Source organism: Nyctibius grandis, chromosome 2, assembly GCF_013368605.1.
Source record: "Nyctibius grandis isolate bNycGra1 chromosome 2, bNycGra1.pri, whole genome shotgun sequence".
Lineage (NCBI taxonomy): Eukaryota > Metazoa > Chordata > Aves > Nyctibiiformes > Nyctibiidae > Nyctibius > Nyctibius grandis.
In genome coordinates, this window is record NC_090659.1 from 105,427,537 (window position 1) to 105,543,847 (window position 116,311).

The 116,311-nt window shown below is 41.1% G+C and overlaps 2 protein-coding genes across 3 annotated transcripts; both read left to right on the top strand.

Moving 5' to 3' along the window:
* Nucleotides 1-10,231: 10,231 nt before the first annotated feature.
* On the top strand, nucleotides 10,232-15,816 carry LOC137660458 (complement C1q and tumor necrosis factor-related protein 9A-like). The gene is given in 6 exon segments (XM_068395322.1): nucleotides 10,232-10,334; nucleotides 10,337-10,373; nucleotides 10,376-10,422; nucleotides 10,425-10,455; nucleotides 13,227-13,289; nucleotides 15,011-15,816. Coding segments are annotated over 6 exon segments (1,032 nt in total). The 5' UTR covers nucleotides 10,232-10,286.
* A 2,424-nt stretch (nucleotides 15,817-18,240) lies between these two features.
* On the top strand, nucleotides 18,241-116,103 carry MIPEP (mitochondrial intermediate peptidase). Of its 2 annotated transcripts, none has more exons than XM_068422194.1 (19): nucleotides 18,241-18,411; nucleotides 21,626-21,799; nucleotides 23,781-23,869; nucleotides 26,812-26,898; nucleotides 27,820-27,883; nucleotides 29,675-29,857; nucleotides 34,333-34,489; nucleotides 35,167-35,215; nucleotides 35,858-35,918; nucleotides 36,589-36,641; nucleotides 61,171-61,324; nucleotides 62,291-62,368; nucleotides 63,380-63,584; nucleotides 67,141-67,250; nucleotides 78,982-79,056; nucleotides 83,281-83,400; nucleotides 101,448-101,569; nucleotides 102,353-102,426; nucleotides 115,854-116,103. In XM_068422194.1, the coding sequence occupies exons 1-19, from the start codon at nucleotides 18,241-18,243 to the stop codon at nucleotides 115,946-115,948; spliced, it is 2,121 nt and encodes a 706-aa protein (XP_068278295.1). In that variant the 3' UTR covers nucleotides 115,949-116,103. The 2 variants fall into 2 exon arrangements, with proteins under 2 accessions (XP_068278295.1, XP_068278304.1); XM_068422203.1 differs by having other exon boundaries at nucleotides 36,592-36,641.
* The last annotated feature ends 208 nt before the right edge of the window (nucleotides 116,104-116,311 follow it).

Consider the following 116,311-nt stretch of genomic DNA (forward strand, 5'->3'; position numbering starts at 1 on the left):
CAAATTTAGGATAGGGAGGAATTTTTCCTTAGGGGTATATCAGCAAGGAATCTGAGAGTTCTGTCCTTTTTGGAGCACTGAGCAGAGACTGCCCATTAAAATCAGGTGGAGACATCCCATGTGATTAACCAGCTGTTGCAGAATTCGGTGGACCCTAATCCTTCCTGTCTTTTTCTATTAAATTGCCAAATGGCAGGAGAACATCCCGCAAGGCCTTACATATTCCAGATTGGAACAGGGAAATTTTATTCTGTCATATAGAAACATGAACAGAGTGTGAAATGGACTATAAATATTTGTGCATTTATTGCACACAGGTGGAAACGAGGAGCCCTGGGCATCTCAGATTGATTACTTTCAGTCACAGCAATATACTGCATACATGTGTGCTCTTCAGTATAGAGCTTTTATGTCACTTTTTGTGCACTTCTTTGCCTGGGAGATGCTTCTTTTTATTTCCAATATGCTTATTTTTCTGTGTAAAAAGTATTTTTTTATTTTCTAACGGAGATAATGTGAATGTACAAAGTCAGAGTTGAGACAGTATGTGCTGACTGCTGGCTATGTTACATAGTTCTCACACTTTGTATTCATATAGCTTGACTTAGAAAATCGATGAATGGTAATGTAAATATACTGAAGTGGTCTGGATCCATGCTTCTTATACACAGGCAATTGACAATGGATTTTGACCAATTATTTCTTCACAAAGAAAGAGAAATCCTTACTGGGAGGGACAGAGAAATTGTGTGGACCGGAGGTGGATTTTTGTCTCAAGAGTCGTCAGTCTGTATTGGAAGGGGAAGAACCTGACTCGATTAAGGTCAGCTCTGGCCAGCATATGCAATACGTGATTTGCATTGCTATGATTTGCCTATGACATGAAGTTGATTTGGGAGAATAACTTTTAAAAAGCCACCAGGAAGAAACAGGATCTTGATATTTGCAGCACTGATCATTTCTGCTTGATAGCTCTCATTAAGCATGACAAGCCTGCTGGTAATATGGAAGGAAAGAAAGACTCCATATGTTTCAGAACTGATTTGCTATGAATGTCTTTACAATACCTTATCCTATGCTGCTGATTAGGGGCATTATCTGATGATAAGCATAGATCCAAGGGTATTCTTTGACAATGGACACAATCAGCTTTGTCATGAATGTGTAATATATGAAGACCAAACAAGGGGCTAGAGGCCAGGCATCTTAACAACAATGTAAAAAAGCCTTATTTTAAACATGTATTTGTTCCTACTACTATTGTTACCTCTATATTTTCATTTATCATCAGTGTTGTGAAGCCCATTAGTCACTAGATTTTGTGATTTGATATCTTTGTGGCAACTCCTGCAAAGCCCAGGTTTGTGGTTTTGATTTTAAATGTCATCTTTTGACAACTGTACATTTCAAATGCCTTGTGTATATAGCTCAGCAATAATGCAAACTCTGGTGATGCTCTGCCGAATTGTTCACTGCATAGTGAACTTCATTGCTTGTGCTTTCCAATAGCGATGGAAGATGACCTCAAACAGTTAAGAGCTGGAAATATGCACTGACATTTTCAATGATCCAGCTTAAAGAAAATGCACGGGGAAAGTCAGTGAAAAAAGCTGGCTGGGTTGTATTTTTCTTTTGATGTTTAAAACAAGCCATTTCTGTTCAGATTTTTTTAAAAGATAATTCTAAATGCTCAATTTAAACACAAGGAGCGGACTTCTGCATGGATGCATGCCCTTCCCCTTAAATGAGTAACCCTTTTGTGTTTCTTACATACCCATTTTTGTGGGTACTTGCCACATTCAGGCCTGCAAACCAAAGCAATGCGCATACTGTGGAAGTGGAGATGATGTTTTTCATAATCACATTTTGAAGGACTTGTTCTAGATGCAGAAAATAATGTCTGAAGTTGGATTGCAGTGCTCACCCAGAAACTTTCCCAGCTGGACCTTAAGACCTTATGAGATCCACACTTAGTTACATATGTGTCTTTGCTAAAACCTACTTCCTTCCAGGGCTCAGTTTTGTGGAGTGCTGGGAAAAAAAAGAGGTTTTGGGATCTATCTTCTGACATGTCAGTGCCCATGAAGGCTCTTCCCACGTAGTAGTGCTGGTGCCTTAGCCCTAAAAATGAACAGAAATATTTGTGTATGGTTTTGGATGCAGCAGTTCTTTTCTCAAGAGGTGAATTTCAGAGAGATAAAAAGCAAATGTTTCATGGTGCAGATTACTCAGGACAGTTTTACATATAGTACCCTACATGTAGGCATGGTTGTTTTATAATGTTCTCTGTGTCTTTCTTTGCAATCTGACTAATTAAGATAAGATTAAGATAAAATATAACAAGACAGGCCAAATTTAGACTACACCATAATCTTTTAAACAAATCATAGTTAAATGAAAACACACAATTACATTATCCAACAATTAAGATAAATATTTACTTGGGGTTCAGCCTGACTTTAGAGTCTGTGGGAAAAAGAGCTGCAACTAAAATGTAAAAGTTTGTGTTCTATCAACTCTCTCCCTGATCATCCTTCTGAGGAAAAAACTGCTATATGATCAGAAAGGGGTGACAGCAACATCTGTTATTTTCCTCTCACTTTTGCATGCTTTAACTTACTATAAAAAGTTGTAGGGCAACTACTAAGCACATTTGTGCCTCGTTTAGATAAAGCACAGCCAGAGCCTTCCCGATGGCCTGCTGAGCAGATAACCTCAGACTTTATGCATGAGATGCAGTAAAATATAATTGTCCTAAAATATGTTCCCACTGAGTTAGGAAAATGCCAAACCATAATTGCATCTAACTCAGAGCATTTGATGTATAAAATAATAAGATTGTTTTACAAGTGGCTCTTGCCATGCTAAATTTCACATTGAGTTTTAGTGGTCAGTGTAGTAACGGAGTTCAAAGACAGACTACTCAAATGTTCCACATTTTAGTTGTCTTTTGAAAATAATTGTAACAGAGTTTTGGAGCCAAAGGTCTTTAGCCATTACTAACACAGTACCTTTCTTTGACTGCCTTTATGCTTTTTTTCTGTATGTGTGGCATTTGTCTGTAGGAGATGCCTTCTGGATGATCTCTAATTTAAAACCATTTGTTGTAAATACTAGGGATGACTTGCATATATATTTTATTTTGATGAGTGTTTTGTAACTTTTTATCTTGCGTACATTGCCTTGTGCATCTTACCATCCGTGTGCTGTTACACATGTTGTAAATGAAGTGTCCTGGCTACAGAGCAGATGAATTGCCTGTTCACAGCTGAAGTACAATGTATAGGACTGCAGTAGCTTGATGTGCATTTGTTCTGAAGTAATTGCATTACAAGGTTCATTTACTCTTGGAACATTTGTTTGTCAAATGAATCTATTTTCTGGAAATAAGTCCAAACTTACATTCCCATTATTTTTCTCTTACTGTACATGTTTGAATTATATAACGTACAAAGCTGAAGTTCCTCAGCTATGTCTTATAAAATTTTATTGTGCCATTTTAAAATTGATGTGTTTTTTTAATTGTCTACAAAATATCCTCTGTGATGCAAAAATTAATCAACTGTCATATTTATTTTATTATTTTAAAGCAAAAAATGTCACACCCACCTCTCTTGGTTTTCCAGTAACAGCTACAGTACTTCCCAGCACAAGTTCATTTTAACAACTACTAAACCTGATTCTGGGATTGAAGTCTTCGTCAAGCCCATCCTTGTTACTGTCCCAGCCATACACATCTGCAATCACTGTGCTCTACCTTGTCCTGGCAGACAGGTCCCATACAACGGGAAGTAAATGCAAATGCAGCTTCTGTATTAATAAAGCTCTTGCTAACAGAGGATGGTGACTTAAGTATTGTAGTTTAAGTAAGGAGGATTAAATTTTATTTTCTTTGGAACAAAAGCAAAACCTTTTGAAAGGGTTCACCCATAAGGCACATTCTGTAAATGTGTATGAACAGGCTTAGCTGCCTGCTTGTTAGAGCAATGGGCAACGCTGCTGGAGATTCAACTTACTGCTCTGATTCAGAGAAGTTTTTCATTTCTTGTTCCTCTGACAGAGCAGGGGACCACATCTGAAAGGCATGTGTGTGTCCTTCCTGCTCAAGGCTGTTTCAAAAATTGTTTCGCTGAGACACATTAGCTTTAACAAAATAACGTACTTTGCTGAAATCTTTTCATCAAAAATGCTTTGGTGAGTTCAAACGCTGGCAGAATAGTTGGGTTTGCCAATTCTTTCCCACTCCTTCCAATGTCCAAGCTCTCTTCTCTATTTTTTGGTTCACCTCAAAGCTGAGAGTTTCCCAGGCCTCCCAAGTGCTGCTGCAGCAGGATGTGTGCTGAGTGCTCCAATATCAAAGTGAAAGGCACAGTCTGAGCACTTAGTGATGTAGATTGGATGACAGAAAAACATACCTTGAGCAAACACTGGAGTAGGACGTTGTGATCAATAGCCTTTTGAAGGAGCCTGCGATTCATCTGGCCATGGTGAGCTCATTTGTGCATTTTATTTCATGCTTAGGCAGTCAGGCTAAATCCTGTAGATCATTCCATAATGTCAGCTTTTAAATCCTTCGAGAGCTTATCAGGTGGACCTTTGAGTTTGCATAGAAATAGCACTGCTTGTCTTGGGTTTTTTTGTTTGTTTTTTTTTAGAGGCTACATGATGACCTGTGCTTGGTAACAGAGACAAGGATTTGGGCATTTTTATGTTATAGTACCAAAGAAGAAATGAAAAAGTCAGCAATGGAAAACTGCACATCATGTAGCCTGTAAGAAAAGTATGCAAATACTTAGTGTGCTTCTGAATATTTTTCAAAATTCAGTTATTCTAACGAGCTAGAGAACATGTAATTGTGAGAATATATCAAAACTGTATAAACTGTCAGCACAGCACGTTTTTTTTTTAAATCTTAGGTCTGTGTTAGGTTTAGTTCACTGCAGTCAGAACTGACTTCTGGTTATCCAGGTTACCTACAACTGGTTATCTGGTTATCCAGGTTACCTATGGCTGAGGACTCACATACTGCCACTACTGGGTATTTAGGCTCTGGTTTCAAAAAAAAAGATGTATGTACGTGCATGTGTGTGAGTGTTTGCATGCATATATATTTACACCCACACCCCCACACACCTCCCCTTTGTAGACCCCATATGGCATCCCCAGATAATGTCTCTGCTGGCACCTACAGCAGGTTGCACCAGACAAGTGATCCGCACCCATCACAGCCTCCCTCTGTTTATGTTACGTCTTATATTTCTGTTGTGCATCTTGGCGGGGGGGGGCGGGGGAGGGCACAACAATGGCACCTGGGCAAGGGTTTACCTGAATCACTTTAAGCATTCAGAGTGGGCCACCAGCAATGATGGACAAACCACTCCGCAGACAAGAGAGGGTTGGAAGGCATCACTGGAGTCTGGTGTCAGCAAAGTTTAGAAGGGCAAATCTGAGAGGGCAGAGGTTAGCAGAGCAAGGAGTACCACTGCCCTTCAAGGGCTGAGTTTCACTCAGAAGAGAAACACAAGATGATGTAGGATTTGTCAACTGTTTCTCCTAGTGAATTTTAGAAAGCTGAAACTACTTCAGGGGGAAGGAGGAGCTCCAGGTGCTCCTGAGGGACTTTACTGGCAGAACCAGGCACATGCCAAAGTCCTCCTTGTTTCTGGCACAAGGAAATCAGAAGGCAGAAGGCCCAGTATATACACTGAAGTGAACTGTCAGTAGGCAGATTGCTAGGCACAGTTAACCTTGGCCTCCACCTGTGAGCGCAGACTTTGGAGATACCCATTCATGAAGGACTGAAAAAGTGTCTAGAAGGTGCTCTGCTAATCAGGGTGGGTATATGTTCTTTTATTAACCATCCATTTTATGATCATCGCTGCCATATTCACCTCCTAACAAAGGTAATTAGCACAGCAATCAATCTAAAAACAACCTGCATCTCCTGCTATTCAGATGCAGCATTTTTTAAGAGCAAATGATGAACTTTTGCTACTGTGTAATTATTTCCAAGGCATTATTCTGTGATGAGACAAGGCACACTAGAAAGCAGCCGACGGTAATGTTGGTCTTTAAGGCCATTCCTACAGCAGTTTTCTTGGTTCTCTGCTAAAAAAGCATCAAAACGGACTAACTGCAGAGTCCATCAAGGTAGATTAACTAATGAATTACGTCATTCTCACCTCAAGATTGGGATAGACAGACTGACTGTTGTCATTGCAGAATTCACAGCCTCTTTTGGGTCAGTGCAAGGACCCTGCTGCTCCAGGAGGCCCTGTCACTGCCCATGCTGTGTCCCCTGCAGCCCCCACTGCCCCTGGTGCTGTCCCCTGAGAGCCTCCGGCTCTCCCAGCACCCTGCAGCCAGGAAGGTTCGTCAGTAGATCCATGTTTTCTGCATGGCAGGACGGATCACTGAGGGCATAGCACTAAGCATGCAGGGTGGGCTATTTTTTAATGACTCAAAACTTTTGAAGTGTGAGAGGAGGCCAAGGCTAAGCAACCTTAGAAAATTTCAGATGGTGCCTAACAGGTAAAGAGAAGAGAATTTTTTTGTCGTGGCTCATTTTTTCTTCCCAACTAGCACAGCAGCGAGGCTAATTTGGCTACAGAAGTTCATTCAAGTAGAGCAGCTAATTGCTGCACATTGTCCTTCCTTTTCCTCAGAGCACGGTAGATAACAATGTCCCAGGTACAAACCAGGGCACCATAAAACTTGCAATATTTTCTTAGTACCACAGGGTGGTGGTGAAGACATTCGTGAAAACATCGCTCAGCTGTGCTGAGGATATGTTATTAATAGGCAGACCACACGTCGTATCTTTCTAGTGTGGGAACCCCCTCAGACACAGTGTTTTCAGTCACTTGCACCAACAGAGGTGACTTAAGGCCACTTCCTATAACACATTAACTCCTGTTACTATTGGTTTTATCCTTCACTGTTCACGATCAGCACTTAAGGAGTTGATGATATGCTCAGTTGCTTGACTTCCAGTAGTCCTTAGACAGCAGCAGTTTCAGTAGTTTTGAGAAGACAGTTAAGTATCAAGCTATGGCTTCTTCAAATTTAATTTAATAATACAAAATTTAGTAGCACAATAGCTTTGACTGATGCTTGAATAGCTAGATGCGGAGCTGCTAATTACCCATGAAAAGCACTCTTTATCATTCAATTTATTTACTTTAATTCAACCTCATTACTTCTTTTCCAAAATCACGTAATATTTGTAATGCCACATTCACAGTATTTTTGTTTTTAATTTCTATAGCCTTTTTGTCCCTAATTCCATTGTAAATTGCTTGATACAGAAACTAACTTTATTGCATGTTTTTGCAGCACAATAATGGTATAAGACATACCTTCCATCCCTACAAACCAAACAAGCTGTCAAAGGCAACATTTGTGTAATGTATTTGTATAATGGAACAGGTGAATCAAAGCCTTATTAATCCATTTTAACAATTTTCTTTCATGTAACAGTGGTAAAAGCAAAAGTACAGAGCACTTCAGCTTAATATTGGCATAAATAGGAAGATTCCAGTTTAAACCTCTGTTTTAATTATTGAACAGCTCTCAAAATTAAATCACTGACCTTTGAGAATTTAGTGACCAAACAAGTGCTTGTCCTCAAGGCACATATTTGAAGCGTGCATTCCTTTACAGGATTTAACACTCTGGTTAAAGATGCCCACGAACACTGCAAGTACAAAGTGAATGAGGTAAGACCAAAGATCTTATATATGTGATGATGGTGGTGATGATGATGGTGATATTGATGTTGTCAGCTTGTGGAGAGGATTGCATTTATGGGCACCAGACTGTCTATTCCTTAGGGAAGAAATACTCCCTTAAGAGAACTGAACTGGGAGTGGGGTTTTCTGTCAGTGGACAAGGACTGTCAGACTTCTCCATATACTAACAGCATCATACAGAGCACTTCTTCCTTTTGCACTCCTCTGGAGTCCTTTGTCTAAGGCAGCAAATATTTATATAGCTCAGAAACAGCAAATGTTTAATCTATTTTCAACTTTCTTTAGTGCCAACCAGGAGTAGCAGACAAAGCGGGATTTTGCAGGTGGGTGACCAAACAACGCTCTGTAGACCAATGGCAAAGGCACCGTAAATCACATTTCCAATCATTGTTGCAAATGGGGGAACTTTTCTGAAGACAGAATAAAAAGATTAAGGAACATGTTCCAAAATTAAGGTCTCCCTCTATAAATTACGTTAAAAGAATATTTAGATCGAATATTGCTAACAGGGTGTAATTATTCTTATTGAGAACATACTAGTCTCTCTCTGCATGGTATTTCTGTGCATTGTTTCATAAGACTGAGAAATGGTGGTGAAGAGAGTAAACAGAAGACTTTTTTTAGTCAATGCTAGTTAATATTTCAAAAGGAATACTGATCTTAGTATTAAGTTCTCATTAATGAAAGAACCAATTCAAAAGCCAATTATGTAAAATTTACTCATTCTATCACTTTTACCTGTATAAGTACTAACCTATATAGCCCAAGCTTCTGTGCACATTTCTGAATATTAATTCCAAATAAAGTGGGCATTAATTTTGTTGCTATTTGATTTTTGTTCCTCAGTCTAATTTCTTCCCATTAATTGCTCTTACACTCACTTAAACCAGTTGTGTCCAGAATTAAGTACTAATGTATTTTGGTAGGCCTATATTTGAAGACATTATATAGGAGGGACACACTAATGAAAGGATAAAGGACTTTAAGTAGCATAGTTACATGAAGGGGAAGAACCAGGCTAAAGACTTGATCCCTCACATCTTTGCCCTCATCTCGCTCTGCTCCAGCTCTGACCCGCTCTGGGGTCATTCAACTTATTAACCCAGTAGACGACTAACTCCAATGAAAAAAAGAAGAGAAAAAGATGATTGCTTGTGCTGAATTAGGGGGTTGAATTGCCCTAGCTCACCTCTGTGGCACCATAGCCATCTCCTGGGAGGTGACAGGTACAACTGTGCGGTCACAAGTAGGTGCAGGGAGAAATGTGGATGGAGAAGTGGGCATTAAGACCTCTGCTTCTTCTTGGTTATGAGCTGTTTGACTGGCTCAATTATATTATTTTTCCCTTAAGAAGCTGTTAGATAGATACTGGGTTATTAACAGCCAACACTGATAAAAGGTTGGAGATCAGAGAGGAGGAGGGTTTCCTTACAGACTCCAAATGCTTAAGGTGCCATTTGGTAGGAAGTCTTTGAAATAGGAAAGAGGAAGCTGGAAGATGTAGACAGCATTCTGCATGGCTCTGAAAGGCAGCAATGGCCATGAAATAGCTCCTCTTTGGGCACTGTTCTGGCTAGAGGAGTTAACAAAGAGATTTCTGAACAAGGAGAATGCCTACATGTTATGTAAGCAAAACCACAGCTCAGAGAAACAGCACATTCTATGAATCCTTGTGTACGAATGTGAGACCACTGGTCCTACCTGAATAACGTCCCAAAGACTTGAAATTTTGACTGTTGATTTGGCCTTAGGATAGCAACAACATTATTATTAGCCTACTTCCATGTAGACTTGCCAGACATTGGGGTTTCACGGTGTTGGAGTAAGACAGGTCACTGGAAGTTCTTTGGCATAAAGCTGCTGCAACTGTACATTCCTTGCTCTAATTGCTGGGGGCAGGGGGAGGATGATTACTTTTTGCCCGAGTTGCCTTTATTATGATCTTGAAATTTGGGTTAAGTTCAGCCAATCCATGAAATCTGGCTTTGTCCAGTGCACTCATGGTTTAAATAGAACAGTGTGAAACTCTACAGGATGCACTCAGCTGCTGTTTTCTTATTTGCTGGCTAGATTCTGAGGACATTGAGGGTAGCTCTAAACCTCCCCAGAGTTTTTGTGACTTTCAGCTGCTCATCATCTACATGCATCAAAATTTCCCTTTGCAGAGTCACTTATTTCCATAAGTCATACTGCATAAGAAAATATGAAACAGAACCTGATGCTCCGAATCACAGGGAATTAAGGAATATTTTAAATTGTGTAAAGCTGAGTTAATGTTTCAAATGTATAATGATGCTATGGCTGATGTTCCCATTAAATTATTATTTGAAATAGCACTCAGTAGTCTCCAGCACTGTACTTAATGCTATATAGAGACCTATAAATAAAACAAAACAAAACAATACACATGGTGAAAACCCCATTTCCCTTTTTTCCTCCCTCCCACACCCTGCATCCCCTTCTAATGTAGACTTAGGCAGATGTATTTTTGCTTTCTTAAATCTTTCAGCCAAACTCATACAACCTATCTAAAGAATGAAAAGCTGGATTATACTGCTGGCTATTGTAGTCAGCACAGCAGAATAACACAAAAACAGGACGTCTGTACCCAAGGGTATCCTGGCATCCCGGCAATCCTGGGCACAATGGCACACCTGGTCGTGATGGGACGTGATGGTTTTAAAAGGCGACAAGGGAGATACAGGTACTATGTTCAGAATAAATGATTTCATGTATCAAATGCAATGCCATTGTTCCTGGAGTTGTCTGTAGTTGCTCTGCATTAATGGGATTATTTTTCCTAGCTTTCAGAAAACATTTCAGACATTCATAATTTACTTATTTGAAGAAGGAAATACAAAGAAAGACCTAATAATGAAAGCAAGATAGCTAATACTATGGAGAAGTCAGGTCCATGGATAAAACAAATAAGAAGACTTTACATTCTATTTTGGTAATATTTTCATGTCTATTGAAAATTTTAAAGCCTGTAAACCTACTCCTACATCTCTAAGATAGCAACTGTATTTCTGTAAAGAGTTTCAAGCCCAGTAAAAAAAAAAAAAACCAACAACTGATACCCTATTTGGTGTTGTAAGAAGTGTGCAGTGCTAAGAAGATTTCTCTTTCTTATCTAAATTTTACATTTGTAGGACTTGCTTCTGAGTGTGCTTGCTGTAACTCAAGAGCCACTAGAGGGAAGTTCAGGAATGGAGACTATTGAAAAGCAGTGTTGGATTCATGTCTGCTCTAACAGGCTGTAATAGAGATTTGTGTGTGATACTGAAGACAGAGTAATCTTCTCAGCATCCTAAAGCTAATAATTCCCATAGTACTTTAAGCCTCAGGATAACGATGGCCCTTGCATCCATGCTGGAATATCAAGGCCAGGGTTGCATAAGGTGATAAATCTGTGGGCACGTGGACATGTAACACTTCATCTGAAGTGTCGCAATCCCAGAACGCAAAGTACAGGCCAAGGGCAAATCTGCTGCTTCAAATTTGTTGACAAAATTTTGGGGGGGAACTTTTCCCCAACAGGCTTTATGTTAGGTCAGCTATTGTGTGGCATCATGCAAGTGGCATCATGGCTTAACCTGTCACAAACACTGTTATTGTGGGCCTGGCTAACTCAGCTGCACAAATCAATCCAGATCAAACTTGTACTTATCAGATAAACCCTTCTATCAACTGCTGATCTTAAGGATTGTGAATCACAGCTCTTTTCAGTGGAGTATATAATCTAGTACATAAACCAAACTGAGGTTAACAGTCTAAAAGAAATTAACTTAAAATGTGCTGAAGTGTTTTACTACGTATTTCAAGCTAGTGGAAATGTCTGCCTTTAACAAACCGGGCTGCTAAGCTAATGAATCACCTGCTCCACCAGAAAAGTAAATGCCTCCGCAGACAGTGTACGCTGCAGAATCAGTGTTGAAGGTGTAGTTTGATGCGTGGCTCTTTGATGGCTATGCTGGCATAGGCAGGATCCTCTAACAGATCCTTTTCCTACCACTTGGCTCTTCTCTCTTATACACCACAACTGTTTATGTGGCTATACAGTAAACTAGATCAGCTGAAAAATAACCAGCACTTATAATTTGGGCAATGAAGAGTTATTCACTGCTTATGGCCTGCCGTGGACCACCAAAAGACAAATCTACCCACTGACGTATTTACCTCAGTGATTGCTGGACAGTTATTTTGATCTCTCTTGTTTATAAAATGATTTAGAGTTCTCTGTCAAGCAACCACCTACATGCTCCTTCTGCTTTCAGTGCCCTAGCCTGGCTAAAACCAAAACCTTTTAAAATCTAGAAACAAGCAAAAAAAAAAATTCCACTAGCTTCTTAATAGGCACATACAATTAACTGCCTTCTTTTTCTATATGCAGGGGTCCAGGAAAGTCTGAAAAATGGAAAATCCAGAGCTTACTTATTTTCATTTATCTTATAAAGGTCCTCACTTTAGTGCAGTGAATGATCACATGATATCACTGGTTTCTGATAAACTCTCCAACTTTTTTTCCTAAATTAAGCTATCATGATGGCTGTACTGACTATTCTTTGTTTGAACAAATTGGAGTGACTGTACCATTCTTTATATTGTATGTTTATATTGTATGTACATACACCTTTGCAGTTAAATACATGAGACATAATTTTGTTCCTTACCAAGTCAATGAAATTTCAGCACCTGCTGGACTGTGCCCATTGTGCAGAAAACTGCTAAAGAACTGTTCTCTAGGCTGTACGGCCTGAGAGCTACTCTTGGAATATAGTTACATCCAAACTGCCAGCTCTTTTTTCTTCTGCTGCATTCTGGATGCAAATCCAGGTATTTGATCACAAGCCTCCTGGTCACCTGTGATGTTACTACAAAAAAATTACTTCTATAATTGCTCTCTTTAGAGCAGTGGGAAGTCCATGTCATGCTAGATACAGGGATCAAGAGTGTGAATGCGTTCCTCAGACCTGCAGGCAATATTATTCCACTGTAATGTTCCATTACCATTGGCCAAACCCCTGCAGATGTCTCTTCTTGAGAGGGGAATTTACCATCATTTCACTACTAGGCTTCCTGTCCCTGCAAAGCTTCTTGCTGAATGTGGCTTTCCCACTCCTTTTCCTGCTGGCATCTTCGATGGATGGAGGCAACAACAGGACAAGAGGTTTTCACATTGGTGGTCCTGACCAGGGTATAGCTCCTCTACGTATCTCAATAACCCACCTCTTTATGCCATGGATTCCCTCTGTCTCAAAAAACCACCATCCTCAAGCAGAGTTTCTGAGCTCTCTCTCAATCACTCCATAAGATAAAAGTATCAGCAGTGGCACCCACTAAAAGTCAGGAATAAGACTACTCTTTACATTATTGTTTAACCAGGCTTGAAAGGAAGGATTACAGAAGGATTCATCCCAAGTTTCCTGGTAATTCAATTGTTTAATGAAAATCTGTTTTTCTCTTCTGTACTAGGTGAAGCAGGACTTCCTGGCAGTCCAGGAAAAGATGGTGCAAATGGAGAGAAAGGTGAACAAGGTCAGAGAAGAAGTGTTTCAATTTATTATTTGTCTATCAACTGCTACCCTTGTGTTTGTGAGCACAGGGCATGCTATACATTCTAGCTGTAGCAAAAGTACCATGAAGGTTAAAAAACCTTTTTCCAGAAGTAGTAGAGGCTGCACACATATGCTGACAATACAAGAGGAATTTACCACCTCCAATTATCCTGCTGCCTCTGATGCCCTACAACTTGTTTGCTTGGCCTGTTATCCTACCTTTGACCCTTTTGTCAGCTGCTGAGGAAGACACTGCATCTGCAGCCACCTCAGGAAAGTGAGACTCCTGTAGCTATGTATGCAGCTTCAGGGAAAGGGACTTTTAAAATAAATTGTAGAACACACAAGTTGTACACCTAAAAATACAGTAGATCCTGTATACTTCACCTGTTTAGCCAACCTATGCATATGCAGCATGTCTCCTGTGTCAGATGGATGTACATGTGCAGGGCGACTTGTGCATAAAAGCAGGGAGTCAGCCATTGTGCAAGTGGCATCACATCATTCTGCACAAATTCAATAACTCTGAGATGCTGGACTTGTGCATCCTTAGAGTAATTTTACACAGACAATGTATATATCCAAAAGCATGGAAGCTTGCCAAAGACAACGTCCAGGTTCTCCAAAATCCTGAAGTTGACCCTGAGAAATAACATATGGTATATGCATTGCATGGGAGTAATTCCAAGCTGCTCTAAACCCCTCAGACTTTTCTCCAGTCTAGAAATGACCTCAGTCCTAGAAGGAGCATGAGACATGAGGCCACAAATGTTGTTTAAAATTACCACAGCTTTCTTTGGTAAAAATTTTTTTCCTGTGTCTTTGTCCTGATGGACCCGTCATGCTTTTCCCAGAGGCTCACCATAAAAACCTCACCTGTTTTCAGTTCATTGCTGCTGTTAAATACTCTCAATTGTAAATTGAGAACAGTAAGCTGTAAATACAGCATTATTCCTAACATCAGAAGCCAGAGGCTCTTATGCAGAAATTATCAGCTGCTTTTCCTCATTGACAGAGTATATGATCATGATGGTATCTTTTGTCTATCAAGTGCTAACATGCCCTTCACATCATGAGATCTTCACCTTCAAACCCTTGTGCAGCATTCAGGGGATTTTCAAAGGCTTTGAGCTTTACTCCAAGAGTGGATGAAGGATAAATGGAGCATGTGGTAACAAATAACAAGGACAAAAAGCCTTTAGTTTAACTGCAGTAGCAATCTAGGTAACCCAAGCAAAGTTCCATCACGTAGAAATCACAGAAACACATAGCAAGCAAGTTCTGGGTATTGTCCAAAAAGAATGTTCATCTGATTAAATTGTGAACCATCTCCCCCATTTTGTATATCAAAGGCTGAAAACAAGTCTCTGGACAGATGCTGCTTGTGCCTGCAATGATGTGAGCTGTCAGTGCTACCATCAGCCTGTAGACAAATCACACCTTCTTTTCTTCTTATTCTTGCTGCTCTCAGCCAGGGCATCTGTTTTCTAACGCAATAGCTGGTGCTTCGGACTTTATGCTTATCCTGCGCTTAAATGTATGAGAAATTGTACGTACAGTGAGCACAGTATGTACAGTGGTAACGCACACCTACACATATGTCTTTGTGCTGAAACTCATGTTGTGCCTCACTAATCCAGCAGAGGATAACAAGAAAGTGTCTTTTTTTTTAAAATTTTTTTGAATTATTTTTTCATTTAGGAGCCAATGGAACTGTTGAAGAGAAGGGGAACAAAGGAGATAAAGGAGAAAGAGGACGACCTGGGAAACTGGGACCAAAAGGAATTATAGGGTCAGTGGGTTACAAAGGTCAGAAAGGAGAGCTGGGACTGCAAGGCCAAAAGGGGTTAAAAGGAGACATTGGGCCTATAGGTCCCAAGGGGACAAAGGGTGAAATTGGCCATCCTGGAAGAGTTGGTTTCCCAGGGCCAATTGGCCCAACTGGTAATCCTGGTCCTAAAGGTAATACTGGAGATCTGGGGCCACAGGGTAATCCAGGAGTTCAGGGGGAAAGAGGCTTGAAAGGAGACAGAGGAGATAAGGGGAATGTAGGTGCCCCAGCAGTTCTGCCAAGGAGCGCTTTCAGTGTCGGCCTTACGATTGCCACCAAGTTTCCGCCCCCGAATCGCCCGATCAAGTTCGACAAGGTGCTGTATAATAGTCTAAATGACTACAACACAGCTACTGGCAAATTCACCTGCAAATACCCTGGTGTTTACTACTTCACCTACCACATCACTGTCTACTCAAGGAACGTCCGAGTAGCTCTAGTTAAAAACGGCATCAAGATGCTGCACACGGTGGACAGGTACCAGAGTGGAGAGGACCAGGCCTCGGGAGCCGCCATCCTCGAGCTGCAGGGAGGAGACGAGGTATGGCTGCAGGCTCACCAAGGAGAGACTTTCAATGGGCTGTTTGCAGACGCTGATGATGATACCACCTTCTCTGGGTTCCTCTTGTTTGGCACCTCTGACCCACTGGAGCCTCTGCCGTCGCCCGCCACATAACTCCATGTTATCCATGAATGCTGTATGTCTGTGTCCTTCAGCCCTCCCTAATAAAGTTGTTACCTGCTGGCCAATTTCTATGGGATTCAACAGAAAACAAATCATCCAGGGAGGTATGCCGAGGGCTGAAAGGGAGACATAGGACTGCAGTACAGGTTGGGACCAGCTAGGCATCTCCTTAAAAGTTGAGTGTTTTTTTTCTTTTTAACTGAAGTCATCACAGTGGGAAGGTGCAGGATCACACTACTTGTGTAGGAAACCAGGCCTCATTATGCACACAACTGCTCATTGCACAGCTTACTGTGCTGAAGTTTTCATGACCAGCTGCTAAAACAGAGCTCAAGGCTTCAGAGGCATAGTCAGAAGAGTTTGAATTAAACGACTTCTTGTCCCAGTCACAGGGTACCAGGTATTTATTTATTAAACTGTCCTAATCTGCTGTTGTCAGCTTTGTTTTTTAAAACTCAAAAACATTCCTAATGTGCACAAACCGTCTTTATGGCTGCAGTTGCAGGACAGTTGGTTTCAGGAACGGCTTCTGCACAAGAGAGGACAATTGTTAAGCATCTACAGTGCTGCGCTTGACACATTACTGGTTTGGTGACTTACTGTAGTTACACAGGGGTGTGTACACCAGTTCTGAAGGACAAATGTTTTAAAGAAAGTGGGACGAAATCAAAGCTAAAATTTCAGGTTCTGGAACTTTGACATGTGGGTTCCTGCCATCTTGTATAAATATTAAGCAGTTGTTACTTCCAAGCCAGTTTATATCTTTCTAGGTGCCATGCGTAGATGGACTTGAAACTTGGTTAGTTTGCATCCAACCATTTCAAAATAATTCTTAAACTTGGAATTAGCATAGTTTGATACCTCCCCAGGGACTGCTTGCTCTGTGGCATAAGTGAGTTTCATTGCAGCTGGGCAGATTTTACAGCAGCATTAAGGCTCTGGGGAGACCTTAGAGCAGCCTTCCAGTACCTGAAGGGGGCCTACAGGAAAGCTGGAAAGGAACTTTTTACAAGGGCATGTAGTGACAGGACGAGGAGTAATGGTTTTAAACTGAAAGAGGGTAGATTTAGATTAGATTCTTTAGGAAGAAATTCTTTACTGTGAGGGTGGTGAGACACTGGCACAGGTTGCCCAGAGAAGCTGTGGCTGCCCCCTCCCTGTCAGTGTTCAAGGCCAGCTTGGATGGGGCTTTAGCAACCTGGTCTCGTGGAAAGGTGTCCCTGCCTGTGGCAGGGGGTTGGAACTAGATGATCTTTAAGGTCCCTTCCAACCCAAACCATTCTATGATTCTACGAGCATTTAAATATGGTTCTTTGCTCTCTGTGTAGCTGAAGGTCTGAAATAGAGCGAAATGGAGTGATAGGAGGATGTGCCATATGGCTTCTCTGAAGCGGGCAGATATTCAATGTTGGTGCAAAAATGCAGCACAATGCTGCTGCACTTCAGAATTAGCCATTGCAAAACAAATTCTCCCAAATGAAAGATAATCTTTAATCAACGCTGAAGCAGACATACTGGAGAACTGATTGAGAGATATTTCCTGTGCCATAAAACTTTAATTTCTGTGCATTTTCTCAGAATTTATTTTCTTTTTTCCCTTTTCCCCTAAAACTCAAACATTTCACAAAAGATGCTGGTAAGTCCCCCTCCCTCCCCTTAAAACAGAGTAAAGCAGAGATGCCAGTTGACATGAGTCAGCATCATGAAATTCAGCGCAAATGCAATGCAGGAGCAGGACGCCTGGCTCCCCATCACCCCTAACGCTGACAGGGAGACATGGAAACACGGACACGTCCCCACAGTAGTTGAACCCCGAGCAGGGACCACAGGCCCAACGCGAACATGGCGAGGTGGTTTCCTTCAGGAAAAACGGCTGCACTTCTCGCATCAGCTGAACTACAGTGAGGGGGATGCCAGGACACTAGGACAGAGGAAAGGGTTATGTGAATTTTTCGGTAAGAGGAGACTTTTCCCCGTAAGCCACAGCCCATTAAGTTTGTGTCATAGAAGCATCTAGACCAAAAAACGCTTCAAAATGGACTTAGGTTTAACTGGAAAACATACAGGAGAAATGTCAGTCGGCAGATACCCGTCCTCTCACCGCGGCCCCGGCGCTCGCCAGGCGCCGCAACCCTGCGGCGCAGCCCACCCAGCCCACCGGGCCCTTCCCCACAGCGCCGGGCCACGCCCGGCCACAGCCGCTCGCAGAGGCCGCCTCCGCCCCGTAACGGCCGGGAGGGAGCGAGGGAGGCGGGCGGACGGGCTGAGGGGAGGCAGGGGTCAGGGAGCTCCGCCTCCCTCCGTGCTGTGCCCGCAGGCGCTCCCCTTGCTCCTCCTCCCCTCGGCCCGGGCGCGGGGAGGTTGCGGCTGAGCTAGCTGGGAGCGCTTGGGCCTGTAGCCTGGGCCCGCTCCGCCATGCTGGCCGGCTGCCGGCGGGCGCTGCCGGCGGCGCTGGGCCGGGCGCTGCGGGGCCGGGCGGCAGGGCCGGGCCGCCGGGCCGTCAGCACTAGCTGGTGCCCGGTGGGCGCCGCGTTCGATGCGAAGCAGCAGCAGCAGCTGCGCGGCAGCGCGGCGGGCAGGGAGACGGTGAGCGGCGGGCGGGGAAGGGCCAGCGACGGGCGGGAGGCGGCCCTGGATGCCGCAGCCGTGCGCTTTGCTGTGCTTGTGTGCGATTTTTTTTTTTATTTTAAATCTTTTAAACCGCGGTGGCGGGGCCAGCTGGGCTGTTACCAGACAGTTTAGGCGGTTGCATCTTTGTAAGGGTTTGTTTTGGTTCATTAGAACCAATTATGTCTTCTGGACACGGGAGTCTGAAAATCACGGCCTTGTTTATGGAAACATTTGCTTAGAGCCTCAGTGGAGACCATATGTATGTATATATATGCATTATCCCTTCCACTCCCAGCTCTTACCTGGCTGTGGCTTTTTTAATTCGTCAGTGTCATGCCCATGCACTTTGGCAGTGCTTCAAAATCAGACTGCTGACACCCTCTTGCGTGGGTATTGTGCTTGACATTCAGTTGCTTGTGGCAAAAAAGTGTTTGCTGGGTTGGTGACACTCGGGCTCTTTGATTTATTTCTTTTTAGGGTGAGTTGGGTACGTTTGTTAATGAGAGTCTTTGGAATCTAAACAAGTTCCTGGACAGCGTAAGATGTGCACTTTCAATGGCACAGTGCACGCAGAATACTTAGCCCTGTAAAGTCCAGGTGTTAGTCTGCTGACTCAGTTATTTCTGCCACAGTGCCCATGCTGGTGATGCTGTTGAACCCTGGGACTAAGGGATTCTGTGAGGACAAATCTGATCTCTGTTTGTAATCCAGCATGTTTGGGAAACTTTTCTTCTCTCTCTCCTCTGCAGGCACACTGGTGTAAGTCTTGCTCCAGGAAATAATCCAGTTAAATATTGTGCATTTGCCTGGTCTAGGGAATGAGTTCTAGATTTGCTTGGCCTACGGAGAGGATGTAGAGTTCTCTCTTCTTTGGGAAGGGAGATGTGTATTTCAGGATTGCAGAAGGTCTGTGACAGGTAGGGTGTAAATGCTGGGGCCAAACAAAGAGAATAATGCTGCAGCTGTGCAGCCACACTGTTAAAGAACACAGAGACCTGCACCAGGCTTCATTTTTTTTTTAATTTTTAAATTTTTATGTCAAACTTGGTGTCATGTGGAAGAGGAGCTCCATGGCTAATTTATCTCTGAGAGAAGATATCTTCTGTTCACAGAGGAGTACATTTGCAGGAGGAGCTCACTTGGGAGGGTAAATGGTGATGCAGGGCAGCAGGAAGGCCAGGAGCTCTCTGGGACATTGCAGGTCACGGCATAAGCTGGCTGAGGATCTGAGTGAAGGGGCAGTCTTGAGTCTCATGCAGCAAGCATTATTGAAGGGTGGTGTGGTATGTGTATATTTATGGTGTGTGCATTGTTTATATACAGGTGAATATTTATAAGACTATCTTTTTCAGTGTTCCTTTCAGTCCAGTTCCTGTTCCCAAATAATAAATTAAAACATGAGAAGTGTGAGGAAAGGGTTTCTGTCTTAGGGTGGCCAGTTTACAGTAAGAGCATTAGGGGAAAAAAAGGCAGTTTTAGCAACAGTGACAGAAAAAAAAATAAGAAAAAGCAACTCAGAATATCCCAAATACTTAACTTTAGGGGATGCTTTTTCTTCAGAATACATACTTTTACAGACAAGCTGTCAAGTTGCAGATTTTCATTTTATTTGGATAAATACTTGTAAGCTACATGCAAACCTGCAACTGACTGCTACAACACAAAGAGTTTGCAGAAGGTGCATTGTAAAGTGACTGGCCTGCAGATTTTCAAATCCAGATTGTGATTTTTAAATGCTGAGGTTAAATTTGGGAAGGGATGGATGTTGTGTGAGATGATGTACCTTGTACCGTTAGATGCTGTTGTTGAGAGGTAAGGAGATGCTCATGTTGCAGTTGGGCAGTTGCAAAGGGAGTGTATTGCTTGCAGAGATGTTGTTTCATCTTAAGTCAATTTTTTTTACCGTTGTAAATCTTGTCTTCATTTAGCCCACACCCAGGGCTAAACTATAAGCGGTTGTTCTATCACCCAATGTCCCTTCCCCAGCAGAGAAAGGGAATTGGGAAAAGGTGGGAGACTCGTGGGTTAAAATTTTAAACAGATTTAATAAAATAAGAAAAGCAATATCAATGGTAATACAAAACACAAAATTATACTTAGCCCACAGTGTGCTGGCAAGTCGCTCCAGGGATACCAATTGTTGAGAAGAAGAAGAAAGAGGGATCAGAAAAGATCAAAAAGAACAGGAGAACAAAAAGAGCCCCAGCCCTCCCCAGCAAGCTTTGCCTGTTGTAGTGAACCTGATGTTATAGAACACACCCGTGGGCCAGCCTGGGTCAGCTGCCCTGGATTTAACTAGTAATGGCTTGATCACCATGGCTGACCACAACTGAAACAATGTAACAGAAAATTGATTCTATAAATTTTATTCCCACAAAACCAGGACAGTCTGTATCATGGAACTTCTCTAGCAGGTAGTGTTAGCAATTTTGGTTGATCTGCGGTTGGACCTCTTTAACTCTCTTCCACAAATGCAGACCGTAACCGCTGTCTGTGTGTACCCTGCCCAAGTCAGTGTGTTTACCCTGCCCTGTTGGACAGGGCCAGGCTTGGTAAGAGCTTCAGGAATAAAACTGTTCATACCATATGATTTTTGAGTTGTTGCTGACCATTCCTTTGAGATCTGGCTCCAGCATTTGGGGCTCATTTAATGAGCCTGAGACAACTGTCCTATTGCCTGCAATCTGTTGATATCTAGGGCTGCTGGCCAACTCGTTCACTGTTTTGACACTCTTGCTCAGTCCTCACATTCCGTGGTAAGTCTCTTTTGCTTCAGAGGGATGATTTCCCTCATTTCAGAGTGTAAATGGATTTCCTATGACTTGTCTGGTGCCTATGCTTTGGAAGTGAGATAAAACATGCTTTGAGAAAAGGATGGTATAGGAGGTTATAGGGTGGAAGGGGAGAGTTTGTGAGGATTTAAGGTTTGCTGAGAACAATCCTGGCTAAAAGAACCCGAATGAGGTTTTGCTCTGGGAAATGAGATGTTTTCGTGTGATACCAGTCTCTTTGATTCTGTGACTATTCTCTCTATAAAGACACTCATGTGAGAATGTTTTAGTGAAGTGTCACAATATGCTAGCTAGGGTCATTTTGGTAAAATTATGTGGTGATAATTCCGTCCTGAAACAAAGGGGCAGAAAGTGAGGAGAGTAATAGTGATGTGTTTTCGTTGTGTTCTGCACTGCAGGGTCTGTTTGGTGTTCCAGAACTGAGCTGTCCAGAAGGATTTCAAGAAGCACAGGACAAAGCATTGCAAGAATCGGAACAGCTAGTCCAGAAGGCATGTTCAACACCACCTGGGCCAGAGACCATAATGATCTTTGATCAGCTTTCAGATGGCTTGTGCAGAGTAGCAGACTTGGTAACTTACTTTTTTTTATTACTACTTGAAGCAATTTCTTTTAAACTGACTGACTGAATAAGCTTGCACCATGTTGTTCCATTTTATAGTTGTCTGCACTGCAGTAAATAGTAGATCAGCTCTGTGAAATTTTATGCTAAGACAGAAAATTAAATTGATTGAAAGTTAATTACAGAGGCTTTTACCAAACAATATGTAACTACAAATCCTGTCAAACTGTCCAGTTAATTTTAAGACAGATGTAAAAATAGTATAAAGGCCACAACAAGAAAAATAACAGTGATATTAGAATTGTATTTCTGCTGTAATATTAATACATAAGCTTTCCAGCATCACTTACATTGTGGAAGACAGGGGATTGCTCTCAAAGTTAAAGCTAGAGTTGCAATACACATGTTTTTAAGTTAGAAAAGTTTATAGGTGAAGCTCCATAAAGAACTTGGAGATTAAAAGCAGTAGATGAAGCTAAACTATCACTTTTTATTAACACAGGAAAAAATGCAGGTGTTTCCTAGATTGCAGTTTCTGTGTTCCACAGAGTTAGAGTACTTGGTCTAATAGTCTGTATCACAAAATGATAAGTTTAATGGAGCACTTTGTATTGCTCTCTGGAGACTGTTTGTCCGAAGTATGTCTTTTACCAAAGGATCACTCTTTGTTTGAAGGATACAGACCCAACCTTCACAGTGAAATCAGTTCTTAATAAATAGGTCACTGAATTTTTTTACTCTAGTTTTCATATTTAAATTTCTCTGTGTGTTTTCAGTTCTCAAATCTTGTTTCTTGTTTTTTTTCTGGATTAGAGACATCTTTTTTGCCAGGCACTTTTTCCTTCTGAAAATACTTACTTGCTCTGTCAAGTCACTAATTGTCTTTTTGTCTGTTATATTTTATATAGACTATGCCTAATTCCGCTTAATCAATATCTAACGAAAACACTAATGTCAGAATTCAATGGTCATAGTTTTGTATCGGTTTGCTGAGGTAAAATTACCTCCTATGTACTACTTTCAGGTTTATATGTTCAGAGATGCAGAGCTTGCAGAGCTCTGTCTGGAAGCAATTGGTAATTGTTATCTGTTGGCAGGAATTTTGAGATCTGCCATTCAGCACGTATTCTGCCAATATTATACAGGATTTTAAACAGGGATTCTAAGAAGTAAAAATCTTAAGTGTATAACATTTGTAAGGTTGCCTTTTCAATCAAACTGCAATCATCCTGTTAAACAAAGTCAAGCTTGTTTCATGTACTTCCTGTAAAATCATGCTGAATACCTTCAATGTATACCTAATCTTTAATTAAATGTATTCCTAATCTTTAATTCTTTATCATTTCAATGCCAGAACCTCCCTGAATTTATGTTGGCAATCATGGCTCCCCAGCCCCCTTTTAGCATTCTTCTAGCCTCCTGAACTCCTTTAAGTATTTGGAGACTTACTAAAAATCAGTAAGACAAATAAGAACCCTGTTCTGAATCCAAAAGAACTTCTGGGTTTTCTCTTTAAAGATATTTCTTCCTACTAGGTAATGATGTCAAAGCATAACTTGATGGTCTATACGCAGGAGTAAAATGGGTTTGAAAACAAACCCTCTATGCATGTTTGGTGGTGTGCTTTCTTCTTAACTGTGAATTTTAGTTTTAAAAACCTTTTGTAGTAACATTTAAATACATTGGAGTATCTCTGTGTTTTAAGGACTCTAAGATACACACCATACTAAAAATGTTTTTAAGAAGTGTGTTGATTAAAGATATTTTTTGGAAAGACACTTTCACTGTCTAGTTTAATAGTTGTCAGCACAGTTTTCCAATAAGCTTTATTTTTTCGAAAAAAAAATGCAAATTCTGCAAATAGATTGCACGGAACTGGAGAAATAAATGTTAGTGTAGATGGAACTACTTGAGTGCAACTTTGTTTATAACTCAAGATTTTTTTATTTATCTTTTTGTCTTTTATTTATTTTCTTCTTCTACTATGTCAGGCTGATTTTGTGAAAATTGCCCATCCTGACTTTGCATTCAGAGAGGCTGCTGAAGAAGCTTGCAGGAACATTGGTACCATGGTAGAGAAGTATGTTTTCTTCGTTGTTTTTTTTTTTTTTTTTTTTTTGCTATTTCCATATGCATCTTTAAAAATTACTGTATGTTCATCTATGAAAAGAGCAATCAACAAAAAAATATGTAGGAAGGATTTGCACGCGAGAACAAAGCGTCAGTCATGCTGTTACAGATATTTAAGGATTTAGCTTTGTTACAGTATGTCATGAAAGGTTATTCTATTTTAGCTTCAGTTTACCTTCTGAACGGTTTTTAAGTTCTCAACTGACTCCGTGTCACTGAAACCCATCAAAGACTCAGGCTACGTTTTTCTAGGACTTGTGACAGTTAACTAGCTGTTGTAAAGTGTATATACAAAACGCTAATTTGTTTCTAAGGTCTAAGCGGTTGTATTTCAGAACACTTTTTCTTCTGTTTTGCTAACCCCTTGAATTCACAGAATCACAGAATGGTTTGGGTTGGAAGGGACCTCAAAGATCATCTGTTCCAACCCCTCTGCCACAGGCAGGGACACCTTCTACCAGACCAGGTTGCTAAAGCCCCATCCAACCTGGCCTTGAACACTGCCAGGGAGGGGGCATCCACAACTTCTCTGGGCAACCTGTTCCAGTGTCTCACCACCCTCACAGTAAATACTTTCTTCCTGATATCTAATCTAAATCTACCCTCTTTCAGTTTAAAACCATTACCCCTCGACCTGTCACTACTTGCCCTTGTAAAAAGTCCCTCTCCTGCTTTCCTGTAGGCCCCCTTCAGGTACTGGGAGGCTGTTAGAAGGTCTCCCTGGAGCCTTCTCTTCTCCAGGCTGAAGAGCCCCAACTCTCTCAGCCTGTCTTCATAGGAGAGGTGCTCCAGCCCTCTGATCATCTTCGTGGCCCTCCTCTGGACTTGCTCCAACAGCTCCGTGTCCTTCTTATTTTGGGGCCCCCAGAGCTGGACGCAGTACTGCAGGTGGGGTCTCACAAGAGTGGAGTAGAGGGGCAGAATCACCTCCCTTGACCTGCTGGCCACACTGCTTTTGATGCAGCCCAGGATACGGTTGGTCTCCTGTGCTGCAAGTGCACATTGCCGGCTCACGTTGAGCTTCTTGTCAACCATTGCCCCCAAGTCCTTCTCCTCAGGGCTGCTCTCAATCCCTTCATCCCCCAGCCTGTATTTGTGCTTGGGATTGCCCCGACCCAGGTGCAGGACTTAGCACTTGGCCTTGTTGAACTTCATGCGGTTCACACAGGCCCAATTCCAGCCAGTCAGTGCGATATGTGAAAGGGGAAAAGACAGTCTCCCATTAAAATGAGTGTCTGAGGATGTGTCTGTCTAGGGCTGTGATATATGCCTGGTTTACCCTGGCATACTTGTGCTTTATTTAAACCCCCATTTCATAGAACACGTTCTGAAAGACTTCTGTTTCTGAAGTTTGGCTGTTCTTCAGGTCCTTTTTTTTTTTTTTTTTAAATATCTTAAAACCCAAATCCCAAAAATTACCTCTGTGGTCCTTGACTACAATGAATTGATTTGCTTCTCTTCCGCTTTTGCTGCTGAGAAGGTGGAAAAGGGTGACCTTTAATCTCCAAATACAGTGTCCTTTCAGTGTCTTCCCTTCCTGTGGCATTCAGGAATAGCCTTCTTAAGTGAAAGCTTTACCAAGCAGTACTGTGAAGTTGACCCAGAGTCTGCTGCTTCCCTCAGGGTTCCTAATAACAGCGGAGGCAGTGACTGGTTGACCTGGTGTCCCACAGTAAGTTGCAGAGGCAGTGAAGCCTTTTGTACTCTGAGGACAGCATTGCATCAGTTTGTTTAGCAAGCCTTGTGACTAACATGGCTGGCTAAAAAGAGAGTTCTAAGATTCAGTTCATCAGAAACTGTTTCTTTGGCCTTGCCAGCATGTTTCTTTCACTTGAAACTGGATTTTTCAAGATTCGGATTGAGCACACCATCTATAACAATGAGACTTTAGTATCTGAATGCCACTTCAGATTTAAGTTTTGTAGAAAGAAGAAAGTATTCACAAATTAACCTGAGAGGCTCATAAACTATTGCAAATGCTCAAAACTAGCTATTGTTGAATGTTCATTTTCATGGGCAAATGGTATCCCTCAGGAACTACTAACAATACATATCTGCTAGCCACTTTTTGACAGAGTGCTGGGCTTCTTATTTAACACCTTCTGTACAGACCCTTTTCTGAAGTACAGGCATGATGCAGTGTCGTCTTCCATCTCTGAATTGGGTGTTGGTAATTACTAACTGCATTTTACAAATGGGGCTGCAGAGGCTTCCTGCACCTCTGCTCATTTAAGAAGTTAGTGCTCAAGACTGTCAGACTGGGGGCTGCTGCCCACCGCAGCCATGCTGATGTATATGCTTGTGTTTCATTCCCCACTGTGATTCCCACCCAATAATCCAGGTCGACATACATGCTTGTAGTTAACGTGCCAGCAAATCTGATGGAGGTAGTATTGTCTGGCACAGGGACAGCGATGAGTATCTGGAAATGTTCTGGGGATAGTAAGCTCTTAGTCTACTTCAGCGGCAGCCAGTAGGAGATTTATCTAATGGCAATTGAGCATAGATCTTCCTTCAATGGAGTCCTTTCAAAATTAGGATTAGAAGACAGTTCTCCCATCTTTGTGCTCTCGCCATGGTTATCTTTGTGCATACAAAATAAGCTGTCAGTCTTAGACTTGCTCGTATTTACCACAAAATGCCATGCAGAAGTATTTTTCTGTTGGATACACAAGACCTGTTTCCATGCCAGTTTGTTCACACATCCTTTGTATACAAATTTTGTAGTTTTTAAGTGTTGTTGTGAACCAGAAAGCATTTTAAAAATACAGTCCTTGGTTTTTAATGTTGTTTCAGTAAATATTAAGCTCTGCCTTTGAATGAGTAATAACAAGAGGCTGAAATATTAGTGTTTGTTGCTAATGTGTGATTCTTTTACACTGTATCTTTCAGATTAAATACAGATATTGAACTGTGTCAGAGTTTGAGACGTCTGTTAGCTGATGAAATTGTTATGAGTTCCCTAGATCCAGAAACCAGGTACTTACGAATTCTTAAAAGATTTAGATTTTTAGATAGTATATGTCATACCTTATTGTGCTTATATTTTGTGTTTTGTTAAATTAATTAGTACAACTGGAAAACATACCACATCTCTGTTACTAATTTATTAGTCACTATTAAATTACCTGCACAGGAGCTAGGAAGTTTGTAGTTTTGTAGTCTTGGAGGATGTCTCTGTGACTGTAGAGCACAAGATATATTTAAGCTGAATAACTGAGATCTACAAAACCAAAAAAATTAGAACTTAAGATTTTCTTCAATAGCACCATTTTGATTAAAATGAGGTGCTGTACTGTGATGTATGTATCAGTGTTTTTAGCAATAAGAGTAGGGAACAGACTATAAAACTTGATTTCAGTTTATAGAAACTTTTTATAACTTTCAAAATCAGATTATCAGTATATTTATTTAAAGCTCACTTTATGATTGCTGTAAAATGTTTTATTAGCTGCTTATTCACTTATAGTTCTGAATTACTTCTTCACTGACGTGGTTAGACAAGCTTAATGTTTGAGTAAGTTACTTCCTTCTTTCCCCACAATCAAGGATGTTAGATTTGAAGAGGTCTTTTTCTGATCTGTTAGAATAAATAAAGTGTCAAATTAAAATGGTAATTTGCACAAATTGGTTAAACATCTAGATTAATGTAGTGGAACTATTTTGAAGGATATTTTCAGTGCAGGTGACTAAAATAACGACAAAGGAAAAATCCTGAGTAAACTGTTAAGGACATAAAACATAGGAAGTCTCTGTCCATAATAACAATACTTGCATAACTGTGTTGTTATTCTCTGTAAAAGACGTGAAACCTAAATAACTACTAAGGGCAAAATCTATTAAGAAATTATGCTTACTATCAAATGAGGCTGTTTTAACGGGGATTTACTGTATTTTTAGGCGAGTGGCAGAACTTTTTATGTTTGATTTTGAGATCAGTGGGATTCATTTGGATGAAGAAAAGGTAATTTTTGGCTACAATATATGAACAGAAATTTGCCTGACTACCAAAGACCAGATAATGAAATATGTGGGACATGAATCACGTGATTCTGGGCCAGTTTGTCCTCCAAGATTCCCATTGTTCTCTGTGGAATTTTGTCTTCGCAGAAGTGATTAATTTTGTATATTTTAAATCACTTCTAAAGTGTGGTTTTTAATGTTGTTTTAGATACTAGTTGGCTGTTCTTCCCAGTTTGCCCCTCATCATCTGTTCTGAAGAGTTATAAGCAAGACCTGAGATCCTGCTTTCTTTGATTGGTGTCTGCATCAGATATTTAAAATAGCTACTTAGCTGTCTGAACAGCCTGTTTACAGACAGGGAAAAGCAGCACCCCGTGCACTGTGATGACAGGTTAATTGAATAGAGTGTTTTAGAAGGGATCAGGCTCTCCTTCAGTGCTCGCATAACCAGAAGCTGTAAATCTTGTTCAAAAATGAGTGTCTGGGCATGGTCTGATTACCTCTCTTGGAGCTTTTACATGCTTTTGCAGTAGTTAGTGATGGGATTTGCCAAAACCATCAGCTTTCACTGTAGTTTGTGGTATGGATGCTCTGTTGAATGTCTGTTCATAGCTCATGTCCCTGTATAAAGTTAATACCTTGTTTATTTGAGTCATCCCCTCCAAAAAGATCTGTACAAAGGCTCTTATACCAGATTTATGTAGTAAAGTTACTCTGAAGATCATGGTTGTGATGGTGTTTTGTGACCTGGAAAATGCTTCTAAAATACATTTTTATGACTACTTTGTACAAAGAACAACTCTGAAACTTGGACTTTGGGTTTTATTTCTGATTTGATTATTTGTTCTACGGTGCTTCATCTCCTTTCAGTTACAATTTCACTTGCCCATTATTTTTGAACATTTTCCTCTCCCTCCCCTGCCTATTCCACTTTTCTGCTATTGTTTGCTGCTCAGTGTTTCTTTTCAATTCTCATTTCAGACTTTAGAAATCCTTCGCTGCCATAAGTTGAAATTTACTTCTGCTACAAAGAATTTTTGCTTTTTAAAATAAAACTCAAAAGATGTGTTTTAGAGAGTAAGGGTGGAATGGGAGGACAGAGATCTGCAGGTTTTGTAATTCTTTGGACTTTACAAGTATGTTGTATCTGTACCCTCAGCCTTTTCTTTTGAGCTATGAACCCACAGGCAATAGAGAGCATACTCTGCTCATGAGCAAGTTCACTGAAGCAAATCTTACAGTAAGGTTAAATGTGTGAAATACTGTAATGATGGTGATAAAACCCTAAATTACAAACTCCTCAGGGAAAGGTTGAAATAGCATAAATGCTTTACGGTCTCCAGAAAATAGTGCAATACAACGAGTAACAAGAGAACTGTAATTCTATATCTGTTTCAGGATGCTAGTAGGATTTATCCATCTCAATGATGATGCTTTTTTTCTCCTCTGTGTTTTATAGCAATCATATTAGGCGTAGTTTTATAAATGCTTTCCAAGCAGCTAGCAAAGCTTATGTAAATTCTACTTAAACTCCACTGTACATTTTCTTACTGCAGAACATAGGGATTTTCTTTCAAATTTCAATCCTGTATAAAATTATAGATCTGTATGAGCATCTGATCTTGTTGACTTCAGCCCTGCATTAGGATTTTGTTCGTGCTGTGGGTCTCATCTTAAATGTTGTATTATCTGCTTCATTTCTGGAAAAGTCCTTTAAGGTTTTAGAAACTTTGAGTTCTGCTTGTAGTATGTCTGAAGATATGATGTATTTTCTACTTTATTTTTCTTACAGCGTAAAAAGGCAGTCAACCTCAACGTCAGAATATTGGATTTATGTAATGAATTTCTGACAGGAACTCACCTTCCCAATAAGATTGACAGACATGTTTTGCCAGAGCATATTCGGTATAATTTTACAGCTGAAGGCAATTACTTACAAGTTGCTGGTCTGCATGCTGATTGTCCTGATGATCTGGTGTGTATTCCCTAAGTTTGCTTTGGCATACTCTATAACAAAAGAGCATATCAGTTATTTTACTTGTTATTGAGGCAGATGCATATGGTTTATAATTATGATGTTATAACTAGCAAGGAAGAACTGGTTTAGAACATAATAATCAATGGCAGCCTTGGCTGTAGCAGCTGTGAGTTAATGGAGGAGAAGATCCTGAATGGATTGAGGAATAAGAGGGGCAGAATACAGACCCTGGATTTCAGGCAAGCAGACTTCAGCTTATTCATTAAACTGGGAGATGGAATCCCATGGGATGCAGCTCTGAAGGGTAAAGGAGCTCAAGAAAGCTGTCAGTTCTTTAAAGTTAGCATCCTCCAAGCACATGAGGATACTAAGATACTCAGTATCAGCACATCCTGATCCTTAGAAAGCCAAGCAGATATATCAGGAACCAGACTTGGCAAGCAGGGAACTCATGACAAAGTTTCATCTCCAAAAGGTAGCAGACATGAGGTGGAAGCAGGTACAACATACAAGGGAGGAATTTAGAAATACTGCCTGTACATGTTATGGATGATGTCAGGAAGGCCAAAGCTCAGTTGCAGTTGGGACTTGAAAGAGACATCAAAGGCAACAAGAAGAGCAACTACTGCTGCATTAGTACTAAATGGCTAGGCAAGGAGAAGGTGGGCTCAGTGCTGGGTAAGGTGGGTGACTTAGTGGCAGCAGACACAGATAAGGCTGAGATGCTGATCTTTGCATCATCTTTGATTGCTTTCTTTGCCTCAGTGTTCACCGATGTGTTCTCCCAGCCCACTGTGCTTAGTGAAAGAGTTTAAAGAGAAGAACAGTCATCGGTAGATGAGGATCCAGTTTGGGATTACTTGAGAGAACTCAACCTGTACAAGTCCTTGGGACCAGATGGGCTGCATCCAAGGGTCCAGAGAGAACTGGCTATTGTTCACAGAATCACAGAATCACAGAATGTTAGGGATTGGAAGGGACCTCGAAAGATCATCTAGTACAATCCCCCTGCCGGAGCAGGATTGCCTAGACCATATCACACAGGAACGCATCCAGGCGGGTTTTGAATGTCTCCAGAGAAGGAGACTCCACAACCTCTCTGGGCAGCCTGTTCCAGTGTTCAGTCACCCTCACCGTAAAGAAGTTTTTCCTCATATTTAAGTGGAACCTCCTGTGTTCCAGCTTGCACCCATTGCCCCTTGTCCTGCCAAGGGATGTCACTGAGAAGAGCCTGGCTCCATCCTCATGACACTTGCCCTTTCCATATTTATAAACATTAATGACGTCACCCCTCAGTCTCCTCTTCTCCAAGCTAAAGAGACCCAGCTCCCTCAGCCTCTCCTCATAAGGGAGATGTTCCACTCCCTTAATCATCTTCGTGGCTCTGCGCTGGACTCTCTCTAGCAGTTCTTGAAAGGCTTGCTGTCTTTTGTAGGCTGTGAAGATCAGGGAAGAATCCCAGTGATTGATGGAAACAATGTGTTACACCCACCTTCAGAAAGACAAAAAAACCCCGAACTGGGGAGCTACAGGCAACTTAGCTTCACTTTGATCCTTAAAATGGTTATGGAGCAATCCAAGTTAGGAGATTATAGTCGGGGTTGGTAGGCAACCAGATAGGTGAAAAACCTCATTTCATGGTCAGATTCAGAGAGTAGTGATTGAAGTGGTGCACTCTCCTGGAAGGCTGGTAATGAAAGAAGTGTTGCAGGGATCTGTCCTGGGACCTCTCCTGTTTAAGACTCTTTATCAGTGATCTAGAGGAAGTGACAGAGTGCTTGTCTACCAGATTTGCAGGTGATAGCAAGTTGGGAAGAACAATCAATACACTGAAGGGCAGGGCTGACATTCAGAGTGGCTTAGAAGCTGAGGGAATGGTCCAATGGGGTCCTTATATAATTCGAGAAGGACAAATGCCATGTGGTGCACATGGAAAGGGAGAATTCCTGGCACCAGCACAGGCTAGGACTGCCTGGCTGGGTCTGATCTGTGGAAAAGGCCCAGAGGGTTGGTGAGCAGCAAGCTGAGCATGAGCCAGCAGCAACCCTGGCAGCAATGAAGGCCAATAGCATCCTGGACTGCATGAACAGGGGCAGAGCCAGAGACTGAGCGAAGAGATTGTAGCCCTTTACTCATCACTTTTAAGGAGTGACTTCAACAGAGGCCACCAAGATGGCCAGGAACTGGAGTGCTTGCACTGTGAGGACAAGCTGAGGGATCTGGGCTTGTTCACCCTGTAGCAGAGGTGGCTTTGGGGGGGACCCTGACAGCAGCCTGCCAGTACCTATGAGGATATCATGGAGAAGGTAGAGCCAGGCTCTTCAGAGTGGTGCATGACAGGAGGACAAGTGGCAACAGGCACAAATTGAAGTGAGAAATGCCAATTGGAGAATTTTTTCCTGATGACGATACACAAGCAGTGAAACAGAGAGGTCATGCTGTCTCTCCCATCTGTGCAGGGTTTCAGGACCTGACTGGAAACAGCTTTCTGCAGCTTGGTCTTACCTCATAGCTGACCCTGCTTTGTGCAGGGGGTTGGATTGGAGACCTCCTGAGGTCCCATCCAACCTGAATTATACTGAATAATCTCATTTTATGTATTGCTAGTGATGCTTTTCTAAAAAGAATTAATTTAGAGTTTGTTTATAAATTGAAAATTAATGTGGACTCTTTGAAATGTGGCAGTGGTTCCTTAGTCTTTTAGATATGACTCTAGGATCAGGAGTGTATTGCAACACTCAGGTGTTCTGTTTTCACTTACTGTATAGTTAAATAATTGAGGTGACTTTGAAATCTTGTTTGTCATGAAAAAGGGAAAAGCTTACTGTGATAGAACCCAAGATGTAATGTTTATTTTTTGTAAGAAATAAAAAACGAATTAAATTATGGCACTGATAGGATGTAAATAAAGGAACAATACTCACTGCATGTCATCTATAAACTCTTGTCCTGAAAATATTGTGATATGTAGAATTGCTACTGAAGCTGGGTAATGTATCAGTTAAAGAATGCAGTTTTCTGAGTCAGATCTTTGTAGAGGTGCTTTGGAAATCATATAATTTAGGCTGGAAGGGACCTCTGGAGCTTGTCAGTTTGAGTCTGATCAAATACATCAGGTTTCTCAGTGACATGTCCAGTTGAGTTTTGAACACTTTCCAAGGATGGAGATTCCACTACTTCTCTGGGCAGCCTATCTGAGCACCCTCACTATTATTTTTTTTTTTTTTTCCTGATATCAAATTGGAATTTTTCATCTTCCAACTTGTGTCCATTACATCTCCTCCTCTTGCTCTGCACCTCCAAGAACAGTCTGGCTGCATGTTCTCTACACCCTGCTGCTAAGTAGGTAAAGGTTAAGATCTACTTTGAGCTTTTTCTGCTTTAGGCTGGACAAACCCAGCTCTCTAAGCCTCCATTCTGTGTCATGTGCTCCAGTCCCCAAACGTTTTGGTGGCCCTATGCTGGACCCACTTCAGTATGTCGGTGTCTTTCTTGTCCTGTGGAACCCAAATCTGGACATTGTACTCCAAACGTAGTCTGGACAGTACCAAGTAGAGGGAAGCTATGACATCCGTGGACCAGATGGCTGTACTCTTTCTAATAGAGCTCAGTGTGCTGTTGGCCTTTGCTGCAAAGACACAGTGCTGAACCATGTTCAAGGAAGGGGGATCGTCTCACTTACTTTATTTGCTTTTTTTTTTTTTTAAATGAAAGCCTGGTGTAACAGACCAGTTATGAAATGACTTGTGAATTAATATATTTCTTATAAAGCCAGGACCTGTGTTCTTGTTGAATATATTATCCAAGAGAAGCTTATTTCAAATGGAGACAAGCATAAGCTGTTGCTGGATTTCTTAAGCCTGTTCCATATGTACAAAGTAAAGATTGTCTTCAATTGGTTTGTGAGACATAAAAAGCATTTTACCAAATTTTCTGAGGCTTGAGGTGATTTTTTTTTTTTTTTTGAGAGTTATGAAAAAACCTGAACAAACCAAAAATAGGAGAAAGACTGTCCGTGGGCAGATGGGCAGAATAATACCTCGCTACTTCAAAAGAAAAAAGGCTTTTCTCTTCCTTGATCCTGTTTCTGGTTCTTATCAGATCCTTCCATAAGCCAGCTTAACTGACGTGTAAAGAACAATTTGGCTTTCTTGTGGGTTTATTTTCAGAAGTTTTTAGTGAGCTAAGACAGCCCACAGAGTGGTCTGAGAAGCACAGATGTTGTCAGAAGGAAGGAGGCAATGAGCGGAGAGGGGACTGTTGACCGGAGTAGAGAACAGGACCCTTTCATTTCCTCATTCCATCTTCAATGCATGAGAGCTGTAATTGTCAGGCAGTCGTAATTACTAGTGGTAAAAGGCTTTAGGCGTTTTCCCAACAATATCGTGTAATGCCAGATCTTCAATTGCATCACTTGTTTCCCTGAAAAATTGCACTGTAGTAATGTGACCTTTTTATTTTTTTTGTATTAGGTGCGAGAAGCTGCTTACAAGATTTTTCTTTACCCAAATGCTGAGCAGTTGAGCCGTTTAGAAGAATTGCTTGCTAGCCGAAACAGTTTGGCACAGTTGGTTGGGTATGAGACCTTTGCTCACAGGGCTCTTCAGGGAACAATGGCCAAAAATCCAGGTATAAGGCATGTGTGGAAGGACATGCTGAGGAATCAAATGCACTGTGTTAGGTATGAGGTCAAAAGTTGTTAGAATCATAGAAATCGTTTTGGTTGGAAAAACCTTCAAGATCATCGAGTCCAACCGCTAACCCAGCACTGCCAAGTCCACCGTTAAACCACATCCCTAAGCACCACATCTACACGTCTTTTAAATACCTCCAGGGATGGTGACTCAACCACTTCCCTGGGCAGTCTGTTCCAGTGCTTGACAACCCTTTTGATGAAGAAATTTTTCCTAATATCCAATCTAAGGCTCCCCTGGAGGTTTCTTTTGCTAAGTTTACACATACTTCTTCCAGTGAAGTATCTTATTGCAGTTACATTTTGCTCTATGCAATACTCATGCTTTCTATAAATGGCAATACTCACGGAGTAGGAACCAGTGTTTTTGTTCAGAATCAATGCTTACTCCTTAGATTATGAAGTTGCCATTATCCCAGCATGTAACAAAGTAAATATGTTACTAAATTCTCTTGAAATGATGGCACAGTGATCAATGGAGCAGTTTGTTGTTCTAAAAAGAACCTTGTTGTTCTAAGGGAGCTTGTTTTGTTTGGAATGTTTTGATGCAAACTTAACATCTCTAAAGGGAAGAAATAACTTCCTTAATTTTTTTCCATCATTTTGCTTCTAGAGACAGTAAGACAGTTTCTGGAGAAGCTTTCTGACCAGTTGTCTAAAAGGTATATCTTTTTCACTAAGTTATTTAGTTATTTTTCTAACTATACTCTTTATTTCAATAGAGGGACTTGTGCACTAATAAGTCAGTCAGTGCTGCTTATTGTATGCTCTGATGAAACAAAACCCAAGACTTTCTCAGAGTTTTGAGGAGCCCTATCAGTTTAGAATAAATTCTGTGTCTATGATCAGAGAACACCCAGGACTGAATGCAACAAGGGATGTGCCAAGAAATGCAGGCAACAGCAAACAAGACAACCAAGTTTAAGTGTTGAAGAACAGTTCTCCTGGTCTTCTTTCCCCACACACAATTCCATATATTTTACATCTATAAGCAAATTCCCCTGTTTGTCCTTCTTGCCTCCGTTAGTTCCACACAGCACAAACCAGTTTCATCACTGTGTTTCGTAAGAAAGAAACTGCTTTGGAGGTGTACAGCCAGAGTAAGAGGGACCTGATTTGAAGGTGCCTAAATGACAGAAGCCGAATGGAAAAGTTCTTTTGTCTTAGTATATGGGCCTGCCATTTTATAGAGTACTATCAGTCTCTGATGATGGGCATTTTCTTAGGATGGAGTATTGTTGTGTACTGTATTCCATTGCTCAAAAATCTTTCATTAACACTTTCATAACAAAAATATTTTTCAGAACTCAAAAAGATTTTGAAATGATGACAAAGATGAAAATGAAGCTCAACCCCCAGAATTCAGTAAGTTAAATCTTCATGTGCAATTTTCTGTTTTGTTTCTTTTTAAAAATATAGCATAAGCTAACCTTGTTCTACAAGAAAATTAACTCTATTTTAGTGTACAGCACGTAGTGTAATTAGAAAGAGAAACTTTCTGTCTTCTGGCTTCAAATGCTTTTTGACTGCTCGGCTGCTATTTGTGTTAAAACCAAGCACTGAGTGTGAGACAGCTGTTGGTTTATATAAAATGATGCTGAGATAACCAAAACATAAAGTGATGAAAATGAATATTACTTGGTTTTGAATTAATAATAGATTCATTTGAAAAATAAAGGCTCTACCTTAGGTTAGATGCATGTCCAGTTTGCATACTGTATCGTATGTATCCTAATCCTGTACATAACTAGGTTTATATTTTTATTTTAATTGAGTGTATTTCTTGACATCTGGTATGACGTCCCATTATATGTTTGAATAAGAAGTACCATCTTCAAGCAAATGTTAATAAAAAGGTTTCAAGTTATGACATATGATGCTATTTCTGATGATGTTTTTAGCACTGAATGTTTCCCATTATGTTTTAAAGTTCTGTGACTTGTCGCAACTGTGAAAATATTCAAAGGAAACAAAACTTTTACTTTGGGTTCACTTGTTGTCCATTATTGTAATTATAAGCTGGAATTCTTTTCAGAAGCTGATGCCATGGGATCACCCTTACTACAGTGGTGTCCTTCGTGCTGAGAGGTAAGCTCCTTATGTTCGCGATTGTAATGTAAATGAGTGTCTTTACTGCATTCCTTGCAATAAGGATAAAGAAAGTCCTAATGTAAACAGGATTTCCTTCTTTGAAGATGTACTTCAGTATGAAAAAATGAGGAGTATCTGGTGGGGCAGTTGTTTGTAACATTTCTTAGTTACTGCTGGAATGCCTGTAGAAGTTTTTGGCTCCTCTGTTGTTTTACGGGAAAGTATTGTGCCTCTTTGAAGATATAAGAAGATGAAACTGTTTCAGAACAGATAGAAAATCCTTATTCTTATTTTGCTTTTAGCTCTTAGCTGAGCTGCAGTAATGTTAAAAAATAAATTTTGATCACTGAATACAATCCAGCTCCTCTTCATATTTTAACTGTATTATACTTCTTACTGAACATGCACCTGTCATCCCCCTCTACAGACTTGAAATAGCAACTGCTTGAGTAGATCTTCACTGTTTATAGATAGAATTCATTCTTATCTCTCCTGCAAAGACTGGGAAATAAATCCTCTACACAGACTTAAATAGTGCACAAGACCTTTGCACATAATGAGATGCCAGCTCTGAAAGATGTGAGCTCTGCATGTTGCCTTTATAGATCAGCAGTGGTGACCTTTTAGGTTTGTGTTGGAAGAAATAATAAGTTGTGCTTCTCTCATAAGAGGGGGAGGAAAAATCTTTCTTCACTGCAGATTTGTAGGTTTTTGTTTTTTAAGCAAACTTAGACTGGATTTATCTGATTAAAGTAGTAGTTTACTCTGGATGAGAAAGCAATGGTAGTATAGACATAGCATGGAAGGATTGCCAGCAGTTGGCTTGGCTGTTTCTGCTGCTTTCTTGTACTTTGTTACTGAGGCAGTAGTTTTATGAGCAGCAGCTCTAATATTGGCCTTGTCTTAAGCTACTGCACATTCAGATGGGAACTGGGCTATGTATGTGCAGCAGTGTTCGTGTCCTGGGTGCGCAGAACTTGATGTGCAGGGGAGGGAGGGGGATGTCCAGCTGCTGGGTTTTCTCCCGGTAGCCGACACTGGAGCATGCAGCATTCCACAGTGTATGCGCGGATTGTTTGTGGCACGGCCTGGGGGTGGCTGCTTTTGTTTTAAACTGGACAAGTAGCAGACATGCTTCTGTGAAAGTGGTAACGAAGTAGTGGTTATACTGGAGGAGAGTCAAGGTCCACCTAGCTCCAAATCCCATCTTAGCAGTGGTCAGTAGCAGACTGTGAAACAGCACTGTCATTCAGGATACTATCTTGTAGCTTACAGATCTTTGTCTTGCCTGTTTAGTGTTTTCAAAACAGCAAGAATTACATTCTGATACATAGTGCTTTACATTATTGTCAAATGTTGATGAAATTTATTGTCTATGTATCCTATTTATTTTCTACATTTACTATAGCATCTGCTTTCCCTGTTTTCAGAATTAGTATGTCCCACAAGGGCTGGAGAGTTAGATGTGGAAGGCTCTGTGTTTGTTTCTTTCTCCTCCTGGAGGAGTGTCTTCTGATACTGTCTTACTGTCCTTCTTAGATATCTCATGAAGCTGATAATCATAAGTAGATTATTCTGCTCATTTTGGCATTAGGAAGCAAAATATTCCCTTTCCTTGTGGGGCCTTGTAAAAGACCCAATAAAGTTACTTTAAAGAATTGCAGGGTAGCTTTATGAAAGGAGAGCTGCAAGTAAAACAGACCAAGACGTTGGCAATATATCTTTACTGGTTTTTATTTATTCAGGCACCAAGTCTGGCAGCTGGATCAGTGTGAAGAATCTCCTGAACCTATGTAGGGCCTCCCTGATTACAATGCAGGATTGCAGCCCAGCCTTTTTCTCTCTCCAGGTTGTGCGGGAGTATTTTTTTCTGGCAGGTATACAAGCAACTATAAGAGAGGGACGGAAACGTAGTTTTCCTCTCCATTGTGTGCAGCAGTGTTTGCTAAAAACCAAGGACTTAGGTCTTTCACTGTCCTGTTTTCTGTATAGTGGTCTGTCTTCAGGAAAAGTTTTTGATCTGGCAGTGACTTAACAATGCTTTACGTTCATTCTGCCCATATTGTAGGTATTTAACAGGGTACTGGATACTGGGTAATCAGCCCTGAGAAGTAAAACTTACTTCTCCATTGCATAGTATCAGTGGCTGTGCTTTATGACTGAAACTAGGCAGGAGTCAGAGAGTATTCATAAAACAACCAGAGGGCAGGAATATACCTTGTCATGTCTGTGCCCTAAACATGTTCCATTTGCCACTTATTATCTATGTAAATGTGAATCCACTATCCTTTGTCTTGTATTTGTACTTACCTCTGTTTGACCACATCCTTTCTGGAATGCCCCTTGGATGCTATGGTGTGTTCAGTTCAACACTTCTGTAACTGGAAGATGAGAACAATATCTGTCACCAAGCTTCACACTGGCAGGAGTTTGACTTTTGGCTATTTGTTCTTACTTTCTTTCTGAGCCAATTATCTTGTGGTATTAAATTATGTCTCTAAGGAAAAGTGATGTTTTCCTTGGTTTGTTTTTTTTCCCCTGGGAAAATAATTTATACTTTCTGTGTTTTTTTTTTTTTTAATTGTATCATTTAATTTTTACTTATTGTATCCTATTTTATTTTGCATTTTTGCATCATGGAATGACAAAATATGTTTTCAAATGAGATATATTCGCCTGTCATGCATTTCTCCCATTCTTATTGTTCTTTGTTTAGTAGATTAATTACTTTGTTCTTTACAAATTCTTTGTTCCCTTTTTTTGGAAGAAATTTACTTTTAGCTTTATGTCTTTTACAGAAATGCCATGGTCATATTTGCAATAGTACTGTGCACAGAGCATGGCTTAGATTTTTGTCTGTCGTGTTTTGGGGCTCAGTATTCATTTGTGTGGTGGATTTCTGTATTGTTAGGATTTTTTTTTTTCTGTTTAGTAAAATGCTTTTATTGAAAGGGAACCAAATTTATGCTGTTGGATATTTCTTTTGGACTACTATGGTCACTGTGGCTCCAGGTGATATATAGAACTATAGTTTCCTAGATATTGTCAGGTACATAAGATGCAGATTATGTTTACAAACCTAGGGATAAAGAAAGAGACTGCAGGGGTTTAGTTCTTGATTGAGTAACTTAGCAACGTCCTAGTATGTCACACATGCACCACTAAGGGGTGCAAGAAATATTAGATGGGACAGTGTGTGAGTCTGTTCAAAAAGGTTTACTGTTTCCTATTTTGGTCTATATGACCATATTTGCAAACAGAAATGTTGTGAGCAAACATTAGACAATGTGATCCTCTTTATTTCTCCAGATTTTGGCCAGCTACATCAATTTGTCTCAAATGACACTGAAACTCGTGACATATTTTTAGTGTGTCTGTTTTATAGCTCTATGTTGTATATTTTAAATGTACTTATATGTTTTATATTCTAAATATATGTTTATTCTGTATTAGAACAGGATTAAGGAAACAAATCTTTTGTTCGATTCCTCATAATTAGTTTTAAGTGCTCGATATTTACTTCTGAAGAATGTAGGATATTCACAGGCGTTTGAACTATTGAACTTTAATGACATTTGTTGTCATACCGGATTGCCTTTATTGTCACTCTTTGCTTCAATAGTTGTTACTGACCATTTCTGCTGTTTTGTAAGCTGAACAGCAGGAGGAGCTCCAGGCTTAATTCACGGAGTGCTTTTTTCTTTCTGTCAACTTAGCCACAATAATTTTGTTTGTCAGCTTTCACCAAGTCTGTTCCCTGGAAACTTGATCCTACTTCAAAAGTGTAAGTCTCCCATTGATGGTAACAGGATAGTTTACTACTTTTTTTAAAAAAAAAAAAATTATGTTAAGTATCCTCTCTGGCTTTAAACCCACACTTACGACAGTTTAATGTTTTTGTAGCTATAGTTTAAGTGGCAAAGAAAATAGATGTCAGTATAAATGTACATTTAAGAGAAACTGGAGACAAAAGTCTGAAATTCATGGTAGAAGTATCTTAAAAGAAGATAGAGTAATTAGGAGAACCTCAAGAATTTTGGCAGGCTAATGGTAATAAAACAGTGAATGCTAGAACATGCTTCAGCCTCTAATAAGTAAGAACATGTCTAATATATGTATATTGTAAAAATAATACTGTTGAGTTTTAGTGCAGGCAAGTACCATAGTATTAATTAAATCCCACTACTTCTCAGTCAGTGCAGCTGCAGTTATAAATAATTCTCAAGGCCCTGATCTTGCAAAGATGTAGTAGCCTTGCTGACTTCTTCTGGATCATTAAAAAAAAGAAAAGAAACACTGGAAGAGACCTTCTAAGGTCAACTACTGGCCTTGAAGGTGGGACTGACTGTGCTAAAGTCACTTTGGACAGAGGCACACAACTGTTCTTGAGAACTGTCAGTGGTGAGCTTAGTGTATTGGTGTTGACTCCTGTTTCCCTAACCTTTGGTGTTTACACGCTGGCTAACTTCCCTGGCTATAATTCACTGTTGGGATTTTTGCAAAAAATTCACAGATTTATATTCACCTTGCATCTGGGATGTGCTTGCAGGGTATTGCACTCTGTGCTGGTCCGTCTCTTGGGACTTTAGAAATAAATAAGACTGGCCTTGGGGATGAACAAATCAATGCCACAGAATCACAGGAATCACAGAATGTTAGGGATTGGAAGGGACCTCGAAAGATCATCTAGTCCAATCCCCCTGCCGGAGCAGGATTACCTAGACCATATCACACAGGAACGCATCCAGGCGGGTTTTGAATGTCTCCAGAGAAGGAGACTCCACAACCTCTCTGGGCAGCCTGTTCCAGTATTCGGTCACCCTCACCGTAAAGAAGTTTTTCCTCATATTTAAGTGGAACCTCCTGTGTTCCAGCTTGCACCCATTGCCCCTTGTCCTGTCAAGGGATGTCACTGAGAAGAGCCTGGCTCCATCCTCATGACACTTGCCCTTTCCATATTTATAAACATTAATGAGGTCACCCGTCAGTCTCCTCTTCTCCAAGCTAAAGAGACCCAGCTCCCTCAGCCTCTCCTCATAAGGGAGATGTTCCACCCCCTTAATCATCTTTGTGGCTCTGCGCCGGACTCTCTCTAGCAGTTCCCTGTCCTTCTTGAACTGAGGGGCCCAGAACTGGACACAATATTCCAAATGCGGCCTCACCAGGGCAGAGTAGAGGGGGAGGAGAACCTCTCTTGACCTGCTAACCACACCCCTTCTAATACAGCCCAGGATGCCATTGGCCTTCTTGGCCACAAGGGCACACTGCTGGCTTATGGTCATCCTGCTGTCCACTAGGACCCCCAGGTCCCTTTCCCCTACGCTGCTCTCCAACAGGTCTGCCCCCAACTTGTACTGGTACATGGGGTTGTTCTTGCCCAGATGCAGGACTCTACACTTGCCCTTGTTATATTTCATTAAATTTCTCCCCGCCCAACTCTCCAGCCTGTCCAGGTCCCTCTGAATGGCTGCGCAGGCTTCCGTTGTGTCAGCCACTCCTCCCAGTTAGGTGTCATCAGCGAACTTGCTGACAGTGCACTCTATTCCCTCATCCAAGTCATTAATGAATATATTGAATAGAACTGGTCCCAGTACCGACCCTTGCGGGACTCCACTAGACACAGACCTCCAACTGGACTCTGTCCCATTGACCACCACTCTCTGGCTTCTTTCCTTCAGCCAGTTCACAATCCACCTCACTACCCGATCATCCAGACCACACTTCCTCAGTTTAGCTGCGAGGATGCTGTGGGAGACTGTGTCAAACGCTTTACTGAAATCAAGATAGACCACATCACAGCTTTTACCATCATCTATCCACCGGGTTATGTCCTCATAAAAGGCTATCAAGTTGGTTAAGCGTGACTTCCCCTTGGTGAAGCCATGCTGAGTGCCCCTAATGATCCCCCTATCCTTGATGTGCCTAGAGACAGCACCAAGAACAAGTTGTTCCATCACCTTTCCGGGGATGGAGGTGAGGCTGACCAGTCTATAGTTACCCGGGTCCTCCTTCTTGCCCTTTTTGAAGACTGGAGTGACATTCACTTTCCTCCAGTCCTCAGGCACCTCTCCCGTTGCCCACGACTTAGCAAAGATGATGGAGAGTGGCCTAGCAATGACTTCCGCCAGCTCCCTCAGCACCCACGGGTGCATCCCATCAGGGCCCATGGATTTATGGACGTCCAGATTGCTTAATTGGTCCCTGACCCAGCCCTCAACAACCAAGACAGATTCCTCCTCTATCCTGACTTCTTCTGTGGCCACAGGGGTCCGGGGCTCCTCAGGACAGCCTCCAACAGTATAGACAGAGGCAAAGAAGGCATTCAGTAACTCCGCCTTCTTTTTATCCTCTGTCTCCAGGGCCCCCACCTCATTCATCAGTGGGCCTACATTGCCTCTAGTGTTGGCTTTACCTGCAATGTATTTGAAGAAGCCCTTTCTGTTGTCCTTGCCCTCTCTTGCAAGGTTTAATTCCAAGGAGGCCTTAGCTTTCCTAGGTGCCTCCCAATGCCAAAATAAGCCAGATTCCTGCTGTGTAGGAAAGAGTAGCTACCGCAGCAACTGCAGGCTTTTTGGATCTTGGGGTGACCAGCTGAGCAGAAACTAGGAATAACTCATCTCCTTTCTTATTGGGACTGTACATAGGCTGCTGGCTTCAGGGGACAGTGGGCAGCACTTTTGTTTTTTCAGAGGGGTAGGTTCAATACCAAGGTACCGAAACATGGCTGGATGCTTCTCAAGTTGCTAAAAGCTGCAACTAATATTGAGGTTTGCAAGTTACTTGTAAACAAACTTGTTTATGGCTGCTTTTTGTTAAGTTGTACGAAAGAGTGTTCTCTGTTGGGAATACCACATGGAAAAATAGCCCGGACCCTTTGTGGAATATATGAGAAAACTGTCACTCTCTTCAAATTGAAAGCTGAAGTGGAAGAATAATGCAAGATTCAAAAAGAACCAGGAAAATCTTCAACCAAAGTGCTCATAGAAAAGGAAAACTTTCTATAACTATCTGTTTGTAAGCAAAGGAAGGCACGCCTTCTATTAAATCAACTAATGTAGGTGCAAAAAGTCCATTTAATTTACCAGTCACTAAGCTAGTGGACAAAGCTTTTTGGAGGAAAACCTGAATGTTATTGAAAAGGCTTGCTGTGAAGCCGAATTCAAGTTTCAAGAATTATTTCTTGATTCAAAGCATTGTGGAAGGATAAAGAAGTTGTTGATTTGAAAACCAAGTCAAATCTGTAAGTTGCATACAGTGTGGATACCAAACCAATATTCCGAATTACCCCCTGACCTCCTCCAAAATACTCTATGAAGTACAATTAACAGAAGGAAAAAAGGAATGTGAGATACAGGTGCTAGTTTATGGTTGATGAGAGTACAAAGGCTTTCTATTATTATTATTATTTTTAAGAAATACAGTCTTCTATAAATCTTAGTTAAGAGTCTCCCTTCAGGTAAAGAATTAAATTTCATAGTCTGGCATGTAATGAAAATTGGAAGGGGTTTTCCTTGTCTTGATCTCTTTAAATTAACCTCAGGGGTTCATCTCACTTTTATCTTCCAGTAACAAGATTTTTTCAAGTTTCTTTGAAAGTTTTGTCAGAATCTGTTTTATTAGAGATAGTTAACTCAGTGTTCTATATTTTTGTGGACGTCAACAGGATAATAAATTTTTCTCAAAAAAAAAAAGAAGTCAGGATATATCAGGGACTACATTTAATAGCCACCGATAAGAATTCTTGCCAAGCAGCTAATTTGCAATTGTTAAGTGTCTGAGTGCTCGTGTTCTGGAGGACAGTGATCCTTACTCAAATACCCGTAATGTCCAAGTTTATAAAAAGTATTCTTAATAGAATAGATGAAAGTCATGCTACACAAAACAGTCTTACTTTCCTTCCAAATATACAGCTTAAATGAAAGTGATTTTAGAAGTCGGCATTTTATTTAGACTCAGTGAAGTCATACAAGCTTAGAAATAATTATTTATAATCACAGACATCTTTGTTCTTCACAGGGACACAGCCTTTTTGTTTGAAGCTGGCTGTTCTTGAAGAATAACTAAACCTCATTGTGTCAGTTCTTTTTCAAATTGTTTTTTAAATTGGTTTGGCTACATTACTTATTTGAAAAATAGTGCTGGGCTGCAAACTGTAAAAGTAAGGTGTCTGGATTTTTTAACATAGTTTGTCCTTTAATATAAAGCAGGAATTTACATCAAAGAAACTACCATTCTCTTTGATATTTCTGCTTTCTCTAGGAGGGTACTGAGATTTCTCTTTGTAAAGTTTCTGAGCTCACATTCTGACATAAAGCACATAAGAAAATTCTCATTCTTTCCTGGGCTTTGTTATAAATACAAATGCTTTGGCGGATGAAACGAGATGTTCAGAGTGAATTAAGTTACTGGAATACGTTTTAAGACAAAGCAGAGCAAGCTTCTTTTGTTCCTTTTTGTGTTTCTCAGTCTTTCACAGTTTTGGACATTTAAGCATATGAGTTATGCAATTCTACAGGAACAAGAAGATAATTTAAAGTTCATTATTACAATGAAAGGGGCTACTTTTAATTCTTGATTTTAAGTCAAAGTAGTTAACTGAAAGTTTGTCACAGAGAAAAATATTCTGTTCCACTGTAGGTGAGTTCATGTGTATATTTGTTTCTGATTTTTTCAGAGTGAGATTTATATACTGGTGTCCTTTATTTCATCACATAAATGTAATATGGTATTTCTTACATCTAAACTAAAAGCAACCTTTTTTTTTTTAATATCTACTCATGTGAAAATGCCTTCTTGATTTCAGGAAGTCATCTTTTAGATGAATAATTGTGTTTTCTGGTGTGTATGTCTGTAACGGATAGAAATTCTGACATTTCCTTTTCCTGCTCTTCCAGAAGTGCGTTCAGATCCTCTTAAGTTTCACATAAAGGCTTAAGAAAATTTATATGTGCAAGTTCAAGGGTAGTTGGGAAAACTTCTTGTAGCACTGCAAGTATCAAAAATCAATCCATACCTGTTTTTTTGACCTCAGATACCCTAGAAGAAAGGTTCTATGGTAAAAAATCTTTTTGACTGGAGTACATAGTTCTTTGCAAAGTTCTGTTGTGATTTGTCAGACCACCATTCTTCCATCTCCTTTGCCTGCATTTGCAAATGCATCTTCCCATAGAAAAGGCTGTGCTGTTCATCCTCTTGGGATTCAGGTGTACAACATGCAGTCCAGTCAGGGAAGCCTAAGTTCCAGAGAGGAGCAAGAGCGCATATATGAGCTCAAGTGCTGGTTAGCTCTAGTTGGTACCTTGCTAAACCTGAGAGTGGCATTATATTTGTGTCTGCCTTTCTCTGGTGACAGAGGCATCCTGGGTGCCTATTTGAAGCACCCTGAATCACCTTGCTGGGGCCCAGAACTTAGTTTTTAAGTGAAATGGTATCCAGACAGGGTGTTTGATTCTTGCCATGGCTTGCTTAGCTGACCTGAATCCTTTGTCTTCCTTAGGAAGTGCTGTAACCATGTTTCCATGTATTTGCCAGCTTTGCAGACAGCAGTACAATGTTCTGCTAGTGATGTTAGTATGCCATGTGCATCATCCTCCCTGCTTAATTCTGCCTGTCTGCTCAGCTGGTGCAGAAAGCAAGCTGCAAATTACAGCATACAAGAAAACCTGTCTTCAGGCACTTCTCTGCAGTTGTTGCCAAGTGGAGCTCCAGTTGGTTTCCAACGCAGATTTTTAGCTGTCTGTCTCCAGAATGTTAACCTTTCTTGCTAGTAGCACTAACCCTTAGCAGAAATTTTACTGGTAGCAGAATGCCTGTTAGCATAGTTCAGTATGGGTTGTAATAACTTCCTTTCGGATTTATTTTCCCAAAAATACTTGAATGCATTTCCTGTTGGAGATAAAAATTGTAACTTGGCTGAATAAACGTAGAGGCAGCTTGCCAAAGAGTGACCAGAAAGAGTATGCTCATATTAAAGCAGCGGCTTCTTGCAGTTTTGACTTTTTTACTATTTGTTTTAAATACAAGCAACAAAGCTGGACAACTGTCTATGCCCACAGTTGATAACAGCTTGAAAATCATGCATAAAGTGATTCTTAGAATGGCTGCTACTTTAACATGTAGTGTAATAAAAATAATTATATGCACAGTAGGGTCATCAACAGTTAACATGTAGATTATGAAGATTGCTTTGCTCTGACCAGTGAGCAGTTCAGGGGCAGGCTAAGCTGTAACTCCTTTTTATATAGAGTCGGTCACTATCAGTTAATTCATTAACTAAAGTTTTTGTCCTTTCATTCTATCAATAGAGAAGTAACGTGCAGCGGAATGCCTTGTGTTGGGAGGCTTTTGTGTGCGTTTCCAAATACACCTGGTTTCACATTTGAAAAAAGTGATCAAAGAAACACCATACACCTGGGACAGAAGATGGTGAACTTTGAGTTTCCCCTTTAGCTTCAGGAGAAATTCATTTTGCAGTCTTGGATCAGCCCTCAGAAAGGCTCTGCATCCTACACAGACAAGCTCTAGCTTTGTTACAGGGCAGTTTAAAGTGGTAAAGGTGTGTATTGATAGAAGTCTTCATCTTGGAGTTTTATGTGGTCTTTTAGATAAGCTGGCCTGGGTCAGAGAGTATTTTGAAGATACAAGCTGAGACCCTTGAACAGCATTCGAAAATTTCATTCAAAGGGCTGAGGGAAGAGGAGCTTGGCTTGCTGTCACAATGGCAGGCCCCATTGCTGCCAAGAAGTTGTGCTACGGTGTTTTAGATTAGCGTGAATTTGAACACTGAAATACTCTGCCTGGGAAATGTTGTGTTCTTGCAGTTTCACGAAGGTGATGAAGCTGTGAATAACTGAGGTTGGGTAATCATTTGCTAGCAAACAGATGCTTTTTTTCCTGTCATCTGGAAACAATGAAGTTGCTAATGTCTGCTACCGTTTGAGTGCCTGGAATCATGCAGGAATCTTCAATAAGGGAGCATGTACTTTGTCTGTGAACTCTTCCAAATACTTTTCCACCCACACCCTCCAGCCAGACTTCAGTTTTACAGATCTAGTAGAGATTGTAGGATTTCCTGTTCTGCTCATGGACTATTCTTTTTTTTTTGGGAAAGATTCAAGTCTTTTAATTAATTTCTTCCCTTTTCCCCATTGTCCTCTAATCTTATCTAGTGTTACACCTTTCATTCTGCAGTAAGTAGCATTAAATCTTGAAGGTGGGGGCTCAGAAAAGAGTCAGTCATATGCTTGCTCTTGCCACTGAAAGGCAAGATCATCTATTAATAATAATTCCAGGAACTGAGTTGGTTGTAGGACATCAGCTTCAGATAGCTGAGGTTTTGGCTAATTTCTATTCCTAAATAAGCCCAAAGAGAAAGTTTTCCTGGAATCAGTGCAAGTTTGGGGTTAGGCTTTCTTCAATGATAGTTGGTCTTGATTTGTGAAAAGAGAGTTCATGTATGAGGTAGGACCAAATTCAAAACTTGTGAGTTAAATCTGTGTCTCGGTGTCTGGAGTGATTACTGCTTAGTGGATATAGACTGGTATTAGAGAAAGATTTTTTGAAGGTGTACTGTCTGCTTCCTGGTTTTGAAGTGTGTTATTGATTATTATCATTGATTGTGAAAATTGCTTTATATTAGCTTATTTTAACCACTTTCTTTGTAACTCCTGTGACATTACAGTGGCTAGCAAACAAGCAAACAAAAAATGGATGCCAGATAACTTAAAGTATAATAATCACCACTGATTGCTGTCAGGATTGCCCAAAAGTAATTTAAATATCAGTCTTGTGTCATAAGACACTAGTGCTATTTAAGGATTTTTCAGTATCTTTGTCTTTGATCTTTCTTTGTACACTGGTGTAGTAGGCAAGACAGAAAAGGAGAAATAAGTGAGATCAGACTAGAAACATATTTTTTTGACATTCTGTATAAAAAATGTTGGTTTTCAAAACTTTTTTGTAATTTTCCATTGGCAAGAGGAATATTAACACACATCTTTCATTAAATGTGGGAGAGATTTTATCCTGACAGTGTTCTACCAGAAGTGACTGACATTAACTTTTTGTAGTTATTATTAAAGTGGTTGTTTAATGAGGACCTCATTGTACTCAAGATGTCAAGATTATGACATCTTCAAACATTAGTAGGGGGCTAGTTCACCTGGGGAGGCTGCCTTAAGCCAGTATAGTCTATTATTGCTATTGTCATGTGTGGGTGGATAAGTATTGTGCTTTTCCAAAAGACAAAACTATTACAGACTGATTTTTTTTCCCCCACTTTGGATAGTGACAGTATATTACAAAATACCTGTCAGCCTTCTCTTCATCCTCTTCATTGTGGGGTAAGCTCATGAGGACAATGCACATGTTCAAGGAGTGCTGAAAATGAGGAAGAAATAGACACCTCCCTGTAATATATTAATGTCATCTCTTCTATCCATGAAGAAATGTCACTGCTTTATCCTGCTAGTATGTATCTGTGTTTTTGACAGAAACAAGATGAAACATAAAGTAGTTTCAGAGTTCTTCCCCTCTGCCTCCCAACAAACACGTTATTCCAGTATTTCAACTGAGCGTGGTAATCCTTTACGGTTAGCGTGAAATTTTGTCCTCCTCTGATAAAGCTGGAATCTCTCTTATATGCCAGCTGTGTGGTCTTAGTCCTAGGCTCCATATGACATCTTCACAGAATCACAGAATAGTTGAGATTGGAAGGGACCTCTGCAGGTCATCTGATCCAACCCCCTGCTCAAGCAGGGCTTCCTAGAGCCAGTTGCCCAGGACCATGTCCAGGCGGCTTTTGAGTATCTCCATGGATAGAGACTCCACAGCCTCTCTGTGCAACCTGTGCCAGTGCTCAGTCATCACAGGGAAAAAGTGTTTCCTCTGTCTCAGTTTGTGCCCATTGCCTCTGGTCCTGTCACTGGGCACCACTGAAGAGAGCCTGGCTCCGTCTTCTTTGCACCCTCCTTCCAGGTATTTATACACATTAATAAGATCCCCCTGAGCCTTCTCTTCTCTAGGCTGAGCAGTCTCAGCTCCCTCAGCCTTTCATCATAGGAGAGATGCTCCAGTTCCTCAATCATCTTAATAGCCCTTTGTTGGATTCTCTCCAGTATGTCCATGTCTGTCTTGTACTGAGGAGCCCCACTCTGGACACAGCACTCCAGGTGTGGCCTCACCAGTGCTGAGCAGAGGGGAAGGGTCACCTCCCTCGACCTGCTGGCAATACTTTGCCTAATGCAGCCCAGGATGCCATTCGCCTTCTTTGTGGCAAGGGCCCATTGCTGGGTTATATTGACTTGGTGTCCAATAGGACCCCCAGGTCCTTTTCTGCAAAGCTGGTTTCCTGCTGGTTGGCCCCCAGCATATGTTGTTCCTCCCCAGTTGCAGGACTTTGCACTTCTTACTGAACTTCATGAGGTTCCTTTCAGCCCATTTCTCCAGCCTGTCAAGGTCCCTCTGGATGGCAGCACGACCCCCTGGCCTATCAGCCAGTCCTCCCAGTTTGGTGTCATCAACAAATGTGCTGATGGTACACTCTGGCCCATCATCCAGGTCATTAACGAAGATGTTAAACAGGACTGGACACAGTATTGACCCCTGGAGTATACACCTAGTTGCTGGCCTCCAAATAAACTTTGTGGCACTGATCACCTCCCTCTGGGCCTGGCCATTCAGCCAGTTTTCAGTCCACCCCCCTGTCCGCTCATCCAGCTCATACATCAGCAGCTTCTCTGTGAGGATGTTATGGGAGACGATGTCAAAGGCCTTTACTGAAGTCCAGGTAGACGATGTGCACTGCTCTCCCCTCGTCCACCAGGCCAGTTGTTTCATCATAGATAAGTTTATCAGCTTGGTTAAGCATGACTTGCCCTTGGTGAATCCATGCTGACTACTCCTGATGACTTTTGTCTTTCACATGCTTGGAAGTGGTTTCCAGGATTAGCTGGTCCATCATGAAAAATTTCTGCTCTTCAGAAAATTTTGAGCAGTCTGGTCTCTCTTGTTATCACACTTTTGATTTTTCTTGCTCCCTGTGTAAATGTGGCTTAATTTCAAGCAGTGTTTTCAAGGGTGCTGTTCTTGACTTTCTTACCATTTTCATATTCTCTTTTCCTGCAGCTGAACTCACTGGTAGGAGTTACATTTTTAAATTTCCTGCAGCTGTGAAAATCTGATGGTTTGCTATGATTGTGAGCTGTTGGTGGAGTTAAATTTTGATTTACTGAAGGGTGTTTTGTAGTATTGTATCGTGTGGGTTCTTTCTTGAAATATCTTGTACAATCATCTTTCTTCTCCCACATGACAGGAAGGAAATGGCAGGGAAACCCTGGATGATATTGGATGTGTGAGGGGAGGAAGATGTGAAGGTACTAGGTGGGCTTTGCACATGGTCAGCATAGATTTGGCAGGGCTGATTGAAACGAGCCCTGCAAAAACCCCTGCAAAGAGCCTTTATGCAACCTCCATATGAAACCACCTGAGTATGTCCGTATTACTCCCCTGGTTCTGAGATAGTGGTGTAGGTGGGCTTTGTGCTGCACCTGGATTAATAAACCTTTCTGGAGCCTGACCCAAGGATACGGTAAAGTTGAGTGGCTCTGCAGAAGCCAGTGTGGGATGAGGAGGATTGGGGCAGAGCCAGAACTAATAAATGCTGCTTATCTGAATTGGCTCTGAGGAGATCTAGCTCTAGGTTACTACTCAACTAAAGGCTGAATTAGGACTAAAAATGATGTATAACTTTGTCTTTTTTTTCCATGTAATTTTTTAGCTATACAAAGAGAGTATCATTACGTACTATTTAATCCTTAATTTATTTTGAAATAAATGTTGTAATTTTAAAAATAAGAATAATCATGTTTCCCAGCTTGGAGGGGTGTTTGTGGAGAAATACTGCTTCACATTATAGTAAACTTCTGTTGAGACAGTACTTTTATAGTGAACTTTTCATTTGTGGTCAGTCCTTAGTTAAAGAAGCAATTGTTTTAATTACAAATGGGAAGCTCAGCTTAGTATTCATAGTAGTATGTCGGCTGATGGTGTAAGATTTTAAAGTGGTGTGACAAAACACAGTCTTAAACTATTACAGAGGTTGTTACGGCTTGCTGCTAAAAGGTGTTATTTTTCCTTTTAATAAAAGGACCATTTTGACAGCTCTTGTAGTCTGTATGCAGGGGAAGCTTCAGAGCAGAATCAGGAGAAGAGGACTGAAGCACTTAGTGGGAGGTTTAAGTTTTCATGGTAACAATCTGAGCAGAAGGTGATCACAGGGTGATACTATAAAAGTCTGAAGACATCTGAGATTTACCTACTACAGCTTTCCAAAAAGTGCCACTGTTGAAGGAGCTGCAGTTCTTAGGAGTTACTGAGTTAAAAATCTCAGGATATTACACTGAATATACATACACTGTAATTCTGTACTTCTGAGGGGCTCTGGCTGTAAAGCAGTGTCCTTCGTACTCCAGATTTCTGTGGCTTATTACATGGAAATTAACTGCTTTCTTTGAGAGACTTGCTTCCAGTCTTTTTATCTAACTTGATCTAAAGTGATTTATATCATGCATATTTTTGTTCTTTTGGTGTAAAGACACTTTTTGAGTAAGAAGGAAAATATGTGTATTGCAGCATGCAGAGTGTGTATTTTAAGTGTTGCTACGCATCTTGAAGAAGTTGTGTCAGTACGGTAGAGGCAAAATCTGCTTTATTTTCTATGTTCTACTATAAGTAAAAATAGAATGGAATACATTGGCTTTTGCTTCTTGCATTTGTAGTGTGAAAATAAGCAAAATCCCGTAATTGAGCATACCTGTATTTTTGACAGATGTTGCTACGGTAGTTGCAAAGTGCTGCTAGAATATGTGATAAAGTTAATATAAAGGATACTAGAAAAATAAAACAACATACAGTGATATATTCAAGAACGAGCACCATGGCTTGGAGAAGTAACCCCACCCTGCCTGTGCATCACAGTGCAGTGAAGCTGGGTGGTGAATTGTAGCTGCAGTTGTAGGCAGCGTATTGGCAAATGCAGTATCCCCGGTGGACTTCGGTTTTAGGTCTTGTCTTTTGTGTGTGGGAGTGGGAAGGAAGGAAGGGGTAGGTAAGTTGACAGGGACTAGATGACTCTTTCACAGTGTCACGGTTTAAAGCTGGGCCGGCTATTAAACCTGCGGCAGATGCTCTCTGTTAACCCTCCCCCCCCCCCACCCGAAGGGAAAGGGAAAGGGAAAAGGGAGAGAGACTTACGGGTTGGAAAGTTAAAACAGTTTTAATAAACCTATAATAATGAAAAAGAGTATAATAATAATATTGGAATAATCAAATATATACAAATATATATACAAAACCAAGATCGAGCTCCCCCGATGTCAGCAATGTCACCACCGGCACTGCAGGGCAGGCTCCGGGAAGGCCCAGGCTGGGCCTAGCGACGGTCGAGAGCTGGATTCAGGGATGCACGGATCGGGATTGGGGGCAGCAGGAAAACAGTCGGAGTCCTCCTTGGACACCAGCCATAGCAGAAAGAGACCGAGACCCTCGTGATCCCCCCGCTTTATACCGAGAATGACGTGTATGGGATGGAATAGCCTCGCTGGTCAATTTTGGGTCACCTGCCCTGTCTGCTCCCCCCTGCAGCTGCGACCCCCCTTCGGCTCTTCACTCGTAAGCAGTGAGGAATTCAGCAGTGACCTTGGTTTCTCTAAGACTAAGTACAGCAAGAGCCTTACTGCACAACATCCCTACCGGTGCCTCAGCGATAACTACAAACTTCGAGCGTTATCAGTCCTGGAAGCAGACACTGTCTGCAAAACATGCAGTTAGTTTCAGAAAGTGCAGTTACTTAGAGGAGACTTAGCTGAAAGTAAAAATCACTGAAAGGAAAATCGGCCTGGTTTAGGCCAAACCAGGACATTCCACCCCTTATTCCGTACCATTCACATCATACTCAGATCACCACTAACTTTTCATTTTAAAATATATACAGATAACATTAGTTTATGATTCATCTCTATACAAAAAAAAAAAGTTCATCAAGTTCATTTAGTTCAGGATTGTGGGTTTCCATCTGGCTAGGAGTCTCCCAGGGTAGGAGAGATGGTATGAGCTTTGTCACATTTTGTGCCCACGGGTTGCAGGTTAAAGATGTCAGTCTCGAGGAGGTTACTGGACGCCACTTGCAGCTAGCTCCATTCCCATCACCACTGCTTCAACCTGAAAGACACTTATGAACACTGTTAGTATTATGCAGCAATTAACATCATGCAGTTCAGAATTAAGTATTCTCACCCAGGATCAGATCACCTTCAGGGACACATCGGACTCCACCATCCTGCAGCATCACCCACCAAGTACATCCAGGTCCTTGAGCAAAAGCAATCCCATGAATGGGTTTACCTTTACCCGTAGCAGGAAGAACCCAGACAGTTTTTCCCAACAGATTCCTTTCATGCACCACAGGGACTTTATCCCCTTCTACTGTATGTAAAAGGTCTGACTGAGCAGGGCCAGCTCGGTTGATAGATCCCCTGGTGTCAACTAACCAGGTAGCTTGTGCCAGATGTTTATCCCAGTTTTTAAAGGTTCCACCCCCCATTGCTTTTAGGGTAGTTTTTAACAGCCCATTATACCGTTCAACTTTCCCAGATGCTGGTGCATGATAGGGGATGTGATATACCCATTCGATGCCATGCTCTTTGGCCCAGTTATCTATGAGACTGTTTTTGAAATGAGTCCCATTGTCCGACTCAATTCTCTCTGGTGTGCCATGTCGCCACAAGATTTGCTTTTCAAGGCCCAGAATGGTGTTCCGGGCAGTGGCATGGGGCACAGAGTATGTTTCCAGCCATCCGGTGGTCGCCTCCACCATGGTAAGCACATAACGTTTACCCTGGCGGGTTTGAGGGACTGTGATGTAGTCAATTTGCCAGGCCTCCCCATATTTATATTTCAACCACCGCCCCCCATACCACAAAGGTTTTAACTGTTTGGCTTGCTTAATTGCGGCGCATGTTTCACAATCATGGATAACCTGTGCAATAGAGTCCATGGTTAAGTCCACCCCTCGGTCACGAGCCCATCTGTATGTTGCATCTCTTCCTTGATGACCTGAAGTGTCATGAGCCCACCGAGCTAAAAATAGTTCACCTTTATGTTCCCAGTCCAAATCTATTTGGAACACTTTAGCAGCTTGATCCGCTTGTTGGTTGTTTCGATGTTCCTCAGTTGCCCGACTTTTAGGTATGTGAGCATCTACATGACGTACCTTCATGACTAGTTTCTCTAGCTGAACAGCAATATCTTGCCACAGTTCAGCAGCCCAAATAGGTTTACCTTTACGCTGCCAGTTGCTTCGCTTCCACTGCTTTAACCACCCCCACAAGGCATTTGCCACCATCCATGAGTCAGTATAAAGATACAGCCTTGGCCACTTTTCTCGTTCAGCAATGTGTAGAGCCAGCTGGATGGCTTTTACCTCTGCAAATTGACTTGATTCACCTTGTCCTTCTGTGGCTTCTGTGACTCGTCGTATAGGACTCCATACAGCAGCTTTCCACTTCCGATGCTTTCCTACAAGACGGCAGGATCCATCGGTGAACAGGGCATACTGCTTCTCATCCTCTGGTAGTTCATTATATGGTGGGGCTTCTTCAGCACGTGTCACCTCCTTTTCTGGTGGCATTCCGAAGTCTTTGCCTTCTGGCCAGTCCATGATCACTTCTAAGATTCCTGGGCGATTAGGGTTTCCTATTCGAGCCCTCTGTGTAATTAATGCAATCCATTTACTCCATGTAGCATCAGTTGCATGATGGGTAGTAGGAACCTTACCCTTGAACATCCAGCCTAGTACTGGTATTCGAGGTGCCAGGAGAAGTTGTGCTTCAGTACCAATTACCTCTGAAGCAGCTCTAACTCCTTCATATGCTGCCAGTATCTCTTTTTCAGTTGGAGTGTAATTGGCTTCGGAGCCCTTGTATCCTCGACTCCAAAATCCTAGGGGTCGACCTCGAGTCTCCCCTGGTACTTTCTGCCAGAGGCTCCAGGTAGGACCATTGTCCCCAGCTGAGGTGTAGAGCACATTTTTAACATCTTGTCCCGTACAGACTGGTCCAAGGGCTGCTGCATGCACAATCTCTTGTTTAATCTGTTCAAAAGCCTGTCGTTGTTCAGGGCCCCACTGAAAATCATTCTTCTTTCTGGTCACTTGATAAAGAGGGCGTACAATCTGGCTGTAGTCAGGAATATGCATTCTCCAGAAACCCACAACGCCTAAGAAGGCTTGTGTTTCCTTTGTGTTAGTTGGTGCGGGCATAGCTGTTATTTTGTTGATCACGTCTGTTGGGATCTGGCGATGCCCATCTTGCCATTTAATCCCTAAAAACTGGATCTCCCGGGCAGGTCCCTTGACCTTGCCTCTTTTTATGGCAAAAACAGCTTTCAGAAGAATTTGGATTATTTTCTCCCCTTTGTCAAAAACTTCTGCTGCTGTATCACCCCACACAATGATGTCATCAATGTATTGCAAATGTTCTGGAGCTCCACCCTTTTCTAGTGCAGTCTGGATCAGTCCATGGCAAATAGTAGGACTGTGTTTCCACCCCTGGGGCAGTCGATTCCAGGTATACTGGATACCTCTCCAGGTAAAAGCAAACTGTGGCCTGCACTTTGGTGCCAAAGGAATAGAGAAAAATGCATTAGCAATGTCTATGGTGGCGTACCACTTGGCTGCCTTTGACTCCAGTTCGTATTGAAGTTCTAGCATGTCTGGCACAGCAGCACTCAGCGGTGGCGTAACTTCATTTAGGCCACGATAGTCCACAGTTAATCTCCATTCTCCATCAGACTTTTGCACTGGCCATATAGGACTATTAAAGGGTGAGCGAGTCTTACTAATCACTCCTTGATTTTCTAATTGTCTAATCAGTTTATGAATGGGGATCAGGGAGTCTCGATTGGTGCGATATTGTCGTCGGTGCACCGTGGTAGTAGCAATTGGCACCTGTTGTTCTTCAACCTTCAGCAACCCCACAACAGAAGGATCCTCTGAGAGGCCAGGCAAGGTAAACAGTTGTCTAATGTCCTCAGTCTCTACAGCTGCTATACCAAAGGCCCATCTATACCCTTTTGGGTCCTTAAAATACCCTCTCTTGAGGTAGTCTATGCCAAGGATGCACGGAACATCTGGGCCAGTCACAATGGGGTGCTTTTTCCATTCATTTTTAGTTAGGCTCACTTCGGCCTCCAATACAGATAACACTAGAGATCCTCCTGTTACTCCTGAAATACTGATAGGTTCTGCCCCTTTATGATCCGATGGCATTAGGGTGCACTGTGCACCAGTGTCTACCAAGGCTCGATACCTTTGTGGTTTTGATGTGCCAGGCCATCGAATCCACACAGTCCAATAAACTTGGTTGTCCCTCTCCTCCACCTGGCTGGAGGCAGGGCCCCCCTAATTAAGAAATGGATTCGTGCTGCTCACAGGGACTGGACCTTCATTTCTCCTATTCACACTTGGGAAAAAGGGATTTGAGGCCCATCTCCCCTGACTGGGGTCCTACTCACTGGTAACTGGAGCAGCCATCCTCCTAGAAAAATTCTCTCTGGTATTTCTTTTAGCTTGCAACTCACGTACTCATGCCTGTAGGGTACTGGTAGGTTGTCCATGCCATCTGTTCATGTCTTCCCCATAACCACGCAGGGCAAACCACAGGATACCTCGTGATGTGTTCTGTTTCCTTTGAGCTGGTCCTGTAGGAGAGCGTTTTCTCTTAACAGCTGCAACACGGGCCTGTGTAGGCAGAGAGTCAAGTTTATTCTCTATCCTGGACAGTTTGTCTGACAGTTGTTTAAATGAGTCCTTGTTTTCCTTAGTCAGTTTTTCCACAGCTGAGATGCGGGTCTGCAGTGGGGAAGAAATACTATCTTCATACTGTCGCATACAGTTAGCCATTTCGCCCACACTAGGTCGTGCCATAGCATCTTCTCCCCAGACTAATATTGACAACGTATGGGTGTATGTCGGTGGAGCACTCTTCACAACCTTCCGGAACACGGATCGGTTGCATTCCACTTCATCAGGATCTACAGGATCTACAACTTCCCGTGGGTGTCTATAAATGATCTCTTGCACAGCTAGTTCTCTAAGGTAGTTAATACCTTTTTCTATAGTGGTCCATTTGCTTAGGTGGCTCATAACATCATCTTTATAGGGATACCTGCTCTTTACAGCTGACGAGAGTCGCCTCCAGAGACTGATAGTGTTTGACTTTCTTGCGAGCGCCTTATCAATACCACCATCTCTGGACAGGGATCCCAACTGTCTGGCTTCTCTGCCATCTAATTGCATGCTGTCTGCCCCGTTATCCCAGCATCGGAGCAACCAGGTAATAATAGGCTCACCATCATAACGGCTGAAGTCTTTCCTTATATTTCTCAGGTCCTTCAGGGATAAGGAGTGGTAGGTTATCTCTACATCCGAGTCCTCCTGTGATAGTTCTGCTTTAGAACTACCTTTCTTCTGTGATGGGTCTGCTTTAAAATGACGATCAAGGGAACCCCCATCTGTGTCAGGCCCTAACTCTGACTGAGAAGGGCCCTCACCTGGGTCATATGATGGCTCTGCCTTAGAAGGCTCTGAGTCATCATCCTTCACTTTACTAGCTGATTTCTTTCGGTATTTCTTCCTGCTTACAGGAGCAATTGGTACAGATTCGTTAGATGCTGGGGTCTGAGTAGATGCGGTGGCTGTCGTGGGAGTGCTGAGACTCGTTAGAGTCTGAGTAGCTGCAGTGGCCATCTTGGGGGGTGTAGCAGCTGCGGTGCGAGCTGTAGCGGCAGCACACGCTGTAGGATCTGAGGTGGCTGCGTAACACCTACACCTGTCCCTGCACCAATATTTAATCTTATCCCACATCAGAAACACATTCAGGACAACAGAAAATAAAAACATGCCACCTAGACAGCACCATCCGAATTTCACAAAATCTAGAGGAATCAGCTTGGCAGAAAAGGAGAAGGTGCTATTTCCCGAAGTAAAATTGGAAGTGTAATCATTAACACAATCAGCTAAAGGACGCCCGGAGTCTGCAGATAAAATCGCTGCTACCGCAGTCAGAATAGTAACAGCCCAGTTTATCACGACATAAATCAGTATGAAACGCCATAACAAAACAATGCATATTGACCAGTGCCCAGCAGTGATAAACTGCACATAAACAGTAACAAACAGCACATACGGCAAGTAAGGTATCATTACACTTAACTCTGTAAAAGACTTTATAAAGAGATGAGATAACACAGCGTTCAAAAATGACATTACCATCTTTGCTATCTGTTTTAATTTCCAACCCCTCGTAAATCTCAAAGGAAGAAATCTGATACTCTCTCAGCTGAGCTCTCTGGGTCTCCTCCCGCCGGATCCGGGATTCGACTTATCAGAGGAACCTGTTGGAGCTTCTCTCGAGCCCCGCGTTGGGCACCAATAAATCTGTCACGGTTTAAAGCTGGGCCGGCTATTAAACCTGCGGCAGATGCTCTCTGTTAACCCTCCCCCCCCGACCCGAAGGGAAAGGGAAAGGGAAAAGGGAGAGAGACTTACGGGTTGGAAAGTTAAAACAGTTTTAATAAACCTATAATAATGAAAAAGAGTATAATAATAATATTGGAATAATCAAATATATACAAATATATATACAAAACCAAGATCGAGCTCCCCCGATGTCAGCAACGTCACCACCGGCACTGCAGGGCAGGCTCCGGGAAGGCCCAGGCTGGGCCTAGCGACGGTCGAGAGCTGGATTCAGGAATGCACGGATCGGGATTGGGGGCAGCAGGAAAACAGTCGGAGTCCTCCTTGGACACCGGCCATAGCAGAAAGAGACCGAGACCCTCGTGATCCCCCCGCTTTATACCGAGAATGACGTGTATGGGATGGAATAGCCTCGCTGGTCAATTTTGGGTCACCTGCCCTGTCTGCTCCCCCCTGCAGCTGCGACCCCCCTTCGGCTCTTCACTCATAAGCAGTGAGGAATTCAGCAGTGACCTTGGTTTCTCTAAGACTAAGTACAGCAAGAGCCTTACTGCACAACATCCCTACCGGTGCCTCAGCGATAACTACAAACTTCGAGCGTTATCAGTCCTGGAAGCAGACACTGTCTGCAAAACATGCAGTTAGTTTCAGAAAGTGCAGTTACTTAGAGGAGACTTAGCTGAAAGTAAAAATCACTGAAAGGAAAATCGGCCTGGTTTAGGCCAAACCAGGACACACAGCTAGTCTCTAACTAAGCCTTTTGATCAGAGGCCTTAAAATAGCATGGTTCTCATCTTTGGTGTTCGGGTGTTGTAGTCTAGCTGATGCGTGTTTAGATTTCGGTGACTAGTTACCATTTCACTAAGAGGCAAAAGCACCAAGAGCATGAAAGAAGAAAGACGACGGAAGGGAGGGACTGTGATTCTCTAGAGTTAAACAGTCTGTACTCTGAGACCTCAGAAAATGGTATAAATAACACTTGGACTTTGTATGTGAAATGAGGGAGCAAGAACATTTTTGCCATTTGAGGTGCAGGCACAACTACAAGCAGATTCCAGTTCTGCTTTTGCTGTTTTCTCCAAAGAGTTGCATGGCCCTGCGCAGCCTGTGGAAGGTGTAAGTTTGCAAAGCATTTGTTTGCTTGATAGACTTCTAGTTTATTTACTTTTTAGGGTCAGAGTCTCAGGAAGTTTGAGACCAAGTATAGGCTGCATACATCTCTGAATTACTTTCATAGTTGCTTTTTTGTTCATTGTCAGTTTATGTGTGTGCATGCAGATGCATGGTGTCTTCCTCCCCACATGTGTCTTCAGTGCTACAGTGTCTTGAACATAGTTGTTTGATGCTAGGCTCAGGAAGCTTGGCCATGTTGGAACTCCATGTTACATACTAAAATCTTCACGTGGCTCAAAGCTGTAAGATACTTTCTACATGGTTCAGAGAGTCCCCAGAGCTTGAGGTGTGACTCATGCGTGGGAGGTGATTGCGTCTCCTTGGTGTTTCTGTTGCTCCAGTGAAAGACAAGACTGCAGAGTCAGCAGTGCTGACTGGTTGGTTTCCTGCCCTAGCTGAGGATTTGGCTTACACCACAGCCAAAGCCGACTTCATTTTCTGATTAGTCACACAGCGCAGCCTTGGCATGAGAATGGCACTTGAGTGCCAGTGGCCTCTTGTGGATCAGAAGCCACAGCCTGGCCACCCATGGTGTTGCCATGGTCTGTTTGAGCTATGTGTTCACCACATCTCTGAAAATCATAGTCAACATCTGCTGAATTTGGTATCCAAATTTGAATATAAGAAAAATTGAGTTTCTGTGAAGCACTGTGCCATAACTAGTCTGTGACTTAGTTTCGCTATTTGAAAAATAAAGCCAAACATAAGGACCTTGAGGCTTATCTGGTGTATTTTGTCACATCCTGTGACTTGGAGGTAAAGACTGTAGTTTATGTAGCTCGACTAACTGACTGGTTTGGGATTCTTGTATTTCCTTAGGTACAACATTGATCCTGGCTTGTACTGTCCATTTTTCTCTCTTGGGGCATGCATGGAAGGTTTGAACTCTTTGTTCGGTCAGCTCCTAGGAATCTCCCTTTATGCTGAACAGACACAGAGAGGAGAGGTTTGGTGTGAAGATGTTCGAAAGTTGGTAAGTATTCTTGTTCCCAGCATCAGAAACGACAAAGGGAAGTTAGACAAGATGGTGTGTTCCTCTGAGCCATGGATCAGATTTTGTTTTTAAATTACTTGATTACCTATCAAAAGCACACACTAGTTGTTTAATTTTAGTTGAAGTTAGACCTCAAGGGCTTTATACTCTTAAGTGCCTTTTCTATGGTTGGTATTTTATGGCCTTTATAATATGTCTCTGTGAAGGGTGCCTGAATCAGAAGCAGTTTCTGTGTTCAGAGATTATTGTTGTACCTTGCAAGCCATCCTTCTGAACGAGCCCTGCTAGCTTTGTAGTTTCCATTTGTAGATGACTGTAGACGACTAGAATGCTGTAAGTGCATATTCTAGCAGTCACGTGTCTTTGCCTCATTTTTTTATTCTGTATGTCATCTTTACTTTGGATTGGTTTTTACGTCTTTATTTTTCTGCCCTCTTTTTAGAGGAGGGTGGAAATAAAAACTTGGGCAATAAATTTACTCATCAGGTCCCCAGGTTTCTCTGTTGTCTTCCCTCCATGTATTCACTGCCAGTTCTTCACTGCTCTTCCACCTCCAGCCTCCAGCAAGAACTGCTGTTCTTTATATCCTGTGGGTCAATTTATAATTACTCCTTACTCTGTCTATTTTTATTGCCATGGTAAATCAGCTTCTGTTACTGTTGACTTCTAAGAAGTCATTTAGGGGCTACAGACAGTGTTACTTTTAATACTCATCTGAGGCTAATCAGTTTTGAGTGAAATGCAGAAATGGATGTAGTTTGAGGGACAAGTTGTGAATTTTGTATATTTTTTTTCCAACTAAAATTGCCAACAGATTTTACATTAATTATTCCCAGTTTATTTGTCATTTATTCATTATAAATCTCTGGATTAGAATACTATGTCTTAATTTTATGCATCTTATCAGTGCTTTCACTGTGGAAATTACACTTTTTTTTTCTTCAGGCTGTTGTTCATGAAACTGAAGGTTTGCTAGGATACATCTACTGTGACTTCTTTCAGCGACCTGATAAACCACATCAGGTAACAGTTATGATCTGATTCCAGTGTGGGTTTTATTTGAGTAATGACTGTAGTGTTAGGGCCATTTGCATTCAATGTGAATTTAGTAAAAGTTATCTCGATTTAAAATAAATTAGATTTAAACAAGTCTGTAACTTCAAATGTGGCTTTAGGTAAAATATTTTTGTGAGTAACCTTTCACTTAAAAAACGTCACCTGATAGGCTTCAGTCAGACTCTGTTCTACGGAATGACAGGCACTATGGAATGTTGTAGAACTCTGTTTAGAGGAATGGTAGATTTTTAAACACCTGTTTTCTGGCCTACTATTTACAAGTAAAAATAATCTGAAATTTTAATACTCTCTAAAGGTGAAAGCTCATAATGACAACTAATTTTTATTCAAAATTCTACTTAAAACTGTAGATGGTTCCAACTCTTGTGGCTTACTCACTCATGCTGCCTAGTGCCAGTATTATATGATGCAGTACAATAGATACTTCACTCTGTAGAAGCATCTGCAAATTACCACCTTTAGTGAGGTGGTAAGTGGACAAACTTTAAATCTACATTAGTTTAATATATTACTCTGTTTTGCTAATATTTCACAATATACTAGGAATAATGTGCAGTATATTTTATAAATAGGTTACTGCTGAAGAATGAGGAGAGAACTTAATCTATAAATTATGGATTTGGCACGTCAGTAAATTTCTTTGAGCTGGTGATATTTTTTACAAAATTGAGAGGTTTTGATAATTCTGAAACAAACAAAAAAATATTTTCTAAAAGCAACGTAGTCTTTTCTTTATGGAGTAAGGTAACTTCCTTATGAATATAAAGCAAATAATAAAGATGGAGAAAGAGCATGCTGCTGTTGAACAACACTGTTAATGATCATTGAATTCAACTTGTGTAACTGAGTATATGTGTAGGTTTGATTTAATAGTTTAATTTAATAATTTCATAATTGTTTTAATATCATTGATATAATGACATTGGCTGTCCGTATGTTTGCTTTTATCTTGAAAAGGATTGTCACTTTACAGTTCGTGGAGGCAGGCTAAGGGAAAATGGAGAGTACCAGCTGCCTGTAGTTGTTCTTATGCTCAGCCTGCCCCATTCAACAAGGGGTGCACCAACGCTACTAAGTCCTGGCATGATGGAGAATCTCTTCCATGAAATGGGACATGCTATGCATTCTATGCTGGGAAGAACTCGGTACCAACATGTCACTGGTAAGAAAGTTAGAATAGTGATTTTTTTTGTTTGTTTGTTTTAGTTAAATGTTTGTTTTCTAGAAGAAGGGAGTATATTTAAAAAAAAAAATAATAAAAAAACCCAAAACAAAACAAGAAAAAAAAGAGGATGAACCAGAAATGGTTGAGTGATGTTGATACTTCTACAGCTCTGACAACTTGAAATTACAATATTAGGTCCCCAGATATTATCTAAAACCCAACCAAACAACACTTGAATATTCTTCTAATAAAAACTAGGCATTTGTATCCCTTCTTTCTGTGCTGCTGATCTTTGTTCTAGTGGTGGTATCTGCTCTTGCAAGTTTGCCTTTTGTGGAGTTTATAATAACGGAATAGTTGGAGGATTGAAAATAAATTGAGCTAAACTTGTACCTAGTGTAAAAGTACAATGAATCCTGGGTTGGAAATGATTTCAGAAATTGAATTAATGAAAATTAGTAAATTAGATCTTGCAAAGAGTGTACACTGGCAATATGGAAAATCTGTAAAGCCAGGCCTTTTCTAGTTGATTCTGATTAAAGCAAATGTGATAAATTAAAAATGTATTGTATTTGCAATCATGATTAACTGGTAGGGCTTTTTATCATACGTAAATGAACATGAATGAATATGCAGTCACAGCTTAGTGATGCACAGAAAGGGAATATTGCCTTTTTTCGTTTAGTCCCTCTTCTCAGTGGCAGTGAGCTGGGGCCTTCTGCAGTTGTGGCAAATGGGTCAAAGACATGTTCTGGCTAAAGCTGCTTGGCATGGTACTTTTCTTACCTGCAGACAGCTTCTGTGATAGTGTGCTGGAAATCCCACTTGCAGTAGACATTCACTTATGAAAAATGCTCCACAACCAAACAGATGAAATTGTAGCTCCCTTGTCTGAAGGATTTTTTTTATGTTTTACCATTTTTATATTACGCTAATGATACTAAGGGCAGTCCATGGTAGAGTTATGTGCTGTCAGCATACATAGGTCAGATACTTTGCACTCAGTGAGAAAATATTCTTTCTTAAGGCTTCCACTTAAAATTAAAATAGCCAGAGCTGTTTGTAAGTATGTCACTACTGTGCATTGTTAAAACAAATGAACACTGTATATGCTCTTTCAGTATAAGCTCTGTATACTCCTTGGGATGGTTAACTGCTCTCCCCCACCCCTTCCACTCATATGGCCTTGCTCATCTTGACCTCAAGGAGTACTTACATGCCCAAAGCAACTGCTTTGGTGGGGTTCTCCTCTTGTGGTGAATCATATGTGTCTGCATGTCAAAGTCATGAAGGGGCAGGAAATGGCTAATTTTGAGGCTCAGACTTTCCATGAGCCCCTGTGTATGGTTTCCCCATTGCCTTAGCTCCAGGCAGTCCGTCGTCCCAGGGGATTTCACTCCAGCTCTAGCATTACAAAAGCAGCATCAGAGGTCAGTCACATTGTTTCTGCAAAGAACCTTTTTTTTAGGGTTTGGAATGTGTGACAATCAAATGGCTCGTCCCAGAGATGTCCGTTAGGGGCCATCTGCTCTCATGAGACACTAGGGTGGCAAAGCATGGAAACAAGATGATTCCAGGCTATTGTGAGAAGAACAAATTTGACATTCTAGTTGCGATGCACTGAGTATTTGACATCCTTCCTACTCTCCCCCGCCTCCCTTTTCTGATTCCCATTTTGCTGCTAATGGGCCCAAAACTTGGATAATACTGTACGTTTTTGACTTAAGATGTGCTGCTTTTTAAGTTAATCTGTCATTTTACTATATGCATTTGTTGATTGTTTAATGCATGTGTGTATAAGATTTTTTAAAACTGAGCTTGTGTTCCATTTTAGTTTATCATGCAGTAGAGAATTACCTGTATTTGTTTTACAGGAGGACTAACTTATCCGAGATTAACTACCCAACCTTTTACCTTTCTGACTTTCAGATAATGTAACTTTTCAGGAGTCTCTTTAATGCTTATTAAAAGAATTATGTCACTTTATTAAGGAGCACTGAGAAAGCATAAATGGCTAGGGGAACATCAGTGTAGTTCTGCAGGAATTTGTCTTGCGATCTGCCTTGTTTTAGGCTTTTTAAAAATTATTTTCAAACAACAACAACAAAAAGACTCTATTAATGAAATGTGATGGCACAAAAGAAGGATTAGGATATTGTATAAGAACTGAATGACTGGATACTGCAGTCTTAGAAGTAAAATGCAATTCAGAACTACACAGCGCAGATCATGCATTTAAAGAGTACAAAGAGAATTTATGCTATCAAATGGATATTTCAACAGTGGTGGAGGAACAGAAGAAGAGTTTTATGTGTTAATGCAGAACTACAAATAGCTAATGTGTCTGTGAAAGGGGCTAATGTGATTTGAAATTGCATCAGAAGTGTATCTAACAGCAATAAGTATTAGAATTATTAAGAAAGATACTGGTGAAACTTCATGCAGTGCTTAGCCATGGTTTTGTGTCTCTGGTCTGAAGGTGAATTCAAACTGAAGCAGGTGCAGAGAAGAGCTACAATGGATAGTCTTTTAGACTTTATCTTGCCTTCAGTTAATGATGGCTGAGAGAGAATATAGTTTCTCCCAATTTAGGAGGTAAAAAACAGTGCGGGAAATGCTATTTATACTAAAGAGCAGTATTGGTCTGAAAACACTGAGTATAAACAGGTTATGAATTCAGATTAAAAATTAGAGAAAGATTTGTAAAGATCAGACGAGTCATTTGAAAAAAGAGTCTTCAAGAAAGAATAGTAGAAACAAAAACTGTACTTACATTTAAGACTAGTTTTGAGTGTTGACATTGTCTCTAGCAGACAGGGATAGAGGTGATGACCCAGTGGGTCCGTTATTAAAGCAACAACTTTGTACATCCCTAACTTTAATATAGAAATTAGAAATGCAACTTTGATTTGGTGATGTGTTATACTTCTTAATAACTTCCATTGTGTAAGGTACTGATAAAATTAGAGTAAATAAGGGTTTTGGGAAAGTGCTTTTTGAAAATACTAACTGCTAAGATATTACCTCATTGCACTTATTTGGAACATGTCTTCAATCTGCAAGAGTGTTCCTTGGATGAATGACTTGGTATTATAAAGCGAGGTTAATATAAAGCATAAGTAAGCTCAGCAAACAGATGGAAGCTAAAAATTGTAACTGTGAATGGGATTAAGACAGAGTTTTATTTACATTGTAGTTTGATTTAGGTTTAGGACACTTAAATAGATTTGGTGTTTCATGTAGGGCCAGTTTGGCTGCAGTCTGGTTTAGTTTAAAAAGGGTGTGATCCAGAGCTTTATAAGGTGCCTCACACAGCTGTTCAAATATTTTGTTTTACTTTGTGATTTATAGTAAAATGTGTAGGATTATAATGAAGCTTTTCTGGCAACATGTACAATAATGCTATGGAAATAAAATATTGACTTAATAAATGAAAGAACATTAAAGTTCACCAAAAGTCCAAACTGAAAGTTGCAAAACGTTTTGGGAAGAGTTAACTATTTGTGTAAATGAAAATAGCAAATGCTAAGGTGTACAATTATTCTACCTCTAGGAACCAGATGTCCTACTGATTTTGCTGAAGTTCCCTCAATTCTGATGGAGTACTTTGCGAATGACTATCGAGTGGTTAACCAGTTTGCAAGGCATTATAAAACGGGACAGGTAGGTAAAATTAATATGTAAAATATTGAAAATAGGAATAAATATATTCAGGAAAAGAATCACATTTTTATATGTTATTAATAATGTTTAAAGTAGAAATAAACAATGAATAGAAATTATTTTAATATTATAATTTCAGTTATTTAGAAAAAATGTTAATATTCACATTGCAGAAAAGATAAATGTAATCTGTAAAAGAATACCAGATCCTTATATCCAGGGTTCCAATTACATATTGAAAACTTTTAACCTTTTTTTCCTCCAAAGGTTGTGTAATTTCTATGCTACACAAACTTAGTGTAGTAGGTGAACAGCTTCTATGTGAGTCAAGTTATGTGGAATGCTTTAATTACAGGTAAATTATGAAAAAAATAGTGATTTATCATTGAGCTGTCTAAAGTCTGTCTTAAAATAAAGCTCAGGTACCAAATCATTGAAATAAATTGAAATGATCTGCAGTGTTTAAAAACTCCTATTTTTAGCACAGTGTAGAGTAGTGATTGAAATATTTGGTGATGAAAAGTGTGTTCCTTTATTTAGGATTAGGATTGGTTAGATTCTGGCAGTCATGAGTCTCTGCATTAAAACTGATCCCTTTTTTGCATAAAGCTATTCTGTGCCAGTCTACTGCAAGGATCTACTTTCTATGGGAAATTTAGGAAACAGTGCTCTTTGGAACGAGGTAACTTTCAGTGGTCGCTTTAATGCATGGCAGCAGAACATGATTTATATTTGTACAGCCATATCAAAAATACAAACCAGTAAACAATAACCAAAGATCTTTGCCTAGTGCTTTTGATAGAGGCAAGTTTCTGTGTACTCAAATGTGATGGCTGAAGAACAGACTACCCATCAATGCAAAACCAAGAAAGCCTCTGAAGTTGTGTAGTGTTACACTTCGCTGAAGCTTTTTATCCAATACGAAGCATTCAGTATTTCAGTATTATGAAAGTGGAATTATGTTTGCCTCCATTGAACAGTTAGAAGAATGCGTTGCTTAACTTCTATTTTAATAGATACTCTCTGAGAAATTTCCTATGTAAATCTGCCTTTTTTTTTTTCTTTTTTTTTAACAGAGCAATCATTTCTGCAGAATTGATTGCACTAAGAAAGTCTCCTTGAAACCTGGGAGTTTAAAGTACTCGGTTCAGGAGTGTTCATCATAAAGGGATCTGAGGGCCCAATATGCAGAGCTGACCCCCATCATAGGGAGGTCTGCAGCCTGCCTGGAGCCCGAATCAGGGGTATCACCAGGCAACTCGCCAACCTGGTGAAGGCCACAGACTACTACCCCCTGCTGATCTTCCAGACAGGTGGGGAAGAAGCTGCATTCCGTAGTCTGAAGGGGATGAAGAAAGACTACAAGGCCCTAGGACGGTTGGTGAAAGAGTCTGGGGCACAAGTTGTTTTCTCCTCCCTCCTTCCATTTTCAGGTGATGATGTGGGATGGAATAGTAGGATTCTCTCTATTAACGCCTGGCTACGAGACTGGTGCTACAGGCAGGGCTTTGGGTTCTTTGATAATGGCTAGTTTTATAAGACAACAGGCGTGACAGTGATACATGGGAAAGGTTTATGTCATAGGGGCAAAAGGGTTCTGGGACAGGAATTAGCAGGGCTCATTCGGAGAGCTTTAAACTAGATTCGAAGGGGGATGGGGTAGTAGCTGGGCTTGCACCACTGGGGCAACGCTCTAGTGTTGAGGTAGACCAGGAGGCCTCCCATCCCCCTGGGGTGAAATCGGTGTGCTCAGCTCGCTCCCTGAAATGCCTGTACACCAATGCACGCAGCATGGGGAATAAACAGGAGGAGTTAGAAATCCGTGTTCGGTCGGGGGGCTATGATCTAGTGGCAATTACAGAGACTTGGTGGGATGCCTCACATGACTGGAATGTGGTCATGGATGGCTATGTCCTGTTCAGGAAAGACAGGCCGCTAAGGAGAGGTGGTGGAGTTGCTCTTTATGTGAGTGAGCAGCTAGAATGTATTGAGTTCTGTCCAGGGGCGGATCAGGAGCGAGTTGAGAGTTTGTGGATGCGAATTAAGGGGCAGGCTGGCAGGGGTGATACTGTTGTGGGTGTCTATTACAGGCCACCGGATCAGGATGAGGAGGGTAATGAGGCCTTCTACAGGCAGCTGAGAGCAGTCTCTCAATTACAGGGCCTGGTTGTTGAGGGGGATTTCAACTACCCTGATATTTGCTGGGAGGCCTACTCAGCCAGCCATCCTCAGTCCAGGAAGTTCCTCCAGTGCATTGATGATAACTTTCTGATGCAAATGGTGGATGAGGCAACTAGGAGAGGAGCGCTGCTGGATCTTATCCTCACTAACAAGGAGGGTCTGGTTGAAGAGGTGAAGGTTGAGGGCAGCCTTGGTTGTAGTGACCATGAGATGGTAGAGTTCAGGATCTCATGTGGCAGGAACAGAATAGCTAGCAGAATCACAACCCTGGACTTCAGGAGGGCCAACTTTGGCCTTTTCAAGCAATTGCTAGGGGAAATCCCATGGGACAGAGTACTAGAAGGTAAGGGAGCCCAAGATAGTTGGTTAGCATTCAAGGACTGCTTCTTCCGAGCTCAAGATCAGAGCATCCCAACAGGTAGGAAGTCAAGGAAGGGTACCAGGAGACCTGCATGGTTGAACAGGGAACTGCTGGGCAAACTCAAGTGGAAGAAGAGGGTGTACAGATCGTGGAAGGAGGGGCTGGCCACTTGGGAGGAATATAAGTCTGTTGTCAGAGGATGTAGGGAGGCAACTAGGAAAGCTAAGGCCTCCTTAGAATTAAACCTTGCAAGAGAGGTCAAGGACAACAGAAAGGGCTTCTTCAAATACATTGCAGGTAAAGCCAACACTAGAGGCAATGTAGGCCCACTGATGAATGAGGTGGGGGCCCTGGAGACAGAGGATAAAAAGAAGGCGGAGTTACTGAATGCCTTCTTTGCCTCTGTCTATACTGTTGGAGGCTGTCCTGAGGAACCCCGGACCCCTGAGGCCTCAGAAGAAGTCAGGATAGAGGAGGAATCTGTCTTGGTTGTTGAGGGCTGGGTCAGGGACCAATTAAGCAACCTGGACATCCATAAATCCATGGGCCCTGATGGGATGCACCCGCGGGTGCTGAGGGAGCTGGCGGAAGTCATTGCTAGGCCACTCTCCATCATCTTTGCTAAGTCGTGGGCAACGGGAGAGGTGCCTGAGGACTGGAGGAAAGCGAATGTCACTCCAGTCTTCAAAAAGGGCAAGAAGGAGGACCCGGGTAACTATAGACCGGTCAGCCTCACCTCCATCCCCGGAAAGGTAATGGAACAACTTGTTCTTGGTGCTGTCTCTAGGCACATCAAGGATAGGGGGATCATTAGGGGCACTCAGCATGGCTTCACCAAGGGGAAGTCATGCTCAACCAACTTGATACCCTTTTATGAGGATGTTACCCGGTGGATAGATGATGGTAAAGCTGTGGATGTGGTCTATCTCGATTTCAGTAAAGCGTTTGACACGGTCTCCCACAGCATCCTCGCAGCTAAACTGGGGAAGTGTGGTCTGGATGATCGGGTAGTGAGGTGGATTGTGAACTGGCTGAAGGAAAGAAGCCAGAGAGTGGTGGTCAATGGGACAGAGTCCAGTTGGAGGTCTGTGTCTAGCAGAGTCCCGCAAGGGTCAGTTCTGGGACCAGTTCTATTCAATATATTCATTAATGACTTGGATGAGGGATTAGAGTGCACTGTCAGCAAGTTCGCTGATGACACAAAACTGGGAGGAGTGGCTGATGTGCCGGAAGGCTGCACAGCCTTTCAGAGGGACCTGGACAGGCTGGAGAGTTGGGCGGGGAGAAATTTAATGAAATATAACAAGGGCAAGTGTAGAGTCCTGCATCTGGGCAAGAACAACCCCATGTACCAGTACAAGTTGGGGGCCGAGCTGTTGGAGAGCAGCGTAGGGGAAAGGGACCTGGGGGTCCTAGTGGACAGCAGGATGACCATGAGCCAGCAGTGTGCCCTTGTGGCCAAGAAGGCCAATGGCATCCTGGGCTGTATTAGAAGGGGTGTGGTCAGCAGGTCGAGAGAGGTTCTCCTCCCCCTCTACTCTGCCCTGGTGAGGCCGCATTTGGAGTATTGTGTCCAGTTCTGGGCCCCTCAGTTCAAGAAGGACAGGGAACTGCTAGAGAGAGTCCAGCGCAGAGCCACGAAGATGATTAAGGGAGTGGAACATCTCCCTTATGAGGAGAGGCTGAGGGAGCTGGGTCTCTTTAGCTTAGAGAAGAGGAGACTGAGGGGTGACCTCATTAATGTTTATAAATATGGAAAGGGCAAGTATCATGAGGATGGAGCCAGGCTCTTCTCAGTGACATCCCTTGGCAGGACAAAGGGCAATGGGTGCAAGCTGGAACACAGGAGGTTCCGCTTAAATATGAGGAAAAACCTCTTTACGGTGAGGGTGACCGAACACTGGAACAGGCTGCCCAGAGAGGTTGTGGAGTCTCCTTCTCTGGAGACATTCAAAACCCGCCTGGACGCGTTCCTGTGTGATATGGTCTAGGCAATCCTGCCCCGGCAGGGGGATTGGACTAGATGATCTTTCGAGGTCCCTTCCAGTCCCTAACATTCTGTGATTCTGTGATTCTGTGATCATTTATATGTTTGAGTCCACATACCGAAATACTGCTTTCTAGTGTTCTCTATAAAGTTCATGTAGTATTTAAACATTGTGGAGTTAATGTGATTGCATATGAGTTCAGAGAATGAGCTTGACTAAAACATCTGAAAGATATTTTGGAACATTATTTATGGCTTTGTATTTTCAAAATGGCTTAACAAATCTAAACCATGTTTAGTTGCAGTGCAAAAGCTGAGAACCAGATGCTGTGTCCCATTTGGCATTTCCATAAACTTCTTCTGTTTATTGGTGGTGAAATCTTGCCCTTTCAGAGAGCAACTGAGAGAAGTTTAATGTAGAAATTCAGTCTTGAAGGGGGCAAGAATGGATTATGCTGGAAGATGAGAAAAAGAGCTTGAAACTGCTGTGTGGATTTTGAGGGCTTTAGATGGCTTCCTTTTGATTGCTTTTTTTAAAATTTAGAATGTATTTTTAAGCTATTATCCAACATATATAAATCTGCTTTTGCTTATGTTCGTTCATCTAAGCGAGTTTTAAGAATCTGATATCAGATTTCTGTATCTGTCATTTAAATACAAATAGATTGAAGTAATCTTTTCTGTTCTTGAAATTTAGTGATTGTTACAGCAATTACTTTTGTTTGTTGTGTATATGTTACAAAGTAGTTTGAATAGAAAATCCCAGCTCTCTTACATTTACAACTTCACAAAAATCCTTTTGGGGCTTTTATTTTCTGTGCTTGTTCCCTGACTATTTTTTTTAGTCTGCGAATAAAATTTGAATCAGCATTTTCCTTTCCAGTTTTTTAGCTATTTGAAAGAAAAATGAGTCTACTTTACCCCCTTTTCAAGGGAAAGTAAGGAAGGTGGGTGACACAGTTAAAATGTGACATTCGTAAAACCACTTCATCCGAACGTTGTTCCATATGAAAATTTCCATTAAGTTTCTTCTTATGAATAAAGAGACTGAGCTTTTCTGTATGAGAAGGATCTTTCCTGCAACAGCTACACCAACATAGCTCTGCTGGACGTTGACAGAAGGGGGGTTTTTTACTGGCCTAGCTTGTTGAGGAGGCAGTGCAGGTAATTTGAAAAAGCATCCTTTCAGCATTGCTGCATCTATGCTGTAGTCTTTGCATGTAAATTTTAGGTGGTGTCATTTTTAACACTCCCGCTGAACATGATTACGTCATAAAAACTTGGTAGCATAGTCTCACCTTAAGATTGCCCTTGCCATAGAATCATAGAATCATTTTGGTTGGAAAAGACCTTTAAGATCATCAAGTCCAACCGTTAACCTAACACTGCCAAGTCCACCACTAAACCATGTCCCTAAGCACCACATCTACATGTAAAAAGCCGATTGTAGAAGGACTGGTCCTGAGGATCCTCACTTAGGATCAATGTTTATGGAGAGGAGAGGAAGGAGGTGTTGTTTTGATTATTAAATCGTATGAACTGTTGAAAACTGTTTTTTAGTAGCATTGCAGAAAAAAGATTTGGTAGGCAGGCTTTCAAAGATGAGAGTGCATTATGCCTATAGATGTGGATTGTGAGGATCTGGTCCAAAATATCTTGAAGTCTGTAAAAGGCTTGTCTGTCTTCTGTGCATTTTGGATGGTTGTGCTGTTGAATACTGAGGAGTGAAAAAAGCTTGCAAGCTCTTCTGGCAAAAGGAGCAAGTCTTGTGAATTTAGTTCAAAAAACTCACCAGCACAAAAATATTTGTTCCAAGAAAGCAGCAAGCCTAGTTTTCCTTTCATCTTAGAGATAACTCAAAACAGAAAATCCTTGAGGGGAAAAAAAAAGGTATATAGAGGACTGTGTGTTAATTAGTTACTAAAGTTGAATTACTCAGGTAAGCTCCTGAAGTCAAGCCATACCAAAATGAGGTCCTAACAGTGCTTAAGCAGACAATCTGGTGCATGTGTGCCATTCTGTATCACTGTGTGTGTTTGTTTAATTTCGTTTGTTAAGTGCACAGATATGTCGTATGTCTGTCAAGCTAAATCATTTTGAGCTTATGTGTCTTTGGAGGCTCTCTTTAACAAAGGCCAGTATTTCAGCTGTTCAAATTTGAACGGACTTCGTTTTTTCACAGAGATGGAATTACAAAGGCGGTATTGTATTAGCATGATTACAAGAGTAAGCCCACAGATAGTAAACGGTCGTAATGTGTCACGGTTACTACACAGTAGTAAGGAGTTAAGTGTGCTTTGGGACACAGGGAATTCTATTCTTTTAGCCACCTGGCAAACATGCTGAAAAATTCATGCCAAGATCTTAAAGTTACTTAATGTAGAAGGATGGAAAAGTGGAACCTGAAGTAAAGCATGTAGCGCTTAAATTTAAAAAATGGAATGGTTATTCAATTAACATAGTTTTAGCCAAAGCTCTGTGCAGTCTTTCTTTTAGAAGGAGGATGACAGCTTGATTCTGGTTTTATCGAGAGCTCATCTTTCAGGATAAGTAAAATAATCATGCTGATGCATTTTTTCTTCACTCAGCTGCTTATTAAGGGGCTGTATGAGATTGTAATGGAGCAAGGAGAAGTAGTTTCTATTGCCTGAAACAGTACATCTTCCTCAGTACATTCAAGACCTCAGCATATCTGTCTGCCTGACATTCACAGAAACAGACTTTGGAGAGGAGTGGTGATCTTTGAAAAATGCTCTGGAGTCTAATTTTAGGTCCCTGAAATCTTGACTTTTAAAATCCCAAGGGTGCTTTGGGAAAAATAAGTGATCTCCTTTTTATCATTCTTTGAATTAATCTAATGTTGGCAATGTTTTTCTGGTGCCAAATTCTGCTTGGCTTCTGAATTACGATCACAACATAATCTTTGAGCCAGATCAGTAGCACTGATAGATTTAAACAAAAGAACATTTATGCCTTTCTCCCATGCCTTTTTGTCAATAGGTATTGTCATAAGAATGATTTGTAATTTCCTCTTGATTTTAATCTGCTCAAAACAGTAGAGCTTGATCTTCAGGGCACAGTAGATCTACCTTTTTTGTTTGATATTCATATGGCTGCAAAAAAGATAAACATGAGCCAGCAGTGTGGCCAGGTGGCCAAGAAGGCCAATGGCATCCTGGCCTCTTATTAGGAATAGTGTAGCCAGCCGGTCTAGGGAAGCGATTGTCCCTCTGTGCTTGGCACTGGTGAGGCCTCACCTTGAATACTGTGTCCACTTCTGGGCCCGGCACTTCAAGAAAGATGTTGAGGTGTTGGAGCGAGTCCAGAGGAGGGTGACCAAGCTGGTGAAGGGTCTGGAGGGTCTGACCTACGAGGAGCGGCTGAGGGAGCTGGGGTTGTTTAGCCTGGAGAAGAGGAGGCTCCGAGGTGACCTTATTGCAGTCTACAACTACCTGAAGGGAGGTTGTAGTGAAGTGGGAGTCGGCCTCTTCTCCCTGGCAACTAGTGATAGGACAAGAGGACATAGCCTCAAGCTTCACCAGGGGAGGTTCAGGTTGGACATTAGGAAGAATTTCTTTTCAGAAAGGGTCATTAGACATTGGAATGGGCTGCCCATGGAGGTGGTGGAGTTACCATCTCTGGATGTGTTTAAGAAAAGACTGGACATAGCACTTAGTGCCATGGTCTAGTTGACATGGTGGTGTCAGGGCAACGGTTGGACTTGATGATCCCAGAGGTCTCTTCCAACCTGATTGATTCTGTGATTCTGTTCTGTGCCTCCCCTCAGGAGTTCAATTTAGAATACAATAGATGCTTGTAGCAGAACATAAGAAAGAAACGGGTGAATGCAGAGGCTGCCTTTTCAGCAGTCTTCTCTGGCTTGAGGTCAGCTATTTGCAGTACAGTCAAAAGAAGGCAAGACTCTCTTGGGTGGAGAGTCTGTAAAAAATGCTTAGCTCTGAACTGAGAATTAGACCTGCTTCAGTTGTCTCTTGAGCAGGGCTGGGTGTGACCAGCTTTCTCAGGGAGCGTACAAAGTCTGTCCACATCGCCGAACCTTGCTGCTCTGTGCCCCAGTGAACTGCAAACTTGGATTTCCCAATTCAGTTGAGGATCTGTGAGACTGTGGTTTACCAAAATGCCAATTAGAAAAATCTTAGTGCCTTTTGTTCTATTTATTTTGTGTGCCAGCTGAAATCCTGTGTGCTTAGCTTCCTCTTAGCATCATTTAATATAGCCGATATATAAAATTGAAAATCATAGAATCATAAAATTGTTTCAGTTGGGAGGGACCTTAAAGATCATCTAGTTCCAACCCCCCTGACACGGGCAGGGACACCTTCCACTAGAGCAGGTTGTTCAAAGCCTCATCCAATCTGGCCTTGAACGCTGCCAGGGAGGGGGCATCCACAACTTCTCTGGGCAACCTGTTCCACTGTCTCACCACCCTCACAGTAAATACTTTCTTCCTAATATCTAATCTAAATCTACCCTCTTTCAGTTTAAAACCATTACCCCTCGTCCTGTCGCTCCATGCCCTTGTAAAAAGTCCCTCTCCCGCTTTCCTGTAGGCCCCCTTCAGGTACTGGAAGGCTGCTAGAAGGTCTCCCCGGAGCCTTCTCTTCTCCAGGCTGAAGAGCCCCAACTCTCTCAGCCTGTCTTCATAGGAGAGGTGCTCCAGCCCTCTGATCATCTTCGTGGCCCTCCTCTGGACTTGCTCCAACAGCTCCATGTCCTTCTTATGTTGGGGCCCCCAGAGCTGGACACAGTACTGCAGGTGGGGTCTCACAAGAGTGGAGTAAAGGGGCAGAATCACCTCCCTTGACCTGCTGGCCACACTGCTTTTGATGCAGCCCAGGATACAGTTGGCCTTCTGGGCTGCGAGAGCACATTGCCAGCTCATGTTGAGCTTCTCGTCAACCATCACCCCCAAGTCCTTCTCCTCAGGGCTGCTCTCAATCCATTCTCCATCCAGCCTGTATTTGTGCTTGGGATTGCCGACCCACATGCGGGACCTTGCACTTGGCCTCGTTGAACTTCATGCGGTTCGCCCAGGCCCAGCTCTCAAGCCTGTCAAGGTCCCTCTGCATGGTGAATCCATTATGTTGAAAGAACTGGTTTGAACCTACTGGTAGGAGTGCTCTTGGCTTTAACACTCTTGAATTATAACTGTGTAAAATATGCATATGTGCTGTTGCCAAGCTTTTGGATGTTCAACTTTTTTAACACTGACAAATTACAATTTAAGAATTCTCATCCAGTTTTCTCATACTTTACTGTATCCAAATACAGGTGCCACTAGAAGAAATCAGTTTTCTTCAGTTCTATACTGTACTACTTCATTAGGAAATGAAAGCCTCCAAAAAGCTGCCAAAACTTGATGATAGGTTTGGTGCTTAATAACAAAATCTGTTCAAAATTCTATAGGTTTCCTTACACAAGGGTTTTTTGCATGACAACTGAAACTATGTTATTTCAAACTCACGTGTGCTTTAGTTCCAGGATGAAAAGTCATTGAAGTGCATGCCTCACTCTGTGTAAGAGGATGAGACAGGGGATGTTCAGAGAGCCAGGAGAAAAGTTGTCCAACCAAAATACTTTTTACCATTTGTAATTTTTTTCTACCTTGCTTCTGGCCGTAATAACTTTTCTACATAATTAAGTAGTATTTTGAACAATACTAAATCCAGTATGGAACCTCAAGGTAGCCAGCTAACATCTTTACTACAATGGATAACTGCCCGTTTACTCTTACTCTAGTAGTCCAAAATCATCATATGATTTGAACAGTATTTTTGTATTTGGGAAGGATAAATACTGGCCTAACAAGGATATAGTGTAGGACAGACTTCATGTTCATTCGTTCTTTTTTCTGTGTTGAAATTTAGCAGCTGTGCACATTTATGACAGGCAAAATAGCGAGTGTTGTTCTACCCCATTCTTGACCCAGCTAACATATGTCTTGGAGAAGAGGTTACAAGCCTTGGCAAGCTACTGCATAAACCAGCTGTGCAACGAGAGTTTTTCTTATCTGCTTTAACTTCCAGATTCCACAGAGTTAATTGATAACATTTTCCTCACTTACGTGTAACTTTTCTGGAGTTGGGTTTTTATTCTGTGAACATTAAAACTGTTTGTCTTGAAGTCATGTCATTTGCACAGAATCTAAACATACGTCTCTGCCATCAGGATCTGTAGACTTTCATGTATTATTTCTTAAACACTTCAGCACACTGTAAAAATGTAGGTACGCTTCTAGAATTCAGTGTAATACCAAACATCTGTATTACATTGTACAACTTGTAGTAGCTTTCTTAATATTTTAGCAAGAACCCAGTTATTTTAATCATACTTAATATGTTTGGTTAATAAAACTGCTAGCAAAAAGAAGAATATACTTACTAGGAAGAACATCTATTGGAAAGCTTCAGGAATCAGTGGAAGAAGCGTAAGCTGAAGCATTCATATACCGATATTCTTAAAAATCTGGCTTTGAAAAGTCTTTGGATGTACTTGCAGATGTCTAGATAGAAAGTCAAAAAGAGTTTGCTTAATGACCTGAAAAATGTCTCTGACTTTCAGCCTGTGGTGGCATGGATAATTTTATTGCCATAGATGTGGAATAAATTCAGCTTTCTTAAAAATTTCAAAGGGTAGATATTTATTGTTCAGTATGCCCAAACATTTTTATGTAGGTTAGGGTAGAAGTCCTGATGCTGTCCCAGTTATGTTAGGAAACCCCGCCAGCTCAATGAGAGTTATGTGGGTCTCCATGTAAATCTAAGTGAACTATGCTCAAAGAGCAACAGGAGAATCCGTTATAATATCTGCTTTTGAAGATTAGTCAGGATGACCTGGGAGGACTTTAACTGCCCCATCTGTTCTTTATTTCTAAAGGTAGTCATAATACTTTTAACAGACATGTAAGGGAACATAGGATCAATTTATGGAAAAACAAACACTGAGACACGTGATTTCTTGATGCTATGTAAATTACTGCCAATATCTAATTGCCCATTTAATGCTTTGTTAGCAAATTGAGATCTCCTTTCCTCAATGCAAAGCACTTCAATAGTTTTTATTACCACCAGGAGTCGTGGGGTTTTTTTTGTGTCTTCAGCCTTTTCTAGTAGTAAGCGTACTATTTACAAATATGCAACAATTCTAAACATGTTCTGACTTCTTTTTTTTTTTTATTCTAGCCACTACCAAAAAACATGGTGTCAAGACTATGCGAGTCCAAAAAGATGTGTGCTGCAGCTGATATGCAACTCCAGGTATGTTCTTTGCATTCTAGTCTCTACTCTCTATCCAGAACTTACAGAACATATTTTAATCTTATAATTTTACCAAATTTTTATTTTAATGTAGACATATTATCTAACTTTATGCAAATTTGTGAAAATTAGTTGTTTTTTATATTAATTTTCATGTTTGTTTTTGTGAATGTATTCTGTGCTGTCTACTTAATGTCTAAATCTGTAGGAAAATACTGTGGAAACCACAGCTTTTGAAAATAGTTGGATTATCAGAATTTAATATTGAGTTCTTAAATGAACAGAATTATTTAAGGAGAACTTGCAGTAGAGGAAGTATTGTGTACCTTTGGATCATTAAAGTGTAGCAGGACTTAGAGATATGGGCCACCTTAATAAAATCAAACCAGATGATTTATTTACTAGAATATGATTTGAGCTCCTTGTCTTCTGCAGCTCCAGTATGAAAGTGGCAACTTGTTACTGCCATCAGATTGATGGCTGAGCTATAAGGCTGTAAGACTTCTCTCTCACAGCGTTAGGATCAGTAATTAAATTCATAAACCTTCATTTTCTGTGGGTAGATGTGATTAATCTGTCATTCCCATAAACAAACTATCAGTGTTGCTTTTCTTCAAAGGAAGTAAAGGAAATTAGGGTTCTATCTAAAATGGGTATTTAGATTTTTTCAGTCGTGCAGCAGGAGTTCTCAGATGTGAACAGGAGCACTAGCATCCAGCCAAGTCTTTTTACAGTGGGAGTTTGGCTGCATTTAGTAGGCTGCAAGCTTCTGCTGTGTGATTTTTGTGATTTTGTTTTCTTCTTTGTTTTGCCTTAAGCCAGAAGCATGTAATTTTTCTTTTTACAGTTGACCTAGTATATTAGGTGAGATAACTCTGCTAATAAAGGCTAGTCATTATTTTTGAGATGTGGAAAGAAACAAATTTAAAGATCAAATCTTTGTAATTCTTCACTTTGAAAAGTGACCACATTATTGCAACCCTGTCTACAAACATGAGTTGTGCTGGTTAACTGAAGTTGATTTAAAAGAAAAACTTAGTTAAATATTTGCAGTTTGCTCTGTGCAGTTATTTATAGTGATTTAAAACTAATCAGAATACTGGAGTGCGGACCTGTAAATGTATACATGTCAGTTACATTAATCAAAACCAGACTTAACACTGTTTTCAGTGCATACATATATTTCTCATTGCTTAAACTTAATGGATTTTTTAAATTGTGCTTTCAGTGCAGCGCTGGCTGTCAGTGGCCAGTGTTGGCTGTTCAGGAGGTATGAACAAGGAGGGTGCTACCTGTGGCTATACCTCTGTGACATGAAAATAACTGCACCCTCTCTGCAGGACTGATTTTGAAATGTGCACTCCTGGCTGCAGGACTGATTTTGAAATGTGCACTCCTGGCTCTGAAAGGTTCTCATATAGAGATAGCTGAGAATCCAGAAAGAATGTGGGCAAGAGTATAATTAATTCATATAGGATATTTTTGGGGAAAAAAACAATTCTGGATTGAAATAAAATTCATACTGAGAATGCTTAGTGGTGGACCTCTATTCATGAAGTCCACCAACACAGAATAATTTGCCAGTGTACAGACTAGTGACCACCAAAGTGACGATCAAGTGCTTTCACATGCACCCATTCTTTTCTGGTGTGTCCGTAACAGCTATATATAGATCTGACAGATTTCCTTCCAACTTTTAATATGTATTTGCTATAATCTTGACAAGGTTTGAGACCGAATTGACAGTGTGGGGGCTAACTGGGTTTGGATACCAAGAACACTTAAGTCATAGATACATTAACAAGTGAAGTGGCCTCCCTGTCCTGTGGCAGGGGGAGATGGCATGCTCTAGCAGTAAGTCAAGGAGGGGTCATTGCATCGGTCCCGTGGGGTGGGCTGTGCAATCCACCCTGCCTCTGTTGGCCTTCAGCAGCTCCTGGGGTCTTTGTAGGGTCTGTCCCAGAGTGACTCTAAATCCCATAGCTTTAGAACTGGGGAGAGAACACCCACTTTTGGTGGGCTCAGATTCCTGCAGATGCCTAATGATTAACTGGGGATGGCAATGATGCAGTGATTAAGCAGACTGCTTGCCCTCAAATTACTCTTGTGTAACTTAACATTCAACCAGTCTCAACCTGTGCCAATTGACCACAATGCCACACTGAATAATATTATTCATTTCCTACTTTCAGCACCATGTTTATGGAGATTCCAAATATAATGCCCGCAGAAGTATGTACTCATTTCAAAGAGACTGGCTGGCAGAGCCATTCCATTTATTCAGAAAAAATGTCCCAGAGAAGTTGATTGCATGGCAAATATAAAGTTCACAAATTCCTTTGTAGAAGCGTGTATTGTTACTTGTGCAGATTTAAAAGTATAATAATTCACTGAAGAAAAACATATGTTTCAATCTGCATACGCCAAAGTATGTATTTACTACTAATGTATATACCTGAAAAAACTGTGAATGACGACTCTAATACCTTTACTTCAGCCTTTGCAAAGAGTATATTCTATATTGACGACTAGATGCTACGTAAGCCACATTTGACCTTCAGAAGAAAGAAAAATGCTTACAAACTTTCCAGCAGTGGGGAGGATGCCTAAAGGTTCTTTTGTGGTCTCTTTAGAAAATAAGTCTATTGACATGTGAAAATAAGAAATGATGCTGTTTTTTCATCATAACTAGAATACCTCTGCATTTTCTTCCAACTCAGGTAATCAGTTACTCAAGAGGAAAGATAGGAGAATCCATACACCTTCCCATAAGGCTTTTGCCATGCAGATTAAGTCCCAGAGTCTTTGCAGTCAGTAGTAACTTCACTGGAAAATGTGTAACTGTTTCCATATTAATAACTGGAGCAAGTTGCCCAGAGAGGTGGTAGATGCCCCATCCCTGGAAACATTCAAGGTCAGGTTGGACGGGGCTCTGAGCAACCTGATCTAGTTGAAGATGTCTGTGCTCACTGTAGGGTGGGTTGGACTCGATGACCTTTAAAGGTCCCTTCCAACCCAAACTATTCTATGATTCTCTGCTAATACCATTAAGCAGACAAGGAGCTAGAAAGAACTGGAATCAAGTGAAACTAGTAGATACCAAAGTCAGTGCAAAATAGAGAGTCAGTATGAAGATAGATAACTATTTGATGGCCTTTTTATATTTTTAGGTCTTTTGGGAAATGTGTTTTACTGAAATTAGAAATCATCTTCTAGCTACTGCTTAATATTAAGTGTTAGCATGCTTCTCGGCAGTATCACCTAAAATTCTGTGGTCCTGGGATGTGTCTCCTTTTCCCATTTCAAAGGCCTGTGTAAACACACAGAACTATGGTTTGTAGATGGGAATGCTTATGGATATAAAGTTCATCCAAGTTTATTTTCAGGGATGGATTTTTTTCTTTTTAACTATGCTGTCCAGGTGGCCTGGCTCATAGCTTCTTCCCACGCTTTACATGTGCCAGGATCTTTGTCTTTTTATTGGTGCTGCTTTCCTGATCTCCAAACACCTCAGTGATTTAGTCATGTGTCTGTGTTCTGCCGTAGTTCACATGCTTCTGCACAAAAATTGCCTATGAACCAGCTCTTACCTGTGGTAAAGCACCCTCCTAGCATAGTGTGATCTCAGGCTAAGCTTACACTGCAGCAATTTATTGCTGTGACTGCCAGCTAAAACAAAGGAAGCATCTACCTTAGTGCTACACTGTTCGAGTGCTCTAGCAGAAACTCAGGGGCATCAGCAGCTCCATGTGCAGCTTCTGCTCTTCACAGCCTGGGCTGTAACTTGCCCCTGCAGGTGTGGTGTGTTCTTATGGCTGCATGCACGCAGCTTGGAATAGCTTATTTTGCTGTGTCCACTTAAATAACTTCTAAGTCTTTTTATTAAATCTGTTTTAAAATATTCTTTTTGAAAAGGGGAATCACTGGAGAGCTTTAGGGACAGGTCTTAATTTTATTTTAAAATGCAGGCGATTTAGTACTGCCAGTGTTCTCAGTGACCTAAACACGGATTTATGATAGGTCATGATGGTGGTGGTTGGTGTACTTCAAAAACCTGTTTCTCTCCTTGTATATTATACTAAAAATAGAAGATTTACAAAACCACATATAAACTCTTCCCTCTCCCTATTTTCTCTCTGTCTCACATTCTTTTCTATTTGTCTTTTCTCTTTGTCAAATGGCAATGCCATGTGCCAAAGACAAACGTGTATTTTATCTCTTCAGGTATTTTATGCTGCCTTGGACCAAATCTACCATGGGAAACATCCTCTAAAAAAGTCAACCACAGAAATTTTAAAGGAAACACAGGAGAAAGTTTATGGATTGCCATATGTACCTAATACAGTAAGCAGGAACATACTGACTGTATAAGTTATACCTTTTCTTTGATATCATATTAATACCCCTATCTCTTCCTGTCCCTTGCCCCGTACACTCACATGCTTATTGTTGTTATGCTGAAAGAGTTTTCTTTCTTTCAGCCACTTTATCCAGTGAGTAAGGTATTGGATATTTTCAGCTAAAAATAAAAATATAATTAATGTACATGTTTTTGTACAGGTATAGTCTTGTCATGCTGAACTTAATTACTTTTTCTTTTATTTTCCTATTAAGGAAGGCACTGGAAACAATACATTGGAAAGAGAGTTTATTCTGGCTTTGCAAAAGACTTTGTAAAAGGCAACAAAGTACTGTGCTGCATGTTGGTGTTTGTATACTGTCAGTGTCAGCATGTGAGAGCAAGTCAGTGTGAAGTAGGACTTGGAAGTGAGTTTTTCTCCCTGTACCACTGTGACCTTTGGCACATCACTTATCCTTTCATGTGGTATCTGAAAGTGTTAAAGCCTTGAGTTCTACTGAGCTATGTAATTTTGGTCTTCATCATGACTAATTGTGCATTTGTTCTGTACTCCATGTGACATCCAAAGGCGCAGTTTACATCGATGATAGTCGTGGGATTTCCTGGGCTGTCTGGAGCTGAATTCCCAGCCAGAGCATGGCCTGAATCACTGTTTGACACTTTGGTCAGAATACCCAGATCCTTTCTCCGCTTTCTGCTTCTCAGGAAATGTACTTTTCTCCTTAGCAAAAATGTGACTTTTGTTCTCTGAGAAGGGTATTAGGAGATCCATGCTTCAGCCCTTTCCTCATTGAAACTGTACTGTCTCTGCTGGCCTGGCAAAGCCAGAGAAGTGGAAGCAAAATGTCTTCAGAGTATGATGTCTGACTTCTTAGTGTATTTATAAGTGTTGTTTTACATCGTTCCTCTGCAGGTATTAGTTATCCAGTGAGTGGAACAGTTCCCTGCTTTGAAAGCTAGCCTGCGTTTTTTGTTCCATTTAAAGTATTTTTTTATTTAGCTGTTACCTGCAAAAGAGTGTAACATCTTGTAATGAGCATAGCCTCAATATGAAGAGGGACAGCAAGTTTTTGCCTGGAACTTTTATCCCAGCAAAATGTACTGTGAACTTTTGAATTGTCAGAAAGTCTATGTTCTTTACATTTATTGAATGTAGAATTAGTGTGTCTAGTCAAGAACTGGAATACAATTTAAACTTCAGTAAAACTTAGTGAAAAATTACATTAGAAAAACATAAGCACTCTGTAGAGTAATTAATGTTTGTAATCTGGCTTGCTGTCCTTTGCTGTTCTTTCTTCTGAACTTAAGATATATTTTCAGTTTAATTTGTAGTCCAGATAAAAAAAGAAATGTCTTGAAAGTAAAAGAATTTTTTTGAAGTGAAGAGAGTATATTCCTTCCTTTCATTTAATTTCAGAGCTAGACATTGAAATATAGTAAGAGAGACCAGCTTTTATTTTCATCTGTCATTTCGCTAGGTACATATATGGCTGGCAGAGAAAACAAAGTATTTTGATTATTTGAATTTTATCTGCTCACTATAGGTTTAGATTCAATTATGAATTGCTAAGTCAGGCTTATATGTCTTAAGTTAGTGGTGTTGGGTAAAAGTAATTCTTCCTTAGTGAAGATCTTAACTGCATTCGTGTGATTTTCTGTAGTAGCATTGTCTGTCAGGGCTGCACAAGCATCCGTTATTATCTCTTCCTGAGAAACCTTAATTCCCTCTTACTGCTCTGGACAGGCAAGTAAACTTAGTGAATATCCTCTGAATGTGCCTGGGCTTCAATCTCATTGTGCAGACAACTTTCTGAAGTAAAGCCATAGCAGGTATCTTCAGCACACAGAATCACACAGAATCAATCAGGTTGGAAGAAAGCTCTGGGATCATCAAGTCCAACCATTGCCCTGACACCACCATGTCAACTAGACCATGGCAGATGCATTTCTGTCTTTCTGAGGCATAGCTCAGATAAGAGGACAATTTGTATGCGTCTTCGTGTTATAGTACTTTCAAAATGAGGCACATACACTACGCCTAATAAGTGATGTTGCTGTACCTATGTGGTGATACCTATTTTAAGGTAAACCAAAGCATCATCTTCAGGAAATACTGTGTCTTATGTGCATACAGTAGGAGGGGTAGTGGGAAGAAAATCCTGTTGAAGTCTGTATTTGCCATTCAGATAGGTTTTACAGGCATTGGGGCAGTTGGCGCTGCATGCAGTAGTATTTACATTGGCTGCGTTGAGACAGAGGGTTGCAGAAGCTCATGCCACGTGCAAGGCAGAGAGGAAGGATGGAGTGGACTGTAGACAGAAGCACAGAGAAGCAGCACTCCACAGGACTTTTGTTTTCCTGAAGAATGCAGGAATCTCGATTTCTGGCTGGCTATTGCTTATCTGTTCAAAAGTACACAGGGTTTGCTGCTGGCTCCTGGAGGATGAAATTCCACTGGGATTTCTTTGCTCTATTACTGAATCCAGAAGCTGACCACTGTCAGGCAGGGGGCAAGGAAACGTATCTGTTTGCCTGTTTTTGTAGTGTCTCGCGGTTTTGTTGCCAGTGGAGATCTGTGTTACTGAGCTGGGAAAATGAATAGAAATTTTGCACGGGCTGCATCCTTCAGTCCTTGTGATGCCTTTAAAAAGCAATCGGTCTTCCTTTTGACTCTTCTAAGAAAGCAAGATAAACCAAATAATAACGACCACACATTTTCCTGCCATTTCTTCTTGAATGTACTTTGTGTCAAAATCTGTGCGCTCTGGGGAATTCAGTACTCTGGTTCTGCTCAAAACTTATCTTCAAATGGTAGCTTATTTCTCATCTCTTGAGAAGCCAAGAGAGGCCTGCCTTGCAATTGATAACACTGTCTGCTTTTAGAGGATCTCTCCTGGTCTCCTCTACCTTTGTCTCCAGGATGCCCAGAGAGACTTTTTTAAAAAGTATCAGGTGACCCTTTGATCAGCCTGAGACGTGTTCAAAGTTCCTCCCCATAATCTGTTGCTTAGTCCCCTACCTGTCCCCCAAGTTCAGACTTGAAAACTACTTCCCTTTGAGACAGTCATCAAAACTTAATGATATGCCATTGTTAGTCCTGTGCCAAGCATAATAATTCCTCTCTCCTGCTGTGCGTTTTGGTTCAGTATGGTAACAAAAAATGAGACACAAGGTAAACAGGCTCTGCATTGATAGTAGAGATTGCAGTCTCCTGCAGTTACAGGAAAGAGCTCCCAATAATGAAGTGGTTTTACAGTAAGCACCAGCTGCCCAACTCATCATACCTGAGTTTTCTTTGTGAAAAATTGAATTAGTTTGAATTATTGATTCTTGTTTTCAAAAAATACTATGGATTTACGTATTAATTGTCTGTCTGTCATAGTAACCTTCCTTCATTCTAATCTGGAAGTTTGGTGGGGGATGCTGATTTGACTTGTGACTATCACAGAATCACAGAATCAACCAGGTTGGAAGAGACCTCAGGGATCATCGAGTCCAACCGTTGCCCTGACACACCCTGTCAACTAGACCATGGCACTAAGTGCCATGTCCAGTCTTTTCTTAAACACATCCAGAGATGGTGACTCCACCACCTCCCTGGGCAGTCCATTCCAATGTCTAATAACCCTTTCTGAGAAGAAATGCTTCCTAATGTCCAACCTGAACCTCCCCTGGCGAAGCTTGAGGCTGTGTCCTCTTGTCCTATCACTAGCTGCCCGGGAGAAGAGGCCAACTCCCACTTCACTACAACCTCCCTTCAGGTAGTTGTAGACTGCGATAAGGTCACCTCGGAGCCTCCTCTTCTCCAGGCTAAACAACCCCAGCTCCCTCAGCCGCTCCTCGTAGGTCAGACCCTCCAGACCCTTCACCAGCTTGGTCACCCTCCTCTGGACTCGCTCCAACACCTCAACATCTTTCTTGAAGTGCGGGGCCCAGAACTGGACACAGTATTCAAGGTGCGGCCTCACCAGTGCCGAGTAGAGAGGGACGATCACTTCCCTAGACCGGCTGGCTACACTATTCCTAAGAGAGGCCAGGATGCCATTGGCCACCTGGGCACACTGCTGGCTCATGTTTAGCTGGCTGTCGATCAGCACCCCCAGGTCTCTTTCCACCGGGCCGCTTTCTAACCACTCTTCCCCCAGCCTGTAGCGCTGCATGGGGTTGTTGTGGCTGAAGTGTAAGACCCGGCACTTGTTCTTGTTGAACCTCATGCCGTTGGTCTCGGCCCATCTATCTAACCTGTCCAAATCCCTCTGTAGGGCTTTCCTACTCTCCAGCAGATCGACACTCCCACCCAGCTCAGTGTCATCTGCAAATTTGCAGAGGGGGCGCTCAGTCCCTACATCTAGATCATCTATAAAGATATTGAACAGCACCGGCCCCAGAACTGAGCCCTGGGGAACACCACTAGTGACCGGCCGCCAGTTGGACTTTGCCCCATTCACCACCACTCTCTGGGCTCGGCCATCCAGCCAGTTTTTAACCCATCGAAGAGTCCACCCATCCAAGCCCCGGGCAGCCAGTTTGTCTAGGAGGATGCTGTGGGAGACAGTGTCGAATGCCTTACTGAAGTCTAGATAGACTACATCCACAGCCCTGCCCTCATCTACTAAGCCTGTCACTTTGTCATAGAAGGAGACCAGGTTGGTCAAGCAGGACCTGCCTTTCATAAATCCATGTTGGCTGGCCCCAATGCCCCGATTGTCCTGCATGTGCCGTGTAATGGCACTCAGGATGATCTGTTCCATCACCTTGCCTGGCACCAAGGTCAGGCTGACAGGCCTATAGTTCCCTGGATCATCCTTCCGACCCTTCTTGTAGATGGGCGTTACATTTGCTAATTTCCAGTCAGCTGGAACTTCTCCAGTTAACCAGGACTGCCAGTAGATAATAGAGAGTGGTTTGGCAAGTTCATTTGCCAGTTCCTTCATTACTCTGGGGTGAATCCCATCCGGGCCCATAGCCTTGTGGGTGTCCAACTGGCACAGCAGGTCACTAACCGTCTCCTCCTGGATTACGGGAGGTTCACACAGCCCCCCGTCCCTAACTTCAGGCTCTGGGGGCCGAGTGTATGAGGGAGTGTGATTTTGAAGCGTGAGGCACAGTGAATCTGGGTTCTGTTTTAGATCACTGCCAAGTAGTCCATTTTGCATTTTTAAAAATTACATGGCCTTCATAAGCTTTTCTTCCAGAAGAAAAAAGAATTTCTTGTGTGGTACTTGAATACAAAGTGCAATGTTGGAATTAACCCACACACATCATTATAATTACACTTGATAGGAGGGAGCATGTTGCTATGTAGGGAGCCTTTTGATATTTTTTGGAACACTAAATAATTTGCTATATACCTTTTTGCTCTAGCATGTTAGGTACATATTAGTTCAGGAGGATCACCTCTACTAATGGCCTAAAATTTACATCAGGTTACAGGTTTAATTATGCTTATATACTTTTGTCCAGAGTGCAGGTTTTTTTGGCAGGGTGAGAACTTCTTAATGGCCTATGGTTGCTAGTAATTGGAGAGACCAAAACACCTGTGAGATCAAATATGTTAGCCAGCCAAGTTTGCCAACAGAAAACAAGGCAGGTATTGTTATAGATACCCTAGAGGGAAGAAGTGTATGAAAAAAGGTGTATCACCAATGTGGTGGTTAGTCTGTCTTCTTCCTGCAGCTGGAGGGACTCTGCCCGGACAGGGATCCTGACCTTGGAAGGCTCCATCTAGGTCCTTGTCTTAACTTGCTGGGATTGTGTCTTTGATGTTCCTGACAAAGGAAATCAATAGATGAGATGCAACCTACCATTTGGAGTGCTTGCTCAGGGAGGCTGTCAGGCACTACAGGAAGACATGACTTGCCATGGGTGCTGAGAACACAAGGATTTCATTAACAGGATGCATATAAAGGCATCTGGGAAGTTGGTCAGCTGAAGAGGATTTGGTGTCACTAGACAGAACTAGCTTCTCTGCAGAGAAGAAGTAGTTTTTACATCACACATTGTCACCATGTGCCCAAGTCCCCTTTTTATTTTGTTGAACACCTGAGAGCAAAAGAGTAGCTGTATGCCTCTTTTTCCTTCTTAGGAGTTTGAAGGTGACCTGACCTCATGCTTAGTTGTGTTAGGTAAGCCAGAGGCCAAAAATGGAGACAATGTGGTTTCTGAAGTTCTGTATTACAATCTTGTACTGATCATTATAACTGTCGGTAGTGGTGCCACAGTGAAGAGGAGAGTATTTTTTTTAACAGGCCTATTCCTCAGTCTAGTGAGGGCTGGCTGGCAGCTTGAGTGAAGTAACTTGTTATTGAATCTGCCGTCCATGTGATTGTGGCAGGTGTTGTCTTAGGATTTCTTGTTGGGTCTTTGGAGTGACTAATAATGTGTAGGTATAACTGTGGTCCTGTATAACATTTCATGTGAATATCAGTAACACCATATAATAAGAACAAATAGTCAGACTGGGAAAGTGATGAGGTGGCTTTCTTGAAATAAGTGATAACCCTTAACCTCTGAAGGTAAAAGTGGTTTTAAATTCCAAAAACTTGACTGAAGTGGTGAACATGAATCTTGAAATTATTGGTAAGGAAGGCTAAGTAGTAGCTACCTATTAAATTTAAACTGTGGTTTCACTTCATACTTATTTTATCTGAAATCTTCCCAAATTTGTCTTAGATTTATTAAGTTAAACTAATTTCATCTTAGAGCCTAAGCAGAACTGAAAGCTAGATTAAAGGAAATGAAAAAACAGCTAAAAGGTAGAATTGTTGCTGTTGTTGAAGAGTTTTTAAATGACCCATGCTGAGTTGAGGATGAGGGAGTAAAATTTATGGTGCTAATCAATAAGGTGCTGAAAAGAACTACGCGGGGGGAAAAGCCTGTATATTTAAATGTCTAAGAAAAGGAGGTTATTAGAAAAGTAGAAGCCATATAAGAGTGAAAAAAACAGACAACAGGATAAGCTCTAATAAGCCAAATGTAAAACTGTGGAAGTTTCAAGCAGCTTAAAAAACAAAAAGGTCAGTAATGATTTAAAAAAATACATCAGAAAGAGGAAGACTGCCATGTTTGATGGAACTAGAAAATTAGCTAAGTATGATCATTCAGAACACACTATGTAGTTATCAAAGAAACTGAACCAAAGACACAAACTATCCAGTTGCAAAGAAGATTAAGATTTAGGAATAAGGGACCAAGCACTTTAAAGACCTCACTAAGATAATAAAAAATAAAGATCATTATATGACTGGAGATCATCACTAAAAGAATACTAAAAGAATACTAAAAGAATTAAGAAGAAAAAAGGCTAGAAATGCTGAGTTGCAAAATGCAAGTAGTGAAGGTAAATAAAGTTCCATAACTGCTGAAGAAATAAGAGGAGAGAATGGATTCAGCAGGGGAGAGAAGAACAACAAATGTCAGAGAAAGCAGAAATACTCCATGTTTCTGCCTCAGTGTTTTTTAAAAAATAAGTGAATTTTGATTAGGTAAGTAATGCATATGATTTTTAAGAGGGATAGAAACACAACTGAGATTAAGGAATGAAAACTTAGAGAATAATTAGATTAGACGTAGTCAGGTTGTCAGAATATTCAGGTTTGTCAGAGCAGTCACTGACCTGGAGGAATTATCACACACAAACTCATGAAAAAATGTTAGTGCTATTGTGATAGCTACTCTTATGAAGGGAGGAGAACTTGGGAACTGTAGACTCATCATTCAGACTTTGTCACTCAAGAAGTAGTAGAACCAATTATTAAACAGCTTATAAGTACCTTGAGAACAACCAAGTGAGCAAAATAACCATGGTTTTGTTAAGAACATCCAAGATGGAAAAAATCCACTTTTCATCTTAAGAAATTGACCTTGAGAATAGGCAGGAAGTGGTTGATAGCATAACTTCAGACTTAGCAAGCTTTCTGACACTTGCAAATCGTAATTCTACAAGCAAACTGTGGAGTTATGGCTGAGGCAACGTATAGAAAACATCCTGAAAGAGCAGGTGAAAGCTTAGTTTCAAGCTGGGACATTTTAAGTGGAAGCCACTAGGGATCTGTCCAGGAATTACTGCGGTTCTGTGTTTTTGTTAATGATTTGGATGAGAAGTTATTTATAATATTTATGTAAGATCCTTCAGTTGACAAAGAATGCAGAAATCACGAAAAGGAGAATTCAAATGGTTCAGAGAATCTGGAGTGCTTGTTCAAAATGTTGAGAATTTCATCCTTTCAAAAGTAATCCAAAGTAGTTTGCATTAGGAAAGCAATTAAATCCATAAGTATTTAAAGAACAATAAAAGACAAAAGAGCGTGCTTTTATTCATGGGATGCTGTTAAAGAAAATAATATCTGGGCTTTTTATATATTTTAGTATTTGGTGTTGGAGACTTAGCAGTGGGTAGTGTTGTGTCCTGTCGTAGGTGTCTACCTCTTAAAAAGATGTAGAAAACCTGGAAGAAATACAGAAAAGTGATTTTGGAAAGATAATAGCTTTGGAAACATGACCTCTGAGGAAAGTTGAGGAAATGGAGTTTATTGGGCTAGCAAAGAGAAAATTATGTGGGCACCCATGAGTATGTATTCTGGTATTGAAAAACTTTTATGAAAAAAAAATGAAATTGGGACTGTGATTTGTTTCTTATGAGTGAGCAGATAGTAGGAGGGAAAAAATTACAACAAATGTGATTATGGTTAGTACCTAATCTTTTAAACTCTCGTCAGTCTTTTCTGTCATTTGTTGAAGAGGGAAGCAGACACCCAGCAGGTCTAGGATCTCCCTTCTAGAGAGTTTTAAAGAAACCACTGTAGATCACAGAGACATAGATTTCATAGTAAAGGCAGAGAGCCTTCATAGTAGATTGCTTTTCCACTTTTTCTCTCTCTTCAATTACTTGAAGAGGCACTGATGTTGCTCATATTCCACTTTTTGGAGTGTTTTGAAGAAAGATGAAGTCATATGCCTTTACTCAACCTCCTGAAGTTTGTGTAACCCCTTCAAAGTAATTTTTTACCTTGGCATGTTGGAAACCAAAGTTGTTTACACAAAGTGCAAATCCCTGGGTTAGTTTTCATGTGAGCCTTCTTAAAAGTATACTATAAAATCAAGTTGAAGAGTGTGGGTCTGAGGAAAAGATCAATAAAGGAGTGCACAGTGAACTCTGGGAAAGTGATAGTTCTATAAATAGTTAATAGGTAAAAGCCTTTTCAAAAAGATTGGTGCCCTGCTGAGGTCAGTATTAAAGTAGACACGGGGACTTTCAAAAGTTCTTAAAGTCACCCTTCAAGGTTTGTTTAGGTTTCTGTCTTTGTGGAGTTGAGGTCATTTTATGATAAAGAAAATGCTGATAGCAAATATTGTGAAGATTTGTTTTCTGGTGGTAATATGACACTATTCACTGGGCAACTATCTACAGCAGCAGAGTGTTTACAGATACCATGAGATATGAAGCACTTTTAAGGAAATTCTTTTTGCAAGTGTTAGCCCCGTGAAACTCAAACATACTTTAGCGAAAGTATTTACACGTAGCAGAGCATTGTAAGGAACAGTGGAGAAAGTAGTTGCATACATCTCTTGGTAACATTTTGAAATAGCTGTATGTGGTTTAGATATATCTTTATATATATATAAGATATATATAAAAATGCAGATTGCTGTGTTTAGTTTTAAGTATTTCTGTTCTCACATTTCCTTTTTTTCCCCAGGATTGCAGTACTGGAGCTATATTTGATAGTGATAGATGTAACTGAATATGTCATTGCCATAAATACAGGCTAGAGGGTCTGAAATGAGATGCTCTTCAAACGTAGCATGAGATTGTCCTTTCTGTGAAAAGCTTGCAGTCAAAACAGAAAAGAACAAGAGAGAGGAGGTATTATCACCCTCGCTTAACAGGAGGTGGCAGACTGAGAGGGGAAAAAAAGGAGTTTCTTCAAGCTCATATTGCAGTTTGTGGCAGATTCAGGATTAGAATCATGATCCCCTAAATCCCTGTCTGGAGGGGCTCTGGCGAAAGATAGTAACGAGCATTACTGTAAAATAGTAGCTATCTCATCTTCCAGTGGAGATACAGATAATTTACATGATTAAGTTGTACTGGCCAATATATTTTGCAGGTACAACATTGCTTAAAAATTTTCTCATTTTTTGTAAGAGCTTACCTTAAGCAACATTGATGATGTTTGTTTTAAAAGAATAAGTCAATACTTAAAATTTGGTTTCATTGGTAAAGTAGGATAAAAACCATGAGCTTCAGTGAGAGTCTGTACCCAAAGGAAACAGTGATCTGATTCTAGTTATCTCAGGCTTATGAACCTTTAAAGTTTAGGCAGTAATAGAAATTATTACTTGGTAATAGAATAGGGTATGTGCATTGCATGTGTATGTATATGTGTGTAGAGTTACGTGTTACAACATGAAAGACTTGTTTGGAAATTGCCTGATTGCATGTTTCTTACATTTTACTTTAAAGACTACTTATAATGTCTACAAGTAACACTGTCTCTCAACTTGTCCAAATAAGGTCAGTCAAAGGACACAATATAGAATCAATTTTCATATCTCCATGGCTTTTAATCCAAATTTTAAGGATTGTGGAGCAATGCAGATCATACATACAGCTTTTTGATGTCGGTATTCTTTGTTATCTCCCATGTTCCCCTTCCCCCAGTCCCTTTGTGGGGAAGAGAGAAGAGGGTGAAGAGTAAATAGTTTTAAATGATTTTGCTATAGCAGCTCAAATACATTAATGGTTTCTAAATAAGAATGAAGTATTTTTCTTTCATTTAAGTAATTCAAAGACCATATGGTACATATCTAGAATCACCTAAGTGGTTAATTGCATGTTAAATTCCTTTCCTCTTCCCTAGTGTAAACAACTGCAAAAGTATTTACATTCCCTGCCTTGCTAGATTTATTTATCATTTTATTATAAAAACACAGAAGTGTTATAAATTGAAATCTTAATCTCTTGCTTGACTCGCTTTCTACAGTGTCAGCAATGTCTCTGAGTTGGTTTACTTTGTGAGCTCTCCCACTCCTAACACAGAAATGCATGACACTGAAAAACTGAAGAGTATTGATGTTAAGCAAGTTAGGGGCACAGCACAAGATGTGGTTTCTTGAAATTAACTTTCTGTTATTCTAAACAAGATTAGAAACTGCAGCAAAGGAAGTGGCTTTAAAACTCTTTATTGGATTTTTTGAATTATTGTGAAACTCCAGAACGATGATGTAATTCTATAAAACTTAGGGCAGCTCAGGCCAAAAATACAGAAAGTAAGTTGACCGAGCAAGCCACTGCATACCTATGGAGAGAATTGTTTCTGCCAGACAGTGAGTGCTCTAGCTTTTCCCCAGAGTAGCCACTGGCACAAATAGTTTGTAATCTCTGAACTCCAAAACTCATTAAATTGATTCTTCAAGTGAGAATGCATGAGGATGTCTTCAAAGCACGCTGTAACCTTACGTAAAACACTTAATGTAATAAGAAAAAAATTGTGATTTGTTTCAGAATGAAAGAGAATTCTTTAAGCTGCAAAGTGTATGTGAAAATCCTTTTCTCATTTGTAAAGTAAGTTAGTAGTTTAAACAGAAAAGTGGGAGAATAAATTCTGCTATGTGACAATTTGGCCTCCCCAAAATAAGTGCACCCAGCGGCAGAGCTTGAGCTTCGAAGCCTGATTAGCACACTAATTCTGGGAGACACTGTACTGAATGAATGAGGCAGAAATGTTCTGTACGTGATGACCGGATGTTGTTGAAGCTCTGTGCTGTGAAACCTCTTGAATATCTTCCTTGAATTTTGAGAAAAGTGATCTTCAGTTCCCATCTCGGGTAGAAAATGGGAATGAAGAGCATGAAAACGCATAATGGAGTCAATGGGAAAAAGTGAAACCAGATCTCCTGGTCATCAGATAATACAGTTTTTTCTCATGCTAAAAGCACTTTTTCGCTCTGATATTTTAAATCAATGCCTGCACAGCTAGTACATCAGAACGGGAAACTTGCTGAGCTAAATGTGGAGCATCCCTCCAATCTGCACCCCACAGATTTACCACAGTAAATTTACCATTTTTCTCTGCTGAAAAGTGGCCTCATAGTTCTTGACCTGTAACCTGCAGCTCTCTACGTCCCACCTCCAGCACCTGCTGTATGAGTGGCTGAGGCAGCGCCAAGAAAACATTGCCTGGGCTGACTTTAAATGTGCTTGCTTGCATACCAGAGCGGTGTTGAGTTCCACTAGCCCTGATAAATCTTGGTCTCAGCAGAGGGAAATAGCCTGGCTTATTTCTATACTAATCGCCATTCTCTCTTGGCTCCCAAGTTACCAGAACCTGGAGCTTCTTCATGACTCTCGGGAGTTTTCCACCTGTGCTGATAGCTAAATTCAAGGGCATTAGGAGCAATAATATCAAGTTAGTGCCAAACCCAGGGGTTCTCCACCCAATAGCCTCTGAATGAGATAAGTTGGCTGCTCCTCTGTTTGGTTTCCTGCCAGAATAAGAATTTAATTAAGAAAGGAGAGGAGGAGGGCACAAAATACCACCTCCATCAAATATTGTTCCTCATGGAAACTATTCAACAACTTGCTCATTGATGTAATTACTGTAGCACACATTTTGTAATTAGAAGACTTAAATGACGAAAATTACTTTTCTTAATTTAGTATTGGGTCTTTCAGGTTCTCACTTGTGTTTTTTGTCTTAAGATGCAAAGCAAAATGGACTTAAATATACTTTGAAGTAACTGAAGTCACAGCGAAACTGTTGGAAGAGCAATTTTGAAAAGTCCAAGCACTAGGTTCTGTAGGTTTTTTTTTTCTTTCCAAAAGATGTAGTAGGTTTTTTAGCACTGATTCCATGTAATTAGTGGAAGCTTCATGGAACAATGATTACCCACACTCAAACAAAAGCCAGGTTATTATAAGCTACCTATAGTTTTTTTCTTTCAGTTTTGTCTCTCTAGAATCACATCTAAATTTTTATATCAGATTATTTTTGTGATGATCTTAACAATTCTAAATTTAGAATTCAAATAATTGAATCCTAAATTAGTTTGTGTCATCTTCAAAACAGTTTAGTTTAACTGATCCTACCATATTGTTAAAATGAATGAAGTGGTTTACACTTTTAAATAGAAGACAGAAGTTGTAGTAAATTATTGAGATTTCCCCTTAGAGCAGTAGTCCTATCCTCTCCAAAGATAACAGGATAAATACTTCTGTCCTCTGGCTACAAAGGAAGCCTATGTGATTAGTTTGGGCAAGATACCTAGTTTGAGGTAGCTAGAGTAAAATGAACGGAATCTTACCCTAAGAATGTATCCTACAAGAGGCTTTGTAAAAAAATTCCTGATAAGGTGTAAGAATACGAAATTATCAGTGAGGTATTTTTGTTTGTTACACGATGGGGCAGAAAGCCATTGCACGTGGAATTTTGGAAATATTTCAGACATGGTTGTAAGAGAAGATTGATAATGGTGGTGGAAAAAAGGCCCCTTTAATAACTGCAGTAGATCAGTCGCACACCTTTATTTCAGTCTGTTGTGTTGGATAAAAAGCAGGCATGAACATGACCTGTGGATGGCATATTATCATAACCCATGGGCTATGCTGTAAAATGCACTGTTTTATAAACTCCTGGAATAGGTTCATGGAACTTTTGAAGTAGGTGATTACTCAGAGTCTTCATTAACTTTCTAACTGCTTACTAAGAATGTAACATTCAATAAGGAGAGTGTCCTAGTTCTACATGTCTAGCCTTTACCCTTTCCAAAAGGGAAATTGATAAGTCTTATTTTTTTTTATTAAGATGGAGAAATCATTCAGCATTGGAAATAACACAAGAAATCAAGTAATTTTGCATACATAGCTAATTTTATTAAAATGGAGTTTCATGTAAAAAGGTGAACCATTTAGTTTTAAATACATTTACAGTGATGTGTTTATTTTTTATTGATCATAGAACTTTTTAAAGGAGTATTAGCCTTATATATTCTTGGGCTTTTTGAACGTTTTATTGCCTAGATTGTAATCTCATCTGTATAAAGTAGGAGGAGTTTTTTGATGCAGGCAGGTAGCTCCTTGTGAATTAGGGTAGAGGATGCGTCTTAATGTTTTAATATTTGTTTACAGGTAGCAAAGTCCAATTTTGGAAAGTTAATTGCTAGAACAGCATAGAATCAGAAAATGTACTTGAGTAATATAATAGATACTGGGTAGTGGTGAAATATTGAAGATGATTGGGAGTTCCTGATCAGAAACTTTGAGTGAGGACTGAGAAAAAAGTAGTGACAGGGAATGATGACATGCCAGAGTTATTCAGACTCTAGAGTGGGGAAAATCTGTACTGATTTAAAAAAAAAATTAAAATCAAATATAGGCTTCAAACTTCACTAGGGAATAGCAGTGTTTATAATCAGATTTCCTTGACTGCTGTTTGCAATATGAAAACAATGTTAGTTGCAGGATGCCTTTGAGGATGGTAGTCAGTTTATGTAACTTGAGCTATCTAAAAGTATGTTCCTTATGTATTCCAGTGAAGGAAGAGAGAATCATCTATACCTTGTCTGTCTTAGGCATCTATCTTAAGATGGATTGACTCATCCTCTGGTTTTGTTTCCTTTTTTGGAGACTGTCCTGTTGCCAGTGAATTTTTGAATTCTCAGCTCTCATCATATGCATCCCCAAATGCAGGGAGAGAGATGAGCACTGTCTTTCCTTGGTCTTTCTATATTCTTTTGTTTTCTCTTTTGAAAGGAAACAATGTGAAGTTTCTTAGTTAAGTATATTAGCAAAGACAAGGTCAAACAAAATGTCTTATATGTAAACAGAGGGTACTGAGGCCTGTTTTAGGTGCAGACTCTGAAACAAGCTTTTGGTCTTGGACAGGTTGCTGAGAAGATGTGCTTTTCTCCTTGCTTACTTGTGATAAAGAGTTTCAACAAACCTGATGAATGGAATAGTTGATCATCCTGGAAATGCAGATGAGCTGTTTTAGGTGCAGACCATTAAATGCAAGAGCATTTGATGTGAACAATGTAATCTGAGCTGTTGAGGAAGACATACTGTCCTACTTACAGCTCATATGATGCATTAAAATAATTCCTTTCTGATGGGAGAGGTGGAAGTATTCTTCCCTATGTCAAGCTCATAGAGATTATTTTTGTTTGTAGCAGAAAAAGCTACTTGGATTTTTCACTGAAATGATCTATTTGAAATTATTTAAATTTTTGAATATATGAACCAGTTCATCAGTAAAGCTTTCCACATTCCTGAGAGATTTATGCTTTCGAGTTGAAACTTTTAATCCTAACTTTGAAAACTTACCGTACAATAAAGTAAAACCTGACATGTTTTCCTGCTCAGTCTTCTAAAAATGTAGGCTCTCTGATCTGTTTCAAAATGTGCTTTTAGTATAGTTATTATGGTTATAATTAAAGGACTAGTTGGAAAAAATTGTAGCTATAAAGTATAAACACAGCAACCACAATACTTTTCAGAGCAAACTGGAGAATCTGTATCCAAGCTGAATGTTTTTCCATACTTGCATTACAATGAGATATGGTACAATTGGTGTTTACTTTAAAGAAAAGGAAAAAAAAGTTAATAATTCTTAAGAAGTTGCATCATGCATCGAGACCTACAGGAAAATTGAAGACTGGATATATTTTTTCATCTCCTCTGACTTTAGAATCATAGAATATTTTTGTTTGGAAGGGACCTTAAAGATAAGCTAGTTCCAACCCCCCTGCCACAGGCAGGGACACCTTTCCGCTAGAGCATGTTGCTCAAAGCCCCATCCAATCTGGCCTTAAACACCGCCAGGGAGGGGGCATCCACAACTTCTCTGGGCAACCTGTGCCAGTGTCTCACTACCCTCACAGTAAAGAATTTCTTCCTAATATCTAATCTAAATCTACCCTCTTTCAGTTTAAAGCCATTCCCCCTCGTCCTGTCACTACATGTCCTTGTAAAAAGTCCCTCTCCCACTTTCCTGTAGGCCCCCTTCAGGTACTGGAAGGCTGCTAGAAGGTCTCCCCGGAGCCTTCTCTTCTCCAGGCTGAAGAGCCCCAACTCTCTCAGCCTGTCTTCATAGGAGAGGTGCTCCAGCCCTCTGATCATCTTCGTGGCCCTCCTCTGGACTTGCTCCAACAGCTCCATGTCCTTCTTATGTTGGGGCCCCAGAGCTGAACGCAGTACTCCAGGTGGGGTCTCACGAGAGCAGAGTAAAGGGGCAGACTTTGGTGCTCCTACTTTAAACTACTTGTATAGGGTACTAGTAGAGGCTAGAGTGCTCACCCATGGCAAATTCCATCTGTTTTGGACACCTGTCTTAGGGTGGAGATACCCGTCTTGTTAAAAGTAGCTTTTGAATGGCTGAATCACAGCTAACTTTGAGAACTTTATTTGTAGGTGTTGGTTAGAAAAGAGAGCTAACAACTTCGTTTCTCATCAACTGTTCACAATGAACTAGATTATAGGTCACTGTTTGCTACCTTTTTTAAGGTGAAAAGACTGATTAAAAGCCAAATACTTTCTTTCTCCACCTTCTCAGATGGTCATTTTTTTTAACATACACATACATCTTTGACTTGGATAATGGAGAATAAGATGATGATCAGCATTTTCTTGAATAAGGAAACATAGTTTATTTCAGCTGTCAAAAATCAGGAGATTGTTACAGTGCCATAAAGAATCACAAAGATAAATAGTTCTGCAAAATTGCTAATGCCCCTTCTCTTTTCTGTTTGGCTGCCTCAGAATTTCAGCCATTGACTCTAGGTTACGAACAAGCATCTGACAGCCCATGGATTTAAGTTTAAAACATCTGCTACTTTATTTTTTATCTTCTACTTCCTTTTTAAAACTCTGTTTTCTGTAGTACCTACAAAAATCTTGACAACGGTCATATCACAAGAATGTTAAGAGCTTTGACTTTGGATAGGAGGACAAATAAGATATGGGACCTGTCTCCTCTTTGGTTTCCTCAGAGAGCCGAAAGGGCAGAGTAAGTTTCTCACTCCCTCATCTATACATTCATCCATCTTCAATTCAAAAAATATGCCCAAATCTGTTGGGAAACAATGTCTTTTAAACTTGGACCTGCTTGCCTTTCCACATTGCACCAGAGAGGTGATGAAATCTTTATCCTTGGAGATAATGAGACTTCAGACAGAGCCCTGAGAAACCTCGTCAGAGTTGGCTGTGTTTGAGCAAGGGTTGGACCAGATGACCTTTGGAGGTCTCTCCCTATTTAAATTACTCTATTACAGTCAGAGAAATAAAAAAAAAAAAGTATTTTTATTTCTGTGAAAGTAAGGCTAGTAATTCTGATTTTCTCTGCTAAGAAAACAGAAGTAAACAGCACCAAACAGCATTAAAAAAAGAGTCCACCGTCACTGTAATGAGTCATAAAGCCAAGTAACAATACATAAATGAATAACAATAATCTACAATATATATGCATTGAAAAATGTGCAAACAAATCTATGAACAATGACGTTGCACGTGGATGTAATTTGTCTGTCTCTGAGTTTTTTGGCATATGGGAAGCTGTATTCTTTATAATATTAAATGCAAGTCCCTATGATAATTTTGTTTGTGGCAAAGGTTTATAGATTGAACTTTTCCGAGTGTGGCACTGCACTTATCCACATGGAAAATGATAAAATGTGGTGTTACTTGTAATAAGGTAATTGTGGTTTTCTTTCAAGACCAGTAGAACAACACAGCTATTATCAAATATGAATACATTTTTTTACTGCTTGGTTTTCTCTGCTTCTGTGACCCTATATATGTATAATTTCAATTGTGATGATCAGTATATTGGACATACATTATTTAGGTTGAAAAATGCTTCTTATAATAAAGGATGTTTTCATTCCGGGATTTCTGGTGGTGGTTGGTTTTTTTCTTTTAACTGTTTGTCATTAATAGTATCAGATTTATTCCTTCATACTTCAGAAAATGCCGAACAATTTAAAAGATTTAAAAGATGGCTTCTGTTCTGTTTTTTTGTTTCTTTTCTCCTTACAGGCCTGGCAGCTGCGATTCAGCCATCTTGTGGGCTACGGTGCCAAATACTACTCCTACCTCATGTCTCGGGCTGTTGCCTCCATGGTGTGGAAACAGTGTTTTGCTCAGAACCCGTTTGATAGGTAAGAATGGCGAAAATATTAAGTAGAATGAAGCATCATGCTACTTGCTTCTGGAAAGTGTGAAACAAATCAGGACATGTAGGTTGATGGGCTTTTTAAATTACAGTTAGTTTTTAGCTTTTTTCTTGATTATAAGAGGATTACAGAACAGGAAATAACCACAGGTATAAAGTGTACTTTGGGACATGTTCATTGGTGCAAAAAAATTTGTGTTGATGTTTTAAAGTACAGGTGTGCCAGTTGGGAGGCACTGAAATCCATATTTAGATTTAATTAGAGAGCTTGATTTTCATAGGTGCCTAATTATTTCTAATTTTCTATTGAAATCAAAAGCAACTTCAGGTGTTAAACAAGCTTCATGTCACCAACTTCAAAGCTGAGTATAGCTATCCTACCTTTTTTGCTTTGTGAAATTAAAAAGTAAATTGTGAGATCACAAATTGTAAGTGTTCTTATACCTTAGGTGAATGCTCAGAGCATTGTAACAGAGCAGCTTTTCCCCTTGGAGCAATGAAGGCTAAAATGTTGTTTGCAAATTAACTTCTATAAACACCAACACATATTCATATGTATAAAATTTGTCTAGTTCAGTTACTTGTAGTGTAATTTTAAATGTAATTTGAATTTGAGGAGTCAACATGTAGTCAAGGCAGTCATTGTTTCAGGGTGGAAGATTTCATTCGATCTCTGTCTCAGAGTTCACGTAGAGATCGTAGAAGCGAATCTGACGGAGAGCTGAACAGGTTGTGTTTGCAGATAGGTCTAACATCTGTATTTCTCCAGGGCAATGGGTGAGCGTTATCGTAGAGAGATGCTGGCACACGGCGGTGGAAAGGAGCCCATACTTATGGTTCAAGGTAGAAAAAAATTAGAACTGTTCTATTCCATTGCTCAAGGAAGAAATAATTTAACTGTATTTCCCAATTTGATCTTTCTAGTTTAATTATGGTTTTCATTTGATTTATGAAAGAAAACTTCTTTTATGTGGTTAAGTGTACTGGTTGTCAACTTTGTGTCATGGTCAGTAGAACTCCTTGTTAATATACAGAATAAAAGACAAAGATAGTTGAGGTGAAGTGTTGGAAGGGGTTGTATTAAAAGGCTGTCTAAAGAATTCAGAATGAGAGTATCATGTATTTGAAGAAAGATAGATGACACCATTTTTGGATACAAAAAATGGATAACTTTTACATACATGGAATTCATAATAGATCTGTTTATTTGTATACAAGTATTTGAACTTGTTTTGGCCATGTCATTTTACCATCATCAAAATAGCTTTGATTGTATTAGTACTTTGAATATACATTCTCATGTATACAGTCTGAAGACTGTAGTAAAGAAACATGGTTCATTATTCCTCTCAATACGATATTTGCCTTTTGAATCTGGAAAATAACTTAAAAATCATTCATGTAACAAAATTACATCATATATTAAAAAAAATAATGTCAGGAGAACAAGTTTGAGAAGCTGCTGACTTTATCTCAAATCTGTCAATGAGATCAGGATAAAAACTTTCCTCTGTAATATTGCAATACTCAAACCAAACAATTTTGCATTAGTGTTGCTATTCCTGATGTGAGCACTTGGTAAGTACTTCATCTAAGGGGCATCCTTCAATTTGCTCTGGAATTGTTCATATTAAGGGTGAATATTGATTCACTGGCCTCTGATCACTTCAGTTTGGGAGAGTGGAAGTTGTGGCTTTTTTCCTACAGATAAAGAAGACAGTGGTAACGTGTCTGTGTTTCATCATGAACTTGGCACAGTTTGATAACTAGAACGTTTCAGTTCTTTGACCCATCTGTTTATGTTTGAGCCCATAACCTCTGCTCTCCTTAGACTCATCATATTTTAAGCACCTATATATTCTCTAGATCAGTCTATTTATATTTCTGATCTACAGGGTTGCTTTTCCTTCAGCATGACTTTGCAAACTTACCATTCTTTACTGTTCTTGAAGAGCCTGTGTTTGTAACCTCAAAAAACTACAGCCTAAGCGTGTGGATTAAGTAGCTGCAAGACAGGAACGTACATCTTCCTTTACAAGCAAATCCAATTATATTGCAAGTCATATGGTAGAGGAAAAAAGAATGTTTTTAAACCCCATTTATGCTTCTCTCTTCTATTTCTGGGATGTATTTTTAATTTTACTGAGCATGGAATATTCCTGGAATGTCCTAGAGGCTATGTTGAAGTTGCTGGCAGTGTGCTCCCTTGTATCAAGTATTACTTGAATGAATTTTGCAAAATTAATCTCTGGGTGAACTTACATGAAATCTATGGAACTACAGCTGGCTTTCCTCCATGCATGTGAGAGAACGCAGTGGAACACGGTACAATCGGTTTGGGATTGAGAGTATGCATCAGTTATTTTGGATAAAACTTGTTACTGAAATTAACCTGAAAAAGTGGCATCATAGTCCAGGAAACTCCACGTTTATTTTAAGTTTAAAGGAAATACAAATATGATGAAGTATGGCAAGGTACATTGAAAGCACACAAACAAGTTTATCTCTCTTGTAATGCAATAATTAGTCCTCAATTCATTTGGTGCAGATACTTCATCAGTGAGTCCTCATGGCCAATGGTGAGTGAGGAAGAAGCGAGAGCTGTGCAGCTAGGAGTTTGAAGAAGAGAGCGAGCTATGTTTAAGGAATAGTTGTGTGTGCTGCAGGACAGTGAACTTGGTGTTAATGGTAGAATAATGGGATCTTTTATGTTGTGACCAAAAACATCTTATGTTGGATTTTTAATTTTTTTAAATCAGTAAATTCGTAATCACTAAACAGAACTCTGTGTCACTTTAAGGTCAGTAACTCTAGTGCACCTGTTGCTGTGTTTGTTCACGTGTAACAGGAGAACCAGACAGCAGTAACTCCTCTGTGCCAGCATTAGTATGAGTGGTACAAACAGATAAGAGAAACAGGAAAAGGGGAGGGGGTGCTTATCGCTCTGTGTATCTAAATGGACAGCGGCGGCAGCAGCGAAAGCGGCGGCAGCGACTTGAGGTTAGTGCGGGGGCGAGGGCGACATCGGGCTTAACCGGGCGGTTTTCGTACTCTGGGCCCCCCCTGAGCCCCCCGCGAGCATCAGCCCCGAGCTGCTTCCCCCCACCCCGGACCCGGACCCGGAGGTTCCCGGCAACGAATCAGGAGAGGAGGGGGCGTAGCTGGAGGCACCGCGGGCAATTTAAGCGATTTAAACGCACCACCCCCTGTGATCGGGTGATAAAAAGCCTCCTGGAGGGCAGGGACTAGTCCCTGGCCTGAAGGGAGAGGGAGACTCAGCTGTGACTGGGTGTGTCCCAGGGCGGGAGAGGCCGCAGCCGTTTGCAGCTCATTGGGGAGGGCGCTGACTCCCTCCCAGTGCACAAGGCAAGGAAGGTGCCAAGGAGCTGTGAACCAGGGGTGTCACCAGCAGGTATTTCCCAGTTCAGTGAAAGAACAATGGTATCTACCCGGCAGAAGAAGACCAAAATGGATGTGGGAACCCAGACAGAGCTCCCATGGAAGGAGGCGATGGTGCAGGTTGCAGGCTGCAGGGAATGCTACAGTGTCTCTGTGGTGTCAGGGGGCTGTGTGCGCTGTGAGCAAGTAGATGATCTGCTCAGCCGAGTGGCACAGCTGCAAAGCCAGGTTGAAAGGCTTCAAGCTGAAGTAGAAAGGCTTAGGAGCATTCGGGAGGCTGAAATGGAGATAGACTGGTGGAGCCAGGCTCTGCCTTCCCTGCAACAAAAATGGGAGCACCTGCCAGAGAGCTCCCAGGATCGAGGGACCCCTGTACTCTGCCCCTCTCAGGTGGAAAACAATAACCTAGAGGAGAGGAGTGAGTGGAGGCAAGTCTATGGCCGTGGCAAAAGGTGAGTGCCCTCCTTGCCTACCTTGCCTCCACAGGTGCCCCTGAGCAATAGATATGAAGCCCTAGTGGAATACAGCCAGTCCAATGGGGATGTGGTGGAGAGGCAACCTATATCAGAGGTCCCACCACAGTCAGAAAAACCTGACAGGCGTATAGCTACCTCCTCCACAAGGAAGAAGAGAAGAGTTTTAGTGGTTGGAGACTCCTTCCTAAAGGGATCTGAGGGCCCAATATGCAGAGCTGACCCCCACCACAGGGAGGTCTGCAGCCTGCCTGGAGCCCGAATCAGGGATATCACCAGGCAACTCCCCAACCTGGTGAAGGCCACAGACTACTACCCCCTGCTGATCTTCCAGACAGGTGGGGAAGAAGCTGCATCCCGTAGTCTGAGGGGGATGAAGAAAGACTACAAGGCCCTAGGACGGTTGGTGAAAGAGTCTGGGGCACAAGTTGTTTTCTCCTCCCTCCTTCCATTTTCAGGTGATGACGTGGGATGGAATAGTAGGATTCTCTCTATTAATGCCTGGCTACGAGACTGGTGCTACAGGCAGGGCTTTGGGTTCTTTGATAATGGCCAGTTTTATAAGACACCAGGCGTGACGGTAATACATGGGAAAAGCTTATGTCGTAAGGGCAAAAGGGTTCTGGGACAGGAATTAGCAGGGCTCATTCGGAGAGCTTTAAACTAGATTCGAAGGGGGATGGGGTAGTAGCTGGGCTTGCACCACTGGGGCAACGCTCTAGTGTTGAGGTAGACCAGGAGGCCTCCCATCCCCCTGGGGTGAAATCGGTGTGCTCAGCTCGCTCCCTGAAATGCCTGTACACCAATGCGCGCAGCATGGGGAATAAACAGGAGGAGTTAGAAATCCGTGTTCGGTCGGGGGGCTATGATCTAGTGGCAATTACAGAGACTTGGTGGGAAGCCTCGCATGACTGGAATGTGGTCATGGATGGCTATGTCCTGTTCAGGAAAGACAGGCCGCTAAGGAGAGGTGGTGGAGTTGCTCTTTATGTGAGTGAGCAGCTAGAATGTATTGAGTTCTGTCCAGGGGCGGATCAGGAGCGAGTTGAGAGTTTGTGGGTGCGAATTAAGGGGCAGGCTGGCAGGGGTGATACTGTTGTGGGTGTCTATTACAGGCCACCAGATCAGGATGAGGAGGGTGATGAGGCCTTCTACAGGCAGCTGAGAGCAGTCTCGCAATTACAGGGCCTGGTTGTTGAGGGGGATTTCAACTACCCTGATATTTGCTGGGAGGCCTACTCAGCCAGCCATCCTCAGTCCAGGAAGTTCCTCCAGTGCATTGATGATAACTTTCTGATGCAAATGGTGGATGAGGCAACTAGGAGAGGAGCGCTGCTGGATCTTATCCTCACTAACAAGGAGGGTCTGGTTGAAGAGGTGAAGGTTGAGGGCAGCCTTGGTTGTAGTGACCATGAGATGGCAGAGTTCAGGATCTCATGTGGCAGGAACAGAATAGCTGGCAGAATCACAACCCTGGACTTCAGGAGGGCCAACTTTGGCCTTTTCAAGCAATTGCTAGGGGAAATCCCATGGGACAGGGTACTAGAAGGTAAGGGGGCCCAAGATAGTTGGTTAGCATTCAAGGACTGCTTCTTCCGTGCTCAAGATCAGAGCATCCCAGCAGGTAGGAAGTCGAGGAAGGGTACCAGGAGACCTGCATGGTTAAACAGGGAACTGCTGGGCAAACTCAAGTGGAAGAAGAGGGTGTACAGATCATGGAAGGAGGGGCTGGCCACTTGGGAGGAATATAAGTCTGTTGTCAGAGGATGTAGGGAGGCAACTAGGAAAGCTAAGGCCTCCTTGGAATTAAACCTTGCAAGAGAGGTCAAGGACAACAGAAAGGGCTTCTTCAAATACATTGCAGGTAAAGCCAACACTAGAGGCAATGTAGGCCCACTGATGAATGAGGTGGGGGCCCTGGAGACAGAGGATAAAAAGAAGGCGGAGTTACTGAATGCCTTCTTTGCCTCTGTCTATACTGTTGGAGGCTGTCCTGAGGAGCCCCGGACCCCTGAGGCCCCAGAAGAAGTCAGGATAGAGGAGGAGTCGGTCTTGGTAGATGAGGGCTGGGTCAGGGACCAATTAAGCAATCTGGACGTCCATAAATCCATGGGCCCTGATGGGATGCATCCGCGGGTGCTGAGGGAGCTGGCGGAAGTCATTGCTAGGCCACTCTCCATCATCTTTGCTAAGTCGTGGGCAACAGGAGAGGTGCCTGAGGACTGGAGGAAAGCGAATGTCACTCCAGTCTTCAAAAAGGGCAAGAAGGAGGACCCGGGTAACTATAGACCGGTCAGCCTCACCTCCATCCCCGGAAAGGTGATGGAACAACTTGTCCTTGGTGCTGTCTCTAGGCACATCAAGGATAGGGGGATCATTAGGGGCACTCAGCATGGCTTCACCAAGGGGAAGTCATGCTTAATCAACTTGATAGCCTTTTATGAGGATGTTACCCGGTGGATAGATGATGGTAAAGCTGTGGATGTGGTCTATCTCGATTTCAGTAAAGCGTTTGACACGGTCTCCCACAGCATCCTCGCAGCTAAACTGGGGAAGTGTGGTCTGGATGATCGGGTAGTGAGGTGGATTGTGAACTGGCTGAAGGAAAGAAGCCAGAGAGTGGTGGTCAATGGGACAGAGTCCAGTTGGAGGCCTGTGTCTAGTGGAGTCCCGCAGGGGTCGGTTCTGGGACCAGTTCTATTCAATATATTCATTAATGACTTGGATGAGGGATTAGAGTGCACTGTCAGCAAGTTCGCTGATGACACAAAACTGGGAGAAGTGGCTGACGTGCCGGAAGGCTGCGCAGCCATTCAGAGGGACCTGGACAGGCTGGAGAGTTGGTCGGGGAGAAATTTAATGAAAGGGCAAGTGTAGAGTCCTGCATCTGGGCAAGAACAACCCCATGTACCAGTACAAGTTGGGGGCCGAGCTGTTGGAGTCCAGCGTAGGGGAAAGGGACCTGGGGGTCCTAGTGGACAGTAGGATGACCATGAGCCAGCAGTGTGCCCTTGTGGCCAAGAAGGCCAATGGCATCCTGGGCTGTATTAGAAGGGGTGTGGTCAGCAGGTCGAGAGAGGTTCTCCTCCCCCTCTACTCTGCCCTGGTGAGGCCGCATCTGGAGTATTGTGTCCAGTTCTGGGCCCCTCAGTTCAAGAAGGACAGGGAACTGCTAGAGAGAGTCCAGCGTAGAGCCACGAAGATGATTGAGGGAGTGGAACATCTCCCTTATGAGGAGAGGCTGAGGGAGCTGGGTCTCTTTAGCTTGGAGAAGAGGAGACTGAGGGGTGACCTCATTAATGTTTATAAATATGGAAAGGGCAAGTGTCATGAGGATGGAGCCAGGCTCTTCTCAGTGACATCCCTTGACAGGACAAGGGGCAATGGGTGCAAGCTGGAACACAGGAGGTTCCACTTAAATATGAGGAAAAACTTCTTTACGGTGAGGGTGACCGAACACTGGAACAGGCTGCCCAGAGAGGTTGTGGAGTCTCCTTCTCTGGAGACATTCAAAACCCGCCTGGACGCGTTCCTGTGTGATATGGTCTAGGTAATCCTGCTCCGGCAGGGGGATTGGACTAGATGATCTTTCGAGGTCCCTTCCAATCCCTAACATTCTGTGATTCTGTGATTCTGTGATTCTGTACTGGTGACAAAAGCACAGACTACTGATTTACAGAAAATGGCAGAAGTTTTCAAGATATTTTCACAGAATTACAGAATCATAGAATAGTTGAGGTTGAAAGAGACCTCTGCAGGTCATCTAGTCCATCCCTCTTGCTCAAGCAGGGCCACCTAGAGTCAGTTGCCCAGGACCATGTCCACCATGTCCAAGGATGGAGACACCACAGACTTTCTGGGCAACCTGTGCCTGTGCTTGGTCACCATCACAGGGGAAAAGTGTTTCCTGATGTTCAGACAGAGCCTCCTGTGTTTCAGTTTGTGCCTATTGCTTCTGGTCCTGTCACTGGGCACCACTGAAGAGAGCCTGGCTCCATCATCTTTGCACCCTCCTTCCAGGTATTTATACACATTAATAAGATCTCCCTGAGCCTTCTCTTCTCTAGGCTGAGCAGTCTCAGCTCCCTCAGCCTTTCATCATAGGAGAGATGCTCCAGTTCCTCAGTCATCTTAATAGCCCTTTGTTGGATTCTCTCCAGTATGTCCATGTCTGTCTTGTACTGAGGAGCTCCGCTCTGGACACAGCACTCCAGGTGTGGCCTCACCAGTGCTGAGCAGAGGGGAAGGGTCACCTTCCTCGACCTGCTGGCAATACTTTGCCTACTACAGCCCAGGATGCCATTCGCCTTCTTTGTGGCAAGGGCCCATTGCTGTGTTAACTTGGTGTCCAGTAGAACCCCCAGGTCCTTTTCTGCAAAGCTGGTTTCCTGCTGGGTGGCCCCCAGCATATGTTGGTGCCTGGGATTATTCCTCCCTGGGTGCAGAACTTTGCACTTCTCTTTGTTGAACTCTGCCCCATCATCCAGGTCAATAATGAAGATATTAAGTAGGACTGGACCCAGTATTGACTCCTGGGGTACACCACTAGTTACTGGCCTACAAATAAACTTTGTGACACTGGTCACCTCCCTCTGGGCATGGCCATTCAGCCAGTTGTCAGTCCACCTCCCTATCTGTTCATCCAGCCTGTACATCAACAGCTTCTCTGTGAGGGTCTTAAGGGAGACAGTGTCAAAAACCTTACTGAAGTCTAGGCAGACAATATGCACAGTCTCCCTTCATTTACCAGGCCAGTTGTTTCATCATATAAGGTTATCAGGTTGGTTAAGCATGACTTGCCCTTGGTGAATCCATGCTGACTATTCCTGATGATTTTTTTCTTTTTCATGAGCCTGAAAATGGTTTCCAGGATTAGCTGCTCCACCACCTTCCTAGGGATGGAGGTGAGACTAACCAGCCTGTAGTTTCCTGGGTTCTCCTTGCCCTTCTTGAAGATAGAAGGGACGTTTGCTTTTCTCCAGTCTTTTGGCACTTCTCCCAGTGGCCATGATTGATCAAAGATTACTGAGAGTCACCTTGCAAAGCCATCTGCCACCTCCCTTAGCGCTCAGCATCGCATCAGGGCCTGTGGGCTTATGTATGTCCAGACTGCTTAAGTATTCCCTGATCTGGTCCTCTTTCACCAAGGGTACATATTCCTTGCTTCAGATTATCCCCCTGGCCACTTTTATATTCTGAATTTCACTTTTGTACTCTGAATTTCTTTAATATTACTTTAAACAGAAATTTTAAAAGGTATTAAAGATCATAAAATAACCAGAATTCATCAGCAGATTCCTTGCCTGTGCATATTGTGTTGTTCATCTGTAGACAGTGCAAAACTTAAACGACCACGCTTGAATGTCTCTGTGAAAAATGAAATTGAGGTGACTCAGGTCTTTTGACAAGTTAATAATTTGATTGCTTGTTTGGGATTATTTGAGGTTAAATCACAGAATATGCATGACGGAAAAGCTTATATGTTTATACTTAATTGCTTTGTATTTATTACAAAAATTGAGAATTTAAGGAGAAAAGTAAGAACAGTTACTTGTTCTTTAATTTGTTTAGGTTCAATCAGCCTCTGACTCCTTTTGCGCAATTTTTCCCTTTTCATTATGGATGTTCCAGAATACTTGATTTCCATCTTTTGTTGGTTTTAATCAGTTGCAAAACTGCGCTCCCATAGCAGATGACCAAACAGATTCCTGATTAAAGACAGATTCCACCAGAATTTTTAAAAGCTTGTTGATTTTACTCTTCTTCAAGGAAACAGTCCAGTTTCTGTGCTCACTAGTGCCATATTTCAAAAACCTTAAGTTCTGTAGGCTGTTATTTCAGGCTTTTTTTTTTTTTTGTAAAGAAATGCGCTTGTACAAGTCTGACTTCTGGATGCACCTATGTAGCCTCACCCTTGAAGTGCTTCCGTATCTCGTTGTGAAGTTAGCCATGTTCGTTGTTTGATAACTGATAACTTCACAAGCACATTTCATTTATACAGTTTCTTTGTTATGATTTTCTTCTCAGAAGCTATCTATTGTCTTTCTTTTGTGTTTGGATGTGACCCTAGCTTTTCATCTTTCTCCCACACGATTCCGTAGATGTACTGATTAGGGAAGATAAAGGATCTGACCTGCCATCCAATGGAGTTACTGACAAGATTCCTGTTTGGACTAGTTTTTAATAAGAAAATACAATATACTTTTTTTTGTTTGGATTTGATTCTCTTGGCATTTGTTTCCATTTAAAAAAAAAACCCACAAAGGCCTTATGAAACCTTTTTTAATATTTTCTGAAAGAGGACCCCTTTTATCTTACCGCTTTAATAATCTACAACATACAGAAATAGACAAATATAGATAGCAGGAGCAATTAAAAAATGAGTGAACAATGCTTTGTTCAAGAGGCTTGCCTTTTTTTCCTTAGAGAGGAAATACAGTTTGAGAAGAACTTGATTCCTCTGTCATTGTGGGTTGGCCACATGGCTCTTTCACACCCTCTCCTTCCCAGGACTACATGGTGTTAGGGATTCCAAATTCCTTTAAAGGTATCTAACCCAGGTGCCCCTTCCAGGTCCATTTGTATGCTGGTTGCAAGTCTGAACAATATTCAGGTGTGCACCATCCCTCCCCCTCTCCCTTGGCACTCCCTGACTGGAAAGAAACCCAGGTGCATAGGCAGAAAGTGAATTGCAGTGTGAAAAGTACTGAGTTGGATGATCTGGGAACCGAGAGCATCGAACATATCCTGGAGTGCACTTTTTCTGCAGTTTTGATGCAGCCACATTGCCCTTTGGGTTTCTGAAGGAGTCCTCGTGCAAAATACATGTGAAGTTGTGTTCTTGATTTGTTAATGCTGTATTATATTGTGGACGGACATACTCAGCTGTGTGCATACATGGTAATCAACCCAACTGAATCTGTAAATAAACACACATTTGCTCCAATACAGTTTGAAAATTTGTTTTTCCGTGCCTCAAACTGTACTTTGTAGAATATTATGATTTGAAGAGTCTGTAAAGATCATCAGATAATGATTGTATGTCTCTTTAAAAGTATAAGAAATATGCATAAATCCTAAAAGGTGATGTGAATGTCAACATATGTTAACTCAAACTACAGGGACCCAAAATAATTAGTGTTCCAAAGGGGCAGAGGCCAAATTTTGCCACAGGCTTTATTCTTCTCCCAGTTTCTAGTGATTGTAGGTTATAGCTAACCATCTCTCAAAAGGGTGTGGTTAACCACAGAGCTGTAATGTGAAAGAAAACTTCAAAGCAGAGAAGATAAGTTATGCAGTTGCCTTAGGCTTGGGAGAGACTGAGCTGAAATAAGAGTTGGGCTGAATGTATAAAATACACTCCTAGATTTTAAAACTGCAACCATCAGACCTTGTGGACATCTTACTAAATCGTTTAGACTGAAGTGCTGAGTACTTAGAATACATCAAAGCTAATCCTGCTTTGATATGTTTTAATGGAGTTTAAAGTGAGACATGACCATTCTTATCACATCTGTGTAGAGTAAGAGGTTAAAACACGGAAATAACATCAGTATCTGTTTCTTTTGGAGTTGTCTGCTCTAAAATCTGTAGTGATTTATTTCATAAGGGCACGATCATTTTACTACAGTAGGAGTTCTTCGACAATGACCTCACTCACTCTTCATCTTTCCCTTGCAAAGGCAAATTCTGCCAGTGTCTGCTTTTGATGTCAGTGATGGGAAAATAGCAATGCAGTAGACCACTAATGCAAGAAATCTGAAATGTGTTCGTATTATCAAAAGTTGGAACTACTGGGTAGGATGTCATTTGACGTTAACTATTGCCAGAACGATTTTGAATTCTCCTACGTGTTTAAAACAAACCATGCGGAGTCTAAATGAATGCAATTTGTAACAAGTTTTGAGTGAGATTTGGTAAGACTATTCAGCTGCACTAAAATACATGCAAATGAACTGTAGTTAATTATGTTTCTTTTATTCATTTTGTAATATCCAGGGTTGGAATGTTTTTGTTATGATTTGCCATTTTTATGTAAGAGGGGAAGTAAAATCTACTTGAAGATAATCTCAGCATCAGTCTCTTCTCTTCCCCCTAATCATTATACTGATAGCTTTTCTTCTTTTGCAACATATTGATAATCATAGTTTTAAGAATTGTCCACAGCAGAATAAATTTTAGTGTGTCAGAAGAATCGGCTAAACATCATCTGGGTGGGCTGTTTTTTATGAAGTCAGTATTGGAAGGGGGTTTTTGTATTTTGGGGCTTGGGGAGTGATGGTTATGTCTATTGTGGACATCTTTATATTCTGTCTATGCAGCACTACAGTCATCCCTCCATATCAATATCTGATAGAAAAGGGCATATTGACTTTAGAAAAATGGTTCTTTTATAGAGCCACATCTTATAAAATGGAAGAAAGGAATGATTTCACCAACTTCAGATCTTTATACCTGTGCTAGTCATCCAGGTTCCCTTTCTGGGATACAGGGAAAAGTAGGTTCTTCATAAGCATCTCATCATAAAGTAGACCTCTGAAAAAGGTCAGATGAGTGCCACCTATGAAGGTCTTTCTGCTGTTCAGTCTCTAGAAATAGAGCCAGTTAGCTCAGATGTAAGTGTCTGAGGGAAAATGAGGCAAAAAAAGAGGCAGAACTAATTGCACTGTTGGGACTGGAGCGCTCCAGCTGAGTTTAAGGTGAAGCTCCAGTAGTCACGCATGACAGTACATGTGGGCTGCCATCAGTGTCACCTTCTTCAGGCATTCTCTCCGCTTCTGAGAAAACTGCAGGAAAATAATATGAGTTTAAACAGGATTTTTTCCAAGGCTGTTAGGGAGCAAATAAGCATGTCCCCCGGCCAGCCCACTCAGGAACCTGAGAGCAGGAGTCTGCAAGAGGCTGTGGCTCTCTGGGGAGGTTAGATTAGCAGCTGCTATCTGGATACATCTGCTTCTCAGCCCAGCATAGAGCAAGCCATTTTTCATTGTGAACTAGAAGTAATTCCACAGCAATTTTACTAACTTTAGAGCAGATGACAAGTTTACCAAGTATTTGGAAATATTAATTCTGTTCTCTGTCATTTTGAAAATAGCTTGATACAAACTTCATTTAACAGCATTTCAGTCAACCTATATATAGTACAAGATTCGTTTTCCTTTTAGTGCTCAGTATTAATCCACTGGGTCATGGCAGTTTGTGTTGATACATGCAATGTGTTTAAATCAGATTGAAATGGGGTCTTAGCAAGAAAATTCATTTTGGTTGCTCATGCAAAATTACCTCGAGCTGGTCTGTTTCCTGGTGGGTTTTGAATCATTGTGTTATAGTAAAAGATTTCGCTCTTTTAACAGCATGCAATTATAATTTCCACTGAAAGCAAATGTTGTTGAGGATGTGAAGGAATACAAAATTATGTTCAGTAGGTACGCCGATCAGAAAGAGTAGAACAAGGTTATATTTATATTGGCAGTTGTCAGAAAGAACAGATCACTTCAAAGAAGTACGAAGATTAAGTTTTACATTATTTGGCAGCTGTACTGGTTTTTTTTTCTGGTACAAATAATGCAGTAAATTTCCATATATAATCTTGAAAATGTTAATAACAGTGAAAAGACCAGCATTAATGTAATGTTAAGTACAAAGAAACATCTGCAAATAATTTACAGGACAAATTCTCATGTTTTCTAAAAACTGGGATTCTGGGGAGAAGATTTTTAGCTGCTCTGTTTACAGAATTACCTAACAAAGTACTTGAGCATGATTCTTCGTTATGCTAATTTCCCTGTCTGTTATTCTGTAGCCATATGCTACAGCTAACAGATGCACTAATTAAAATTCTTAATAAAAGGTGAGTTCTGGTACTGTAAAAAAGCAAAACTAAAACTGCAGTACACTGAAAATGCTTTTGTTTGGTTATGTTTCATGCCTTCTGAAAAATTTCAGAGATATTTGTACTTTAAATACTAAATTAAATGCTCTTAAGGTTTTTAACACTTTCAGAAAATATGTTGGTTTTTCTGGCTCTGTCAGACCTGAGACTCAGCAGTTAAGGATTTAGATACTTGCTCAATCACTGATTTATTCCAGTCGTTTGGAAATGACTGAGTCTATGGTTACATTGCTTTAAAATTGACATAATTCCCTGCTTAAGCAAGATTGTAATGAGAAAAATCAGTTAACAGTCTTGAAACCTGTCAATTTTGTGATAATGTGTAACAAGTAGCTTGAAGAAATTAAATCATCTCTATACACTATAATTGCATTTATTTCTTGACAAAGAAACATGATAGCCGGTTCTGTCGTAGTATGACATTAAAAGTTAGTTAGCAATAAGCATTATTGTTGACAAAGCTTTCGAGGTATTCTTGCTGAGAGTCTTTTGTCTTGGTTTTGTAGGTATGCTTCAGAAATCACCTTCAGTTGAAGATTTTGTGGATGCCCTTGCTTCAGACTTAGACCAGGACTTTGAAACATTTATCATGGACTCATAAAAATGTTCAACAGAACTGAATTATTTTATGGAAGATTGCATACATCTTAATAATTGTGGATAAAATATTGTTGTGACTGGTTTTGTTTCTTGGTGAACGCTTGTAAAAGTTTGAATGTTCATGTTGGTGGAACAGTAATAAATAATTTCATCGGATCACCTGGTTTCATTTATGAAGATGATAGCTTTCCGTTGCATAGGAACTTAAGCATGGAATTGAGAGAACAAATTCTGTAGCGTGTACTGTTAGAAAATTTGATCTTGTTCGACCAGCTGATTAAGTGGGAATTGAACTCATCTTCAGGGTGAGTGGAGTGGTATGAATGGTCTTTTGGTATGCACGTTTGATTCAGTATTAGGACAT

Excerpts from the sequence above, each read along its gene's own strand:
- MIPEP (XM_068422194.1), top strand. The coding sequence starts at position 18,241 with ATGCTGGCCGGCTGCCGGCGGGCGCTGCCGGCGGCGCTGGGCCGGGCG. Across the intron at positions 101,570-102,352 it reads GCTCAGAACCCGTTTGATAG|GGCAATGGGTGAGCGTTATC; the intron begins GTAAGAATGGCG and ends GTATTTCTCCAG. Across the intron at positions 102,427-115,853 it reads GCCCATACTTATGGTTCAAG|GTATGCTTCAGAAATCACCT; the intron begins GTAGAAAAAAAT and ends TTGGTTTTGTAG.